This window comes from Anomalospiza imberbis, chromosome 3 (genome assembly GCF_031753505.1).
Source record: "Anomalospiza imberbis isolate Cuckoo-Finch-1a 21T00152 chromosome 3, ASM3175350v1, whole genome shotgun sequence".
Taxonomy (NCBI): domain Eukaryota; kingdom Metazoa; phylum Chordata; class Aves; order Passeriformes; family Viduidae; genus Anomalospiza; species Anomalospiza imberbis.
Genome location: NC_089683.1, coordinates 103,749,365 through 103,893,543, shown reverse-complemented (window position 1 = coordinate 103,893,543; position 144,179 = coordinate 103,749,365). Strand labels below are relative to the sequence as shown.

At 39.9% G+C, this 144,179-nt stretch overlaps 2 protein-coding genes across 6 annotated transcripts; one reads left to right on the top strand and one right to left on the bottom strand.

Annotated features, from left to right (window-relative positions):
* The first annotated feature begins 45,859 nt into the window (after positions 1 to 45,859).
* VRK2 (VRK serine/threonine kinase 2) lies at positions 45,860 to 85,019 on the top strand. Of its 4 annotated transcripts, XM_068186157.1 has the most exons (15): positions 45,860 to 46,038; positions 46,479 to 46,670; positions 48,320 to 48,460; positions 57,254 to 57,309; positions 57,813 to 57,882; positions 58,244 to 58,331; positions 58,469 to 58,577; positions 59,803 to 59,895; positions 66,449 to 66,581; positions 75,791 to 75,911; positions 77,689 to 77,747; positions 78,906 to 79,090; positions 82,038 to 82,211; positions 82,505 to 82,711; positions 84,498 to 85,019. In XM_068186157.1, exons 3-15 carry the CDS (start codon positions 48,325 to 48,327, stop codon positions 84,735 to 84,737), a joined length of 1,671 nt encoding a protein of 556 aa, XP_068042258.1. In that variant the 5' UTR covers positions 45,860 to 46,038; positions 46,479 to 46,670; positions 48,320 to 48,324; the 3' UTR covers positions 84,738 to 85,019. The 4 variants fall into 4 exon arrangements, with proteins under 4 accessions (XP_068042258.1, XP_068042259.1, XP_068042257.1 ...); XM_068186158.1 differs by lacking the exons at positions 45,860 to 46,038; positions 46,479 to 46,670 and adding an exon at positions 48,027 to 48,180 and having other exon boundaries at positions 78,906 to 79,076; positions 82,033 to 82,211; XM_068186156.1 differs by lacking the exons at positions 45,860 to 46,038; positions 46,479 to 46,670 and adding an exon at positions 48,027 to 48,180.
* Positions 84,184 to 105,946, bottom strand: FANCL (FA complementation group L). Of its 2 annotated transcripts, XM_068186160.1 has the most exons (14): positions 105,793 to 105,946; positions 103,957 to 104,015; positions 102,898 to 102,958; positions 102,074 to 102,130; positions 100,345 to 100,442; positions 96,685 to 96,781; positions 93,985 to 94,053; positions 88,421 to 88,571; positions 86,707 to 86,790; positions 86,544 to 86,589; positions 86,373 to 86,454; positions 85,504 to 85,620; positions 85,151 to 85,222; positions 84,184 to 84,832 (listed from the first exon to the last, which is right to left on the bottom strand). In XM_068186160.1, exons 1-14 carry the CDS (start codon positions 105,889 to 105,891, stop codon positions 84,797 to 84,799), a joined length of 1,128 nt encoding a protein of 375 aa, XP_068042261.1. In that variant the 5' UTR covers positions 105,892 to 105,946; the 3' UTR covers positions 84,184 to 84,796. The 2 variants fall into 2 exon arrangements, with proteins under 2 accessions (XP_068042261.1, XP_068042262.1); XM_068186161.1 differs by lacking the exon at positions 85,504 to 85,620.
* Positions 105,947 to 144,179: the final 38,233 nt, after the last annotated feature.

Here is a 144,179-nt window from a genome sequence, read left to right as displayed (position 1 = left end):
TTTAGTTTGAAAAGTCAAGGAAGATATTATTTACATCTGGAAGAAATTATGTACTTTCTTTTTTTCCCCCCCAACTCACTTGCACAGCCTTGGTTTTTTTCTAAAGAGGAGACAGATGAACAGTATTGTCCTGGCACAAGTCCTAGGGGGGGTGTGCAACTACTACCAAGGAAGCTAAGAAACAACAGGCTGATTCCATCCTATCTCCCCTGAGGGTTTGTCATCCAAACAGGTCACCCCTGATGCATTTCTCTGTGAGCTGCTGCCAAGTAGCAAACAAGGTATAAATGCCAGCAGGGAAATACAGAGCTCTAACAGGTCCAGCCAGGGGAGCTGGACTTCATACCAAGGGATTGACCCCATAGCTGGGAGATGTGCAACAGATCCTTCCACTGCATTTCATGCTTGGTATCTGCTTAAATGCCAGTTGAAAGGGAGGCTTCCTGTAAGGTGGCTCAGAAATGATTTAACACAACTGCTTGAACATTAGAATTAGAACAAACCTGCGGAAACGCAGCAGCAATTAGCACAGCCCAAAGTAATTAGCCATGTTATTTCTTTGTGGAGCTGCTGATGGCTCCTCAGCCAAAGAACGGTCTGTTCCCATCCCTCCTCTTCAAACATCACCTTGCAACGTGGCCAGCCCACCAGCTCATCAAAACCACTGCGACCTGATATGCTGCAAGTAAAGGCTTGGCTTTCTGCTGATTTATTAAAAGAAAAATCTTATATTGTACTGCTCACATGTAGTCTCTAGAGCGTGGCCACATGACCAGGATAATGACAATCTGTCTCTCTGCTAACATTTCTCTACTTTGGTTATTTGTTTGATAAAGTGAGGAGCTTCCCTTTTGTTGCCCTTCATCAGAGCTTAATGTCTTTACTTTGGGATCAATATACTTTATGAATAATTTTATTTCCTTCTATTTTTATGGTCTTTTCTCCTCATTATCATACTGAGTTTATTAGCTGGTGCTGTCAGTATCTTTACCCTGTCATATGTTCCTGAGGTACAGTAAATATCACTTGTGTTGTAATTAATATGCACACCCTCTGCAGTAATTAAAGCACAGACCCCTTCAACCAGCTGAGCTTCCTACACTAATTCCACCTTATCTTCATAATGAACTTATTGTAATCTGAAACTACCACTGAATATTGTTCGGTATGGATAGAAGAATGAAATCTAACGAGATGCAATAATATTTGTGAACGTGTTAAAATGAAAAAAAATGAATTTAATTAGCATTAAATCTAATTAAATTTCCTGTACAATCAAAATCCCCCCATTTATGCCACAAAAATGCCGGTGGTGCAACACTAGTGCTCCTTCAGAGATTTAAACCAAGATGGAGACCAGAGACCTCATCCTTTCCCCATTAAATTCTCACAGCTATCCTGAGGGTTCCCTGCCCAGGGACAATTTCAGAAAGGCCTTAGAATCCCTATTCAGGGATGTGATTTGCAAGCAAGATGGGAAGGTAAAGATGGAGAGACAATTCAAGCCCTCCGAAAAGGGACCCAGCAATGAAACAGTTTGGCAAATGTTTCCAACAAGGGAAAGGAAAGGAATGTTGAATATATTAGCATGAGAGTGTAACAGGGAATGATTAAAGGGAGACTGGCTACAAGAAATGTAGTTCCTATTTTCTGAAAACATTTCCATATGGGAGACTAGCGCCTAAGGTGCAGACTCACACAATAGGAAGGAAACTGGCAGCCTACACCGACTGAAAATTGGCTGAAGGGCAAGAAACAAACAGTGGAAGTAAATGGGATTATTTCAAGGTGGAAAGAGGTTACCAGTAGGGTACAGCCCAGCTTTCTAATTATTCACAGTAATGACTTGGATGATAGTATGGAAAGGATCATTTCCAAGATTCTAGTAACTGGGAAGCACAGCGGTAATAAATACCAATGTAATCCAATAGCCATTTCATTAATAGTTAATTTGAGAAGCAGAGAAGTTGCTTAGGGAAGTGTTTGCATGTATCATGAGGCAGGACTGGGACACACAACAGCACAGAAACTGAATGACCTTCCCCTGGAAATGGTCATTCTAGAAGAGGCTTAAGCAACAGCCGTTGAGCAGCTCCTTGTGCTCTATTGATTGATGTCAATCTGTCCAGTTCCAGAGCGTTAACTTCACTTCAAAATGTGCCCTTTTCTGTCATTCTTATCCTGTAACCCCCTAAACATGCCTCATTTCCTACACCAAAAAAATTACGTGGTCAGATATTGATTTGTGACTCCCTGGCTGACATCTGAATAGTGAGAAAATGAATTGACTTAAAGACATGGGTGGGTAAATAAGTAAAGGAAAGGAAATAAGTAAAGAAAGCAAAAAACCCCACCCTGAAATTTCTGCTAAGCTGCACTGACACAAGCTACTGACTAGGAGACCTTTATAATCATTCTCTTCCTTCAAACTATGGAAAGCTGTTCTAAAATAAGAAGATTGTCCCCAGATTCCCCAAAAGAGGAGAAAGGGTCATATTCCATAAGCCACTGTGGACAAACCCTTGGTCCTGACAAAAAATTACATCATCAGGATGATTTTTTCTGACTGATGAAAGAATTAATGTCTAGGTGATTTCACTCACCTCCCAGACCCCGTGAGGCACACACAGCCAGTGAAAGGAAGGGAAAAACCCCAAAACCACAGTGCTTCCTCTGTTCAGAATTCACTGGGGATCCCTCACAACCAAACACACACACAAAACGAGCTTGTTTCCCAACACTGGTATCACGAAAAAAGCAATTCATGCCAAAGTACAGAAGTTCCAACCAAGCCTCCCTGCCCTAGAAACTGAGGGTTGCAAATAGGCACTAAAAGCCCCCCTTGGCTGCCTTCCTCCTGCACTTCCCTTCTGAGAGGTGCACCAAAGACTGACTCCGCATGTTTTGCTCAAGTTGGTGAGCTAAGAAATAAGCAAATCTTAGTATTTTTAATTTTCTCTCAAAATGTACTTGGGAACTGGTGACCTAGCTTTAACCTCTCACTAAAATGAAATATTTCAGCTATTACCACTCAAAGCCACTCAAAGAATTTTAAACTTGGCAGTTCAAAAGAGTGCCAAGATTTTAAGCTACAGTGTATCACATCATGCCAGGGAAGGAGCAAGAGAAGAGAAGGATATAGAAGAGGCAAGAAAAAAGAGTGTGCAAAACTAGGAGTGATAAGAAGCAGAAATAAAGATTCAAGGGCAGAAAATAAGACATTTTTTTCTCCTATATACCTTTCATGAACCCTGCAGTCCTTATCTTACTTCTGCTTTCTACATTTTTACATGTTTTTTTTTTTTTTTTCCCCTCTGGCTGCTTCTTTCTTTCTAGGCATGATCACAGTACTCCTCAGTTTAGAATAGTAGACTCTTATCCTCAAACTGCATACCTGAGGACACCTTCTAGGAGTCTGCATCCCATAGACTTGGCAGAGGCAGGTTCAATACTTTTCATGCAACAGAAGCACCGGTCCCTCCTGCTCTCAGCACTGCAGGCACAGGGCATAGAGGGGCTGCTGCTCTGTCTCAGGAAGGAATTTCTTAGGAACTTATTAGTAATTCCATAGCCTTGTCCCTGCAGCAAGTGACAGTCAAAATGCTGTTAGCACAGGTAAGGATTCCCAGCACCAAAGGATCTGAGTGCCAGGGAGAAGCAAGGGTGGGCTGCTCCCAAAGGCAGCCTCCCAGCACCCAAAATGGTCCTGTGACAGTGACCAGCTTAGTGATTGAGACAGCTCCCGGAGAAACGCTCACGTGCACCCAGAAGGGAAGCCAGCAGGTCAGGGACCAGAAACAGCCAAGCACAGGCTCACCTGCAAGGCCTGAGCTTAAAGCAGCTCCTGAGCCCAGAGCAGGCAGCCCCCACAGCGACTTTCACGTGGCTCCTTCCACATCACTCAAGTCCAAGGTTACGCAGCTGTGCCGTGGCACAGCCAGCAGTGCTCAGCACAGGCAGCTAAACTTTGACAAGGTTCCTGACACTAGGAGGGAAAATGTTAGCTTAATCAAAAGGTTTGCTGCAAATCTCACTTTAATGCCATCCTTAAGTAGTCAAACACAATTTTTTGTCTTCCATTCAAGTATCTCATATAATCCAAAGTCACAGGCCAGTTCTGGCAATAGCAAATGGCAGAATGCCTGGCTGTGTGGTCCTTCTGCCCTCAATTTTCTTCACCCTCTTTCTCTCTTTGTAATTCAGAAGGTTCTACTTTTTTTTTTTTTTTTTTTTTTCCTGAGTTACCTTTCAAATTGTGATGAGGTTTTTGGAGGAAAGAATACTACACTCACATAAATGTATTTGATCATGTAAGTACAGAACTCTTATTTACTTTAAATAAATTCTTTTCCATAAATTTATGTTCTGCAAACAACATTTACAGAGTGTGAAAAATGCATATCCCAAAGCATCAGAGTGGCTAAAAAAAGCAAATTATGAGAAAAGATCTCTCTCAAACTTCTTGTGACACTCTAAATAGAGAGGAGGGAGCATGGATGGCCTCTTTTGTGACATGCAGCTTCTAGACTGTTCAAAAGAGGTATTTAGGCCAATGCTACCCCCCTGAACTGGCAGAGAAGCTAGGCAGATATCAGCTAATGGGTATCTCCTGCCCATTGGAGGAAGAACCCCAGCATGAGCCACCATGGACATCTCCTTTTCTCTGCAATCTGGGCTGTGCCCTGGAGCTTTCAGCCTCCCAGAGCTTTGAGTGTTTGAGTTTGCAGAGTGACGCTGCTTGGCCACTCCTGGAATAAAGTCAGCAGCTCAGCTCTAGGATTCCATAAACTCCCTCAGACCTGCTGGGGGATCCAGATTTTAGAGGCTCCCTATTAGTTCTCTTTGCAAATACAGCTTTTCCCCCTGTCAGATTGTGGACACCACTGCCTGTTTTGGCACAGTCTGGTCACACAGAGACCAAAATTCAATGTCTTGACCGCACAGCTTAAATAGGCTGAGACCAACAGCTTAGCAGGACCAACCACCCACCTTCTGGGCCAGATTTCCCATTGTTTTAATTCAGAGTAAACTTCTAAAAATTGAAGTTCTGTCGGTTGATCCTAATTTATCACTAATCAGTTACAGTCCTTTGAATTAAAGCAGTCAGATTCTACTCCTATTAGCAGGAAAAAAACCCAACAAAATGAAACCAATGTGAAACACTTGCTGAACTGCACCAGACAGAGCCCAAGCTGTTAAATCTGGAGACAGTTTAGAGCTGTAAATACATTTATCTGTACCACCCATCCACTCCCAGTTCCAGCAACATGACTGGCCATTCCCAGGGCCAGCAGAGCTCAGCTGTGCCCTGTGCCACACAAGCAGTGTTCTCACAGCTCCCTGCTTTGGAGGGACATCACTTCATCTCAGGTCAGACTAAGGACATGCCACATTTTACTAATGGCCAGAATGAATTAATTCTTCTGAAGTCCAGAGATGGATCAGGTAATGACATCAGGGCTTTGTGTGAGACTGGTTTACCCAAGGAGCAGGAGGAAAGTCCAGCAGGTTTGCTCAGAATCTGTCCTAGGGTGATTTGATCTGACAAGTTTGTCTCTTCTGACACTGAGGTTTTTCATTGTTTTGCACCTCATTTAGTCATCAGTAACAGCAGAAAAGGTGTGGGAAATGACTGTCAGTTTTCCTTCACATTTTACATCCACTCTGTGGAAGTGTGAATGACTGTACAAGGTAGACAGGACTGGGGAAGCAGAATGCCAAAGTCCAGAATGCTGACTTTTACAAAAGAGGGTGCTAAGGAGACTGCCTCCTACATGTGGTCTTGCTTTATTTCCAGGGGGAATCTGACTGGGATCTCCTGCACTACGGATAACAAAGCTTTTGTTACAGCTTCTGTGGCCAAATGCTGCATTCAGGCACTGAGCAACTTCCCTCTTGAAATCAGTGGGAGTTTTGTTTCTTTGCTGGCCTGCAGAGTTGGTTCCTAGGCAGATATTTAAAAGAAAATCCACTGAATTAAACACAGGTAAATAGCATCAACCTTCTGAGCTAGAGAAGAGGCAGCCAGTCCCATTCCCACCAGGCAAATGCCCTCTCTGTTCATCTGTTTATCCTGGGGGTTTGAGGGCACTGACAAAGTGAACCCACCAAGAAATCAAAATGAGTGGAAGTAAATAAAATTCAACTGAACTAAGGAATAAAATGTTTACTGTCAGCTCTCCGCCTCAGATCTCACATCCCACAAAGCAAAAGCTACACCAATATAGTCAAGAAAACACCAAACTGTTAAAAAAAAAAAAAAAAGAATATGTTGAAGATAACTGCTCCATGATCAAACAAAAGGAGAGGAAGTGCCACTACCTCCTTTTTAATTTGAGTTTCTGTAAGTGCTGCCACGTTAATTATTCACTAGCTGAGCTATCTTTTTTTAACCTAGTTAACAGCAAGTCGCGGTAGATAATGGAGGTAGTTACCACTTACACTGGGATTTAACAAAACCCTAAGGGAGCTGTTTAAGAGTTCCAGGTTACCGGGCTGTGGCCGGAGCTCAGGTCTGAGCGGTCCCAGCCGCGCAGACACTCTGCAAGGGCGCCCTGGTTACAATCTTTCCTCCTGCCGCTAGTCTATGCTGTTGTATAAAGTTCGAGCAGGCTGGGGAAACTCGCTCCAAATGCTGCGATGATCACTTTTGTCTTGTAGTCTGAATTCAATTGCAGAACGGTTGGCTCTATTGTTCTGTTCTCTAAAGTATATTTAGCTTGCTTAATTAACCTATATTTCAGACAAGTCATGCAGGTATTCACCTAACTCTGTATATGCCTTTGTGATTAAACTTTAATGAAAGGGAGTCTAAAGTAAATTCCTCCATGCTGTGGTTCTGAAAAAGACACACAAAAAATCAAAACATAATACTTCTGTCAGATGAATTATTATTATTATTGTTATTAGTCTGAATTTTATCTGCAAAACAGAAAAGAATATGGATCAGAATGAACACAGGGCTGAGAGGAAAAGGTGTTTCTGATTATGCTTAATAAAGGCTACTTCAACTGAAGATAGGTGCAGAGATGTAAAACTGTTCAATGTGTAATCTGGATGGGATGCAGAGCACAGGGTTGCTACACAGCTGTCAGAAGAAAGTTTATATTTCTCTGTGAAATGTGTGAAAACCCACATAATTCTATATGTGTGCATTTTCTCCTAAACAAATACACAGTAGTGCTATTCCTAAATAAGAAAAAAAATCAATGCCAGGCAGACGAGTGTTCATAAGCAGCCGTACAGTGGCAAAGCAATATGTGTCCATGAAGGAAGAAAAAGGGAATAGATAAAAAAATAGATTTCACTTTCAAGCCTCTAGTGGATTCTTAAAAACAACTGAAGGAAAAGATCATTTTATCCACTGTTGGGAGAAAAATGCTTTACCCGGTGTCCTTTAAATTTTCAATTAGAGCAACTTGAGGGTCACAAAATAGACATATGTATACTCCTCTGTTTTATAATAAAAGATGTTTTTAAAATATATTTATTACTAGAATGTGATGAAGGTTGGTCTGATGAAACACTGGCATTATTCTGATCTTAGTACATATTAATGAACTTTTAAAATGCAAATCATTGACCCACTAGGTGGTCTCATGGTCCCATAAATAGCAATCTTTTGCATTCCAGCATCCAAATACCTAGTTAGGAGCTTTCCAGAATGCACATTATAGGTGATACAGACCATAACAAGTACTTTGGCAAGGGAAAAAAAGCCATTCCAGCCTATTGTGTCAATTAAAATGAAGGGATTTTTATGTTATGAACCATATGTTCAAAGAACATTACATGTAGAATTACATACAATCCTTCTGACTCTGAAGAACACAATAATCCTGGGACATCAGTGGAATGCTTCTGGTGAAATTTGATACTGGTGGTTTTTCCACTTAGCTTGTGTCAAACAGTCATTTGGATGGAAGCCATTCCTTCCCCTGTGCTGTGATGCCACCAAAACTCCAGAGCAGGATTAGGGTAGGATTAGCTGGGAAAGAAGAACAGGGGAGAGATCCTTCTGGAAGGGATGGTGGTGAGGGTGTGACCACTCCCTTTTAGCCATGAATTCCATTGGTAGTTCAGAGGTGGGGCTTAATGGCAGGAAAGAGACCCAGGTGGGCACACACAGCCTAAGCCTGACACTGAGCAGAAATCCTCAGCCCTGGGGTAGCTGCTGCAGTGGGAGCAGCCACAGTTTTAAGGAAACATTTTGACACAATTAGTGTTAAACTACAGAAAATGTTTACTAGTTTGTAAAATTATTAATTTGGTTTTTACTGATCTACTTACCAAATTAAGCCAATATATCAAAACTAATGTCTTCCCTCTCTAATTGTTATTAATAAAGATTGCTTATTTCCCCTTAACAAGAATTCATTTTCTCTCCTCAAATTAATAACAGTCTGAGGTAAGTCAAGCACCACGGGGCCTGATTCCAGGCTTATTTTCAGTCAAGTTAACCTGGAGTAGCTCCAGAGCTTTCATGTAGCAAGAATTACAACTCAGAGGGGAGCAGAATCTATCCCTTCACCTGTAGGCTCTTTCTTGGAAGTTCTTCTAGTCTAAGCTCCAAGTCAAATTCTCCCACAGAGGAAATGAAAACCATCAGCAGCACTATCTTAACTTGTACTTCTGAAGCCCATGCAGCTACATTTGCTGATTTTTACCATGTGAGCATCTGGCTTGTCCATAATCATTAGAAAATTATTCCATGCATTTAAGTAGATGAAGAATTCTCAAGAAAGGGCAGAAACAAAACAAGGCCACCCTGGGAACGCTGTCTAGATTTCAGTGGATCTCAGGATGTTCCTCCTGGAGGTTTGTGTGAATGTTTTGGATCCAGCCATAGGGCTGGCCTGGGATCACTGCAGCCCTGGGGGGGACTGGCACAGCACAGCCTGTGAGAGCACAGCAAGGGCAATTCACAGCCTGTAGGGAAGGAGAAGCTGCCATCAGCACCCCTGCCTGAAACCACAGCTTTCTGCAGCCCTGGTGGGGACCAGCACAGGGCAGCCTGTGAGAGCACAGCAAGGGCAATTCACAACCTCTGGGGAAGGGGAAGCTGCCTGAAACCACAGGTTTTCCAGGCACAGAGCAGGGGAGACTGAAGGCTCCCTGCCTGGATCCTGCCTTCCCTCCTGTCACCAGCACAGTGTGCCTGGCAAACTGGGCACTGCTGGCAAGGGCCCAGAGGAGTCCTGACTCCCACCAGTCTTTTCACAACTTTCTGCCCCAGTTTGGCAGAATTTGATTGGCTTTTGTCCATGCCTTTGAGTGGAAGAGAGACCAAGATGAACTGCAAAGGAGCGGGTGCTTGCCATTTTGTTTGGTTGTTTTTCCCTTTCCAAAGCTCTGGCTGTTGCTTTATAAATGCCCTTCTGACACACACTTGTGCTCGAGGAGGTCAAGGAACTTTTGCCTCTCAGAAATGATGTCCTCAGTTTATCCACAACCTCTGTACAGTGAAAGCAGCTGCAATCAAATACCCTCCTGTTACCCAGCATTTAGCACGGCCCTGACCTGACAGTGCCATCCTCTCTAGGGAGGAGAGGTAATTTAGACTCCCCGACAGCTTTCTTCTGCCCAACTCTGTAGTACTGGATGTTGCCTAATTATACGTGGGTTGTGCTTTACTTTGTGCCTTTTTCCAAATTAAATCTCCCCTCATCATTTTAGCACAGCTTTTGTACTCCTGCTTTGGCATCCCAAAGCTGCATCTATACAGCATCTTCACCCAAGCATCATAAAAAATGCTAAATGACTTATGTAGGTCTTCTCACTTAAGGTCATTTCAATTATGGCAACATCAACAGATGTATATGTTCATTAATAAAAGTGTGATATGTGTTTGTGTCCCTCTGAAAGTTCAGTCAGAAAATTATAGATTATACTGAGACACTCCAGGAATTGCTGCTCTGTAAGTCAAATGCTCTATTATTAAAAATGTCATCCCATATGAATTTCATAAATAGCAAAGCCAAGAACAGAGTAACCATTTTAAAAAGTCTAGAGGGGATTCCATAACAACATTTAAATGCATTACTACTCAAACAATTTGATTGGATTATAAAATATTTAAAACTGCAGCTGTACTTGTGGTGTTTAATGTTGACTATTTTGATTTCTGGAATATCTTACCTAAGAAGTACAAGTTTACAAAACTAGTGATATAATTAGACTATAAATATATAAGAAAATCTATAACCCATGAAAATACTGAGTTTCAAGACTACTGTGTATAGCTGGATTGTTCTACATACACAAATAGAAGAAAACTGAAAAAAGGACATTAAGCATTAAAGTTTATTTAAGACTTGCCCCTGGAATAAAGCAGGAGCTTATTTTGCCAGAGGTATCCTAATGACTAAAAATAAATACCACAAGAGATGTAGGACAGTGTGTGCTAAATAGATATTATTGGCCAAATTCTCAGGTGGTGTAAACTGGCACTGATCCATTGTAGTTAATGATTAGACTGACAAGTTTTGGCTTTAATTTCTTCCTGTGTCCTCTAACATTTTTTCCCCAGGATCTCTCTTACATATATATTAGGTATGTTTGGGTTTATAATTAAATCTTCATTGACATTTTAAGCAGAAAGGACAATTTAAAAACCTATTTTTCAGGAAAATAGCTATGCATTAATCCACAAATATATACTGATGCCCATATGTTATAGATATCCTTTCATATGGTAACTGTACCCCTTCTGCCAAACTATCTGTCATCTGTGCTGCTTTACCTGGACCAGTGTCAAGACATAATTCATCCACCAAAGTCATGTTATTGGTCACTGAACTTGCACAAAAAGCAGCCTCATTTCAGGAGCACTATCCTGAGTCCCTTTAGTAATGGCTGTTCTTTTGGCTGGGACTTCCTGGGTTAGGCTGGGGTTAGAAGCCCAAAGCTTTGCAGCTCCAGATCTGGGATCTGTTCTGTAGGCAAGTGTTAAAACACACCCACATTCTTTGTGCCTGTACAGGACCTAGTGTGGGGTACCTTGGTTTTGCCACAGCTGTCCAAGGAATGCTCTAATGTGGAAGTTGCCAGAGGGACCTTGTTGCTGGCATCCACTTGTGTCCTGCAGGACAGCCCAGCTCATGAGCTCTGGCTGTGTCCAGCCCTGTCTGTCCTGGCAGCAGAGGACAGCGGACGGGGCCTTCTCTGCTTGGCATTGCCGCAGAGGGATGGGCTGGAGGTGCACATGTGCTCACTGAGCATTTAAGCCTGTGTCACAGGGAATGCCAAAGCTGTAGGGGTTACTCAGCAGGCTCATCCCAAAACACCCTCATATGGTTTAAACAGCAGCCCGGTTTTGGCCATAAGAGCACAGCTGTGACACAACACTTCAACTTGAAGAGGCGCAGGGACATCCTTCCACACTCTCCATTCCTTTATATGACTTTCATTTCTCAAGACATTTTGGTTTAGGCTATCTGATCTGCACACATAAAAATTCCAAATGCCCTTCTGAAACTTCTCTGTGCCCACCATTTAGGCTTGGCACAGAAACATCCACACGGCTCAGCAAGCCAAATGACCTTGCAGACCCTGTTTTCCTGAGGGACAGTCACCTGTATTTATTTCTATTAAACAGAAATTAACTCAGACCTCCATATGCAACCTCATTTGGCATAGTTAATTCCAGACTCCAGACTTACCATTAAAACAAAAAGCATTTCTTACCCATTGAAATCAGTGGGAATTAGGCTTCAGTGAAGTGCACAAGGCTATAACAAAGATAATCAAATGGCATAAGGATAATCCACTAATTGTTGAAATGAGGCGGAACATCTCCACGGCTTCTCAACAGCTCGCCCTGGGCTGAGCCATGTGTGGAGTTCAGGAAGTTTTTATCATTTTAAAGTATGTCAAGCCTGTGCACTTGAGGGCACAGCAGGGAGTGGAGGGAGGGCTTTGCCTGCCCTGAGGTTGGCAGTTCTACTCAAGGAAATGAAGATCACCCAGTTCCAGGCGAGCAAGGGAATGCTCCTCGTTCCAGATGAGGGCATGCAAATCCACCAGGCCTTCAAAACCAGGCCAGTGCCTAACTGGTACACATTCTGCTTCCTCACATGGCCTCTGAAAAACCATCCAGTCTTTAAAAGGACCACAAACTTGAAATTTCTGTAATTTTCTTGGTTTCTATGTGATACAGAGGCCAAAGGCTACTGAATCAAATTAGGATCATGCTCTCGGTATATCTTTAAAACTATTTTGTTCTCAGCCTGAAAGCAGAATTTGACATTCAGTAACCTCTGTAAGTCCAAAGAAATATTATTGACTTCACGGCAACTACTATAAATTTACACTCAATAGAAGTGACAGTGGAGCCGTGCCACAGTTTGGTCATTACTCTATGAATTCATATGATACAGAACAAGCCCAGAAATTATTTGTGGTGTTTGTATTTTAAATGCCTGGCTTCTTGGTTCATGGTCATTTCCATGAGTGGTCCCTGCCCTTGATCATTTCAAATCATGTTTGAAGCATTTGGATCTTAAAGTTCACACTGACTTCTAGGAATATCACCTTTCCTCTGGCTGATTCTGAAGTTAGAGCTGTGCCACTCAAGAGGGAAGTTCAGAAAAAAGCGTACCGGAAGTTTTCACACGGAACTATGTACATAGGTGAAAACATCACAAAAATCAAGAACATGTAATACCAACAGAGCTCTTAACCTTTGGCTGCCTTTACTCCTCATGCTCTACCTATGTGTGGTCTTCTTGGAAAAATAACCAGTTATTTGAAAAATATATAAGCAAACACTTACTTTCAGGTGTAGCATGACAGAACCTGCAATACCTTTCTCCCTTACTACAACTTGTTAGGATGATCTGCCTAACAGGGTGGGCAGTTACACCTGGAATAAGGTCAGTGCCCTCCTGTATTTATATAATATTTAGAATATAATGGACAGACATATCTCAACATTATGTACTTAAAAGTCTACTATACTTTTGCAGATGATCCTGTAAATCTAAGTTAGTCCAAAGACTATTTGAGAGACAAAGGATCAGACGGAAAGGATCAGATATAAAAAGGCCCCAAGCTTCACTCTTCACCATTAAAGAAGGGTTTAAGACTCAAGTGTTAGAGTGGAGGGGCTCTATTTTGCCTCAGTGGAATTATTCTTGATTTACACCAGCTTAGAATTAGTCCTCACAACTGGAAAAATCTATTCTACCAGGCTGGTGATGGAGGCATTGATCCCAAACAAATAAAATGACCTTCTCCTTCAATTACTTTGGTCTTCACTAATTAAAATAATTTTGCTAATGAAAGCTGTGAAAATATTCACACAATCTCATGCAGTCAGTCTGACCTTCTGCTGATGTTTCTGATGATGGCAAATACTTTACTCACCAGAAAATGTAAAACCTGTGAAGCCTCCTCTACAATGTAAGAAGACAGAAAATCTGAAAATAATTGTTCATTAAATCCTTCAGTATCGGTGGCAGGTTCTGGAGACCTGTGCATGGTGACTTCAAGATGCCAACACATCCTCCGACCTCACGGCTTCATTATTTCTTCTAACTTATGGATCCAGTCCATGGGTAAGATCTGCAAACCACACCTGCAGATCCTCTGCAAATACAGGCTATTTTTGTTGACAAAGTGTTCCTAAGAATGAAACTACTGACTCAAACAGGCAGTCAGAAATTAGGCAGAATCTCTTTTGAAATCAGAATACTGAAATCAGAGTACTGAATGAAAACTGTTTTTTTGAGAGATACAGTAATACAAGCATCTGTAATGTATGGCTTAATGCTCAAAAATAATGGCAGTCACATGCTTGTTCACTTTATACTGATAAAATATAGGAGTTTCCACACATTCTTAAGAGTTACAAATGTTAAGATCTCTTTTATCAGCACTAGCACAGATTACAATGATGTTCTAAACAAAAGAGAGCATTTTGTTTGAGTGGACTTCACCATTCCATGCTGCTGAGCAAGAGGAGCACCGAGATCATTGCAGAATTCTCACGCTGGTCATTTCAACATCTGTGTTCTACAGGTATCTCATTCCAAGTCCTGAGAAAATACTTTCATACTAAAAAAACTGTGTTAATCAAGCAGCTGCTTCCAATACACAGTTCCCATTATGACTTTTCAAGTGTTCTGACACACTGACACGCCACTTGTATTTGTGGTACAGCCTAAGGTCCACAGCTTACCCTTAGGGCTCTTCCAAGACAAAGCCAACCAACTGCTGGTTGAGCCATGCACATGGTACTTCTTCCCAAAGTCAAAGGAAGGAAGACATAATGGAGGAGAATGGAGGTGAGGAAGTCTTTGCAACACAGAAAAATGCTAATCTCCAAAACACTTTAGATGCTGGAAGCAACAATTAAAAGTGCTTCAAAAATAAAGTTGGAGTTCAAGAGAGGATCATTGAAGGGATCAGCACTGATTCCAAAATTATCAATCCCCTTCCTACAGTTTTGGTTACATTTCACATTAATCTGTACCTTCCAAAGATTTAGCTGTATGTTTATCACTATCCAGCATGAAAAATGTGTGCTAAATACCCTGTTCCACTTTGAGAATTTCAACCTCTTATTTTGTGCAAATACAGCAATCACAATATTGTATTTTAACAAACTTCTTCCCAGAAAAGTTCAGATTCCCCTCAAACTTGGTACCACTTGCCTTGCAAACGAGAGCAGCGATCACAGCCTACAAAGTCCCAGGATTTATTACAGAATGCATAGAAATGCATGCATAAAATTCTTGTGGTCAAGAAACAATGACACACGGCCTGGTTGGCAAGGTGGTGATCAGTCAAAGGTTGGACTTGGTGATCTCAGGGGTCTTTTCCAACCTAACTGATTCCGTGATTCTGTAATTTTTATTTTCCATTTACCAAAGTGAAGAAAAATTAAAAACTATGTAAGGCTGGGCAGATCAAGGTGCATTTAATATTTCCTAATTTTTTAGTGACAAAGGTTATCACCAATTGCTGCAGGCAGAGCAGCAGTCAGACCCCTCCGAGGGTAAGCATGCATATTTTCTCCTCAGCCCATGTTAAGTAATGTCTGGCATATATTTTGAAGCAGGATAGTTTATTTCCCTACAAAATTTTTCCCTCCTGTCTTTAAATATTTGCCATTAGAAATCTGGATAGTCTTGTTATATTTATATAAATGCCAGTCCTTAGACTTCACTGATATCTTCTGGCAATGAATTATTTATTCTATGAGCGCACTGTATACTCGTTTTTAATGTACAACCTTTCAATTCCATTGCAAGTTCCTTTTGCTCATATTATAAGCACTGCGTGGCTGAAAATCAGCAGGGAAGAATCCCAGAAACCCCAATCCTAATAGATGCAATATTAACTACACATCCCTGAACAAGTGTGTGGTTTCATACAGTGATGTGTGTATTTTACCCCTATTTACTATTTGTACAGCTGCAGCATGCAGAGAACCACACAACTCTATGGATCAGTGCGATGTTGTTCCAGGTACTCTGCAAAGAGACTGTCACCTTCCTAAGGGCCTTGGTGCAGTACAGGACATCAGAAAATATAGGAGGTTGGCCAGATGTGTTGCCATTTACAGTGCGCCTTCCAATGGCCTTAAGCTGCCATTGCTGTGCAAATTTATATTTTGAGTCTCACTTCTCTCCCTGCAGATGCCAAACTACTTTGATTCAGTGAGGCAACAGGGCAGCTGTTATTTGGCTAAATTCCCTGTAAACTGGTGTGCAAGGAAGAGGAATGCAGTGAAGGCAGAGGAATGCAGGATGAGCTTCCAGCAAGGCTTCTCTGGTCCTTCCCGCTTTTCCAGGAGCCCACCAGGAGCACAAAGGCTGAGGCAGCACCCTCATTTTCCAGGGGCAGGGCTCTCACCCACTCACAGTCAGGTGTTGGGGCTGAGGAGAAGAAAGGAGGTTTTGTTTGGGATACCCTTCCATGTTTTAAATAGCAAAGCACAGGAATTGCTACCTGCCTCCAACTGGCTCTGCATAACCCCACTGTTTTCTGTTTTTCTGGCATTTACAAAGGATTGTGTGAGGCTACATCTTCCCTAAGCAAAGCCTTAATCAGTTTTCAGTCAGTCACTTTTTTTCTTCCTGGCAGCAGATACAAGGCCACACAGTCAAATAATGAACTTGTCTTTCATTTGGATATAGTTTATTAATGACAAAAACACTAATCCATTAATCAATTTAAAACAAGTTGGTAAATGAAAAAAATTCTCAGTCTCCTTTAGTAAGAGGATCACATGCATCTTAAAAGGGGGCCATTATCTCCATGGGTTTCTCAGCTGAAGTTAAAAATCTAAAAATGATTTTCATTCATTTCTCATTAATATGCAAAATTATTCAAATTAGATAGTAATTAACCATCTACTCAGTAGAAAACCTTTTCATGATAATTTATGATAAACTCAGTAGCAGCTTTGATTGAGATTGATTTTTGGTGTTGAGAAGCTATTGTGAATACAAAAAAGCACCTGAAAAAATATTTTTAAACACCTAACTTACAGCTCAGCTAATTATATGGGAACCATGTTCGCAGATTATTTCAAAGGAAGGCCTATAGGCAAGATACTAATGCTGAATGAAACGGGCAAAACATCCTTTGGAGTTTGTCCTACATTTCATCTTAAAGCTTAGCTTTCTTCACATCTCCCAGCCTAATTCATTTAGAATGTTAAATGTTTAGTGCTGTTTAATTCAGCAAACGGCTACAGTGGAACCAGGGCTTTGCTTGATAAGGCTTACAGGATTGCTTTCAAGATAAAACTGGTTTGAAAATCAAAATGCATTCAAGACAAACTGTTGTTTTACAACACAGTGTTCCTGGGAATACCACAATGATTTGTAAACAGACTCCAGGTCTGGTTTTGCAGATGGTGACGGGAGGTCAGTGGGTTATGGGGAGAATATGGTTTTGTTCTCAGTAGCAAAGATGAGCTTCAAGACTGGGGACTTGGTAGCTCTAAACACTGGGGACTGGTGTTCAGTAATGTGATTCTCCTGAGGTGGGAAAACCAGAGGGAAAGCAGCAGTGACCTTGTGCTGCTGAAGTGGTGTTCAGGGACGGAAAAAACCCCATTCAATACCTACTGCTCCTAGTGGGAATTGCTGCGAGCACCCATGCCAAAGAGGCAGGACCACAGAGGCAAGGAAAAACTGATATTTCTAAAGGCTTTTCCTCTGAACTTGATCACAAAACTAATTCAACCGACAACTGACAATCTCATAATTCACATTCGCGGGATTTTGCGTTATTCAAATAATTACCAACAATATGAGGAGAAATGGGAACCTTGATGCCAAACCTCTTGAACCCTGTCATCAGGGAGAAGGAGGAGGGGGAGGATCAGGTTTCGGTTATGAGCTCTGGGACTGTCCCCGAGGTTTAGCTCCAGCCCAGATCCAGAGCTGTCTGCTCTCCAGGGAAATCAAGGCCATATATAAGCTGCATCTCACCTTATGTAAATCTTTCCAGTCCTTAAACCAAGACTCAGAACTGAGTAAACAAGTAACTAGCAGCAATAGTAAACATGTAACTAGCCACAAAAGGAAAGCTTTGAGCAAATCTCCACTCCTTTAAGTACAATGGCATCAGCATCCACACACATTATAGGTCTTGGCTGAGTTTCATTTACTGCCCCACTGCAACGCCCAAAATCCTTTTCTTCATCAGTGCACTTTATAAACGTCCTGGTTCATCAATAATCCCCAGCTGGACTTCTCAGCCCTGCATTATTTTTTACACTGCACTGTATTTGCCATCTCTTGACCTGGTACCTACACAAGCCAAAGCACACTGGATCTGACTGCATTGTTTCTTATTATTCCTCCTGCCTGCAATTGCTTCCAGATGGTCCCGTGCTACAATGACTCCATTCATTCCTCCCTGGAAGGTCAAGTGGGTGGCAATGGACAACCTTTCCCAAGAGCCCTCCTTTCTGCAGGCATGGAAGGGACCACATTCATCCTGGTCACATTCATCCACAGTCCTGACATGAGAATGCTTTCAAAGGGTAATAAAAAACTCTGTCAAGAAGTTACTGATGACACCCAAGTTAGTATTTCCTCTTCAAGGGAAATGGTGAGGGTCAGCTCAGATGTGGAACAATGGTTTTAGGATGTTGAAACCAAAATTTCTGCTCAGGTGACATGTCACAGATGGGCCTCAAAAGAAAAAAAAACATTCTGGGGAAGAAAACGTCATCGCTCAGCTGACACGTTTAACTACTGGATCAAAGTGAGGGGAGTAACACAGGGAAAGATGATAAAGAAGAATTTCAGAGGGACTGATGCAGTTAACAGTGCTTTCTGAGACAGCAGAGACTAAAAGGCACAACAAGTTCGTTCCAAACTTCCACATCCATTGCTTTTCAATGATGTATTTTTCCTACATTTTGAGATTCGAATAAATTGAAGGTAGCCATATTTTTTACAAAAGTGGAAATAACAATTCTCTAAGCACTTATAAACCTCTTATTTTATTCCTTTCATTGTAGTATCTCAGGGGATTTCATAAGTATGAACTTCTCAAGTGCTGAACCACTATTCAGCTTATTTTACTGGTGGGGAAATTGCAGCAAAGGACAGGTTTGGTTATGTCTCCAATAGGTCACACAGGAAGCTTTTGTCAGAAGTAGAAACAGCTCCTTAACATTAACCTGGAGCCCTCAGCATTAGTCACTGGATGTTCTTTGTGGTTAGGAGGGAGCAGATGCCAGCAGAGTTTAGCCAAGTGAGACTAGAGTTAAACAAGCCCTGATAAGCAGTGCTGATAGGCCATGGTGAACCACAGGAGCAGTAACATCACACTTTGATGGGATGTGTGTTTTTAATCTGACGGACAAAAGCTGAATGACATCCAGTGGATGGCAGTCAGCTCCTGAAGTCCAGCTGGAAACCAAGTGGGATCTCTCTGATCACTTTGCACCACTTGAAGGAGAACAAAGCTACCCAAGCCAGCAAGGCAAAGCTATCAGACCAAAAAGAATCCAGCTCAGAAAGGTTCTGCCTCCTCAGGAGTGCTGGAACGACCCTTTTCCACAAAATGCCACACAGATCCTGGTGCTCAGTTTACCCAATCAAAGAGGACTCAAAATGAGGTGGGATTGTGCACAGCCCAGCTGTGAAATTGGGCAGCAGGGGCACCCCAGTAGCTACACTGGGCAAAATCCCCTCAATGTCAGCCTATTTACTCCCCGTCAGTGAATGAAGCTGTACCTTTGTTTTGTGGGTTTTCAGTTTCATTTCTTTCTGCTGCTTGTGGAAATGTGAAACAGTTAACACCCTTTTTTCAATAATATGCAATTCTGAGGGAGGAAAAATTGGGACCTAAGGAACCTGGCTTTTTTTCCTATCCTTATTATAAAGTCATTTTTCAAATCACCTTTCTGACACATTTGTCCATATTGATTAGCTGCTTTTAGAATGACATTGTCTGACCTGTCTAAATCCATCAATTGCTCTCCTGCTGATGCTTCATTCCCAGGATACTTTAGCTTCTAATGGTATGGTATGAATATTATTCATAAAGTCTTTTTGCTGAAAAGATCAATAATCACATACATCTTACGTTTGCATTCTGGGTGTTGTTCAAGAAGCCCTTTAACTGGCCACAGACTCCTCTATTTCCCTTTTATCACCATAGACTGTAAATGTTTCATTAGTAGCATTTAGAGAGTACATACTTGATACTATATCCCCAGGAGTTTCAAGTGAGTTATTTAGGAACTTGTTCAGCATTAGGATTAATGCATATTCCCAGTAGTTTTCACTGCATTTCCATTCTGTGTGCCACAAACTCTACAGTTAAGTATGTTTTGTCCACTTAGAAACTGTTTGGTAGGGAAGGCATGCCTTAATTGTTCCCAAGACATTGGGTAATGCTCTACTGATGGGCCTAAGGTTGAACTAATAGGCAAGTAAGATGCAGTTTAGCTTCAGCAGGTTTTAAAGTACTAATGAGGCACAATATAATGAAGTTAAGAACTTGTCAAGACAGGCAGTTCATATAAAAAGTTGAAATAACCTTTACTTTTTTTTTTTTTTCCTTTAAAAAAAAATTCCAAGATTACCCCAACACTTAGAGGATTTATTCAAGTTAAATATTTTCTGGACTAATAGAATTTCTAGAAAAGACTTTTTAAAACTAAATGCCCTGGTTGAGCAAGGGGAAAAATGTGTCTGCCTAAATATCAATAGGTTAAATATACTTGCAAAATACAGAGTTTTTTGTTTGAAGAAAGAGTGAGTTGGATATCCTGTATTCCAAGCTGCTTTTTATGCAACTGCTTGTCTATATTCAGCAGCTTTGCAGGCTGGGAAGTTTTAGAGCTTTAAAAGAACAAATACTGACTAGTCACCATTTTAACTTTATGACATTTTCCTGGAAGCCCTCTCAGAACAAAATCACAACATTCTAGGTATTTTAGTAACTATGGGATTGATTGGAACTTCATTGGATTTTAACTACTGCATGCCAGGCTGTTGTTTTCAGTGACATAAAATATTTCATTTTCATTTTCTGACATAAAAGTCTAAGTGTCCTGCTGCTGAGATGTATCAATCAAATCAGAGGTTCAAATAGGATATTGTCTTTATGCTGCTATGAGAGGGAAAACGATGCTTTAGTTCCCAGTCAATCGGTACCAAATGTCTTCACAGTCACTAACAGACTTCTGCACACACTTGTGCAGAGCCATTACTTCAGGGCTCATAAAGTGGAACACAGCATTTCTGACAAAGCTGTAGCTTTTTTTTTTATTTTTAGAACATAAAAATCTTGCTTGCATCAAAAAGGAAAATCCAAACTCATTTTTAGAAAGTTCATTTTAAGACAGGCGTTGCAAACAATTAAAGCCCAAGTGTTTTGTGGAGAGAGATATTTCAGAGATGTTTGAAGAATGGTTACAATCTGCCCAAGTCCATTTTTTTTATGAAGACCACTGGAGAGCTGCAGCAGTGGGTAGGCTACAGGATTTTTTATGTTGTTTAATGTGACCACCTGTCTGGCCATGAAGCACATGATTGTTGTGGATAGGTGGAATGAAGTATTCTCTGCACTTGAAAAGCCTAAACTATTTTAATGCAGAAGGATGAAGAAAATATGTTTAATTAATAAGTATTTTGGCTTATATTACATTTACACCTTAAGTGTGACTTTTCCTTCTAGCTTAGCTCACTACTTAAGCTCAGCACAGGCTTTAAAAATTTAATTTAAGACTGTACACCAAGCGTACATCCCCCAAATACCCTTTCTAGTGGCTCACTGAACAGTGGCTCACAGACACTTTTCTTTCATGAGACCTATCCAGCACCATGTTAAATTTCCTCAGTCATCTGAAATATTCAAATGAAAGTTGCTGCTTCAATTAGAGAAAAAGAGGAGGCTTGGTTGGGGCTTTTTCATGTCTTTCTGGTAGTAAAAGAATAAAAAGCTGACTTAAGTGCTTAAATGTTAGAAAAAGAAAGTATGACCTGCAGGTAGAAATCAGATCTGGGAGAAAGAAAAGAAAAGAACAACTCCAAAAGATGAAGTGCTCAGCCTCCAGGCTAGGCTGCCTGCTGATTTCCCATGACTTGGTGTGGGAATGAGCACACACCAAAAGGCCTCTATCAGACAACCAACTCAAATTTGACTTTTTGCACCTCTCAGCACCAGAATCCTTCAGTTCCATGCTGTATACAAGCAAATCCTCACTTTCATAGGAATTCAGGATCTTCTTGAGTGACTCTCCCAACACAGGGGAAAATGATTCAGGCTCAGCACTCTGCTCCTGACTAAAATCAGTCTGGTTTAGCCACTGTCCTGGAGCACAATGGGGCACAGGCAACTTTTTGCACCTGGAAGCCACAGAGATAATTTCTGGACATGCTTTTGATGCTCCTCCAGGCATAGCACCAGCTCTTCTCCATCCCTACATACAGCCAGGCTGGGTAGGATGCTTCAATTTTCACAGACCAGACATCTGAGACTGCTCTGCAGGAAGGCATCGGGGAGCAAAGCCTAACAAGTGAAAATGTGCAAACTTTTGGTGGTATCAATTGCTTCTTGTTCCTTAACAAGTTGTCCTTTTCTAAGGCAGGTGTGAATCAGAAACTTGAAGAGGCACAAATAAACCTCCCCAGGACTGGACCCTAATTGTTACTCTGGAGAATATTCCCCTTGGTACCACCAACACGTGAAACATTTCCCTCCTACACACAGAGATAGTAATAATAACACTTCCCTTCTGCTGAGCCTTCACAAGATCATCTTCTTGCAGCTTCTCCTACTCACAAGTCAGTTTGAAAGTGCTGCTGTCCTGTGCTTAACCCTGACCCAAAGGACAAAAATCACTGCACTGCAAGGAATGCTGCAGCACTTGGGCTCACTTCTTCCTTATTCCTTACTTCTGCCCGCCACATCATGGAGCTTTTCTATGAAGTACCAAGGAAGAGAGGGAGAAATCCAAGTAAAGGAATTGCTCTGAAGGTTTGCTGCAATAGAATTTATGATGCCTCCTTAGCAAATAACTGAGTAAGGCTTCATTAAATGTTATTGTCAGAATTTTCACAGCAACATCCTTTTTCATCTGAGGTAGATAATATTGACAGTGTTGCCAAGTAATTACACCAACAGAGCAAATATATGGCATCGTGCCCTTACAATTCCTCTTCTGCATGCCCAGCATGCAGCTCAGCAAGCAAGGCTACAGGCCACTGACAGTAGAAGAAATTGTTTTATTTCCTAATTGTGAAGCTCCAGGTTACAGAAATGCCACCCAGACTTGATAAGCTTCCCCAAAAAATAATTGATTATTTCATAGCTCCGTACAGTTACCGTACAAGCTGTAATGCAGAGAGGAACTGGCATTTGTTGGCACTTAGAATATGCTGCCAATCCAGAAGGCAGACTAAATTTGTTCATGTGGTTCCTTCTTTCCCCAACCATTTGATCAGAGCACAGGCTCAGTGTGGTTGAGGGAACTGCCAGTTCAATCAAAACTCACCTGTAGAACACACCAGCATATCCTTTGCAAGATCATCTTGCTCTATCATTGCCAGTAGATTTCTTGGAAATCTCTGGAACTCAGTGAATGTCCCTTCAAATGGTGAACACCTTGTCCCACCTTGAAGGTCAACCAGTCACATATATAAATCTTAGTCCCCAGATTCTATGCAATGTCACTTGGTCAAATCAATTTCCATTTTCATATTGGAAGTACAGTGTTCCTCAACATGAGACACTCCTAAGAAGCTCCATCTCAACCAACATGACAATTTACTCTGATTAGAAATGGTAAGGATTTTTTACTGTTTTTTCTGTAAAAAAATACAGTTATCTGCTCAGTGGACCAGCTACTTGGCTTATTTCTCCTACATGTCAAAACTGCCAAGTTGACAGCATGGAAGTCTAAATCTCCTACAGGACACACTTGTATAGTAATGGAAAGAGCAAGTTATGTCTCCCCACTGCTGAACCGCACTGTTTCAAGGCTCCTTTGGAAGGACAAGCACAAAGAACTAGAATATAAATCCCTGCAGTGCCCATTCCATGCCTGGTCTGTGGCTCTCACTGCTAAGCAGAGTGTCCCTTAGTGTCAGCTGTAGCAGTGGATTTGCACTACAAACATTCTCAGCCAGGAATTGGACTGCAAACCCATCCTCTCATTTCACACTGCAAACCAAAACAGTCATCATGCAGTAATAACTTCTGGTCATTGCTAACCTGGACCCCATCAAAGCAGTGACCTTGAAATGAAAAGGTCTCATCTCACTCCCCTTCCTTCCATTTCTCCGGCAGAACAGCAACACCAAGAGCTCTTAGGATTGGAAGGAATCCAAATGTAATGAGCATGTCAGTGAACCTTGAGCTCTAAACTGGGAGCCAATGAGAATTTTTCCCTACCATTCTTCTCAAGGAAGATTAAAAACAACCCAAAAAATCAAACCCCCAAGGATTTCATTTTCAGCAACAGGTCAGGAGCTGAGCAATACCTATGAAACTCATCATCACTGATCTCAGGACATCTCTCACCACCAGTTGATAACATCCAACATTTCCTTATGGCAACCACCTTTGCTATATTCTGATTTATACATAGAACATTGCAGATTTTGGAATCAGTCCACTGTAACTGACCACCTAAATTATTGGGTCCTTATTTATTTGAATTATTAGTTCAAATTAATTGAAAAGGTTTGTTCCCGAGCCAATGCTGCTCTGTTAGTCCTGTACAACTTGAGTCAAGTGGTAAGGTTGTTTGGAATAGCAGAGATGAAATTTTAGTTTGGGTTTTTTTCATGTCTTTAATTTTTACTTTAAAAAGTTATAAATACTGCATTAACTGGGTTATAATATAGATAGTGATCTCTTCAATTTCCACTCCTTATGGTCTGTTTTTTGGTTGGTTTTTTTGGTACAACACTTGCTGCCTTTTCACTTTCAGAAAAACAAACCCAAGAATTTAAAGTGAGATCTGTATATAACTATATATACATATATGTATAGATGTGCTATAAAAATTACAGCACAAATAACTACATATGCTGAGGGTTTTAAACACATTAATCTAAGGCTCTGAAAATATCCAGTATGTGAGCATTCTACTTTTAGGTCCATGGTATTTAAAATGGCCAAGGCTGATATTTGCATTGCACATAAGGCTTTTTTCTGTTAAAAAATAATAACTATAAATCTGTTTTCTCATGCCCAAGTAGTCCTTGATGAGACATGTGAGGAAATGCAGTGTGGATTGTCATGAGCGGAGCAATAATCATAAAATTAGAAACAAAAGAATGAGACAGAACAAAGCTTTTTTTTTTTTTTTTTAAGATTCTAAATCACACACAAAACATTTGTTCTGCTCCAGCTCTTTGTGAACTAATTGGCTCTCCTGGAGGGACAGGTAATTGTACTTGACTACGCAAGCTGTCCTGAAGCTCCCTTGGAAAGCTCCAGTAAGCTTCCAGTGTTAGCAGCCATCAAGGATTTCACAGGTCAGGCATCGGATCGATACAGCTAAAAGCAGCAGGGACTGTAATGTCGACAGCAGGTTTCAGAAAACGCTGCAAGTGCCAGTTTGTTCCCCTTCATGCAGAAGCTCAAGACAGCTTAATTAACCCTTGGAAAATACAATTTATCCAGAGGCTCTGCAGGTCTGTACTGGGCCTTATTGGTGAGCTGCTAGCAGAGATAGTGTAGCTGGCAGCTCTGATTCCCATTTCCCCCTTTAATGCTGTTCAGTTAGCATGCAAACAAGCCATGATTTTCGGAGGTGCTCGCCCTGTCCTGAGGAGCTGCTGCAGGAGGCCACGGGAGCGGCTGCTTTGTTAGAACTCGCTTGTGATTGCAGCAGGAGCCTGGCCCAGCAGGAGCATTGATCACTCACGTCTTGGGCTGTGTGTGTGTGCAAGAAAAAAAAGAGAGAGAGGGAAAGAGTCATCTCCCACAGGTCTAAATGCTTCTTTGCCCTCTTGTAAAGATGTTCCCTTGTTAGTTGTCTACTTTTACTGTCTTTTATACCACATGGCCGTGAAAAGTACAGACAAGGTAATTTTCCACATCCCAAAACACCTACATTTTAGAAGACAAAGAACTTGCCAGGGGTGACAGACCAGTAAGAAGTTAGCTTGTCTGATGTGATATTCAAATTTGTGTCTCCAATGTCAAGCCAACAGGCTGAAGGGTTTTCCTTCCACAGTTCTTTTCAAGTTAAGGAAATCTTCAAAGACATGCACAGAACAACTATGAAAAAATACTTGAGTTTCTGAGGCTTGGCAGTTTTAACACAGAAATCTGCCTGTGAATTCAGTTAAATTATTTATAATATAAACTACTTTAAAACATTAACTATACTTCAATTATTTGTGGTTTTAATGTCTATAATTTCAATTAAATAATGTAAATGTATCTTGTTCAGTTTATATTTACTTCCTTTAATGAATGAAAACCTGCTGCTTTTGTTCTGGAACAGAGAACTCTCACTGGAGAAAACAAGGTAGGCACCACTTTCTGTCTACTGGTTTGTTCCTGTTTCTGATGATAAAATACTACCTGAATTGAGTAGGATGAGGGAGATAAAATCAAATTAGAAATCTGATTTTTTTACATGAGTGCACACAGATCATCACATAGACTCACTCAGAGACTTTTGGCATTAACTATGCAACATTGAATCCATATTTGCATCTTCAATAACCATTCAAGACATTGGAATTTACAATAAAATACAAAAATGATGAACAACAAGCAACAAAGAGTCTAAAAAAAGCCAAGGCAGCCCAGACTATATCCATGATTGTTATATAAACACCCTCACAAAAATGGCACACTAAAAGCACTTTATAGAATTATTTAATACATCTATGTCACAGTCCCACTGTCCAAGAAACTAGATATTAATTTTTCAGGATATCTTGTGAGAAACACTCTGTCAGAGGTAGTGAAAGATGCTGCTTGAAGGTCTGCAAGCAAAGGGGAATGACAGATACTTGACACATTTCAACCTGGCATATTGCTACCTACTGGGGAGCCAGAGGTTTCTGAGGTGGGCCCACACTCATCCACATTCGTATTAATGACTGGCAAGAAAAAATAAACCAGTGCTGGAATGACAAATGCAGGAGTGAGAAAGAGCTGGGCTGTGCCCAAAAAAAACAGGAGATCCACTGCAGAGGAAGAAGTTGGGTTTATTCATGCAAAGGGTGATTTCACATGAGCATCTTAAATACAGGCACACTGCACTCTCTTCCAGAAGAGGGGTTTGCAGAACAATCAGCAACAAAAAAAGACAGAAATAGGTGACAGAAAAGAAGTTTTATGGCTGCTTACACAAGCTGTGAGTCTATCTCCAGAACTGGAGAAAACATCCATCCTACTGTTTCAAAGTCTTTACTGGCAGTTTGGACTACAACCAGCATGTGCTTGAAAAGACCACAGAATCCAGCTGGCTATCTCTGATTTGTGAGATTGAGCAGGATAAAAGAAGCATTGCTAAACAACTTGCCCCAGTTCTCAGGAAGGCTTGAAACTGGACTGAAAAACATGGAATATTTTAGTAGACAGTACTAGGGGAAGGAAATATGATTACTGCTAGAATGTCAATTAAATAAGCGAACCTTTCTGACACTAGAGCACTGGAGCCCATGGAAAGATGCTGAGGTACACAGGAAAAAAAAGAGTTGAATTCTTCTACCTCTGTCACTATTCTCCTGCAGTTTCTATTTTTCCTGTCACTGTATATTTTTATTTTTACCTGCATTTATACTTTTGCATTTACTGGTTTGGGGTTGAGGTTCTTTTGCAATATTCCCACTATAAGGGCCTGATCTGTACTGGAGCTCCTTGGTGCCACCACAACACGCAGCAACATCTGACCAGCTGTGTGGGAGAATAAAAACAACATGATGGAAACATTTTCTTCAGGAAATGCAAATGATTTCTGGTGAAACACCATGAAGTGCATTTTCTGACAGTTCCAGAATATGGGAGGTAAAGATCCTTAAGGAGGCCTCTGCTCTGATATATTCTAAGCAATGTTATTCATTAGGACCTGGAAGAGCAAAATCTAAATCTGACATAACTCAGGAATTCAATTTTAATAATATCAACAAAGAGCTTTTACATTCCCACAATACAATTTAAAACCAAAATCCTCCTGTTAATTATCAGGGAGTGCAGGCTCTCCAAGGTTGAGTACCTATTTCTGTTTAAAGGTCGGTGCTTTAAGTGCTCTAAAATCCACACACTTGCTCAAATTGCCTTGAAATTTGGTGTGTCTCATGGGGAGCCAAGGGAAGGTTAGAGTCATATGCTGAGGGTCACATTTGCCTGGGTTTTTCAAGATATGCTTGAAAAAGCAGCTTTTTCTAAGTGATAAAATTCTGATAAACTGGTTTTTTTTTCTATTCTTGCATATCCTTAGTGGATTAAACCACAGTTCTATATAACATTTAAATATTTCTAACATTCAACATTTGTCACCCTGAACAGGGAAGTGTCCAACTTCCTGATCCTAAGAGACTATAGAACATCAGCATTCTGAAATCACTGGCTCCCACCTCACTGGCCAACTTCCAAATGAGCTGGAGAGTACAGGAGGATGTCTGATATTAACCTACTCTGTGCCTGGTGGCACTTTGCATTTGGTCCTCCAAAGGAATTCTGAAACTGGCTGAGTTGATATTATGAGTGACAGAAAAATCAAAGACATTTTATCATGTGGGGTAAATACAATTAAAATTGGTTTTTTAAAAAGCAAGTTACACATATGAATTCTTGGCTTAATGAGACAGGAGAAAAGGCCTAGAAATAGTGACTAGGGAGACTTCAATGTTTTTAGCAAAGTTACAGAAGACAAACTGACTCATTAATTTTAAACAACATATTTAAAATTCCTTTAGCCATCCCATAATAAAAAAAAAAAGAAAAAAAGCCCAAATGTTGGGCAATGTGGCATATTTGTGATTTCTCTGTTAGTAAGCAGGAATTTCTGATTACATAAAGCATCTGCTTGCTGATGGTGTTGTGAGGAAAATATGGTTGGAGCTGATGACCATACGCTTCGTTATTCCCTGCAACAATTTGGTGAGGGGCTGTCTCAGCTCAGGGCATGTGGTGTCAGCCTCACCAGGAGACAGCAAACCTGAGCTTTAGTGCTGTTTAAGCTCAGAAAGTCTTATATTTTATATAAAAGGCAGGCTTTATTCATGCTCCATGCATTGGAATCTGTTTGTTTTAACTGAGAGCTTTGGAATTGGCAGTTTGGAAGAGGCATTTACACTCCAGTATCCTGAGCCTCTCCTTTTCCATTTTAACATGCCTTTAATTTTGGGGGAGGCAATGCTACCACACAAAAAAAAACAAAAAAAAAACAAAAAACCAAAAACAACCTTTAAAGACTTTGTACAATTTATGTAGAATAGGACATCTATTTATGTTTTATTGTGTATTAATCAGTAAAATGTTCTGAATAGTAATTGGCTCAATAATAAACGTGGTTTAAAAGATCTTCAACCTGTCAGTGCAGTCAGGGCAGATTAACTTAGAAGTTCAGGTGAAAAGAGTACTTGAAAAGAAAATTCCTATTGTGGTATTTTCCAAGAGGAAACTTGGCTAACACCAAAAATGGGTTGTTTCAGGTTGTGCTTGTACAAAATTTAGTCTAAGAAACTCCTGATAGGGGTATCACTTTATTATGTGACTTTTTCTGTCACTGTTTTAGAGAATAAACTTTGAAAATAATTCTATAACCTTTTGGATTTGATCTAATTAGATTTTTAGTACTTCATTTATTTCCCTAATGTATCACATAAAAATCATGCAAAATACAAGCTCATCATGTCACAAATTCGTTCCTTTTACTTTTTGTCTTTTTTAAGTTTAGTGATTTAACTCCTCTCACCTCTCATCACTATCACCCACATAAGGTCAAGTGATTTTGGAATGCCAAAAGGAAGATCACCAGGGCCATGAAAACTGGCGGCCATTGCTCTATCCCATAATCAGGAGACATAGAGGAATAGTACAGAATTAGCACAAATTCAGGTCAGGAAAAGTCACTCTACTGCTCCTTTTGCTCACAGAGAACGAGAGAGAGAAAAGAGTTTTGATATTTTTGAAAGGAACAACTGCCCTTTGCAGCAGTTTAGGAGATCTGGCCTAAACACTCCAGGTGAACTAACTTTTCAAATTTCACCAAGGTATACCAAGACATTCCTGTGAAGTGGAATGGCACAACATCAAGTTGTCTTTAGGCTTCCCTTCATTGCAACAGAGTGGCTCAGGCAATCTCTGACAGAAAGGTGAAGGAATAAAAAATAATGAAAATGAGATGATCAGCAGTTACCTGGAGAAGTCACCAACACATTTCTGTAGGGACAGAAGAGCTCACAAAACACGAAGTCTCTGCTAACCACAGAAATTTGTTACCCTAGGTAACCACCCACAGGTGAAGTTAGTCCCAGTTTTCTTTTTAGAGGTGTTGTGGCTCCATTCTCTGACATTTTCAAGGCTGCCCCTGTGAAAGCCATCCTGCGAAACAAGCATATGTTGGAGGGGTTTTTTGCCTTGCTAGAAAGAACATAAGGACCATATGGTTAGAAAGGGACAGGCTTCAGTTTCTTTGTCAGCATGAGGACTGTGCACACTCCAGAACAGAATAAAGCTTCTGAAAGCTGTGGGAGAAAATGGTTACTGTTAGCTATTAACTCTGTAATTTTCTACATGTGCTGGGCAAGGATCCTGTGAAATAGCAGGAGTCTCTCTGTGGTTACAGGGACTATAAAGCAACCCTCAACAACTGTTTAGAGAGGAACCTGTTTTAAATCTTGAAAGCCTGGAATCACTTTACTTAGTCAGCAGTGGGGCAAAAGATGATTTAGAAATAGCTTCCTGGTGTGTCTGGAAAAACATCTGTATTTCATCATATAATGGAACAAACATGGCGTAGTTCAAATACAGGAATGGGTTATATAGATGATGTGTTCATTATAGGTACAAATTAGGAAGCTCCTTTGGGAAGATCAGTCTATTCTGAAGGTCACTGTCAGGTCAGATTTATTCCAAAGCAGCTTCGTTTTTACAGAACCTGGAACTAACACACTTCTTTAATAGACTCAGCTTTTGTTCAGCTGAGTTTTTATTTGTGTTTTGCTTTCTAAGTTCAGAAAAGCCCTAAAGTTAGGCATAGTGCTGCTGTCTTTACAACATGTAAAGCCTTCATGCTGCAGTGTTACACCTGGCAAGAGCCAACACGTGCCAGTGCTGTCACTCTGCTCCTGCTGCTGCTCTGAGGCTCCTAAGCCTGCACTGAATCCTGTATCCCTGCAGCTCTACTCCAGCCACAGGGGACATTTGGGAGCAGAGGAGAAGCAGCACATCTGTCCCCAGCTGGATCTCATAGCACAACAAAGCAGCACCACAACTTACAGAAGAATTAATGCTCAGCATGAGATGGAACTGCAGAGCTTTCCTGCAATGAAGTGAGACTGTGGAGTGGTCTAAAAAAGAATAACTGAGAGGCAAGGTGGGGCTTTTCCAAGAAGAGGGGAGTGCAATGGGAAGGGAAAAGCAAGGGAAGCAGAGGGTGAACATGCTGGCAGAAAGACACACATGGAAGGGAAGGTCCATACATTTCTGGCTGTCCATACACATCTGTTGGTCTTTGATACTGGTTTCCTGTGGGACCATGGAAGAGTATGACTCCCTGTGCACATGGAAAGTGAAGACAGAGATACTTCTGCCCCACAAGAGACTGGCAAGAAATTCAGCTCCTTGGCAGGAAACATTGCTGCTTATGTGGGCACAAACCCCAGTGCTTCTATGCTAAAAGCAGGGAGTGAAAGTAATCCATGCAAAAGTTCAAATACTTCATTGTGGCAAGCCAGGCTGAGGAAAAATACACAAAATCCTACACTTTTCTTCTCTGAGCAGTTAGCCAAAATCCCAGGAGTCTTAAGAGTTTATTCTGTCTAGAACTGGCAATGGAGCTGTGTTCCCCCTCCACAAAATTCTGTTCATCTGCAAAGAGCCTGGGATGCTCCATGTTCATGAAGGTGGCAGGACTCAACAAGAAACACTATTTTTTCCTCAAATTCTTTAAGTCCATAAAATAGAAAGTAAGTTTTATGGCATGGTCACAGAAGATCTTTAGACAGACAAATATAATAAGACATTTGAACATGGCAACAAACTGTGGATACCTTCAGCCCATGCTTTTGTTAGGATTAGAATTTGTGAATTCTGATTTTCAAACCTGCACTTGTGGATGACTGCCTATCATGTGAATGCATAATAAAAAGGTCTTGTTGGCATAAATGCTTGGAAGAATCTTTGAAACCTTTCACAAGAATAAGTTGTGCAGGAAAGCTTCCTTTTGTTTAATAAACTAAGCTTTCATAATACTAGACTGAACAGATTCTTTAGATGTTACACAAACCTTAACTAAATTCAAATTATTCTAGATATTCTGTTCTATATGTTACAATTTACTCAGTTGGTTTGTTCAGAATTATAGAAAAATGACAAATCATTAATAATTGTAATCCTTACATGACAATTTAACAAGGGGTAAAAACCAGAAAACAAAGCAAAATAGTTGAAAGAATTTTCCCTTGATTTTAACAAAAAATTAAACTCTATCTAAAAAGTTGTTTTTTTTAGTGTGCTGGTATACTACATATTTGTCACAGAAGATACACTTCCATGAATTAAGATATAAAAATCTAATATTTAATTATGTTTTAAACACTTTCGTTGTTATCTAGAAATCATCTGATAGATCACTACTTTCTTAAGCTACCAACAGCACTGACTATTTCAAAAACACAAAGCAAATGCATTTTAACACAGGCTTCTGGTTTGCTGCTTTTCTTGGAAATCAATGGTTTAATTTAAACAAAACAAAAACCCAACTACAACAACAAAACCCCACACATACAGATATCCTGTGAACAAAACCAAATGCTTATGAATGGTTATTATATACCTTGGATAGGCATCTGTGAAACAGATGCAAGGTTCATAAAAATCTAAATACTGATAAAGGTGAGTTTGTTTGGCTCCCTTTGCTACCTCACACTGCCAAATATTCATTAATTATGTCATCAGAGTAATTGTCTCTGGTACCTCAATGAAGCAGAGACCTGAGATGTGTTTGAATTACACATAAACCCTGGGAGTAACTTCAATACTGTGATCACACCAGGAACAGCACATGCTTGTACTCCCCTTTTAACTGCTTCCCCTTGCAAAAGTCCTTTATCAGGAATTTCCCCTCCTTTTTCTGATTATCCATAAACTTCAGCCTACTGGAGACAAAAGACTTGCACCTCTGTAGTTTGATGCCTAAACTACAAAGCTTTTGCTTCTTTTGCAAAGCTGCAAAACCTTCAAATGACTTAATATATGAGCATCCTGTGTCACTTGGGACAGTCCATCCCATACCAGTCCATAGCACATCATAACACAGGAGTTGTTTTTTAAAAATCAAAAACCCCAAACTTGAAAGCCTGTTGTGTGCTTTAACAAAAGAGTAAAACTCTGAAGAGAAGCAGAAGAATAATGCACTTGGAATTTTCAATGCTTTGCCTACATTTCTGTTTCATCTGCTTGTGTTCCTTGACTCATTCAAATATCAGCAAGAAAATGACACTTATAAACACAGCCCTTTCTTTAAGCATTTATGGGTTTTACTGTGCATTTAGAACAAGATTTTTGATATTTTCATTTTACAACCAATTAATGAAAGCCCACTCTGAGCTATGAAGAGGAAATAATGCCACTTTCTGAAAGATGTTTTGCATGCGTTCTGCATTTATTACAGTGTTTTTACTTTAAAGCTGGAAAGAGAACTGCAAATAAGATTTTATCCATTGCATCTTAAAATACATCTTGGGGAGCCTCAGGAAAATAAATGAAACATCATCCCAAGACACTGAAAACAAAGTTCCTTGAAGGTACAGAAGTCTTCAATATTCCTGCCCAAAAGGGCATAAGCAGGTGGGTTCTTTCCTGATTCTCTTTTACTTCTCTTTTTACAATGTCTTTAAACCTGTGATGTAAAATATCTATTACCCTTTTTCCACTTACTACACTTGGATGTCCTTTGCCTTCTGTTCCCTGGGTTTCACTGCAGGAATCAGGGGGTGGATAACTGTCACCAGAACCTTCTCCAGTGGCTCAGTCTGTGTCTTTATCCCCATGATTATTGCTTGCAATAGACTCATTAGGCTGTTTTGTCCCCAACTACAGAATTCAGCTGAAAGGTGGCTTTTATGCTTTCTCTGTTTAGAAATAACCTCTTGTCTAATCCATAAAACTCCTCCTTCCCTCCTCTTCCCTTAAAAGTTCTTTTTTTAAAAAAGCTATTATTATGCCAGTAATTCTTCTTTTTCCATCAAGAAAAAGATCTCTCCTTGCTATCACAACAAAACTTTAAAAATCAAGTTACCCTTGAACTTTCCCAAATGGCCTTGTAGAAAACATCCCGGGCTGGCTGATGAAAAGAACATAAATCTTTTAACACTCAGACACTTGAGTTCTGCCTTTCCCAACTGAAATGATAATGACTTTCCCACCATCCTGCCTCGGAGGGCTGCATTACAGCGCCACACACCCGCTGTGTCACAGAGGGCAGCGTGGCTCCAGAAGGACAGAGCTCAGCTGAGGAAGCCAATTCCTTGGAGAGCTGGAGTGCAGTCCCTGGTGGAGCTCATCAGCAATCCCAGGCACAGCTCCATTAAAGCTCTCTGCACTGACAGCAGCTGCTTGCTAAAGGAGATGAGCAAAGCTACGGGAGCAGGAGGGTTTCCACAGGGCAAGGCAACTTCTCTGCTATGGGCTGACACCAAGTTTTTGCTCAGTGCTGCAAAGAGCCTCCAGAGAGGCCGTTCTCAAAAGAGATCAAAGGTGATCTGGGCAGTTACCAAGCACTCACTCTCCTTTAATCAGGAAGGATGTGCAGGAATACTGATAAAATTAAAGCCTTGCATTAGACAAATACAAAAGCATGACAGTATTGAGGAGTGCTCAGAGAGGGTGTTTGGAATTACCTTACTCTTCCTTTTGCAAATAAAAAAAAAAAAAAAGCCTGTAATAGTACAGAATAACTGGGGACAATAAATACCTCACAAGAACTAGAAATGAACTTCACTCCCTTGTGCATTTAGCTATTAAAAAAGAGATTTAAAAGCCACAGTGAAACTCCACTATGGAGTCAAGGAACAAAGCACATGAGAGCTAGAGAATGACAAGATCATTGATAGCTTGAGGGAAACCTTGAGAACTTAGAAAGAAAGTGAAAATTAAGCAATTCCAATTCATCTAATAGTAGGGAACAAGTACCTTCTGCAGGGCAGCAATACAGACTGAACTGATTTCTTTTTGGATTACAAAATTATGTTAAACTACAGAGCACAACTGCTGTGAACCCAAAAACAATGCATATTTCTGATTAACAATGCAGTGTGTGCAGTTGAAAGGCCTAGAAATTCCAGAGAGATATGAAGGTTGTGTCAGCCAGTGTGATAATCCATTCTAATAATCACAAGCTGTAAAACCCTATAATGTCCACACCCGACCTACTTAATGGGGCCAAATTTGTGGCCTGTCAAGACCTAGTAGGATGGAAGAGCTGACAGGAATTGACTTGAAACAAAGGTTACTTTCATAATTGGGGAGAATTTCACAAGACTCCTGCAAATCTTCCATACTTCATATTTAACAGTCAGCACACAAAGCAAGCCAAAATGGTTTCAAGACACTTTAAAGTCACCCCAGTTTTGGAATGCTGAGGTATAGATTTGCTTCCTAGGACTTGAAATTCATCTGGAATGGCCTTCTTTTGGCTGTGGTGCTCCTTATCCCTATGTTCCTAGCATACTGCACAGTACACATAGCCTTTCCTTGATGTTAGTACACTGCAAGCTCCTCTGCTGTGAGGGTAACATTTACCTTGGCTGCATTATTGCTCCTTTACTCGCCTTGGGAACGCATTTACAAAGAGCTTCTTTATAGATTTTCTGCCACCTATTAGAATAGGGAATGTAAATCCATTTTCTTTATGCATATTGTCCCTCTCATTTGGATTCAGGTGCCCTTCACTCTGAAAGAGTAGGGTCAGCTCTTTAACACAGAGAAAGTGCAAGACTGTACTTCTCAATCCAGACTGGATGAGACCTAGGCTGCACCAGGGGAGGTTTCCATTGGATATTGGGGAAAATTTCATCACTGAAAGGACTGTCAAGCACTGAACAGGCTGCCCTGGAACTGGTGGATTCACCATCCCTGGAGGGATTTGAAAGACCCTGTAAATGTGGAGCTCAGGGATGTGGTTTAGCAGTGAACTTGGCAGTACCATGGGTCAGACTTGATGATCTTAAGGGTCTTTTCCAACCTGAATGATTCTGTGATTCTATTCCGTGTGAAGAAGGGGATGGACTGGGATAGATTATTAGAGCTTAATGACCCCTTGATGAATTTGTTGTTGACATTTACTCAGAGGAAGCAGCAGAACAGATAAGAGAGCCATAATCAAGGGGAAGGATGTCTCTGGAGACTGTCTGGGGTTTGCTGTGCATAAACAAAGTTAGTACAAGCTTTCAATGGCTACGCTAAACAGCTGTTTCATTATTTATGTAAAAAGTAGTAGTGTATGACGATTTGGATTCTTGGAAGGAAATCTTTTTTCTTTTCCTAAATACTTGCCTCTGGATTCCTGCAAGTGATATTTATATCCTTAAGGGATTTCCTCAAATGCCTTCCCATGGCAATCTACTTTCCATAAAGGCTCGATCTGATGAACCACTCAATTACAGCAGGTCATTGTAGTGATGTAATGACAATGTCAGGCACAGACACTTACACAAGGCAGTTTCAATTCAGACAAGTAGAAAAATTATAGTCATCTCAGCTGAATTTCTAGTTATTTCAGTCACAGTGCTTAATTTTGGAGTCACTTTTATCCCCTTGGTGAAATTTTCTAGGTGGAGCCTGTCACAGTTGTACACAGTGCAGTCAGCACAATGGTCTGTGCACCATTGGTAGCACTGCTGGAAAGTTCCCTGCACCACTGAAGAATTCCAAGTTGGTCTAAACAACATCTGCTTCCCAAATTTGTCTGTTCCCAATGTCAGCAGCAAGCCCCTTCCTACCCAATCCACTGTGGGTACCCCCCACAGGCTACTCTGTGACCCTGGCTGGAAGGTGAACAACACAAAGCCTTGAACATCTGCTCCCTTGTCTCAGCCCCTGCCCAGGAGAGTTGAGTAATTCACACACTCGTGATGATGCCTCTTGTGATTTGTGCATAGTCTGTGAAAACCACAATGAGCTCTCCTTTGCTCCCTTGCTGCCAACTCTCTCCATTTTCATCTAATCTTCATATCTTTGGGAATGTTGCTGTCACTTGGACTCTCTTCTGAATATCTGACTACTCAAGTCTCCTTTGACCTCACACATCAAACATTTCTACTTCATTCCCACACTTCAGAATATATGGGAGACCTCAAAAAATGTCCAGAGCTGCCAGAATTACGGCCAGAGAGCTACAGAATGGCCTTCATGGCTCCTTACTGACCCTCAAACATGTCGCAGTGTCCAAGGAAACATCAGCCCAGCTTTCTCCTACTCAGCAATTTCATGATAAGGTGGCTTCAGAGTTAATAACTGCTTTGCTTTTCCATGGGAGCAAAATTTATTAGCACAAAAAAAAAAAGATTGTCAGACAAACAGCCCCTCAACACTTACTGCCTCTGGCACTCAATTTTGTAGTTCATTCATTAGAACGTGCAGATGAGTCATGAATCCAGAATGTAGAGATTGTCTATGAGACTCTGCACAAAAAGAGTAACAGAAAGATGGCTTCTACTACCATGAAACAATCCCTGCCTAGTGATCATAACCTACATTTCAAAAAGCTGACACTTCCACCTCCGTGTTTCTGCCATGTTTGCTCTAGGAAAGATCCAGCCCTAACAAAGACCTGTGGATGCCACCGTAACATACGTCTGTTATTAGTGCAGATGAAAGCAATCAGGAAAAATGTAAATTGTTATAAAACTGCCAGACATTCAATAACAAACTGTTACAGCGTTCAAATGACAGGAAAGCTCTGGCCTTGAGCAATCTGATTGAGCTTTGAAGACTAACAAAGCTTTAGAACTGGTCCTGCTTTGTGTACTGGTGCTGGAACAGATGACCTCAAGAGATTTGTCTTGGCGTAACTTACACAATTTTGTGAAATTGAAGTTACCAATGTGAAATATAAATAGTCTTGAACTTTTATGCAGTATTAATTTACTCCTTTGAACTGTTATTTGTATATATGATACAATTAATTCCATGAGCAATGTAAAAGCCTTCATTAGATGTGCTGTGTCACAAAAATGTATGTATCATCTAAGGAATCAAATCCCCAATAAAGAAATTAATATAGCACATTACACCCTAATGAACAAAGAAATCAGATATTTCATCCAAAATCTTTATAACAACAGTCTTTCTATCATCACGTGCAATTCACAGACTCTCCTGTCTGGAGATGATGGTTTAATAGTAATTCTTGGATCTGGACCTGTTCTTGCTTCTCCTTGCCTCCTTCTTAACTAGGGATGCATCTCCACCAGTATTTGGGTTACACCTTCAAAACAAAACTCCTGATTGTCTCCCGTTATCATGCTTTGGTTTGTGGTACAAACAAGTTGTGGAGCAGTAGAAGTAACTCCATTTGGAGTGAATGAAGCCATGTGAATTTTGGAGTGAATGTATCTGGAAAGGCATTTCCTGGTGAGTTCTAGAACACTGATGCTGTACAACTGAGCTGTCTTCTCCAACTCTGCACATCAAGCAGTACTGAAAAATAATCTTGTGAGTTACCTAAAGGGTGAGTAAATCTGATCCATACATTACTGAGGATGGGAAGAAAAGCTGAAGGTCATGGTTCACCCAGCTAACAGCAGAGCACTGGCACAGCAGCTGATAGAAAGCCCTACTCCCTTCTCCCCTCCCTTCTTAGGCATGAAGATGGAACTGGAATGTCAGTAAATGACAACTATTGCAAGCTCCTGTTCAGGGGGCCACAAGTTCTCTGAGTGCCCCAGCATGGAAGGAACAGTTTATGGCTTTCTTACAACCTCTGACACCCTATTTGCAACTGTGAGAGATGACTGCTGTAACTTGTCCTAATACCCACCCCCTGGCTTGCTCAGGAATTCACAGTTTCACTACTGGGTCTATATAATACCTTAAATATTGGCAATCCAGTCTCCATCCAGCAGTTAAAGCAAGTCTGGAGTGTACTGTAGTAAACCAAACAGCTGCGCCCTACACAGAACAGTTCAGACCTCCAAATGAAGCACTGAAATGAATCTCTCCAGTGCATCTTTATTGCACAGGGAGATGGCTCCAGGAAGACTCTATAAGCAGAAGCATTATTTTTGATGGAAGGATCGTACCCAGCTTTTAGAAAAGCAGTGCTAACTGGTTTTCCTGTGCTCCACTTGTAAGCACCATGGACCCAGCTGTCCCTCCCACACAGCTTTATGCATCATTCTATGTATTATTTATTCTTGGAAGACACAGAGCCACACAAAAGTCAGAACTTGTTTTCATTTCAGTTATGGAATAAGCTATTGATTCTATTGCAACAAAGGTATTTCTGTTTGTTCCGCAGTCCTACGATCCACACACAATGAAAATAAATTTAAAAAAAATAAAAATGAAGTTTCAATTAAAATAGACTTGAGATAGTTCCCCCCAAACAGAGTTCTATATTGATTGCATGGCCTGTTACTTTTAAAGTGACTGCTTTTAAAACTTTTGTAACACAGTTGCCTTAGCATTACAAAAGCACTGCCAAGTGTAGAAGTATGGAATTAGTGTACTTATGTTACAGAAAATGAAGGCAGAATGTCCATCCTCTTAACTTTATGTTTCTTTAACAGACACTCATTCTTCATTTTTTTCTTTCAAATGTAAGAAAGCTTGAAAGACTTAAACCAGGTTTCATTTAATAAGAGAAAATAAGAAGCCTGCCATACAGAAAATTACTAAATTACGCTCAGTTTAGGGGTTCCACTCTTCTCTTTTGCCTCAGGCTTTTGGGACATTAAGGCCATGATAAAAATCCTGGTCAGTGCTTTTTTCTAAGTAGAAGAAACGAGAGTTTATTAGCATCACAGTGGTTGCCTCAATAATGACAAAACAGTTGCTCATTACTGCTCATTAGATTCATATTAGATTCATTTGCAATAGCAATATATCTTCTATTCATACTCGATTGCAAAACAACAGATATGATTTGACACCTGCTGTAGTACAGAATTCATTAGAAAGTAATAATACAAATAGGATTTCAATGGATGGACTTAGTCTTACGTCTCTGATGGGTCTAAAATTTGTCATTTAATGTAGAATTTATATAGGATAAATATCACAGCAGGCAGTCAGCTTCTTCAAATCATGTGCTCCACTAAAATATCACACACAGAAGCAGACAAGAGCAGACAGACACACAAACAAGCAAATTAACAGTACCATATGCAGGAACAGACATTAACTGTTTCTTTTGATATCCCTAATAGATAAATGTAGTTACTAATTTCTAGAGTCACAGAAAAGTGCAGAAAGCTGCATTTTCATCAAAAGATTAAGTCAACAAGTAAACAAGTTCGATTTTCCCTTGAAAACTTCTGGGATAAAGAAGCCCAGGATGCTCCTGAAATACTTGTTAAATGCCATTGTCTTAATTTACTTGCATAGTGCAAAACCATTATAAACCATTAAAAACCATTATATGCTTTGGAAGCACCAAACTAATAACAGTATTTAAATGAGCTGAAATCTCTCCTTTTTCCTAGAAAATCTTATGAGGAAAAGACAAAATTATCTCCAAACTCATCATTCTTGCCTCCTTTTTTTCCTGTGCAAGGGATGAAAGTATATGGAAGCAACAGCTCTTCACATCATGAAGCAGAGAGAGATAGGTTGATTGCACAATGTAGCCCTGCATATCATAAAATAATTCACATTATAATAAATTCAGCTTCATTATTACCTTTCCTGGTATTTCTGAAGGTACAAAACAAATATCCTGATTCTGTCCTCTGCCCAGCTCTTAATTCAACTATCAATTAATTCCCTACTATTTACAGCTTATGCAAAGGAGTGTGTTCCTATCCCATAGCACACCTAACATCTGAAAAAAACCATAATTTTGCTTACTCTGCCTCTGGCAAGAAACTTCTTCACAACTTCTTATCAAATCAGGTAAGATAATGGAACAGTTCATACTGAGTGCTATCACACAGCACTTACAGGATGGCCAGGGTATCAGACCCAGTCAGCATGGGTTTATGAAGGGTAGGTCATGTCTGACCAACCTGGTCTCCTTCTATGACCAGGTGACCCGTCTGGTGGATGCAGGAAAGGCTGTGGATGTTGTCTATTTAGACTTCAGCAAGGCCTTTGACCCTGTCTCCCACAGCAAACTCCTGGAGAAGCTGGCAGCCCACGGCTTGGACAGGAGCACTCTTCGCTGGGTTAGGAACTGGCTGGACAGCCGGGCCCAGAGAGTGGTGGTGAACGGTGCTGCATCCAGCTGGCAGCCAGTCACCAGTGGTGTCCCTCAGGGGTCTGTACTGGGACCAGTTCTATTTAATATTTTTATAGACAAATTGGATGAGGGCATCGAGTCCTTCATTAGTAAATTTGCTGACGACACTAAGCTGGGAGCTTGTGTTGATCTGTTGGACGGAAGGAGGGCTCTGCAGAGAGACTTAGATCGGTTGGATGGATGGGCAGAGTCCAACAGCATGAAGTTTAATAAGTCTAAGTGCCAAGTTCTACATTTTGGCCACAAAAATCCCCTATAATGTTACAAGCTGGGGACAGTGGCTGGACAGTGTTCAGGCGGAAAGGGACCTGGGGGTGCTGGTTGACAGCTGGCTGAACATGAGCCAGCAATGTGCCTTGGTGGCCAAGAACGCCAATGGCATCCTGGCTTGCATTAGGAATTGTGTGACCAGCAGGAGCAGAGAGGTCATTCTTCCCCTGTACTCGGTGCTGGTGAGACTGCATCTTGAGCGCTGTATCCAGTTCTGGGGCCCTCAGTTTAAGAAGGACGTTGAGATGCTTGAGCGCATCCAGAGGAGGCAACAAGGCCGGTGAGGGGCTTGGAATACAAGCCCTGTGAGCAACGTTTGAAGGAATTGGGGCTGTTTAGCCTGGAGAAGAGGAGGCTTAGAGGTGACCTTATTGCTCTTTACAACTTCCTGAAATGAGGCTGTAGACAGGTGGGGGTCGGTCTCTTTCACCAGGCAGTAACTGACAGAATAAGAGGACACAGTCTCAAGCTACATCAGGGAAGGTATAGGTTGGATATTAGGGAAAAAAAATTTCACCGAAAGAATAATAAAGTACTGGAATTGTCTTCCCAGGGAGGTGGTAGAATCACCATCTCTGGATGTGTTTATAAAAAGACTGGACATGGCACTTGGTGCTATAGTCTAGTTGAGGAGTAGGTTGGACAAGATGATCTTAGAGGTCTCTTCCAACCTCATTATTCTGTGATTCTGTGAAATCTGTTTCGTACAAGAATTGCTTCCCAGCAGATGGGTTCCTCTTCCACTCAATCCAGTCATAATCTAGCTCTGCTCTTCACAGAAAAACTGGGTATGGCCATTGCCCTCTGCATTGTTTGAGATAAGTTTCATGATTTAACACTCAAGGACTGTAAAGATGAATTCTCAGTGGAAGAATACCAAATAGGTATTCTGAATTTCATAATGAAACACTTGATCTGATACAACCTAGAATCAGACCTTACTTTTCTACACATCTAAAATCACATTATAAGCCCATAGTCCTCCTGTGCTTCTCCTCTTTTTCCTCCAAACCAGCAGTTTCCAAAGGCACAGACTTATATTTTGTATCCTAAAATTCTGTTTTATTTCTCTAACACCAATACCCCAGTACCTCACAACTTCATATTCTTCAGCAAATTGTTTAAGGACACTTCTCTTTTGGTTTCGTTGCTCATGAAATTGGTAATACTGTTTTCTCAGGACCTATAGAAAATGTACAGTACTACTTAAAGGTTATTTCAATGTGTAACCTCTTTTCCCTGCTCCTTATAAAGCAGAATTTATAGAAAATTCACATACAACGACTCTGTGAGGAGTATTAAAAACTAACAGACCTTGGTTCAGGCAACCATTAGAACAGAAGTTCCAAGCCTGGATTTTCAAGACTCCTATAAACACAAAAGAGAAGGGGGGAAAATGAATAAAAGTCACACAAGTAGGGCAAAACCTCACTTGAATAAGGCAACTGCTTTTAAAAACCAGCTGTTACGACAATGACTAGCCTGATTATTGAAATCAGAGCCACAAACCATCAAATGATCCCGTTTCTCCTCCCAGAATGGTGATTCTGCACAAGGAATTGACTGCATGGCAGTGGGAAGTGAAGCACGGTCAGGTTCAGACAGTGCCTTGCTTTCCTGGACATGCTGGAAACACATCCCATCCCTATTTTATTAAATCTTTTATACACTGTTTGCCACTTCATCACTGGTTTTAATTTTTTAATTGAAAAAAACCCAAAACACACCTCAAACCAAGAAACCAAAACACAACAACAAATAGAAAGGTGTCTCAACAATCAGGAAAGTCAATGGCTCCCTGATTTCTCCTGGGAAAGAAGGCATTGGCACCCTGCCTCTTTTTTTTCTGGTTGGGATTTGAGAAATAACAATGCAAATATATTAATATTGCATGGTAAGGGCTACTTTCTATTAATATGCCATTAATATAACAACCTTTGCACTACATTTAAAGATCATGAAGATCAATATTTATTCTGAGGTCAGGGAAAAAAAAATCAATCTTGCAGTAAAATGAGTCATATTTAATATATCCTATCAGCATAATTAAGTTTATACATAAAAAGTAGCATTGATATATGAATTATGAGTGCCATGACAGATGTTTCCTTTCTTGAACAACTTCATGTGGATAATCTCAGAAATGGATAGATTTCCAGGGATAAAATGAAACAAAAATGAAATTATTCCTGTGAGGTCAGGCAGTGGCCGAACCAGGATTAGGATCCCAGGAATTACTCCCATGAGAGGAATCTTCCTGATCCCTTTCTCTACTCTGAGTACTCGACAGTCTGCTGTCCCTGCAAACACAACCCATTCCCACAACACCAATAAACTTACATTACCTCTTCACACATTTCTGAAAGAAAATAAAAATGGATAAGAAAACACTTTTTCTTCAGTGCTCAGCAATAATTGCTTTCTAAAGGCATGAGCAATAAAACCTCTGACATCCAAAAGATGAGGAACATGTCCAGGCTCTACCCACTTTTGCAGTTATAGTGATAGGAACAAGGAGTAACATCTCATCCCAACAGCCATGAAAATGATGAGAGAGCAGCATTTTAAAATTAAAATAAGGAAGGAAGAATCCTGACCCTGACTGAGCACATTCTGTAGCTCATTCAAAAGCCAGGCATTCCTTCTTACCTTTTTCAGGGCTTTTGGGTGCTTTTATTGCCAGGAAGTTTGCCTTCCTTGTATTAATTTCCTATTCTGGTGAGTTCAGGGTATAGAACTGCCTGCACAATTCCATGGGATGGGTAGCAAGGTGAGTGTTAAAGGAAGGTATGTTCCATAGGCTAAAGTGGCCCCTCTGGAAGTGTCAGAGTCATTCATTCAGGCTACTTTTCACTAAAGCAAATGTCACCTATGGACACTGTCACTGTACTTTAACAGCACTTCTCAAATAATTTCTTTATTTCAAATGAAAGTTCCCAGATCGCCAATCTTTTGTATTTTCTTTAAAGAGAGGACGAATTTCTTACCTGCCTTTTACAACTCTCTGCTTCTTTCTTCTGATCTGCTTAACACGTAAACACCTCTACTAAGCTAAGCTTACTGTGAGATAAAAAATACAAGAACTGTCTACATGAAAATCCTTAATCAGTCATGAGTTTGGTAAATGATGTCTCCATGCCATCCATATTGAGTGTCCATTACTCCTGGACATAGCACATTAACTGACTCATTAGCTATTTCAAACCATATGGATTTAGGTTTGGGTGGGTTGCTCTGATAATATCCTGAGGTGAGCTTCCTAATTATTGTAATTACGTGATCTCAATCACAGGGCCAGCCACACAAAATAGAGTCAGGAGGCTCTGAAATGGGTGTCAGTGTACCCAGGCAATGACTGAGCTGAGCAACATGGCCCCTGGATGTTGGAGCTCCTTGAGTACTGCAAGAAGTAATTACTCCCAAAGTTCTGAGGAACTGGCAGGGAGCGGCAACAATTGAGTGAGCCCGGCAGGAGCACGGGATCTACACAGATGCAGGGACACAAATAGATCCCCCAGCACAAACTGGGAAGCAGTCTGAAACTTGATGCCTTGTTGTCAATGCTCTTAATATCGAGATGTTACATCTCTGGTGTAAATTTAGCCATGATATTTTAAGCATCAGTGAGATCTGGAGCAAAGCAGGGGAATTGAATGTGGGAATGCTAAAATGTCAGTGTTAAATACCACAAAAGCATCACAATGCAATGGTGAGAGAAGCTACAAGTGCTCACCTACTGTAGGAAATTTAAGGGGCTTTGTGCATGTGACACTGCAAGATTTCATATAATTGACTGCAATCTTTTATATTCAAGCTCAGGTTTGAGCAAGGAGAAGAAAAAATTAAAATGAATGGAAGATGGACTGAATGTTTAATGTACAGTGTTTTAAGACAAAGACAGCCTCAAGACAGGTTTGCTGTCTTATGAAACACTTAAAGAAAGCACAGACTCCCTAAGAATTTCACCTCACTCTTTAAATGCAGTCCACGATAAACCAGTACAGCTGATTGTTACTCTCCAGAACATATGCTAGAAAGACATTGATACTGGTAGGATTAGTGCATTTTTACTCTTACTAGCACATTCGCATTTCTCCTATTAGGATTTTTGAATTTAGCAGTACTGGTAGCTGTACACCCTTGAAGGGAAATTGCTTCCATCATAATTAGGCTTTCCTGAAAAACCCAAACCACAAAACCACCCAATCATCTGTAGTTATCATGGCCATTCACCCCTTTTTCACCTCCCCAAACTGCTAATTTGTAGCAACTGTGAAGAGGACACTCAGCTTTATTTATCCTGCCTAAATGGAGAACTGGTTTTTTTGGAGGGTTGCTAATTGGTTGATTATAAGCAGGGAAAAGAAAAAAAGCCCCACCTCCAGTTCAGTCCAACAGGGAAAGAGGATTTCTTAGTCCCACCCACAAAACATGTGCATGTGATATTAACAGGGTCAAAGGCTCTAGAATCAAGTTCTAATCTGCTTAGAGCTTTTCTAAGTAAAGCCTTTGGTCTTTATTAATTTTTAAAAGTATGTATGTGTCGATTTTATTTTGAAGTGTCTGAAACCAAACCAGCAAAACTTTGCTGGTAACACACATCTTTTTGTGGGCCTACTAGTTATGGCTGTTTATTAATAAAGATCTGGATTTAAAATATAAACTCATTCTTCAGGAGTGGCCTGGTATGTGCAGGAACTTTCAGGGTTTTTTGTTTGTTTTTTTTTTTAATATGAGTCACATGACTAGTTTCTATTACATTCCCAAGTGCTTGTCTTTGAGAATTTTAACTTTTAACAACTGATAAAAGCCTGAAAATCTTTAACTTTGCATCTATTCTCTCACTTAAAAAAAAAAAAAAAAAAAAAAAAAAAAAAGAAAAAGACCAAAACCCAGCAAACAAAACAACCAAACAAACCCTCAGGTATTTCTCACAACTTGTAGGATAAATACCTTAAACCCTATTATACCACACGATAACATTAAATTGCATAAGTTGTGATAGAGCTCTAAGTTATTAAAGATGGTTCATTATTCTTCAGAACTCTATGAATTATTCATACTTAACCTGTTAGGTGTTTTTTTTCCTCTACTTTGTCTGACTTGTTTCACTTTCTTATTCCAGTGAAACTTTGTGGGCAGGGAAAGAGCCTGGAAGCAGGAAGCCCTTTGATAATGCTTTCATTTCAGTTTAATCACGTGGATACCTCTTTGCACCAGCTGAGCAAAGAAATTTTCTCCTTCATCAGAGGCTTGTCCTTTGATTCCCAGGCAACTATTTTGAGGTAATTTTCTTCTGGAAAGATCCTTTACCCAGGTAACACATAACACTGACAATGGTGATGGTTTCTTTATGCTGAATTGGGCATCTGTGGTTGCTTTTTTAATAAACCAAACACCACCCTCCTACAATTTGACGATTGTTGCAAAGGGGAAGAACTCTACAAAATGCTTTATGGAGATTTTGAATTTGCTCCCTTTATGGCTGAGCTTTCTGCTGGCGATTCTTCAGCTGGTCTTCTAAATAATGATAAAACCACAGAGCCTGCAAGACTGATGAAGCCAAAAGGGTTGTTACATAAAGGCTTAATTTACTGATGGCAATATAGGCTTTGCAGTCATTTGTTATTACTTTTAAGTTTACTTGCAAAGTATGTGGTTGCTGATGTTTTGGATTTTGATAGTTCTTTTTAAAAAAGCACAAGTTCTTCCTTTAAAAAAAATATGCTTAAACTTTTAAGTTTGATACCCTCTTTTCTGGAAAAGGACTTGTAGTCGTGGTGTGGTGGTTCCCCCTGAGGTCTGCCTAGATGGCGTATACCTGGGTGAACAAACCCTGTCAATAAAACAAAGCTTGCACAAAATGGTGGCTCGTGATCAAAGCAATGCCCTGGGATCTTGGCGAATTAAAACTCACCTCACAGTGTCCTTTACTGCCAATTTACAAGGGGATGGGGCTGATCGACTCCTGGGTCAGCAACATGTCTCCTCTGCCCCTGCCTGGAACCAGCCTGAGGTGGCCATTACCTCCTCCACTGCGCTGTTCTGGGGTGAGTACCTGTGTTTCTGGGTGGAAATGGTTACCGTTGACCTCTGCCAGGAAGATCCTGAGGGAAAACCGAAGTGGCCTGAGTGAAGCGTGGCACCATGACAGTTCTGTGACTTCGCTGCACCTACTGAAAGTGCCTGGAAAACCGGTTGATTTTATTTTATTTTTTTTTTTTTTTTTACTCCAAATCCTGTCGGCTGAGATTTTATTTTTCTACCTCAGGTAGGAGACCGTCTGATCTCGTCTGATCTCCTACTTCTCTATGCACGCAATATGTTTTTTGAAGTTCCTCCCTGGCGAAGCGCAGCCTCAGAAGCGGGAGAGCGGGAACGCCTGGGGCTGATAGCAGCGGACGCCATCTCCCTCATGATCTCCCTGCTCCATCTCCCTCCTTCTCCGTTCCCCTTAATGTCCCTGCTCCTCCTTCTCCCGGAGCGAGGAGCCGGAACGCCCGGGACACACCGACTTCCCGGGCACCATCTCCCCGCTCCGTGCCCCCGAGGCGAGGCGGCGGCGGCGCCTCAGGGTGGGGCTGGTGGGAGGCGGGAATGGCGCGCGCCCCGCCCCGCCGCGCTGAGGGCCGGGAGGGGGCGGCTGCGGAGTCCCCAGTCCCGGCCGGGGCTGTCCCGGCTCTGGCCCGATCCCCGCCCCTGTTTTCTCGGCGGGAAGACGACGTCCTGCCACCCGTTCCTCCTCCTCCTCCTGCCGCTGCTGCGGAAGTGCCCGGCTGGGAAGTTTGCGGCCGGCGGCGGGGGGAGGCCGGGGGGGCTCTGTGGAGGTGGGTGAAGGGGAGCGGCCTGAGGGACATCGCCCCCTGTCCCTGCTCCGTGCTGCTGGGTAAAGCACATCGAGGGATATTGTACCTTCTGGCAGCAGTTTTTCAACAAACTTTCTCTTTCGTTTTCCCTTCCCTCAAGGTACGATGCCGCCCAAAGGTCCCGGCAAAGGCAAGCTGCCAGTCCCGCTCCCTAAAGACATGATCCTGAAAGACACCGAAGGAAAAACCTGGAGGCTGGGCAGGCAGATCGGCCAGGGAGGATTTGGCTTGATCTATTTAGGTAAAATACTGCTGATAATAAGAGGGTGACTTGCAAATCGCGTTGTAACTTCCTGAAGTGGAAAAGGCAGTAACTTTAAAAAGTGTGGTTTACATGCTGGTGGTGATCCTTGTTCAAGTGTGGTTTTCCGAGCTGTTGTTCCTTCTCCATTCCTGCTCATGATGCAGTGTGTTCTCCATGGCCTGTACAGCTCATTTTGCTGGATACTAATGCGATTTTCTGTGGATCTTGGGTGGGGCAACCAAGGTGCCACTGTGTCAAAGCACTGCCAGGTGATGCTTTTCAAAGTAAAAGTACTTTTCTTAGCCAGGGTTTTGGCCTTATGCCAGCCTCGTGCTCTGTAGCCCTCTTTCAGTTTCTGGTTATCGGAAGTGTTATTAGTTTGGTCCAGAAAATGAAACAGTAACAATACTTAGCTGGGTGCTGCCTCTGAATTCACATCTTTTCAGCAGAGGCGGAAATGGTGTGTTTGCTCTGGCCTAGATAAGTTTCTGTGGTTCCTTCAGAAGAAACCACTGCATTTCAGTCAGTTTGTGCTCTGTGAGGAGTGAATAGTTCTGAAAGGTAGTTTGTAAAGCATTCTGGGTCACTGCAGAGGGTGTAATGTATGTTACTGTTGCTGGTCTCTGTGAAAGGGCAAATCCTGTGTTCAAGGCAACAAGGTCTCTGTGAAAGGGCAATCCTGTGTTATGAGCTTGGGTGGTTTGGTTTTTCTTTTTTTTTTCATGGCAGCATATAGAAACTAGTTCACAGTGTCTGTTTGGGACTAAGTTGAGCTTGTATGGAGCAGTGAAGAATCACCTAGAAGCCGTTTACTGCGTTGTCCCCGAAGCCTAACATGATCTTTTTTGAATTACAGTAATGTTAACTCTATTTGGAATATTAAGGCTTAAAACTTAATAAGCAAGTCACTCCTATACACAAACCAGCTTCCTTTTATGTGGAAATGAGCTACACATACAGTAGCAGTACATCCAAGAGGTTCCTGTAGTGAAGTTTCTGGTTTGGTTTCCTCTGGAATTTCTATAGTTCACACTATTCCTCACTGCTCTGCAGACAGAACCAGTGGGAATGACAGGGGTTTCAGCTAACAGAGGAGATACAGAGGTATCAAAGGGTATCAAGGGCACTTGTTAGAGTATTTTTTTCCCTTTTGGTATATCTTATTACCTTGTTATGACCACCTTTGAAGCATTAGTTGGTTACATTTGACAGGTGCTGTGAGTTGGGCACATGAGAGATGTTGCCATGAGAAAATGGACCTTAGCATGAGCTAAGAAGTAAAGATGTCTCTGGGTATTTCCATTCCGAGATAAAGGACAGGAAGATGGGAACCTGCAGAAGTCTCCCATAGACAGATGGGTATGAGGGAGCTGGGGATGCAGTGCAGAAAGCAAGTTTGTAGTGGGTGTAGCTCTCTGTGTGTAGGACCAGTAATGTTGTGTTCCTGAAACACTCAGAATATGGCTCTGTTGTTTCCTGCTGCAGCCATATCTCACGGGACCTTGAGGGTGGCTTAGCATGTGGGATTCAGACAGTTCCATGCAGATTTGAGTTCTCTGCCTGATCACAGAGCCCACCAATGTGATTTCTTATATTGAGGTGTTTGTTGCAGTTTGGCTCACACTGAACTGAGGTGGAGAGCAGTCAGTGGATTAGAATGAGAATCAAGGATTCTTGGTATTACTATTTTCTGATTTTTTGTAAGAGACAGCCTGGCTGAGGAATTGCAGCTGCCACTTTTGTAATGGTATTTGTATTCATTTAATCCCTTCTTTCAGGAGGAACAGTGAATACTACCTGCAGCACTGCACTGAAGGCTCAGTTCCCCTTGTAGCTCATCAATTAAAGAGAAAATGGACATTTATCCCTAAGTATTGACACTGAAGCTTTCTCTTTTTTTCTCCACCTCTTGATCTCTGATGTGTTTATATTAAAGTATACCATTCAGCAGCTTCTTGGGGCCTTGATGCTACAAAAATCAGCTGTCTTTGAGAAACCAGGGGGAGTGAAGTGGATGACAAATTTTTGTGATTAGGATACAGGTGCTTGGAGACACCCCCTTTTCTCTGTGCTGTTCAGACCTAGTTTTAGAACATGTAGAGCAGGGTGTGAGAAGACCACTAACTTTCAGAGAAGGAGCTGTAGAGAGGTGGGAGACAGGATGTTCGATTGCCTGACAGGTATGAAGAGCACAGCCCTTTTATGAAAGAAAAGGTTAACTTTGCCAGCTATATCTTTTAATAAGTATTTTTACAGTACCACTGTAAAGATTTTGATGTGGTTGTTATAGCTTAATTTCCCATTAAGGGTATTCCATACTCCATTAATCTATAACAACGTTCTTGAGAAATTTTACAGTATCTCTGCAAAATCTATTTACTAGGGGTACATTTCATAGAAGAAGGTTCTGTTCACTAAATCAAAGCTGCTGAAAGCCATTTACTGACCCTGGGTCCTAGGATGCAAATGTAGGTCTTTGGAACATCTAATTGTGTGCGTGATAGTTATCACGATCTTCAGGTTCTGCCCTGCCTCACAAATGCTTTCCCTTGTTTTCTGATTATTCTTACTCTTTCCAGTCTGTTCCAAATTGTTGTGTTCCTGGTGCTGATTTGCTCTCAGGTAGAGCTGTTACCCCTTTGATAAGGGGAGCAGAATGAAGAGCACCTGTGGAAAGCTGTGACATTGGTGGTCTCGCAACTGCTTTGTAGCCCTGTTGAGAGCAGTGGAAAATGAACCAAGAGCTGAGGAGCCTTACATTCTCTCATTTATCTCTCTGATCACAGCCAGTAATTAACACCAATCTTTATATAAATCATTCTCTAGTCCTGCTGCAAGCACTCTATTAATGCACAATTTGGACTGAAAATTTAAATGCAGAAAGGTCACACAATGTTTTGTTAAGATTCCTCTGTCACGTGAAGCCTGCTGCTATCTACTTGCAGGCTTCTTTCTCATGGAAAGGGATGGTTCTGAAAAATAGAAATATTTTTTAAAATTTATGTACAAGTGTTTGTTAGATGGTGTCTTTTACAATAAAACTTACTACATTGTAAATATGTTTTAATTTTATGAAGCTCAGAAAAATAAGTACTGATAAAGTCATCATTGAATTGTCCTCTGCTTGGAGATCAGTACAGCCAGTGACTCTCCTTTCCTTTTGAGGCTTTTTCTCACATTTTCAAGGAAGAGGGAAAGAATTTCTTCCTAAGCAGAAAACAGTGATTAAATGTGTGAATATGGTCTTTTAATATTAGCAGTACAGTGAGCCCTGCTACTGGTGGAGGTAAGGAGGAGGTCTGATAGGGTCTGTTCTTTTAAGCTTGGGTCATAGTACAATCTAACTGCTGATATTATGGAAATCAGGCTGCAGTGTGAAAGAGAGTTTGTTTCTGTTTCAGACTAATTTCCATGGATAATTTGTATAGTTGTGAGCAGGGATGTTCCTCTGTCAAGGAAGAGAAGCATCAGTGGAAGTACACTTGGTCCTATTGTTCATTCCTTGGTTTGCTTGGGAAGCTGCTTTAACAATTGCCTCTGGAGAAACAAAGTCCTTCAGCAGTTGCCTAAATTAAAATAATGCAGCAAATTAATTAAAAATGCAGTAAAATGATACCAAAAGATAAATTCAGCATGGTTTTCATTAGCTCAATGGAAGGACAGATCATAATGGCAAAGCCCTGTAATTAAAAGCACTATCAGGTAACTCAGGTTAGGGATGGATTTTTCTCAACTTCAAGATGTTAAAATACCTGCAGATGTGAACCTTCGTGTGAAAATAAATTTGTTAGTAGACAAACACCACTTCAGGAAGGGTCTTTGTGTCTAGTCACTAATATTAAACTGTACCAATAGAGATACTGCAAGCACCCAGTTTGTAGGCAAACTAAATCATAAACTTAGCATGATTTTGCTACTCAGAGGCTACTTAGGGCTGACTGACCTGCCACCATCTCTCACAGAGAAAATATTCCTTACCTTTACTAGTTCTTGCTGGTAAGTGCTTCCTCTGGAATCTTGCCCCTTTCTTTTTCATTCCCCTGTAAGCTGAAAGTCCTAACTTGGAATGTGTAACTCATTTTCACACAGTAGTCAAAGCTTTTTACAAAGCCTGCAGAGGTCATTGCTATTACACTGTAGTGTTCTGCCACATCATGTGTTGGGGATTTTTCTTCTACATGCTGAGTAATGCTGGGAGGTCAGGAGAGCAGTTTTGATTGATTGAATTTATTTAGTATTTACTTTCAGTGGGGAATGTAGGAGGAGCTTTGGAGGACAGCTAAGGTACCTGTTGCCTCACAGAGGGCACTCCTTCAGTTGTCTTTGGCACCTGTACCCTGCTGAAACTGGCATTGTATCTTCTGAGTGGGCACCATGTCAGACCAGCAGATGGGCTGCAGCAGAATCTTGCCAGAAAACAGTTTGTGCATCAAGTTTTAAATATTAGAGGCCTGGGCTTCCATCTGAGAGTGCTGTAAGAGCAGGCCATGCAAAGCTTTTCTGCCTGGGGTTAAAGGATGTGTCATCCCTATTCCAGCTTGGAGTAATTAACTTTGAAAGTCAAACAATTGGCTTCCATTAATGTGGCATATAAAAACTCCGGTGAGTCAGGATTAAGGTTTCACAGAAACACAAGTAAGAAATGTTGTGAAATTTCTTTACCATTGCTGAATGCTCTTAACTTGGAGGCATTTGGAGTTACCTGCAAAACAGTAGAGCAGTTGAACATTATTTTGTCCCAAAATCAGTTTAGTTTGATCTTCCGGAAGGTGGGTCTTATGGAGGGTTATCTATCTGTAATCTGTATAAAACCTCTTTACATTCTTAAAGCTACCTGGAATAAGAATCTGGAATAAAACCTAGTCAAAAAATGCTGCTCAGCAGAGTCTGTCCAGGAAATGATGCTGCATCTGTAAAGTAACAGAGAAACAGATCTTCCTTAGGCTGCAATGAAAATGGGGTTTAAACACCCTTCAAACACTGAATGTTTCAGTTTTTGGGAAATATTGGATATTGCAGTGTCAGGGAGGGGGAAGCAATGTGCTTTGTTAGCCTTGAAACGTTTGCCTTACAGCCTTCCCTGTGTAGGAAATAGATGAAGTTGTGTTTAATAGCAAATGCTGCTTTTTGTTTACTTGTGTATATTTTGTTTTTAGTAATTCTATTGCTGCAGTTTGGGTACTTTTTTATTGTTAGATACTCTGAGCAACACTCCTTCCCTGCTTTTACACATTGAATTCAACAGCTCTTGGCTTGACTTGAACAGGGTCAGAACTTTTCCTGTTTTTTTATAGGTAGCCTGTAACTTCGGAAATGTGATATTTTTGAGATTAGTTTTGATTTCTGCAAAAACTAAGCTGATGTATCACTCCTCGGGATTAGCTAATGAATGGAACAAAGCAAAAATAAAATAGTAGCAACTAAAGAACTTCTGAAAATACTTTTATACATGTTTCTCAAACAAATATATCCTCAAAATATCCAGCAGTGGCAAAGACACCAGCTGTGGACAGGAGCAGGGCTGTTTCTCCAAACTGCCAAATCAATGCTGTTTTCTTTTCCACTGTGTAAACTTTGTCAACAAAAGTGGTTCTGTGAGAGCCATTGAAAATACTTCACCATATTCCAAATGTGACTGCCACAAATTAACTGCTAAAACTACAACAAGCACGTTTGAACTGGCAGAGGGAATTGGCACGTTCCTCTGTCAGGCTGCAATTGTGCTGTGTGGTTGTAGGAAATGGCAGTTCAGCCACAAACACCCTTTTGTTACCATAGCTTGTTAACATTTAGAGAGTGTCATTAATTAAGGATGCAGCGCTCAGCAACAAAAAGGATGAAATTCATGGTTAAAGTGGATGATAAGGCCACAACTGCTGTGCTGGGTGAAACCAGGGAATCCTGGACATGGGTTAATTCCAGGTGAGACTTGTGCAGGCACAGCAGTTGGAAATCATGGCTAGGATGTGAATCTTACTGCGCTGCTTTATTTCAGAGGGCATTTTAGAGCTGTGTTCCCCACACTGGTGTGGTAGCTGTGACTCTGGATTGAAGGGGAGGAAGGGAAGGCAGAGTGGTGCCCTTTGCCCTCTGCAAATGTTTTGTGAGACTCCTCTTGGCATGAGGTGAAAACAGCCACAGCCTCCTTCGCAACTACATCCTGCACCAGTGCTCCCAGTTATGCAGACAATGGTTTGGGTTGTGTGCCTGCATCAACACCCCCCTCCCCAAATGTCAGGGGTTGTGCATGTCTAGTTGACAAAAGCAGCATAAGCTGGGAACTTGTGCACTTATGCTATTTTAATGGGTTTTTTGCAAACATAATCTCACCATATAGTGCTCCTGGTACCCTCTGTGAATAGTTATCTGCCATCAGAGACCTCCTGCCTATCAGCACTGCTCTCCTGCAGAGTGTCTGCTCACTGTCCTGCAGTCTAGCATTAACTGATTGTAATATTATAAATAGCCATGTGCTACCACACAGAACGAGGCTAGCACATGGCTAATTACGAGTATACAGTAATTAACTATGAGCTAAACTCGCAGGAGAGTATGTGGTGGTGGTCTATGAGGTATGTAATCAGACTGTTTGTTAAACCTTGGGAGCCTTTCCAGTCTGTTAAATAACTATACATAGTAATGAGACAATTTTTAAAAAAACATTTATGTTTATTTATGGACAAAAAAATAGTCTTTTTTTCTGAGCTGTGACTGGAGTATTGCTGGTTGACATCTGAATGGGTAATTAAAGTGGTGTAGCAAAAGGTGCACATACAGCTTCTGCTCATCTCTATGGATGAGACTGATTGTCCCAGCATTATCTGTGTAAGAAGTTTAGTGTTATTTGTGACGACTGTTGTGCCTTGTTCCATGTATGTGCAGTAAAAATAATACCTCTTCTCCTTTTGTACACTTGAATGGAACTCATTATGTGGAGCACCTGTTTCAGTATCATGTTGAGCTTTGACTTTTCTCCCTTTTCACTTTGTAACCATTGCTGGTTATGTTTGGGTTTATTTTCCTTCAGGATGTGTGACTTTCAGTGTGACTCCAAAAGCATCCAAGCCAGCACAGTGTAAGAACCACAGGGGTGAAGCCCTTTTGCTGGTCTACCTCCTGTTAATTGCTCCTCTTCATTACCCTGACAGCTGTTACTCTGTTCCAGATTACCATGAATGAGGCCTCTCGTTATAAAATGTCAAGAAGTCTACAGGGAAGTTAGATCAGCCTCTTTCAAATACGTTTAAATTTGATACTTCCCTACACCTATCAAACCTCAGTTACTTAACTTGGTATTGAACTACATTTTCTTATCCAGAGGTTCTTTTCTGAGATCTGTGCCAAGGAAGGCAGCACATCAAATTGTGTTTGGGTAATGTGATGTTGTTGAATGCAGTGAAAACACTGTTGAATGCAGTGCTCTTTTTGCTAATGTCTTCTATTAACACACATTCTATATGTGCCAGAGAAATATGAAAGACATAAATGCCTATGCCTTAATTCCCGCTTAAATACAATAATATGGTAGGAACAAAGTGTACCAAAACTTCCCTTCTAGTCGATTTAATATGTGTTCTGGATGTGACTGTTACTTGTGTGAGTCTATGGATAGTTCACACCTTTCAGATCTACTGTTTTAATATTTTAATTTTATTTTAATGTGTTATTAGCACAGCAGCATTCACATGGGGAAGTGTCAGTGGGGAGCCTCTGTGTGTTTGGGGTGTGTACCCTGCCAGATTCGATGCAGATGCTGAATAGAACTGAAGGAAAATGGCAGCTGAAGGAGTCTGTTCATTGTAGAAGTATTTTTATGCCCTGACCATCAAAAAAAGTAAGCTTGGATAGTTTGATTAGATCCAAGTTTACTTGATTTTTATTATGTGGATAAAAGGGGTCTATTTTTGTGTGTGCTCATGGTTGAAGTGTTTCACACCTGGACTGTTGTTGGTATTTGATCATTATCAGAAGTTTGAAAGGGACACTTATTTCCTAGGAATTGTATTCTTTTTACCTTTTTTTCAGTGATGATTCTAAAAGATGATTTAGTCTCATTAAATTTTAATCCCAGTGTAGCTCTATGGAGCTTCAGTAGTATCAGAGAGAGCTGATAGTTCTCTCAGGGTCAGAAGAAAATAGGATTGTATTGTCTGTGCACAGAGGTTCTGTCTCCTGGGCTGTAATTGGCACATGTGGTCAATTATTGTTTTGAAATCTCTACTTGCACTGAGAGGCACAATCCCTCAGCTCCCCTTTAGGCAGGTGGTGGCTGTGCTACCCCTAACTTAGGCCAATGTCTAAATAATGCCAGAATAGAAATCAAGGTTCTAGGGCCAAATTAATTTGTGATAGAGGAAAGCAGACAATCCTGTCTAGAGGCATAATGTAGGTCAGAACTTTTAAGTGGTGTCTTTGTCACGACAGTAGACAAATACAGTGGTTTTCCAATTGGCTGGAATGACTTCATCGGGCTCTGTCCTAATGGAACGGCTCATTGTGTTGTTACCGTGCACTGAGGACATCCTGCTTACTCCTTAATTAACATCCAGGGGAGACTTTTGAAAACAGGGCTCAAATTGCTTCTCTACTTGTTGATTAAAACTTCTCTCTGTGTGTTGGTTTTGTTTTATATTTCTTTGAACTTAGCAAAGCTCTGACCTTTAAAAGCAGGATTTCAGACTATCTTTTGGTGTGTATTTTTGGTTGCCTGACTTAGTGTTAGCACAGTCTTTATTTGCAATTACATTTTGTTGCATACAGCTTGTTCTCCATCTCTTTGTTCCTTTACAGCATCCCCTCAAACTCAGGTTCCTGTAGAAGATGATGCAGTACATGTCATTAAAGTGGTAACGTGTAGTTCTCATTTCTAAATTATTAACTTGCATGCAGCTCTTTCTCATAATTATCTATCCTTATTTTCAGCATTGTGTCTCTATTGCATGCTTGTTGCGTTTGGTGCTTTGGGTTTTTTATATCCTTTCCCTGCTTGGGGATATATTTGGCATTTCCATGACACACAGTATTTCCTTGACTTGATTTTTTTCCTTGATTACAACCCCTCAACAGTTTAGTAAGGAAAATTAGACTTGATCTAAAACACACCTGATCTCCAATATTTCTGAAAATAGTGTCTGAAATTATATCTGAAAGAATCTGTGTTGGTTATGAAAATGCATTTCCAAACAACTTTTCTTTATAGATACTTAATAAAATTAAATTTCAGGTGACATGGAATCTGGAATATGGGAGAAAAAAAGGGTTTCATTCTCTTGGTATTTCTTGTGTGCTTTTCTTAGGAAACTGTTGACTTTCTAATGCCTTTTTTGATACCAAGTTTGTTTCTCAACAGGAATATCTTGAAAATGGCCCCTTGTTTTCTGAGCTGAAGTTTTACCAGAGGGCTGCAAAACAAGAGCATAGTAAGTAATGTCTCAGCTCTGACTCAGGTAGGTGTAAGGACAAGTCTGGGTTTAACTACTTTTGTTAAGAACTGTTGCTTTAGAGCTCCAAAGCCAGCGCATTTCATATACCCTGAGCCAGTGCCAGTTGGTGCTGTGGTAGTTCTGGATTGCTGTAGGTTTTGTTACTTGGGTGTTGGCCTTGTCCTTTCTGGTCAGAAGGGAAATCAGAAGCCAACCAGCCAGAACAGGGCCACATTTATTATGTGCACACCAAGGAACAGACTCCAGAGACAGGCCTGCCCTAGGACAGAGAAAACACCCCAAACCTGGAGTTCTCAGCTGCCTTTAACCCAATGTTATGTTCTTCTTATTATTACAGTAAGAAAATGGATGAATCTCAAAAAAATAAGATGTTTAGGAATTCCAGTGTTTTGGGGATCAGGCCTGGCTGAGTACAAAGGAAAAAGGTAATGAGATAAATGGTAATTAAGTCTCAATTTGACTGACGACCCATTTTCAAAAATGGAGATTTAGTCCTTGCAATCTGACACAAACTTGCAGTCATGTCTTAAAGGATTCCTCCCTTTTCTGGATTTCCTGATAGCTACCGGTTCATGGTCATGGAGAGACTGGGGCAAGACCTTCAGAGAATCTTTGAAGATTGTGGAAGCAGGTTTAAGAAGGAGATTGTTCTGCAGCTTGGGGCACGAATGGTATGTTCTGCAGCTTGGGGTACAAATAGCACAGAGAGAGAGAGGAAATTACTGTGTCTCAAATTTGCTGAGTTCAACTAGAGAATCATCTTGCTAATACAGCTCCTTTAAGTGGCTGCTGAGTTTAGAACTAAATGTGCAAATGCTATCTATTTTCTTATTTCTCTGGGGTTTTTTAGGGAAAAAAAAGTGTTTGGTGGAAAATCAAGACTCCCCTACAGACTGAAATTTGGTCAAACCTAATTTTTTTTCTAATAGGTTAAAACACAGACCATCCACTTCAACCTGTGTGTCTAGACTGAGATGTGTAAGCCTAGTCTCATGTTTCAACATGTATTGATTTTTTTTCGGTGTCTGAAGGGTATTGTATTAGACATCCATATTTGTCAAAGTTCACAATTGCATGCCTGAATGCCAAATTTTCAGTGTGTTTGCTGAACATACAGGCCAGGCAGGATTCGGCCAGTCTGCAAATACCAGTTTTGTTCTCAAATGGGTGTAGACTGGCACATTCCAACAGGAAGCTACATATATGCTTCTTTATAACATGACTTGTGTTGTGAAATACTGCTATTGCTGAGCAGAGGTGGATAGAAAATGGAGTAGTGGCAATGGTCTTAAGTTAGAGAAGAGGAACTCTTAGACTGGATGCATCCAAATCATCCCTTTAACCAAAATAATATTTTTTTCTTAAATTGAAGAGCTTTCATAGTCATAAATTGATAAATTTGTAACTGTTTGTGGTCTCTAAAAGTCAGGATTGGCTTGTCCTTTGTATGCGTTGCCCAGTGCAAACGTGTTTTTTAATAATAATTAGAGTTGTTGTGCCTCAGTAAGGAGCTGGAGGTGTTGATGTAGGAAGGCTGTGACATCAGATGCTGGTCATGTAATAACTGGCAGGATCAAATGTATGCCAAACCTTTAGAACTGATGGAATATGATCTTTCTAAGAGCTTGGTGTTCTCAGCATCTCCTCTGGTGTTTGTAAAGTACTGGTTTCATTCTTGCTCTATGATTTAGAAGCTGGTACTTGGGTAGTTACATAGGGATATCTCAAGCAAATTCTGGCTTTTTAATGCTTTGCCACCATTAATCCAAGCCAAATTTGTCAGCTCAGTCAGTGTAGCCCTTGGTTCCCCTGCCTAAGTGAGAAATATTTGGTGGCAGTGTTAGGGGCAGAGTGGAGAAGATGATGTTGTCTCCTCTGTTCTATACCCTTTCCTAGCTGGATACTTTGGAGTACATACATGAAAATGAGTATGTCCATGGGGACATTAAAGCAGCAAATCTTCTTCTGGGCTACAGCAATCCACACGAGGTGAGTGTATTTACTTATCTGCACTTCTACTCTACTGTGTTTATAACTATTGAAAAATTTTAAGTTTTGCAAATGTTTTGCTTTCACAATTCACATATTTAAAGGAGTTTGTGCATGAACATTCACATCCCCTCACAACAGATCTGAGAGTGGCTCTTTGGAGCTTGAGGGCTAAGAAAGAAGCAGGACAAAGCTGTGCTTTGTTCCCTTTGTGTTCTGCTGACTGGGATACTGCTATAGATGAGTAAACTACTGAAGAGGATAAATTATGGGACCTAATTGCTGCTCTAGGTTATACCAGTTAAAGGATTGGATGTGGCCCATTGTACTTTCATTATGGGAAGTTCTAGATTTCTAATAATGCCATGAATTGTTTCCATGCCCTAACTCTCCTGTTCTGCTCATTGTAGTGGATAGAACAGGTAAGTAGGATTAAAGTTGCTGTTCTCTGACACTCTGAAGCCAGCCTTGAAATGGAAGTCTTTGGGTGAAATGTCTTGAAACAAGTCTTGTAGCCCTGTCGTATTCTACGTGTTCTTCTGATGTCTTTTTTTTCTTCGGGTAATAAAATCTAAGTATGCTTTTTTAATTGGAAAAAAATAATTTAGGAAAAAAGGACATCTCCAACTTCACTTAAATTTAATTAGCTGTAAGCAATACTTCTTTCAATTTTGGTTTCTCTGCTGCTGTGATAAAGAAATAGATCTTGCAAAGCAGCTCACTGCCATTGGAGGTGAACCACTTGAGTATATCTGCTCTTTTTAAAAGCTTCAAGTTAAATGGCTGAGTCAAATTTAACTTGTCAGCTTTCCGAAAGACATCATTTGAAACGCAGCATGGTTGTTTAAGGCAGCCCTGGGTTTATACAGTGGGAGCAGCCAGTGCATAATCACAGTTTATGGTGTTCTGCTGAATCCAGGGGAGGAGGCTCTTTAGAGCCAAATTGATCTGCAACCATTAGCATAACTCAAATGACTTTTCTTTTGTCTTGGCTATTGTATATTTTTATGACCGCAAGAAATGCTGCTGTTTTTCACATTGCAATCACTTTGGAAGTGTCCACTTACGGTAATCATAAAATGTTAGGACATCGAGCTGACTTGGAATTGGACAGATTGCTGACAATTTTCTGATTTGTTTCATGTGTTATTTGTATGAAGATTGTGCTGTACTTGTAACTTGCTTTAATGATAGTAAATTCATTGACAGATTAAAAATAAGGAACTTGTGAGTTACTGGAAAGAGGTTTTAGCCTTTATTTTCCAGGGTTTATTAAATAAAAGAAATCAGCAGATGCTCCAGTTTGAGTATCTCCTAACTCAACATGTACAAAGTGTACGTCAGTGCTGGGAGGTTTGCTGTAGAATTTTGTTTCACCAAAATTTCTTTTCCACTGAAATTATTCTATAAAACATTTAAAAAAGTTCCCATTCTAGTTCAGAGGTGCTAATGGGAAGAATTTCTAATATTTGCTTGCATTTCTATAGTATGAATTAAACTTTCATTCCTCTATGTGTGAAGTGTTTGTGCCACCTTTCTCGCTCTGCCAACACAGTGAATAACTCAATTGCCTTGGTCTTAGTTGTTTTTTTTAAATTATTTAAAAGGAAAAATGATCAACCTAATCTTATAAATAGGGAGTGAGAGCATCTAGTCTGTGGCAAACTTCAACTCAGGAATACAAGCCCACGGGCTTCCATAGCTCCAGTGGGAGCTGGCATAATAAAACTGCCTGACTAACGATTTCTGTTGTGAGGTTTTTCAAGAGTTTAATGCCAGTATGTTTTTTCTCTTTAGGGTCTAGGATTTTAAGAGAAAATATATTGTAGGTGTTCTAGAATTAAAGAAACTTGTTTTTAAAAGAAGCCAAAAACTCATCTCTTACAAATAATATTTATCTCTATTCAAAATGTAATTCCATATTCTGTTTTGGTAAAGAGAGATAAATTTCTGTTCAAAAAAGCAGGTGTACCTTTATAGTAAACTTTATCTTTCTTTGCAACTGCAGAAAGTCATTGACAAATTTGCATGTGAGAATACACATCAACAGTTACTAAATGACAGGAAATATGCAATTTTCCTGTGTTAGACTTCCTGCTGCTAGTCTCTCTCTCTTCTGTAAATTAACCTGGTGAATTTGCACCATAGCCAATAAATAAGAGTCCCCTTTCTCAAAGGGCATGTGAAATCCATACTGCTATCCCCTACTTTCTGTGGCATGGCAGAGAAACAAATAAAGGAAAGGTGCTGTCACTGTGTGACCTCCAAATGATGGTTAGAAATGGGGAGAGGCTCCCAGTGAGTGACCTCAAAGAGCTGCAGATGTGCTCAGCAGGAGGCAGCGAGGCCATTCCCTGAGTTGCAGGTCACAGGATCAATTCTGCAGTCAATGGTTCTGAGCACGGACTTGCACAGGGACTGCCAAAGCAGCAGTGATGGACTGAGGGGAGTGCACAGCCCATGAATCTCACAGAGGCCTCAAAGGAAACTTGAAGTCATCAGACCTATAAATTACAGGTGAAGCACAGTCTCAGTGCTGTGGAGAGTTAGAGATAATTTGTTGCGTGGTCCCAACTGTTTGTATGATAAAGCAGAACAAGCAGCATTGATAGAGACTCTGAAAGAAATTTAAATCCATTCATCTCATTTAAATGGTGATACTATTAAGAGGGACAAGTGGCCACCAGACAAGAGCTTAAAATCTGCATTTTAAATAAATAAGGTTTGGGAGAGCACCTCTTGCAATCACTTTGTAGTGTTTTTCCCCCGTGGATTTTATGGACAGATGTATTGTAAGCTTAAGTCTGTTTGGGTTTAAAAGCTGTGAATTTTAAATGCATGTGCACCGAAGTCCTGATTTTAAGTGTTTCTTGGACAAGACAGTTACATTATAGAACTCTGACTTGATTATCAGAGATAGAAGGATACAAAATTGTTTCAGAACATGCAGAAATCATGCACTGATCTTTTGGGAAAAAGTTGCATGAAAGCAATTCTGACTTCAAGCTGTTTTTCATCGTGAGGTGAATCATGGTGATTCCTGCTTTTTAGCCCACTGGGACAGACTTGCTAAAGTGCAGGTGAATTGAGAAAAATTCAAATCTTCTCTGTTCTCCTTGAGGGCGGAGATGCCCTGTGCCCCTTCCCCTGTCTCTGTTGGTAACCAAAATGGAGCTCTGCCTTTACCCTTTTTGTAGTCCAGTGCCAGACTGAACCTGACAGCACTCTGGCCATTAGCAACCAATCTGCCTCTTATTAGTAGGTATCTACTTAATTATTTACAGGCATGATGTAAACCTAGGAATGGAAATACACAGAGAAAATCACTGTACTTCATCCTTCCAGCAATAAATCTCCTGCCCTTCAAGATAAAGGGAATACCATGAGAATCCAAAGGACCTGGCCAATAAGTACCCAGCTCAGTGCAATTAAATATCATCACATGTCCAAGTTGTAAGAATTGTGTGTGTTTAGCAGATATTTAGCACTTCAGACACCAAGCACTGTGAGGGAGTCATGCACAGAAAGAGGAGAGAATGGCTGAAACTCTGTCTGGCTGCTTGTGCTCACAAATAGTTATTTGTGCCTGTGATAACTCACTTGACCAAGATGGGCATGTTTACGTGTGCATGAAATTAAAGGTGAAGACTTTTAGAAATGTGGCTCGTGGTTTGTAACAAAAATATTAATAATAGACCATGCTAAGGACTGCAGAGCCTGGTGCAGACTGGGCTATGTAACGAAGAGAAACCTGAACAAAAACAAGAGTTAAAATAAGTGAGTGGGAAGGAGTGTACAGTGTACCACAGCTAAACTCAGCTGTTCTGGCCTTATGTCCCTGCTACACCTTCATCATCCATGGTACCTTTTCTCATTCCAGTGTCCTGTTTGTCTTGATTGCTCTGCTCTGTTTTGGTTTTTTTTTTTTTTTTTTTTTTTCTTATTTGGTTTTTTGTTCCCAAAAAAAGCATGCAGATAAAAATATTTATGGTATTGAAACATCTACTAAAACTGCCTTAATTTTTCTCAGTATATTTCTTTAATACTCGTCTGCTTTTCCCCTTCCCCATACCCTTAAAAAATGCACAACAACTATAAACTTTAAATGAGCTACCTCTACCATGTTCTGAGCAAATTTGGAAGGGCATGCAGTATTACATTATCAAAAAGTGACAACTAGCTATAAAGAACTATATATCTTTTTAATGATGAAAGGGTTATAATGAGAATTGATGAAATGAAATTAATGGTAATTTAAAATAACACAGTCATTCTGATAATGGTTGTGGCAAGGTTGTAACAGTGCCTTGCTGGTTTTGTACAAGCTGAAGGGGATTGATTTTTGCTGGTGGCCAAGAGGCTTTTCCTTGAGAGACTGCCATGTTTATGGAAAAAATCTGATACGAAAATTATGGAAGTGATAAATGGCCCAGCTAGAAACAAGCTGAACTGGTAACTCATGGCCAACTTTTGAGGAGAGCTGCTGTGATCAGATGTCAGGATGACCCTGCATGTGAGTGTCTTTAAGAAGCAGTTGCTTCTTTATTTCCAGGTCTTTCCATCTTCAGTCAGTGCAGGATAACTTAAAGTTCCTTCTCATTTCTAGGGGATTTTCAGTGTAATTTGAAAACTTCTCTGGTGATACAGCTACTGAAGATATTTTATGCAAATCCATTGGTTAAAAATGTACTGCAATATGGAGCCGTGTTAAAACTAAAAAAAAGTACATAATTACTGTGAGTGGGGGGTGGGGGGTTTAAGTTTGACTAGCAAATATTTGTGGCTGCTTTCTGGGTGGCCTGTTGTTGGTATAGTTGAAAGATCACGAAGGCTGGGCTGTCATATGAGAGTCTCTATCATGTAAGCAGGCATGCCCAGCCCAAGCCAGAGAGCTGCCAGAGGTGCTGTGGGTGTATTTTCTTTCCTAACAGTTGAAATCTTATTTTAATGTAAGGCATAGCCTTAATTTTTACAGGTATTTTATCTTCTGTCTATGTGAGAAACCTGTAGTCAAGCAGAATGCAAAGCAATCCGCTGAGTCTGGGAAGAATGCACCTGCTAGGTTCCTCTCTCCTTCCCAGCCCACAAAGGATGCTGAAGACTCACAGAACTTGGTTTTTAGGGTAGTTTGAGTGCGTTCTCTGACTGTGGGCTCAGTTAGGGCAGCACCAGAGCATCAGGAATACACCAGAGAATGGATGCAGGAGAAAATCAAATCAGTCAGCCCAACCAAGCTGGATGCCCTGTCCCAGATTTTGTAGCCATCCATGTGTCTGGTCTTTAATCTTATATCCCAGTTTGGCTGGGCTGTCAGGTGAGAAACATCATCAATAATCTTAAAAGCCACCCCCCTGCAGGAAGTGAGCACTGCAGCCCGGCTTACACGCTCCAGATAAGCTCAGATCCTGCAGCAGAAACAGTAAAACCAAGAGACCAGCAATCCCAGGATTTGAAGCTGCCTGGAGCACAAACAGGAATCAGTAGTTCAACAGAATGTGCTACAAAGAAATGCGTTAAGTTTTCTTGAGGCATTTTGTTTGTTTTTGCCTTTACCAGGACTGACATAATTAAATAGCAAGTGAGTGCCAGGAAAGTTTATTTTAGACTTTTTTAGGATAAACTGTTTTGTAGCTAAAGAGGAAACTAAACTAAGATTCAAATAGGATGTTTTTCTTTAAAATATAATAAGATTTAGTAGAAGTAATCCATGCCTTAGATGATTTTCAGCTTTTGCCCCCGAAATCTGTGGATGGAATGGTGAATGTGTCACTATTGCAGTACACACAATTTGGGCCCAATTTTTTTTTCTCTTACATTGATTTAACTCCATGTATTTGCTTCAGAGTAACTGAGAGACCACAGTTTGGTTCTGTGTCTTTTTAAAACACGTTCTAAATTCAGGAATGGTTTACTGGGATGGCTTTCTGGATTGAGGAGGGCTGGTTTGCTTTGCTTTGTTTTAGCCTACACTTTCAATATGTAGGAAGTTAGTGACAGTGGCATTCCAGAGGGTAGGATTACAGTTGGGCCAGTGCCCAGCAGCCTTGTGGCCATGGGCCCTGGGGCACTGGAGCTCCATTTCTAGTCCAGCTGGGGGAAGCTGCTGCCTCTTCCTCTGGCTTTGAAGGTGCACAGTAGAGTTGAATTTGAAGAGTCTCAGCTGCTGGAAAATCCAAATGGGGAAGTGAGTGTGCCTGCTTAAGTCTGGGGAGGAAGGGGTCCCATAAGCAACGTGAGGCTGCATAAAAGGCATATTGCAGTTTATGATGTCTGGATGCCCACCTGGAGAGCAGAGAGCTCAGGAACAAAATGAAATGACTGAAATCCTGCTCGACTCTGAAATAAGATAAGAGTATAGTAGTGGAAGGATTTAAATGGGGAGGGCAGCTGTTATAGCCCCCAGTTGTACATATTTTATCCTGAGGCACCATTTGGTTTAATAAAATTTAGATCTAAGGCTGTCCTTAACCTATCAGTTTCTTAAGACTTAATTATAAAGGTTATACTTTCAAAGGACAAAAACATTATTCATTTGTCTGTTCATGTCTTCCAGGTTTATCTTGCAGATTATGGACTTTGCTACAGATATTGTCCCAATGGGAACCACAAACAGTATCAGGAAAATCCTAGGAAGGGCCATAATGGGACAATAGAGTTTACCAGCATAGATGCCCACAAGGGAGTAGGTAGGTTTCTTTTTTTTTTATTTCAGATGAGTGATTATAGAATGAGTAATCAGGCTGTGAGTGCTGCTGTACACAGGAGAAGCAGTGTTGGGGATTGCTCAGCCCCTCGTGTGGTGACCTCCTCGTGTGCCTGGGAATGCTTCCCCAGGGCTGGGGGAAGGGCAGCAGGAGGAGCCCTGAGAGGCTCTGCACACACAGCACTGGAGCAGCCCTGGACAGCCCTGAGAAGAGCTCAACATCAAACTTAATTGGTTTATGTTGGGAGGACTGGTCTGTGCTTGCTGTACCCTGCAGAGGCAGGATTTGCTAATGCTGCATTGTCAAGGAAAAGGGTTTGGAGTCTGCACTGTCCTTTAGGGAGAGCTGTGTCTGATGTCACCATCTGTGTTATGGGAGGGTATTTCAAGATGACATTCCTTCTGCAAGGAGAAAAACCTTTTCTGAAGCCATAAAGTGTTAACTTTTTGAAATCTTTTTCCAGTAGCCTTTCATATATCTTACTTATTTAAACTCACTTTGATGGTATTGGAAACACATTTGCAGGTAAATTACATACATAGTCCTTTTATTGGATATTGATTGTACTGCCTTGCATTCCAAGGCAGACTTAATTCAACAATTCCCTAATTAGTTAAAGTCATAACCTATGTCTTGTATTCATTTACCATTAATTAAACCTTAGCTGTTTATTACGCTGCAGTCCAAATCCAATAGCAGACCCACAGAGCCATGGAAAAGGGACTGGGAGGTCAATATTGAAAATATATGGTGTAAGGTCCCACTGATGGCTGCATTGTTCACAATCAATATGGTCAATGCAACACAACTTTCTTAGTTGCTATGTCAGCAAGACAAAAAGTCAATTCTAATGTTATGCTAGTGAAAAAAATGGTGATTATTGAAAAACTTTGACTCTTGCTACAGAAGAGTGTTTTTGTTAAGTTTTCTTTCCCCTTTCCCCTCCTTCGCCCCTAAGATCATCTCAAGCAGGAGGGATGGTTTGCTGCTGCCAGCTTGGTGAGCATCACTGTCACGAGTGATAACTGCAGGAATTTGTGCTTGTTAATAGCTGCTGAACTGTTACCTTAAACTAATACTTTCTAACGAGTTTTAGTTGGCACAAACAACTGTATATTATTGCTTTTTCTATTAAAAGGACCATTGACCATGTAATGTAGAGGGTCTTGATAATTTGCTGGAGCTGTTAAAACCTGCAGTCGTTTAACTCTGGTCATTAGGAAAAATGAAATAAGACTGGCAAGTATTTCCTGCTAAGGCAACTGCACCATTTCACCTGCTAGAAAATATTCTGTGGTGAGGAGACCATCTGTTTTGGACTCTTCTGGCCTTTCCAAGCATGCAGGCTGTTTTCTGGGGAGCTGACTCTGCCTGCTTTGCCTGGTAGTGTGAGTGGTGTGGCTGTGCCCCGGTATTTAATGTGGATGCTCTTTGAAGGGTAGGTGGAAGCTGGAATATTTGGGATTTGGCTGTTGGATGGTTATAGCAGCCAGTTTGGTAGTGTTTGTGGATGGGTATGTGATAACAGGACAGATAATTCCTTTTATTTGAAAGTGCGGGGAAATTTTACAGTCTTGTGTGACAAAAGGTGTGCAGAGGAAGCGTGAAGTAAGTTTTGCAATCTGTGTCTTAAGATAACCTCCTCAAAGAGCTAAAGTCATGATGGAATTGGTTAAAATCAGAGGACTCCACAAAACAAAATATTCAGAAAGATAGTTTGAGGGAGCTTACCCCCCCTCCCTCCCTTACACTTGAAAAGTGTTTCCTTGATAGCTGCAAATAGGAATTCCACAGATTTTTCTGGTGCTCCTGCTAGAAGAGACTGCAGAACATGATATGGCATCTGGTATGTTGCAGAGCATCCAAAGTCTTCACATGGAGTGCCAGCTCTGACCTTGTGATTTGTCTGGGACAGAGTTAACTTTCATCCCAGTAGCTGGTGCAGTGCTGTGGTTGGATTTAGGATGAGAATGACGTTGGTGGCACAGGGATGCTTTAGTTGTTGCTGAGCAGTGCTTACCTTCAGTCAAGGACTGATGAGTTCCCCATGCTCTGGCAGTGAGGAGCTGTGAGGGAGCATGGCCAGGAGAGCTGACCTGGCCAGAGGGATATTCCATACCCTGGGACAACAGGGGCAGGGGATAAACTGGGGGGGTTGGCCGGGAGGGGCTGAGCAGCTCTGTTGTGCATCACTTCTCTGTCAGGGGGTTTGTTCCTTTCTTTGCCTTTCTTTTCATTATTATAATTTTTTAAATTTTAGTTCAAGTATTAAATTGTTGTTATCTCAACCCATGGATGTTAACCTTCTTCCCTGATTTTCCTTCCTGTTCCCTCCAGGGAAAGATAGGGGGTGAATGGCTATGTGGTACTTTAATTGGTGGCTGGGGTTAAACCATGACAAGCAGCCTGAATCCATTAAGATCAAACTGCCAGACTTTCCCTACTTGCAACAGAGCTCTCAACATCCCAGGGAAAATCTGCATCTGCAGCGACTTCTGTTGGAGATTGCATGGGTTCAGCTGGCTGAACACAGCAATGGGTTTCCCTGCTCTCTTGGTGTGAGGATGAGAGGCACTGAGATGTCTTAGGATGCTGAAAGACTTCCAGCAGCTGGGGCAAAGGGCTTCTTTGCTCAGCAATCTCCTGGATTCCCTACTTATGGTGCAGTCTTGGCACAGTCTCCTGTACAAAGTGAGGTGGGGTGTTCTGAAAAGTCTTTAAAGACTGTTGGCGAACGGAAAGTGCAGAGACAGCCTTCATTCTGGTGTCACCCAGCCTTTCAGAGTGCAGTGCTTTGTTATCTCAATGCTCCAAGAATATAATTCTGATTTTTAAATGTTATTTTATATAAATGAGATCCTTTCCAGAGGGCATTTCCTGCGTTTGTGTAGCAACATAAGTATCTCAGTTCCCCTGAACAGCATCAGTGGCTGTGCTAAGCCAGACAAATGAGAACATTTTGACTTGTTCATGAAGCAGCTACTGAGTATATGCAGTGATTTGAGGGACATGCTGAAGCTTTAACAAAATTAGGAATTTGTAGCTTTCAAAAGTGCCTCTTGGCAGTGCTTGGAGCTGATACCCTCCTTGCACAGAGCCAGTCAAATGCATTCCCTTCCCAGTAATTTAAGTCAATGCCAGAGTTTCCGTGGTTGAATGGAGAGTTTAACCCAGCTGTGTGCTGGGTTATTCCCCGGGATCTCTGTGGAGCTCACCAGGTGTAGAGTTGTGCAGTCCACTGAGATCCAGAAAGGTTCCTACCAGTGGCCACTGCAGGGAAGCACTTTGGGTGGGATTGTTCTGTGTTCTGACAGCCTCTGGTGAGGCCAAGTGGGATGGATGTGCTGTTCCCATGGCAGCTGCATCCTTGAGCTGTGTTTGGAGTTCTCCTGGAAACAAGTAGGGCCCAGCCTGGCCTTTGCCACAGGATCCAACCTGCGCCATCGGCATTCCTGGATTCGTGGCAGGATCCCATCCCAAGCAGAGTGTGGGTATTTGAAATTGAAACCCTTTTTATTCTGATTTCTCGGGGCACAACTGCATCGTTGGTTTTAGTGTCACATTGTAGTGTACTCACTGTATTCATTTTTAAAGACCAGCCTGTATAAACAGTATTGCAGTTTGGTTTGTGGATTGATAATTAAGGAGAATTATATCTGTACTCAGTGTACATTTAAAAAGTTGTTACATAGTTAGTGTTAAAAAGTAATATTTGGATCAATGCCTTCTATGGATTTTTGTAGATTTTCTCCTCACTGAGGCATGCAGTCAATACCTAATTTCTCTGGAGATTTACTGCACTTAACATATTGAGGTTCTTTTAAATACTCCAGTCCTGTGCGTTGAGTGTGTAAGCCCAGTTTTAATTTGCTATCATTGATGAACATAAGAGTATGAAGTATCTATGCTGAATTCCCTCCAGCATATATTTGTGTTTGCCATCGATTCCGAGCTGAGTCCTCTCCCTTCTCCCAGCATTTCACAGGAACTCTGAGCGGTGTTGCCATCTCTTGCATCAGTAGAGACCCCACTGAAGTCTGTGCAGGACTGACCTCTACATCTGCAGCTGTAAAAGCTGCTTCCCACAGGAGTGGGGGCTTTGGACAGGCTTCTCTGTGCCACTCACACGGGATTATGTGCTCCTTGAGCTCCATCAGAGCCCTGGGACACTGGGTTTGTCCAGGGCAGTGCCAGCCTTGGGCTGATGGCAGGGAAAGCCCTGCAGCCCTTGTGCTGGTTTTTGCTCACTGCTCAGTCAGAGCTGTTCAGTGGTATTAAAAACACAGCTCAGTGCTGGGCCATTTTTCCTGTTTTGCTGACTAAAATATGTGCAGGGTTCATTTTGTGAGGAAGGATGTGCAGGAATATAAACACCTATGCCTGGAAACAAGTTCTTTGGGAGCCTGCTTCCAGAGAACAGAGCTCTGAGTGGCTCTGGATCAAGAGGTTGATTTGGCATCTGTCCATGCATAGTTAGGATTCAGAGGGAGCCTGCAGGATATTTTTTTCTCTTTTTTTGTTGGCCAAATGAATTATTGATCTACTGCAGTTTGATATGTGTTTCCCAAAGACTGTGTACACGACAAACTGTAAATCCTAAATAATAAAAGGAAAATATAACCAGTCTGACAAAAAATGGGTGGAACTTTGCAGTGGGAAATAAATAAAAAGATGGTTTAGTTCCTGAGAGTTGGATTAGAAATGTGTGCCCAGCAGAGGAGGGAGCAGGAGGTGGTTTTAAGTGAATGAAGAATCACTAGCAAGGAAAAGATTGGATAGGCTTCTACAGTCACCTCTGGAAGCTGCCAGGAATGTTCAGAAGCAGCGAAAATAAGAAGAGAAGCATTTACAACTCTGACACATCTGAGGACTGTGCCTGGGAAAGGGCTGTTTAATTTTGGCTGTTGTTCTCTACACCAGGAATGCAGAAAGGTAGTGAATCTCAGCTGCTTGCCCACCCCTACTTGTCAGGCCCTTACCTTTGTGATTCTTTTTTTCTGCCACACAGATGTGAAAGAAGAGTTAAAATTCCTGTCCCCACTCTCCTGCCACATGTTGTCCTTACTGCAAGCTTGGAACCTTTTTCTTCTGACCAGGTACCGGCATCTCCTGCCAGCACCATTTTATCTCCCACCCAGATCTCGTGGTGACGTTCTCTTGCGCCTTCCAACCTTCCCACGACATGAACTTCTCCCCATCAGAGCAGAACCCCAACCCTGTTTATTTCAGCACATCCCACTCCACCAGTCCTGATGATCCCCTCCTGGCAGCTGTGCTGTGTGTTCCATGCCTGGTCATCCCATCAAGTGTGTATCTGTAGGATCCCAGTTTGGGAGAGAGAGCGTGGCTGGCACAAGAAGTGTCCCTGTCTGCCATGTCACAGCCTGGGTTCTCTGGAAGAGCTGTACTCCAGCTGTGATGGTGTCATGGATTTTTCTTTCCAGCAATCCATGGTGGTGGTTATTGTCAGGAAGTACTTGAGCAATGTGCCAAGCAGGGCTGGGCATGAGGACAGCAGAGGTGGTTCCCAGCTGGCTTTTGCCCTGTCTGAGGCTGGATAACTCTGTGGAATGGGCTCCAAGCACTAAAATGTATCATTAATTTAACGTATTTCTCTAACCTCTTCTGTGGAGCCACCCACTATTCCACTGGTCATCATCCTGCTGCAGGGAGCTCCTCCGACTGACCAGGACCTGGGGGAAGGAATACTTCATTATCTGCTTTTTTGGGGTTTGTTTTTTCATTTCTCCTACCCCTAGTAGAGGCACTGATTTTTGTCAAGTCTTTTATTTGTCTGATTTTCAATCATCTCAGCCTTGAGTTAAGTTATATCACACAGTGATGATACATTTTTGTGATAATTGTATTTCACCATGATCACGTTAACCCTCCTTTCTTTTATGGGCTTTTGCATTGCTGGCTGTGGTGTGAGTTCTCTTTGCTTGTGAGTTCCCACAAATGTGTGTCCTGTAATGCCAGTGAGAACTGAAAGTGCCACTGTACATCCCTGCAATATGAGCAACCAAAATGATCGTGTTTATGAGCGGCTTCTAATCCAAAAAATCACTAACAGTGCTAATTTAAAATAAGAAAATATTTCATCTGTCACTTGTTAGATCTTTACAAAAGGCTGGAGAAAATCAGCTAAACAGAGGCCACAGAGAAACCTCCCATTTTTACTTCTGTTGCAGAGGAGTTCCTGGGAGCAGTGGAGTTTTGAGAGCATATTGTGGCTGTTGTGATATCCCCGAATCTATTTGGAAATAATAATCTGAATATAAATTAGAGTGGAGATAGCTGCCAAATTCAGTGTACAGAGATACATCATCTATTTTCTTCCACGGTGAATTGCTTCAGTTATTTTGAGTTATTGGACCCTGTGCCTCTGTGTTGAGTATGTTTGTAGTATATTTAAAACTCTGATTTCATTGATGTGGTTGTGAGTTCATCAACTTCAGTGGAGTTGTTCCTGATTTATCTTGGCAGGACTGAGAACAGAATCAGGCCTTAAATCTCCAAATTAAAAAATTAAACTTTAAAGACATTGTGAAATAAAATACCACCAATATGTTCCCATTAAATACTACTTCATATGAGACTAAAATAATAGTAAAAAAATCCTGTGAGTAGAAAAGCAGAAATCAAACATCTATTAAAAAAAGAAACACCAGCAAGTTTTTTAGCAGAGAAGAAAGAATTTAATTTAAATAAGTACTGGTTGGAGTGTACACTCTTGTAACTGTGACAAGTTATCAAGCAGAATTGTTTTATTTTCACCTGGCTGTCATATTTAAAGTGAAGGCAGATTGATTTCTCTCCATTGATGATTTATCAAGAATTCCTGTAATCTTCAATTGTGTGAGCAGATTTATTTTTGCAAGTAAACATATCATTGAAATTTATCTATTAGTGCTCGATTTGACATGAAAATCTAATCATTCCATTGTCCATAGATAATACTAACTTGTTAAAGATTAATCAATTACTTTTTAACAAGAATCTAAATGATTTAAAAGGTTGAGGGATTTAGCTTATATGGAGCAGAGGGAAATAAGCAAGTACAGCCAAAGGATCAAATGCTGACATTTTCCAGTGGTTCTACAAAAACCCCATGTAAGTGTCTGTATTTAGCAGGACTTGTGGTGGCCTGGGAGATGAAGGCATAGGGTAGTTACTGTCTCCTGTGGAACATTTTCTGTTGCTGCTGGGTAGAGGTGCTTTAGCTCCGTGGACCTTTTTGTTGTCCCTGTGCCTGCTGTGGCTTTGGGCAGGTGTCAGCCAAGGCTTTTGCTTTGTCCCAGGAGCTGCAGGTGAGAGGGAATGTCATTAGTCATGGCCAAACTGTGAAGAAACTTCAATCTCTGGGACTGTTTTGTCAGAAAATGACTTTTCTTGGGGTATCTGAAATCTGATTGGTTAGCCATTATTTATCAGTGAATCCCAATGAACACATCAGTGAATCCCCCCTGTGGAAAAAAGCTGTCCGTTGGAATTCTGACTAATTTCCTCAAAAGGCCACTTTCTGTAGCCTCTCTCACACAAACAGGTGCCAGAAAGGCATTGTGAAAATTAGAGGATCTGCAGTCAAAAATACTGGCTTATATGGATCGAATCTGGAATTGCCATAATGGAAAAAAGAGTTGTGAACATGTGTGTGTGAATGGAATTGTTCCACAGTTACTGGGAGATTTATGGCCAGAGAAATCACTACAGAGCAGCAAGTGGTAGAGATTGTGTTTTTATTTTAATATGGGAGCCAAGTCTTGCATTAGGACGTTGCTGAATCCAGGGCAGGAAATAAACGACGCCCAAGGGACAGCGCAGCGGTGTTGGATCCAGGGGCCTTTAATAATCCCGAGCCTAAGAGCAGTTAAGATAGGGAATGTATAAAAACCAATCTGCTGCTTTTACAGTAATGTGTGTACAGGAACGAGGGACAGTTATGATGTGTTGGCACCGTGGCTTTTAGCAGATGACTTCTTAAATTAAAAGATAAGTTCACTGAGTGACTTTCTGGAATTTATTTAATGAAGGCCCATAAAATATGATATCTGTTTACAGCTGGATTAACAGCACACCGCTCAGCTACTGGTCTTTACACTGGATAAAAAGTGCCAAACAAGTCTGAACTCTTCTTTCCTTCTTGGAAAGCACAAATTCATTTTGGAAAAGCATAAATTTTACTTCTACATCTGTCTGTCTTTAATCACGACAAGCAGTTTCTGGTTTTGTAGATTCCATGTGGTTTTGATGTGCAAACTGTAGGCTGCAAGTCAAAGAAATCCTGCAGCGCTCCTGCTTGTTCAGTTTTAGCAAGTTTGGTTTCCTCTGGGTAGCAGCAAGCACTAGCAGTTCTGCTGATATTGTACTTTTCCCCTCCCTCTTTCTCTAGGAAAAGCCAATCTATAGATTTAACTCCAGTTTTTCTGTGTAGATGATGCTCAGGGATGGGGTTAATTTTTGATTTAATTTTGGCTCCTGTATTTGTGTCTGCCTGGGGTGTGCAGAGAGTAAGTTTTTCCTGAAATAACTTCCTTTTTGGAAGCAGCAGTGGGAAGTTCACCCAGGACTTTGCTAAACAGCGAGTGCATTTAGGTTGTGCAGAGTTCTGCAGGCACTGCTGGAGCCGGGAGCAGGCTCTGGCAAGTCAGTGCACACTAGATGGCACTTTTGTCCCAGCATCCAAGTTCAAACGGCTCCACGGGAGAACAGGAAAGGCCATCAGTGTTTAGTCTGCTCTCACAGAGTCCCTGCATGACCAATGTGGACCCCATGGACTTCCTGGAACATGTGTTAGCAATTTAGCAGCAGACATTTATTTCTTTGTTTTACTGCTTGGCTCTTTGAGAAAGTGTTGGTACTCAGTTATGGGCTGTCTGGATCATGTCAGAGGCCATGGGGATCAAGTCCATGTGACAGGCCAGACTGAGGAAGGATGGAGTTGGAGGAGGTAAGGAAGCTGACCCTCACTTGAGCAGGAACAAGTCACTGCCTGTCTGTGGCCTGTGGCCAAATGCCGGGGCGGTTCAGGTCTAATACAGCTGAACAAACAAAACACTTTGCCCATTTGGCTTCTCCATATTTCATCAGCACCAGTTCAATCAAAGTCTTTTCTATTTCCTAAGAAGAGGTTCCTATTCTTAATTGTATTTTTTTTTCCTCTTTTCCCCTCCCCCTTTCCCACATTTTAGCCCCATCCAGACGAGGTGACCTTGAAATCCTTGGCTACTGCATGCTGCACTGGTTGTGTGGGAAGCTGCCCTGGGAACAGAACCTCAAGGATCCTGTAGCTGTCCAGAGGGCAAAAACAAAGTAAGGACAAACCCCCCAACACATGGGCACACCAGCCTGGAGCCCTGCAGCATCCTCACTGCTTCCCAGCTCTGGGAAAAACAGCTTTCCATGCTGTAGAACAGCACCTTAGGAGAAAGCTAAAACAATTTTCCTTAATTAAGAGAGATGTTGGAAACAGTTAAAATGGGAACTTTATGTGCATGTCTACCTTCCTTTGCATGTTTATGTCTGTGCTGCTGTGAGGAGAGGATGGATTCCAGTGCACAGTACACAGGCATTTTGTCTGCTGTGTATTTTTCCAATACTCTTTTTTTTTTCCAAGAAATCATTTGTAAATTAGCACGGGCCTTAGTGCACATACAGAAGGTTGTTGTGTGGTTCCATTAAACTTCACGAGCGCTTTGTAGAGACCGTAGTACAAACATCTCTTGGAGGTTTTTCCACATGTGCACTCAATTTATTTAACTTTCTATATGATACTGTTTTTCAGATGTTTTTCTGTAGGCTTTTAATGTTACATAAGCCTACTGCCATTACAAACAATTAAATACCAAAACACTAAGGAACTTGGTGAAAATCTTTCCTTTTTCCCAGCATGACTTGGAGCCTACAGGAGCAACAGTGCATCAGTGTTTTCTTCCTCTGCCCTCCCAGCTGGGAGTGGAGGGAGTTAACTGCATGTGGTACCTGTAGCAGGCTCCACAGCAGAACTGTAACATCGCAATAGCAGGAGGCAGCAAACTTTTAAGTAGGGCAGGTCACACCAGAGGTACCCTCTCGGGCTGGCCAATCCCCAAAATCAACGCGGGGCAGCGGCTCCCGGCACAGGGAAGGGCGGCTGCAGCCTGCACGTGGGCCAGGCGCAGCGGGGGATCTTAACACCCTCTGCTGTGTTTAATATTTCTCCTTTAGAAGTTCTGATCATTACACAGCCCGCCTGCAAGGTAACACTTATACAATTCAATGAGAAATCAATTTAATCAATCAAGCTGCTCCACTGCTTCTTCCCTTTCCATTAACTCTTGGATGGCTCACGTTTCCAGGATGCTGGGCAAAAGGAGGCTTCAAGGAAATGCACAGAAAATTACACAGCTTCCACTTACAGAACTATCTTCTTACTCTAATGAATTGCATTCCTGGAATTATGTATCTTGCCCAGGTTATCCTTCTTATCTGTCTTAATTTTCAGATTTCTCTGGGTGCTGGACTGCCCAAGATGAGGGCTGGTGGTATCCTGTTTTTAGGAATTGATGCTGAGCTTCTTTGCTGTTCCTGTTTCTGGATGGACAGGAATTACACCTGTGGCCCTACTGTTTATGAAGTGTGTGGGACTTTAGGTGATGTGACCTCCCTGTCCCCTTGTGGCCCTGCCATACCTGGGTTAACTTTGGCAGCCACGTGCTCCATGGCAGAGGGGGCCTGATACTAAATGGTGAGAAGGCAGGGCAGAGCTGCTGCTTAAATTCCAAAATAGAAATGGGAATCATCAATCTGAAATCAGAACAAGCTCAAAGGGCTTTTGTTTTTCCTTCTAGAAAGCTTAAAATATGTGCAAAGAAAAGCTTAAAGTGCCATTTTAAGTGTCAGCCTGGTCTTGGTGAAACCATTTGTGTGCAAAGAGTTAAAAATGGAGCTGGTGAGGGAAGATCTCGGTTCAAAAGCAGTCCTGTGAATTATTAGCTATCCTGGAGGTCCACTCCCTTTGGAGCTGAGACTTGCTGTCTTCCTAAATCCCAAATGAGGAATCACCTGCTCCAAAAGCGCATTAAACTGTTGCACTCTGGTGTTGTTTCAGACTTATGGATGAGCTCCCAGATTCAGTGCTGAGGTGGGATTCTCCTGGAAGCAGCTGCAGTAAGTGTACTTGCACCTGTACCCTATGGCTCTTCAGCCTCTTCCTAAACACAGTTCAATGTCTGACTCTGGGGGAGAGCAGAAGAGAAGGAAAGTAACACAAATTGAACAAAGTCTTTGAAAAAAAAGAATCTTGCTCAGTCTGTGCTGTATCCCATGAAGTGACATAAGGGATCTTGGCCATATGTAATCCAAGGTGTTGGGAAGCAGTGACTGTCTTGGAAAAAGAAGTAGCTGTTAGCATGGAAATAGTAAGCAACTGTCTACCAAAGGTTTATTGCTCAGTGCTCAGAGTTTGAAAAAGAAAATGGATCCACAGTTTGTCTTGTCTTGTTTCTTCCTTCCCTGAAATGCAAAAGTAACCCAGGGAAAACACCAAAGGTCAGTATCTATTTTTGATTTATTCCCTTATTTTCCTAGCACTTTTCTATTGGAATTACTGGAATGCAGTGTGTATTAGGTGAAATTTATTCATGATGTGTATACATATTTAATAAATCTTTCCTGCTGGGATTTGACCAGATGCTAATATCTGGTGTAGCACTCCAGTTTTAGGATACACTTGGGTCTTCAACTGAAAGAAAAGTTTGAACCCCCCATATGTTTTCCCTACTAGCATTATTCCTGCCCATTCAGTGGTTTCCCTGTTTTTTGAACCACTTGATGGAAAAATGTTGCTGCTGTTGGACTGTTTTGGGATGCAATCAGAAAAACAATAGTAGTATTTGAAGTAAAAAAAAAAAAGTTATATTTTTCCAAAGCTTTCCCAGTATAGTATCTATGCAGATTAAAATAATACTGTCCAGAGTAATTAATATTTAAAGGGATATTGTGATCTATCAAAGACTTTCGACTTTTACACAGAACTATCAATACCTGTTCATAAAATGTTTTAATTTTTATCTTTGGATAGCTGTCAGTGCTGTGGGAATTAGTGCATGAACATAACGAGATGGAGCACTTCAAGTCTGGCTTGTTTATCCAAGTCTGTCTTTTCCTTTTCTCTTCCCAAAAAGACAAGACATTGTCAGTTCTTTGTTTTGAGTGTGCCTTCAGCTGAAATTGTGTTGTCTCATTTGGCATCCATGTTGGAATGAGATCCTTTCTGAACTTCGGGGGTTGCACTCAGTGAAATTCACACTCAAATCTGTTCTACAGGTGAAATAGCCAAGTTTCTGGCCTCTGTTTCTGGCTTAGCTTATGCCGAGAAGCCCAAGTATCAGGTGCTGAAGAAAATCCTGCTGGATGGCCTGGAGTCAAGCGGGATGCGCTACGACGGCCCTCTGGAATTTTCCGTGGCAGCAGCATGTGCACGGAATCACCTTGCTGCTAAGGCATCCAGAGTGAGTGAGACAGCTCTGGGAGCATTTCTGACAGCTCCTGCCTCTTGCCTTCCCTCTTGGAGAGGAGGAAAGAGTTAAAGCTCTCAAAATGAGACTGACACAGCAGTTCTTCTGCCTTAAATACACCATGTTTGTTAATTCCTGTTTCCCCTGGCTTTGCTAAAAAAGTGGAATGTCAACCCTCAAGGAGGAAGAACTGCCATGAGTCCTTTTGACCCACAGGCTCTCACTTCAAAGCAGTAGGTCTGTGGAGAATGATTTACTTTCAGGATAATGGGGAAGTCAAGGACTTTGTTCACTAACATCTTGAAGACAGGCCTGAATGCCAGGTTTTTCCTTCGTCCCAGATTAAAAGCAAAGTTACCTTTATTAGTGACAGCATTTAATTCATTTTCTTGCTTTCATGCTGTTCTTTGTCATTTGCCTTTATCCTCCTGCAGTCCCAGTGTGGAGATGTTCCTGTGGCTTTAGCTGTGCTGTTGGTGTGCACTGGCACAGGATTTTCCAAGTGACACAGCTCTCCTGTGCTATTTTCCTGCAGTGCTCTAAAGCCCGGCTTCCCTAAGCAGAGAGGGAGGTAATTAGCAGTTTTGCTGGGAAATGTCAGTCCCGTTGTTCCTGTGGAAGTGCTCGTATGCGGGGCTCTGGGCGTGTGCAATAAGGCAGTGTCAGGGTCCCATCCATTTTTAATATTCCTGGTGAACTTTGGACCATCACAAGTGTACGTGAGCCAAGAATGCAGGATGCAAACTAATGTGACTGATAGGCTGCGAGATGAATGGTGATTCAAGTATCAGTGCACAGATGGTTCTGATTTGCTGAGTTTTGTAGCTGCTGCAACTGAAGACATAAAATATCCTTCTAGTAATAAATTAGCTCTTTGGAAGCAAAACCTTGGCACCAGAGCTTTACAACCTTCAATTAGTAGGGAAAGAAGTATTTGAATGACTGTGGTATTGACATCTGTAGGCCTGCATAGTAATCATTCCTAATAGAAGAGAATATCTGTTTGAGGGGGTTTTGCATGGCTAATTAACCACCAGTGAGAATATGTAATTTTTTCATGATCTCCTGATTGTCACCTTTCTCTCATGATACAATTAGATTTTATTGTAGCAAGTGCCTCACAAACCAATTGTCAGCACTATTTACGTATTGTGGAAGGCAGAACAAAAGTTCATGTTTAATGAAAAAGTACTGGGTTTTGATCTTGGTAATTACAGATACTTAGTTTAGCACTTTTATTGACTTTTCTGGATTTAACCCCCTTTTTTTTTTTTTTAATTTTAACAAAACCAAAAGCTGTTTTGTTGACTGGACTTGTGTGGCTGTGCTGGTGACTGCTGTGCCCTCACTCATTTGAGAAGTTCTTTTAAGTTTGCACTGTTTTGTGAACTGACCCGGAGCATCAGGTAGCTGTTAACTGATCTCCAGCTGATCCTGCTGGATCTCTGTTTCACAGGAGTCTTTGATTTCTCAGAGTCAGACACTAAATAGTAAATCTATTTCCTTCTTAAGCCTAGTCAAAGACTTGACAGTCTGTAGCAAAAAAGATGATCCCAACCTTGCAGGCTGCAGGAGCTGCTGCAGCACTGGATATTTGCAGGTCACACCCCCTGGAAAATCCCTGGCTGAGGAGTGCATGGTTATCACCATTCCTGTGCTGCAGGATTCAATGGGATTGGGTTTGAGGGCCAGGAACAGGATCAGGGGGAATGCCTGGGTGTTACTAAATCTTGGTACCTGTCAGCGCTTTCTCAGGGAAATCTGTAATGCCGAGTGTCTCACTTCTTGGAGCAGTGAGAACAGCAGGATCACCTGTGTATTACTGCAGCCTGTTCCTTCAGCAGTTCAGCTGCTGACACGAGCCAGTTTCCTCTAAGCACTCACTGCAAAACAGCTGCAGAAAGGCAATTTTAGGGTTATTCAAAGGATTTAAGGAGTACTTAAATACAAGTAGAGAGGGCAGGTAACTGAACTCTCTTGAAATTTAGTGCTATTTTCAGAAAATGCAATGTTTCAGTGGCCTGGTGCACTTGGTGCTGTAGCCCTGACAGTGCTGGGTGACAGGCAGGCTCTTCCCAAAGCATCTCTTTGTGTCACTGCCTGGAGTGATCCTAGGCCTGACTCTTTTCATCTCAGCATTCCCTTTCCCTCTCTCCTTTTCTTCACCAAACACTTCTCCCATTGAAGGGACAACCTTGGAACAGTGGGAGCCACTGCAAACAAGCCACTGTCTCCTCACTTGTTGCTTGTGAGCAGGATCTGACTCCAGCTGATTAGTCTAATTCCTCCTGTACCACTTTGGTACACAGGAAAGGAGGAGATTTGGGGTTAATTCCCTTCTGAAGAGCCGTGAACACCTGTAACAGAGGCTCCTGTAGCATCAGCTCCGTGATGATGAGAAGAGGATTGCATGGATTTTAGGATATTGCTCCCTGTATAGAATCTGAATCTAATCTTGAGGTGGCATAAGAAGTGTAGCAGTGGCTATATCCTTATTCTTGATTCCAATTGCACACCAAAAATAGGCGATAAAATATTATTTGCATTAATTCCCATATTTGTTTATGACATTTTTTGGCTCTGGATAAATATTTTCAGCTTTTCCCCCTACAGTGAAAGTGCTGATGTTGGGGAAAAAGGAAAGTGGGGTGAAAGTGGGTGGACAGCCAGGTCACTGCTTGCTTGATCTTGTAGAAATCAGACTAAAAAATACCTGCATTAATACCAAGCTATAATTTCATTAGTATGAAATATGGTCATTTTTAGATGTAAACCCACTTATTTGCACTTCTGGAGCTTTAAGTGAAAACGGTTTTGCTCTAAGTCCTGTTTGGAAAGTGATGCAGTTGTTTAAGATGTGTATATAAGGTGAAGATCATTCTTTTTCTGTGTGAGATCTGGAATTCTTTTCACTGTACAAAATGCTTACTGTGCACCCCAGGTTCGCCTCCCAAAGCCTCCACCAAAACCAGCTCAGCAGAAGGGAAAAAAGCCAGAAGGTGAAGAACCTGCCTGTCAAAACAAAGTGTGTGTGGGGGTGACAGGCACACAGCTACTGGGAGAAGGAAAGCCAAGTACACGGAACAAGAGGCGTCCCCAGGCAGAGCTGCAGCAGGTGAGGATTTGGGCACAGCAGCAGCACCCAGCTCCCCCTGTTTATTAGCTCCATGTCCGTCCCGTGGGGTGGGTGAGGAGAAACAGGGCTGGAAAAGAGCCAAGGGCTCTGTCACAAACTCTAGGAGCTGGCAGATGCTTGCTAGCTTCCAGTATTCCAAAGAGGAAACCTGAGTCTCTGGTAGCCCAGGGCATAAGTGCCAGGAGGGCAGTGCCTTACCTGCCCCAAACCTGGCATCTCCAAGTGCTGGATCAGGACCTGGGCTAACTCTGAACTTACTGAATTCCTTTCAGCACACAGAGTTACTGTCTGCACCTCAGTGGGCTGCCTTGCCGAGGCCTTCCTTAAATTCAGTGCAGCAGAAGGAAGACATGGGGCACGAGGACCACTCCAGCTGCCTGAGCAGGCCCCACACCCGGGGAACATGCCAGCAGTTCCACATGGAAGAGAGGCCACTTAGATTTTACACTACATGTCAGGAGCCTGAGCACCCAAAAAAGGTGAGGAGTTTGGTGTTACCATAGAACAGTCACAGTGCCTTGAGAAGGAAAGATCAGCTTTTCTAAAAAGAAACGTTCCAAATACCCCTTGAAGGCTCAGCTACATGTATGCAAACTCTGTTTGCCTTGAACACTAAAGGTTTGTGGGTAATCACCTGTGTGCACTATTGGCCAGCTACCACTGCAGTTTGTGCAGCTGCAGAGCAAAGCCCTGCACGTGGACACGGATTGTTATTTCCCAGCTCTTCTATCTCCCTTTGTGGACTCTATTATTTGCTTGGTAAAAGCTTTGTTCGTAGTTTCTTTCTCTGTGTAGTGTAAAACTTCATAGCGCTTATTACTTAAGTCCTCAAATTCTGAGTTTTACATCAGAGGATTTTAGCAGTAAACAAACTCACCTTGAATATTATTATCAATTTAGTGCATAAAAGGGCTGAATGAGTAGTTTCAGTCTTACTCTTCAACCATACAGGAAAAAAATGGATCAGTTTTAGTACAAATAATACAGCACCACATCCATCTCAGTGATCGCCCTGTGCTCCTGTTTTCTGGAGCTCTGGTGTATTTTAGTGAGTGGATTCCACCCTGGTTTTCTTTCATATAAACAAATAACTTGGTTAAATGAGCACAAAAATGCAACTTTAAAGGTAGCTTTATGATTAATCCAAAATTCTTTGCTTCAAGCAGTCTGATCTGGAGACTCCGGTACAAGCTCAGAGAGGGAAGCAGCAAAAGCACAGCTGTACCTGAGAGCACCAGGCAGGACAGTGGTGAGCAGAACCATCCTGGGAGATGTTTTGGCTGCCAGCAGGGGAGATGGAGTCTGACAAGTCAAACACAACTTTGGAATAGGAAAATATTCCAGTGTTACTTCCTAGTCCTCAAATGTAAAGTTTTTGCAGAAAAGGGACCAATCACTGGGCTGGTGGTTAGATTATATTTGTGTTTGGATTTAGTTTTTCTAATGGAAAAGCTGCTATTCCAATAGGATTAAACATGCTGTTTCTATGTAGAACCATTCTGTGGTACTCACTGAATATTCTGCATAATAGGGGAGACTTTAAGTGGGTGTCAGATAACATTTAAGCCATTCAAATGAGAAAGCGGAGAAGGAAAAAAAGGCAGTATTCTCTTAGCTTAATTTTGCAAAATTCCTCTCACGTAATTCAGGAGTTTGGTAATGGAAAGCTCTGTAGGAAGCCAAAGCTGTACCTGGCACTAAGGGACAGTTGAAAAGAGTCAAGTCTTGGCTAAGTGAGAAGTGGGATTGTGGTGTTTGGGGATCCCTTTCAGAGGTGGAGGCTGGCCAAGGACAGCATTGCTGCTGGAGATGTAGAACTGCCCTGGCACCCCTGGCCAGCCAGAACAAGCCCCACTCTACAAGTTTATGTTCCTTGTGACGGGCAGAAATTCGGCTTCACTGTGAAATGCAAAACTTTCACAAATCCAACCAGCACATTCACACTTAAAACCATGTCTTGAGTTTCCAGGATAAACCTTTATTAGTAGGGACACAGGAGAGACTGAATATATTAAACGTTTTTGGATACAAGTCAAAGATAAAGAAGAATTTCAGCTGTAGACTTCAACAGTAAATATAGCTGTCTCTTTAGGAGGTGTTTAACCATGTTACACACTTACCATACAATATCCATACAAGTGCAAAAGTGTAAGAATTGTGATGCTTTCTCTAGGACAACTTAAATACCTCAGTGGCATGTCTGTTTTTTTGATTCACATCTCACTTCATATTAGCTTTATAATCACAGCTATTTTTCCCCTGCAGGAAGACACTGCAAGAGAGCTGCCACCATATGACCCTTACAGAATACTCTCAGAATCCCAAAAGAAACACAATCACCTTGTAACTCCAGTTCCTGCAGCAGCATCCCAGGCTGGTGCCGACACCACTCGTCCCTCTCTCTCTGTTGTGTTTAAGCTGGCATTTGCTGATCAAACCTACCCCTACACTGCAGCTGTTCTGGTGCTTCTGCTGCTCATTGTCCTGTCCTTGTATCTGCTTTGATGTTGCTGTTCCCATGTCTTCAGTGGGAGTGCAGTGGTGCTCCCACATGCAGCTTTTTCCTAGAGTTTCTTCATTGAAGATTTCAGTGTCAGGGGCTTGAAAAAGAAGTTTTTAAATAATCCTGTCAGTACATGCTTTGTACAGGCAAGTTCTCATCTGTACTCAGTAGTTATGGATTCTCTGAGCTATTTGTGTTGGCTTCTGTTATACATGTTGGGATTCTTTTTGTTGCTTGTAACTGAACCTTTTGTTATGGCATTAAAAAAGTATCATTAAATACAATGGAGTGTGGTCTTTAATTACTCTGGCATTAGTGTGGGGCTGTCTTTATACTGTGTCAGAAACCTTCAGTTAAACACTGGCTCATTTGCCTTTTCCACTCTAGTTCACTCCAACTCCTTGGATTTCCTTACCTTATTACAATAGGGACATTCTCCAAAGATGACATTAAAACTCTGTCTGCTGGTAGGAAGGCCTTGTAGCCACTGCAACACAAGAAGTAGGTTAAAAGTCACGTTGGTTTCATCTCCAATGTGAGAAACACCTATTAATTACCAGAGTTCAGCTGATGAACATCTGACAGGGCACATGCAAAGTCAGACGGTGGCTCCCTTTCCCAGAGAGCTCATGTAGGAATCAGGGGTGACAGGACAAGTGACTGCCACAATGTTCCTTATGGGCTTTTGCTTAATGCAGAATTAAGTGGCCAGTGCTTGTTGTCTAGAACGTGCCAGCTAATGACAGTTTGTGTCACTGGTCACTTTACCTCATAGAGACAGGCCTGGTGGAAGGGCTGCCCACAGCGAGGATCGTCACACACTTGGTCGGGTGCGCTGCCGTCCAGCCGATAGGCGTAGCAGATCCCACAGTCCTTGGCAAAGTCCTGGAACACAACAGCACAGCTGAAAGGCAGGGGTGGGCTGCTCACACACAAACACCTTCACCTGTGGTTTTGCTTTTGCAGCTACAATTAGTATTTTTTGCTTTTAAGACATACATATTTATGTCACAGTGGCTTAGAGTGACACTGGGTTCCAGGTGTGCAAGACTTGACTGGGTTATATTTCATCCTTTCCTGAATTACATCTCCTTCAACAAGCACTTTCATACTTTTGGGCACTTTTTGTTTATTAAGCAAATTTGATTTGTCATTAGAAACAAACCCTTAGTCAGATCTTAATTTAGAAGCTTCATGAGTGAAAGCAAAGCTCGTAATCCGATGTTAAAGCATTGTCAAAAATTAGTTCCCAGTTAGTTTGAAATGCACCATTATTTGGATGGCCTCTTGTCCGCTCTGAGCAGCTCCACCTAATTAGAACTGAAGTCATCAACATCCATAACAGAATGTTTGGATTTTCCACATCTCATTAGCCACTCTGGAACTTCCTCTTCTCCCTTTAATAGTGGAGCCTGTAATCAATGCCCTCACTGCTATGAAGGCCACAGGGAAGTGTGCACCTCTAATCAAAGGTTAACAAGCTCTGACAACTGTTGCTTGAAGTTCAGAAGTCCTTGTGACAATGTATTAATCCAATTACCTATCAAGTCTCTGATTGTCCCTGGCTCTTATAAAGTGACCATTTAAATGTGACTTACTCAGTAATAACAACTGGTCCTTAACCAAAACCAACTTACGCTTTTTTCCAGCACAGCACGAGATGGAAAATCAATTCCTAGGAGCTCCCTCAAGTTTTGTAACAAACTGATTTCCGGATCCCTGTGGGTGGGAGAGGGGGAGAGAAAAATCCACACGAGGAATGGCAAACACCATTTGGGTTTCCAGCCTGCTTTACTGGGGACACTCACCATAAGTGCATGTTGTTGTTGAGTTTAGTTCTCAGAGGGTTCACTTCTGCAAACAACAGACAGGAATAATGGCATCACCCCAGTGAACCTCTCAGGTTCCAGGTAGGCATTTGGATCAGAGATCTGAGTCCACAGGAGAAACCAGTGGAATTTGCTGCCTTACCATGATCTGCTCCAAGGAAGTAACACTCTGGAAGCATGTTTGGATGGCGAGGATCTACCTCTACGTTCACTGAGACATTGTTCCCTGCAAGGAGAAAGCAAGGCCATGGGGAAGCTTTGCAGTCAAGGATTTGAAAAAGGAACCATTTTTAAAGGCAGTTTTAAATTGGTTAACTCAGGCTGGGTTTCATTAGGATAAATAATAACAAAGTTGAGAGGTATCCAAATGGTTGTACAAAATATCAGTATATATCAAATATTACATTTCCACAAACTGTAAATAAAAATAGCAACTGATTAAGAAAACCTGTCAGGCTTGCTTTTCTGTTAGACTTGGCTAAACCTTTACACTTATTCAGAAATAAACGTAATCAACCCAAGCTAGGTGACAAAATCCATGCAAAATCTTGGTGAAATTTTAAAGGTAGAGACATGTAACTTAATAATTCATCTTTATCTTTTATAGTCAAAAAGAGAAGCCCAAACCCAATATTAAGCAGCAGAAGTCAGTCCCCTCCCCAGCAAATTCCAGGACCGAGACAACAATACTGTATTTTTGAAACAGCAAATATTTGGCTTTATAAGACACCCCACCATCCCTGGAAGGGCTCTGTTCCTCAGAGGGAAGAAGCTCAGTGGTGCTCTGGATCCAGCTCCAAAACATCACAGCAGAGTCTCTTCTGAAACAAGCCCAGGTAAAACCCAACCTTTCCTGTAATTAAAGCTGTGTTAAGCTTTCCATCCTGGAAAAGGTGGGAATGAATGAAATCAAAGTTCAATGGTAACTGAAGGTTCTCTGGGCCTGACAACAAAGGGCTTAAAACCCTGACCCTCCTCTGCTCAGCTGCTCCGAGACACTTTTTGAGGCTTTTCTTCCCTTTTCCTTGGCCTGTGGCAAAGGGCGGCAGGACCAGGACAAAGCCCCCTGACTGCACACAAAGTGGTGTCTGACCCACGGCATTCCAACCACTTGCTGAACTTTTCCTGTCCTTCCCTCCATTCCCACGAAGCAGCTGCCCTCCAGCTCCTTCCTCCCTCCCTCTACAGCTGTCAGGGACAACATGGGTCCAACTCTATATTCTCACATTTCTACAATTTGCTATTGATGATGTGGATTTTATATAATTATAAAATTCCTTTTCCTATGTATATTAAGACCTTAAAATGACAGACACCCTATATAAACTGAGGTACATTTTCAGGTGTTGACAGGGAAGCCTTATTTCTTCTCTTTTATTTCTGTCCTTTCCCCTTGCCTCCTTTAACCCCCTTTTTCCCCCTCGGGCTGCACTCTAATATTCCTTCCACTCCAGGATAGGATGAATCTAAACTCTGAATGAAACTCTGGAATTTGTGATTGAGGTAAGGGCTTCACCTAAGCTGTTTTTTCACAAATACTGACTTTTCTAGGGTTACCATGTAAGTGCTCAGCTGTTGACAGTTCCATTTTCATAATTCACAAATACACAAGGTTTTCCTGCAGAAATTTTCATTTATCTGACACCAGAAAGCTGTAATGAATTTCCCAAACAGGATCAGCTTGTTATAGAACGTTATTTTTTTAATATGCAAAAGAGGAGTTCTGTCTTTGGTTTTAAGTGCTGCCTTTCCTTTCCCAAACCCAAAGAAGCACCATCTGATGAGACAAGCAGAACAAAACAGCTCCCTGCGTTTTACTTCTCAAATCCACTGTATCCCTTTAAATCTTTTCCTACCTATTGCAATTCTTCTGGTTGTAGCACTCCGCGTGGGATTTTCTGGCTCAAGCACCCATGTCTTCCCATCGATTTCATCAAGGGCATCCCAGAATTCCTTCAGCGACTCCAATGCTGCCAGGAACTGATTGTAAATGTCTATTAAAGAGTTCTAAGAAACAAGAAATTTAAACAGATTTCATTGAGTTTCTACCAGCAACCTGAGAGAATATTTAAAAACCAATTTATTCATTTAAGGAGTGTTGAAATCCATGTGTGTGTCCCAGTGTATTGTGATAGCATAAAACATGGAATATCATCTAACAACCTCATCATTATCTCAAAATTAAGCAGTATAAAAACAGGTGCCTAAGATCAGCTTCCAAACCCTGTAAATAAGGGACGAAAAGGAGAAACCATCTAATAAGCAGAGGATTACATGTGGGGGATTTCAATATTTGAGAGTGGATTACACGGAACCAGAAATATCTTTCATTAGACAGGAAAATATACAGGACAGCAAAGCAAAAGAAATATTTTGAAATTATCAGTGGGCAAAAAGAAGTCACCATTTCCCCAGGAAAAGACTTCTGCAAGAGGAGAAAACACTTGGTGGTCAAGGGAATCCTTTGCAGGTGCAGATGCCCATTGAGGGACAGATTTCAGACATCCTGAGGTTCAATAGAAAAAGCAAATTAAACATTCTGTTCTCAGACAGGCATATTTCTATGAATGAAACAAAATACATAAGGAATGGTTTCCTTTAATCTGTAGTGATTATATTCTTCCTTTCTCACCTGGACAAAGAGCAGCAAATTATCTGAGTATTCTCAGATGAAGAAATAGAATTTTTCTACATAATAACTTTTTATATTTTGTGCATGTGTATTTTAGAAAGAAACGGCATAGCTTGGAAATAAAATGCTCCATTTTTTCCTGCTGTTGTTAAATTATATTAAAGTAGGAAAGCACCTAAGCAGGGAAGTGTGAATTCTGCCAATCTCAAAATGTAACGCTTATTATCTTTAAAAGCATTTTGTTACTTTTATAATACCTGAAGTGACATAATAGTGTCAGTCACTTAACCACATCTTAGAGTATAGTATCTTCATCTTAAGTACTATTATTTCCAGTATTTTAATAATTTTCACACAGTCCTGAAATGTGATCTTTTGTGCTCTGATGACACTTAAATTAATAGCATAATTTTCTGGTACTTGCAACAGTTGCTTTCCATTTTGATTTTTTACATTTTTCTATATCACATACAGATAAATCCGCTTATAATCATTTTTATCTTTATCTTCCGGGAATTCAAAGGGTTTTACTAGAAAAAAGAAACATCAAGGGATTATAACCCACAGATAAGTTTTAAAATCCAATTAATTTTAATACTAATTGTAATTTTGCAATGATGTTCCTTAAAAAGGTAGTTAAATCTTTTTTTTCCTACACTGTTCATTTGATCTTATTTGCATGCTTCACTGATGTTGCCAGCTGTCTCCTGCTCTATACGTAAATGCATCTATAGCTATTTAAATACATCACCTTCTTGTCATGCAAACCATGAAAACTCCAAGATTCCTTTTTATTTGATTAACCAACTAATTTTTGGTCACTGGCCAGCACTTTTAGAACAGCCTGAGATCACACTTTTCTTTGGTCTAAATTACACCAAGACCACTGTTAATAATGTCAAACAGCACAACTCTGTTTCATGGTCCCCCTCATACAAATGAATTAGAATTTGTGTGAAATATGTCAAAATTCTTTGGAAAACAAGACATTCCTCATTCAGAGTGTCAATGCTGCTCACCCTCGCTGTAAAAGTGCTCACAAAGCCAAAGTGGCTCCTCCATCCTCCATAAACACACTGGCTTTGATGGTCCCAGGAACTGTGACCCCAGTGTCACCTCTGTGTTGTCACACTCCACGGATCCCGCATCCATTCATACCACTGACTTTGTCCAGGGAAAATCAGATACTCTGGACCTCCCTGACTCCAAGGGGAACATACCTTCTCTTTTACCAGGAAAGTATCATGTGATTTCTCAACCTCTTGATTTCCATTTCTGTCCTCTCCACCTCATCACCAGGACCTGCTCATGCCAGTTCCCTTCTTCCTTCAATTCACACATTCTCCCTAGCCCACCCTTACAGCCCGTACACCATTCCCTCCAATCAAATGAATAAGAAAGAATAGGGGAAAAAAATATCTCACGCTACTCTTGGTTCTTATTTCTAGAGCCACAGAAGCTGAGAAAAATAAAGAGAAAATCTCGAGTCTGTGCCTGCCAAAAAACTAATGAAGCCTTTCAGGAACTTCTAAGAAGTGCTGTAACCTATATGGCTGTTCTGCCAAATTTCAAGCATCTGCTCCAAATCCTGGATGAACTAAATAGTAATCAAATTATAGTAAAAATAATTCTAATTAAGGTAAATACAGAACAATTGATTGCAAATTATTTTTCAAAAACAGATAAAAAATGCAATCTTTATTCTGAAATTTTTTTTGGCTAAAATTCTTCCTAACACACAATTTGCTTATCCAAAATTAAAACAACTGCAAAACCCCCTAATAAGAAAGATGAAATAGCCTAAACTATAGGTACCATTACCTTTCTGCCGTTCATGAATTAATAAATAAAATACAATTTAATAAAGCAAACAGTCATTAAATGGAAAAGGGATCACCTAAAGAATTTATGATTCCTTAGATTTATTTGGAAACAGTTCCTCATGAACAGCAGTTTAACAATTTCCCCTCTCCTTAACAGAAATCAAGCCAAGACACAAGCCTGAAATCTTCATAAAGTGTCTTGTCAACCATCTCCATTTTCTGCATTTACAGCTGGTGCCTGTGAAGTTCCTTTGCCAAGAAAAAGCACAATTATGATGATTTTATTGTGTTTTCATCTAAATAACCCAAGAATAATCTCATTCCCACCACTCCACCTTCTGCACCTTGCATTCCTGCTTCCTTGCTGGCTGCTGCACGCCCTCATTAGTCATTAATTTCCACTCCCATGACCTTCATGTAGCCAGCCATGTGGGCAGTGGTCAGTCTGGAAACCTCACCCTGACGTGAGACACCCTGATTCTGCAGAACTGCACTTCCAGCGTGTGCTAAAACTGGAGACAGCACATTTATCTGGTTCTTTAGGAAAAGGCTGTAACAGAAATAAGTAGATGTTCTTGCACTTGTCATTGAGAAGCACTCTGCATTTATTTGGCACTTAGAGCAGGAGCAGCAGCAGCAGCATTGCCCTTGGTGCTGATTTCTTACTACTCTAAAACGTCTCCTCTGAGCCAGAATCCACTGGCTGTTGCTGCTCATGCTGTGAGACACCTGCACTGGCTACTGGGCTTGTCATGACGCACAAAACCCCACCATCTTCAGCTTGACATTGTGCAAGTTATAATTATTCATCCAAATGAATATGTCAGAGCAGCAGCAGCAGACCTCTCATCAGAGCAAAAGAAAAATACATCAAAACATTATCAACCCAGCAGGAAGACAGGGACCATAAGGAAAATTACCCATTTTTAATATGGATGCCATAAAGCCATGTCTATTATTATATGGAAGGAAAAAAAAAACAAACCCAAAAAAACAACAACAACCCCTCAAGTTTAAAATCCATGAGCCTGAAATAGGCAGCAGCACACACAGGGGGTGGGAAAGAAAAATCAATTACCTGCAATCTATTTATATTTTCTTTTATAGCAGTTTATATTCTAATGGTGCCATTGCACCAATTTAGTTAAGCCTTTTAATATTACACCTTTAAAGTATAAATTGAAAAGTTTAAGACCAATTGGTACCAAAACACCACGTTATTTCACTAGAGAAGAGGTATAGCCCGTTCTTTTTCCCTTTTAGGAACCAAAATTTTCATGCACTTGAGTACCTGCTGAATTCTGCTACCAGTGGTGTTGCAGCATTATCAAAGCTTAGCCCGTATTTTATCACGGTGTGAGGGCTGCTCGCTACAGTGATTCCCACACATTTGGAAAATAAACACAATTTACACAATTACCAAAGCCATTTGTCCCCACAAGTGTTGGGTTCATGTCACCCGCACACATAAGGTCAATTTGCAAAAGCTGCTGTACAGCTAAAGCATTTCTGTCTGCTGGTATTTGGTTCAGGATTAGAGCAAGCTCTCTGCAGCTCATGATTTCATAACAGGCTCTTCACTTACACACAAACACCTTTTGTTCATCTGTTCAAATAGTCCCCAGGTAATTCTAACTGGAAAAAGATTTTCAGCATCAGTGTTGTATTTTTAACAGAGGATTTTTCCTTGGCTGTAGTGCCAGTATCAGTATATCCACCCCCTTTTTTAACTTGTCAAAGGCTGCTCCATGCCAGGTTTTTCCAGAACATTATATTAAAAAATGAGTCCATCTTTAAAATTACTAATAGTAAACACAGAGAAGCAGTCACTGTCAGGGATGTTTGAAATGTTGTTGATTTGAGGCAACATAAATTGCAAGGCTGTAAAATTAATAAAACACTGTTGAAAATATGTATTAAGTTTGAGGTTAAAAACAGCACTTGAAATGCTGGCCGGAGTGTAGGGATTCTAATAAAATTCAAGGGAAAAACATTTATTTAAACTGTTCCAAACCATATCAGAGAATCAAAACCTAAAATTACATAAATAAATACACTTTTCATTTGCAGTGGTTGAGCCTTGCAGTTATTTCCTCTCAATATTAGTGGGTCTGAGGTGACACACAGAACCTTGAGCTCTGCAGAAAAATTATAATTTTTTATTAAGCCCAGCTTAAACTCATCCTGCTGCAACCTCCCAGCCATGTTCCCTATGTAAGTTGTTATTTATTGCTGGGTAGAAACCCTTGTAAGAGTTAAAATTATCAGGTGCAATCATTTATGTAAAAACTATTTTCCCAATTTAAATGAAATATCAATTATTTTCTACATTCAGATTAACTTGTATCTGAGTGGTCACATTTGAATTCATTTATTATAGCACACATGCACTATTCAGGAAGAAAGGTACATGAAATAATGTGAAAGACCCACAAAGGACAGTGTGGTTCTTCAAAGCAGCAACATCAGTTAAACTAAGAAATTAGAATTTCATTAAATACTTTCCTATATTGACTATAACTGGAAAAGTTTTATTAAGTTATGAAAACTCTATAGGATAAAAAACTGGGGGAAACTCTATAGGATAACCAACTCCTTTTTTCAATGTCTGTCAACTTTAGAGGGTGTTTCTTTTCTAGAAGACAGTAATTTTTTCTACATTTCACTTCCTTTTCACTTTCCCACCACAATTCCTAGAGAATTTTCAGTTATATGAACAGCTTAAAAAAACCCCAACAAGTACATACAACATGCAAGATATATCTCATGGCAAGGAAGATATTTAAGTTACTATGACAAGGAATATGGAATTCAGTGCTATTACATTTTCATGAGCATGTACAGAAATAAAATGCATACAGGGAGAAAAGCTGGAGTTAAAAACCAAAGCCAACCCGTTGTTACCACCCCTCCACTGCATACATATGTATTTTTATTTTTAAAAGCTGCCTAGTCCAGTAGTTACCTGTGGCATCCAGGAAACGGCAAATGGAACAGGAAAATCCACAAGGCAATCTGGTGGTTCTGTGGGATACTGAGGGAGGGAAAGAAAATACAGTTTGGGATTTTTTTTCCCTTAGTGATTTAAAGTCAGACTGATACTCAGCTGCCAAATTTGATAACAAAATATGAGCACTTCAAGCATCTTGAAAACTTGGCTCTGAGAGGAAACAGTATGTAAAGCATTTTCAGGAATAGTTATGAATGTTAATTATCATTTAAAGAAGAAAACTACATGTAAATGTTTTATATATCAGTATTTAGTAAAGGGAGGAGAATCACAATTTTCTGTTTTCAGTGGTCACAAAGGAACATTAAAGAAACCTTAAGAAACAAAGCATGATTTTTTTTTTATTTCTCCTTAATTATACATACCAGAAAGCAAAGTTTAAAAAATCAAACAACCCTTCCATGAGTCAAGAACTAGTTTTCATTTAAGCTGAACTATTTGTTCTGAACGGTAACATTTTGGTTTTTAAAACTGAAAGTAATCTAGAGTACTTAGCTATTTAAAGAGATGAGTGAACATAGACCCAAAATTAAAAAAAAAAAAAACAACCTCAATCCAAATTGAGATAACAATTAGCAAAATTTTAAAAGGCTGTATTAAAAAAAAGAACCTATAAAAGGTTTGATAACTCCGTGACTCTTAGCTTATTACAGTTACAATCAAATGTATTTGTCAGAAATCATTCTATTTTTCTTAGGCCAATTTAAGCAATTATTAAATACAGTATTTATATTGGTTTTCTGAGCATGCAGCTAACTTTATCCAGAGAAAACATTTTCATACCCCTTGCCAGATCATTCACATAATTACCAAAGTGTCTTAATTACTACACAACAGGCAAATCCTTCCAGTGGCCTATTTGAAGCCTTGGGGTCTGAAATGCTCCTGCACTGATCTTAATCAAAGGAACAGCATAACAAAAATAAACACACTTTTATTAAAGCATGTTATCAAAAGAAATGCCTTCCCAAAAAAGACTTCAGCCAAGTCTTCTCAAATGTAGTGTCTGTGTATATGAAGGCAAATCAAATCCCCATGTCACCAAAACAGTATTTCACACACAAATTTTGTCTGGCAAGTTTAAATGCCAGACATGGTTTAAAAAGGACAAGCAATTGATCCTTCATCATCAAAAACACTTGAAAACAAAATGAAAAGAAAAGAAAAAAAAAAAAGTAAAAGGATGATTACTTATTGAAACAGACAAGTCTGATAATCTAACCTTTTTATTATATACATCTTTAGTTGTTAGATGGTGCTTTCTTCTCTATGAGGAGTATTCAGCTATTTTATTACTATCAAAAAACCCCACAAGCTTGTACAAGGACAGAAAATGGGAATCTCCATTCCCTCAGGACAGTGCTAAGTTAAGGCTGAACAGAACCAGCCAACGCACCAGTGTCGGTATTTGACCGTGGCAGCTGCTTGGGAAAAATGAACATTGCCCTGTAATTTTTTCTGCATTTTTATGCTTTCAAATAGTTAAAATACTTTACTTTTTTTGTCCTAAGAGCAAGAAAAACTTAGGGCAACAGGTGGCACCAAATTTCTAGTGTCACACGAAGCATATTTATTCCTTATAAGCAACACAACCTGGCTCCTCTCCTTGCACATTAAATAGACCATAATTGTACTTCCTGATGGATTTTTTTCCATCAGTGTATTTAATAACGGACTGACTAGCAAATTAATTATGCACTCATTACTCTCTGCATGTAGGACAGTTCTACTCTTTCTAAAAATCCACTGGAGAAACACTCATTCCCAAACAGTATTTTTTCCCCTCCTTTTCCCCTTCAAAGGTAGTTTGTTCATGTTATGTGAGACTAAAAAACTTAAAAAAAAAAACCCTCCTGGTTTGTAAAGGTATACAGGATGCCTGTGAAGGTGGGATTTAATGCTACAATACCGTGCCCCTTCCTCATACTTTCAAGATTATAACTTGAGATGGACCACGGATAGTCCCAAACAGCATCATCCAGACACCTTCAGATCCCTTTTCCCCCTGGACTGATTTTCTGAAGACAACAGTTATTGTCAGGCAATTGTCACCACAGAGCCTGTATATTCACAGTCTCTGATGAGAGATTTATGCCTTGATATGAGACATTCTACGAAGAAACATTGTAATTTGAGTTCAGTGATAAGTACCAGGAAGAATTAAATTTTTTCTGTTTCTGCAAATGCCATGGGTTTGATTTGCAAGTACTGTCAAAATTAGACATTTATTTAGACTAAAAAGAAGTAATTTTTCTAACTTCAGTTTTTCACAAATCTTTAAATCTTTGACTTTAACAGCAAGACTTGTTAATAACCAACCCAACATCCTCTAATTCTTGTTCTGTGCACAGTCTCTGGATGGAGTGATAATGAAGGAAAGTCTCCCAGAAGGCTTTGTCTGTAATCCAGTAAAATGAGTGCAATATCAAAGTGTTTTTCACGTGATGCATAGATGCATCTTACAGATAACAGTATTCCAATATTAATTTTAAATATACTTAGTCTGAAAACTCAAGAAAAAAAATATTAAGTGACCTATTACCTTGCAGAACAGACACACCAGCAAGCAAACCAACCCTCTAAAATCCTAATGATTTAAGAACAATCGATATATTTCAAGGAAGCCTCAAGATGTTTTGTCCCACATCAATTTACCTTTGCATTTAACTTGAGACTGATGAGATGCTGTCTACCACAAGAGTCTTCAGCTTTTAACTTGACTGTGGTCAGCCCAGTGTCCACATAGGCCACTCTGGAAGAGAGAAGAAAACTCTCAGAGCCCTGCAGAAAGCGTAGTTTGAAAGGTCTGCAATACTCTGATTAGTCTGTTACAAATATTAATCAGAAGGAGTCCTATATGCCAAGCATTTCTGCTGCTGCAGATTTACTGCTGTTAATACACCAGCCTAGTGCTTAATGCAGTCATATATCTCTGGGTTATTTACAACGTGTGTCAGGGCTCACGCTGTGGTCAGTGAGCACCGTGTTTCAGTTTTCCATCACCGGAACCTTTGACACACACAGCATGTTCCTGTCAGCCTCTACTTATGTACACATTAAACTTCCTGTCAAATTTTTGATCCATTTGTGCAGTTTCTTATTCTATGAGACTTTTATGCTCTTGATTTGCTTTTCTCTTCAATGAAGTTCTCCTTTATTATCAATACTATTATTGTGGGAAAATCAGTGCATATTGGTGCATATCCCAAAATCGATTTTCTGCAGAAAACAGTACCTGAACAGGTACAAAATTAGTTATTTATCATGATTTGCCTTCATTTCATGACAGTTTTACACTGTATTCATGCACCCTAGTAAGCAGAGAGTACATACTAAATGTGAAAAAGTTTTAAAACTTCTCTTTGCTTAAGATGTCACTGGTTTGTTTCTCCCACCACAATGAAGTTGGATACAATTTTAAAATATACTGTTCTCTATAGGTGGATTCTGCTTAGTAGCTTCAACAATTGCCAAAAAGGTTCAAATCTCCCCATATATTTACCAGTAAACTGGGCACGTGGATATTTTGGCATTTTTACTATGTCATTCCTGTGTAAAGATAAAAAGCAGCCCAAGATAATTGCACAACTTATCACCCAGACTGACGGAAAGGCCTAACAGAGTTCAGAGAGAGCATCTGCTTGCTGGCCTAAGCAACATTTATTTTTTTTAAACCACTACATACTAGAAAAAGTCACATGGTTCTCTCAAGTGAAGCTGGCAACAGAGTTGTAGAGGCTTGTGGAAGAAAAAGTAGATGTACACTAAAGGGTTGCACATCCCCAGGAAGGAAGTGAAAAGACGAAAATTGTCTACATAAATGAAATAGCCTGAATAGGAGGGAACTGAAAAATACAGATGGAAAAAGCAGTAGTGGTAGTAAGAAGGGAGAGAGAGATTATTTCACGTTTAACGCTGATTAATGCAAAATTAAAGAGACCTGCAGATTTCTGGGAATATTTCTCCGCAACAGCTGAAAGAAAGACAAATCTTGATAAAAGTGTAATTTAACTGGAGCCAGTTAAACTTGGTATACTTCCAAAGAATTGGAGGATTCTTCCTCTAACTGGGGGGAAAAAATCATTACTCCTGCTTTGTTCCAACTTCACCTCAAAAGTGTATCAGAGTTTTATAAAGAAGAGAAACTACCTCTATACCAACGCTCCATCTACTGCTTCCTGGGCTGGGGACTTCCTAAAGCAGCAGCTAAGGCCCAGTATGGATACTGCAGTGAAAAATGCAGCAGTGTCTGCACCAAAGCACAACTGGTGCCTGCAGGCCTGTGCTGCAAAGATCCACAGCAAAGGAAAACAGAAAAATTAAAGGAATGCTACCAAAGTGTCTGTGATTTTACCTGTTCTGACATTCATCTTGTTTGGACCACTTCAGTTTAAAGTTAAACTAAAAGAATCCATACTTTGCTTATAAAGTCACACTTTTTGTATAACACATAAGGAATTGGGTACATAAGGGATACTTCACTTCTACAGACTTTTATTCCTCTGTAGGCTCTGTCATTTTATCACAAAAAAAAAGAAAAAAAAAGGAATAAAAGGAATCAGCACAAAGATGGAAAGCCTCAAGTAAACCTCTGAAGTCCAGCATGACACACAAATGACTGAGAGCACAGGACCAGGCATGATTCCCTGGAAATGGAGAAGGCAAGAGGAGAAGATACTTTGTATGAAATAAATGGGAATGTATCAAGCATAAGAGCTTTGAGATTTGAGACAACATGGACTTAAGAGATAGTGGCAACCTTTTGGAATCCCCATGAGGGTTATAAGAGTCCTACAGGTGTTCTATAGTTGATAATTTGCCTTCCCAGGACACTGTCACTGACGCAACCAGCTTGATTAAGGGGAAGTATTAGAAGAGCCTTTCCTATAACTTTACTCCCGCAGTAGTATCTCTCTTTCCCCAGTCCAAATCTTTCAATTTTTCTGTTGGATTTGGGTGCAGTCAGCTGCCAGCATGACCCAAAAGTTGCTAGGAATGAGTAAATCTGGGGTACATAACAAGCAAGTGTTTTTTCCTAAGAAAAATCCTTAAATAAAGCTCAAGGTGCGAGCAATGATTGCTCCTCACTGCCAGCACCAAACACAGGCAGTTCTGCTGAAAGATCATTGCAGGATGTTCTTAACTGCCATGCAAATAAAGCATCACCTAAAACTCAAAATCAGCCTCAGTTAAGAGGCTTTCTTAGAGAGTCACTTCAGTGTTAAAAGCATTCTGAAATCAAAGGTGTGACTTGCTAATGGACTTCACATTGCCTGTCCAGGTTATTCTCCTTCCACATCAGAATAAATCTGATGTGATTCCCTATGTGCAGCATAGTCCTTTGAAGAATGACTGACTTCCCCAACCCTTCTTCAAGATTCTGTTGTTTTTGTGGGGTTTTTTTTTGGTGGGTTGTTTTTTTTTTTTTTTTTTTGGTTGGTGTTTTGGTTTTTTATCCATTTTGGGAGAGCAAACATAATTGAAAATTTACTTCCCACGTGTTTAAGAAATTTTACCTAATATTCTCAGACTTGAGTCTGTGAAATCTAAATAGAGTACAGCACAATTACATATTAACAATGGCAACCACTGACAAAAACTTCAGCTGATTTCTCAAGGGTGTTTTGAATCTTTAAATAAAAGTGGGCCTTGAAGTGCCCACTTAGTGTTAATCACATGTTGTTTATCTATATAGAAATCAGGTGGGAAAACTCAAAACTGTTCTTACACCTAAGGCTTCTTTATTTCATTTAGCACAAGATACACTTGTTAAAGTTTTGGGTTGAGAGCCTTTCACATTCTCCCCACCACTCATGAATTTTTTGGGGTAGATTTAGCTTACTGTGGAATAAATAATAAATTCCTCTAAGAAAAACCTTGTGCTGAAAGAGCAGGTTCTTTAAAAATTATTATGCTAATTCTAAAAAAAGTATTAAATGTCTTTATGAAAGCATAAAGGTAAATGATTATCAACCATAATCTATAGGGTTAGTCTCAACCAGCTGTAAAAAATAGGGAAAAATAGAACTCTAAATATTAACATTAAATATGTTTCATATACCAGTAGTTTATAGGGTAAAGAAGAAATTATTTCTTAGTAGTGTATCACCTTTCAGCTCAGTTATTTGAGACAGAAAATATCCCTTCATTTGATAACAGGTTTGTTGGGTGTGTTTAATATAAAAGCAAAGCAAAATCACTTTCTGAATAGGGTAAATGAACAGAACAAGTACATTTGATATGTTCAGCTCACAAATACAAAAGAGGAACACATATTCTAAAGATGATGCTTGTTAAAAGTTAAAATAATCATACCTATTCCAGCCCAGTATTTCTAGATCTCTGACAAGACAGGAGTAGTATTCTGGAGGCCGTGGGATGTGCAGGTCTTGTGTGTTCTTTAAAGCAATTTCCTGTTTAAAACAACATTAAAAACATCGTTAGGAGCAATTTCAATATTTTTGCATCTATTTAGCCATGTGATTTTTGCAATTCATTTGGAAATATTAAGCTTATGTAAAATTAACTGTACACTGCATTTGTTTTGTTATAGCCTCCAGCTAAAGCAGACAAAGAAGCTGTTTGGTAAATTACTTCAGATACTGGTAATGAAAACATCTGCAATTTAAAAAAACCCCACAGATGTTGACAACGGAGTCTTCAGATGCAAATATCAAATGTGCCTCTTTTTCAGCTAATAAATTTGAAGTCAAGCATCTTGACTGAAAGAACATTTCAAAAGAAGGTTCTATTAAGCCCACAGCTGCCTCCTGGGCTCCACTGCCACTCTAAGATATTGCCCATATTTTATAATTTTTTTTTATATATATATAAACTTTCTATAGCAATCAAAAAAAGAAAATCAGTTTCTCAGTTTTAACATCACAGGCTCCCTTGGAATAAGTTTTGGTACAGACACTTATTAAGAATGTAGTAATGTAGTTTCAAAAATAATTTTTATCAAAAAGTTAATGTTACTATGTAAAATAAGCCCTAACCATGTGTTTCAGTTGTGTTGTGCTACTTGTTCTTTAAAAGTGCATTTGAGCTAAAATTATGCTTACAGAACACATACATTTCTAACATTTAGAATAAAACTATGAATAATTTTTAATAAAATAAATTTAAATGACAATATAATTTATAAGACAAGTTTAACAATCATTTCTGCCCAGTTCTCCTACACCATCATCAGTGTTTTCATTCTCTGCAGTAACTGAGGATCACTATCTTGCTATTTTGAATGAATTACACTTTCAGTGCATTCTCAGTTTCTGAGTGCTTGTGTACATAGGCAAATAGATTGGAATAACTACTGTAAAGTATTCCAAAATAGACATTCTTATTTAGGCATATTCCAAGCAGAGTAGCAGTGTAATGCCAGGAGGAATTTCTGCTGTGGTTTTGAAGAATACTTCCTGTGTTTTATTCCTAAAGTAAAGTAGGTTGAATGAAGCATTCATCAGCAAGAACGCTCATAGTATAATGTTTTGCTAATAGATAAGAATTCCCAGTTACATATTTATTAAAGGGTTTGCTACTTTTCAACCCCAGACCTGAAAAACTTTTAAAATAAGAATAAACAGCAGCCTCTGAAATATTGGGAAAGGAAAAAAAAAAAAAAAGCTTTCTGCATTTATTTGTCAAATTGTTAGACAGGTGAAAGCAATCCACTGACTGTATAACCCATTGTATAATTACAAGCCTGCTTTACCATCTAGAGAATACCAGGAATTCCAAGAAAATCTCTGTAAAGAGGATGGCTGTACACTGAGATCCCTTGCTGGGATTTTAAATTTTCTATAGCACTCCAGCTTCCAAAGAATGCAGTCACTTAAAATCCTAAAGGATATTTATAAAGCTATTACATGAACAGGACATATACAAAATCACCTCTTAAAAAACAAAAAAAAACCAAAAAAAACCAAAAAAACCCCCAAAAAAGTAGCTATAGATCTATGGAACAGTAATCTGTAACACACTGAAAGTGAAACCCAAAGCTCTAAGAGCATCCCATGTCCCAGACATATATTCTGCCACTCACCAAAACAGTTTTCAGCTCCACCATAAAGCTGACAAGGTCTGGGCAGCTGTGCAGTCTCTGGAGGAAAGAGAGAATCAGTTAATTTTCTGTAATTCATAACTTCTGGTGGTTCAGCCCAACAGTTTTTCTGGTATTGTCAAACCAAACATAAAAAGACCAAGTGTATACCACATGCTTAAATTTTCAATTACAGAAGAGAAGTTCCAGGAAACTTTACTGAGAATTAAACATCCCCTGGCATCATTTATGTATTCATTGAAACCACCTCCATGAGATACAGTGTCTCAACCAGCACCTGTGGCAAAGGCTCTTCCTTGGAAACAAAGTGTTCCTTGGAACTTCAAGGCTGCTGTATCCTCACACCAAAGCTTCCTTTGGATACTGAGATGTAATTTAGACACCAAGAAAAAACAGACTCTATAAATACTTAATGTGGATTCTCTCCCTTGCATTGTGAACAACTTGTAAAAAAGTAAATACATTAAAAAAAAAGACAAAATCTGTTTCTAATTGAGAGAGTAAAGAAAAATTCCAGTAAAATGTCATCAGTCATTTATTAAAAATTGTTCGAGCCTGATTGAAAAAAAAAAGAGTAAAAGTTGAATAAAAATAAATATTTGTAAAATTCCATCCATTTCTCATTATATTTACTTGTAAATCCTCAGGCATTTAAAAATAAATCTTGACTCTACAATGAAAGGAAGGTTTTTTAACCCTTTCAGAATAGGTGTGTGAGCACAAGATGTCACAGAATCATTATAAACAAAGATTTAAGACTGTTTAATAATAATAATAATTAAATAAGTGGTTTTAAACTTGTATACCTGCTTTAAAATGTGCTGATACACATGCAGGATCCTCTTCAGACGCCAGCTGCACTCTATCCTAGACAAACAGTTTTGTACAAATTTCAAACTCACAGTACATCATTTTTCAAAGAGAGCAGAAAGCCTTCTACACACAACAGCTTTTTTTGGAAAAAAACAAAGGAAGGAAACAATACTCCAAAACTACTTTGAGTTTTGTGTTCAAAGTTACTTAAAACTTCCAAATGTCACTATGCCAAAGCCCATTAAAAATTAAGCATCAACCTGCAAAAGCCTGTTCTGTGCCGAAAACAACAACATAATTCTTGCAAGCAAGTGTAACTTCATAAAATACACTAATATTTAAAAGTGATAACCTGAAAATGTCAAAGTTACCTGTAATGCAGTTTTAATTACGCAGCCTAGAATGCAATAAAGCTATGGAATACCACATCTGCTCCCAGTTTGGAGCGGGCTGGCCTAGGCAGAACTAGGAAATACAAAGTTAAGGCTCATCCATGTATGTGGATTAGCCTCTTTCACCCCACTTCCCACAGACTGCTCGGGTAAACACAGAAATAAGAACAGGACTTTTAAATAAACGTTGGGCCATACTAATTAATACATAGAAACAGCGAACAGAAAATGAATTTTAAAAGCTCTGTTAACCATCATTGCTTAAATTGCTTAAATAATTGCTTAAATTTACAACTTTTCACTGAATTTGCTGTTTCCCAAATGGTGACATATAAATGATCTATAAATACAAATTATATTAAAAAATATAATTTTTTCCCAAGTACATTGCTTCATATATGTAAATACAACCAATTAATTACAACACGTTTCAAAGTTAATTAACAACAAAATATTTTGATATAGGCAATGCTTATTGTCAGCATTTATTAACACTGATGCTGTGCAATTTTGTTGCAAGGTTAAGCTGAAACCAATGAGAATTAATTAATAACATTGATATTGGAAAAAAAATAACTCATTTTCATATCCATTATTGCTTTTATCAAAATTAACTTTTGTTACATCACACTTAGAAATTGCTACCATAAATTCTCTTACCTGGCATTTTTCAATTGCAAATCCACTGGTAGCAGTATCCTGATGTGGAAGTTTCTACCCTTGAAAATAAGTATTTAGTTAATAAGAAGGTTAGAAAAGAAAAATATTAGACACTTGTGGGAATTATTCCCCATCAGATCAGCTACTAAGAAAGAAACTTTGTCTTTTCTGTCTTTCAGGAGTATTATTCAGAATCTCTTTCCTTAGGGATAAAAAGCAGTATGAGTGACAGGTACAAATAATGTTGATTTTAATTCTGAAGCTAAAGTACTCTTGACCTTTAATTCACAATATTCAGTAAAAACTCTTCAGCACATCACATTTCATAAAGCAAACATAACACCTTTTCAGGAGAAAAATAAATCTTATCCAAATCTGGACAGGACAAAAACATATAATTGAATCCAAATCATGCTACTGTACATGAAAGTTTGTCTTCAACTCCAGTAAAAGACAAAACAGATGCTTATCATAAAAGTAACTACACTAAAAAGAACCTTGGGCACCGATCCACGGCACATTTCAGCAGAGTTTTACAAACTGTAAACAAAAGCAGACCCAAGTACATAAATTTAATTTTTTTCTTGTTAGTGCAATCCACATGGGGCAGCTTCTAAATCCATCCTACTTGTATTTTCAGTCCTTATTGAGGTTCTTCTTCTACTTTATTATGGGATGATCAAAATAAAACTGAAATAAAGAAAGTTGGTGAAGCCTCGAAGCAAAGGGAGCAGATAACTTATCTTAAAACTTTTATTCCAGACACTACCCCAGCTCAGGACACCCTGAAGTTGGGAGTACTGGGTCCCCAGCACAGGCAAGGCATGGACATACAGGAGTTAATCCAGGGAGGAGCTTTGAAGGTGACCAAGAGCTCAAAGCGTCTCTCATGCCAGGAGAGCCTAAAGGAGCTTGGAATATTTAGCCTGGAGAAAAGAGGGATCATGAAAGACTAAAGAAGCGACAGCCAGATCTGAGTGACACACACTAACAGGTGACAGAAATACAGGAAATATCACCTAAACAGAATGAAAAAACCCTCATTAATACTTAAGGGGGGGTCAGAAACTGGAACAAGCCATCTAAGAGGTTGCACACTCTTGAAGATATTCACAACCCGACTGCAAATGCTCTAAAGCACCTACTTAAGGCAGAGGACCTCCAGAGGTTGCTTTCAATCTCAATGTCAACTACATTTTTGACAGTGCTAGTGGACACAGCCCATGTTTTTTTGCCATCTACTCAGGGAGTAGAACCCCACGCTATTTCTAAATTAAAATACACCCGTTCAGAGCTCTGTGTATGTGACATTTTAAGGAGCCACAGCTGCACAGCGTCAGTGAAGGCAAAGCCGGGCTGCGAGCATGCCCCTCACCCTGCCTCAGGCGCTGCTCTGCCCCCTGCACCGCGCTTTCCACATCCACTTCAGCTGAAGCCTCAAAAGTAAATGAAAGGAAAACACCCTCCATCAGTCATTTATGCCAACTTTTACCACAGGCCATGAAAGTTTGCATATTCAAGGCATATTCAGCCTTGCCCCAAAACCACTTTTGTCAGCGCAACTAACCCAGCCCAGAAGGGAGCAGGAAGCCATTCCCTGGGCAAACCCTGTGGGACGGTGGCGGGATCCCTCAGGGCAGGGAAACTGCATTCTCCAATTCACATTCCCGGTGGCTCAGCCAGGAACCCTGGCAGGGCGGGAAGCGCTTCCCCCTCAGAGCCAGGCGCGGCACGGCGGGAAGCGGTCTCCCTCCCCAGACCCGGCCGGGCGGGAAATATTCCCCCCTCCACCTCGGAGTAAAGTCCGCCGGCCAAGCGGCGCTCGGGCCGCGGTACCTGGGCAGTAACAAAGCCTTCGTAGGCGGTGCCGTGGCGGTCCTGCGGCAGCAGCAGCGGGCAGTGCCGGAGCAGAGCCCGCGCCCCCGTCCCGGCCATGTTCCCGCCCGCCGCCGCCGCCGTTCGAACGCGAGGCCCCGCCCCCGCCGGCGGGCGGCGCACGCGCCTGAGGGGGAGGAAGGGGGGGGCGGGCTCGTGAGGGGCGGCGCGCGACGCTGAGGCGCGTGCCGCTAAGGGGAGGGCAGCCGAGGAGACGAGCGCACCTGAGGGGAGGAGCGTGTCACTGAGGGGAGAGCACCTGAGGAGAGGAGCACACCTGAGGGGAGAGCACCTGAGGAGAGGAGCACACCTGAGGGGAGGAGCGTGTCACTGAGGGGAGAGCACCTGAGGAGAGGAGCACACCTGAGGGGAGGAGCGTGTCACTGAGGGGAGGAGCGTGTCACTGAGGGGAGGAGCGCACCTGAGGAGAGGAGCGTGTCACTGAGGGGAGGAGCGTGTCACTGAGGGGAGGAGCGCACCTGAGGGGAGAGCACCTGAGGGGAGGAGCACACCTGAGGGGAGGAGCGTGTCACTGAGGGGAGGAGCGCACCTGAGGAGAGGAGCGTGTCACTGAGGGGAGAGCACCTGAGGAGAGGAGCACACCTGAGGGGAGAGCACCTGAGGAGAGGAGCACACCTGAGGGGAGGAGCGTGTCACTGAGGGGAGAGCACCTGAGGAGAGGAGCACACCTGAGGGGAGGAGCGTGTCACTGAGGGGAGGAGCGCACCTGAGGGGAGAGCACCTGAGGAGACGAGCACACCTGAGTGGGGAGTACACCTGAGAGGAGGGTTGTGTCGCTGAGGGGAGCACAGCTGAGGAGGGGGGAGCGTACCTGAGGGGGGAGCGCACCTGAGGGGGGAGCACACCTGAGGTGAGGGTTGTGTCGCCCTGAGGAGAGCACAGTTGAGGAAGGGGGAGCACACCTGAGGGGGGAGTACACCTGAGAGGAGGGTTGTGTCGCTGAGGGGAGCACAGTTGAGGAGGGGGGAGCACACCTGAGGGGGGAGTACACCTGAGGTGAGGGTTGTGTCGCTGAGGGGAGCACAGTTGAGGAGGGGGGAGCACACCTGAGGGGGGAGTACACCTGAGAGGAGGGTTGTGTCGCTGAGGGGAGCACAGTTGAGGAGGGGGGAGCACACCTGAGGTGAGGGTTGTGTCGCTGAGGGGAGCACAGTTGAGGAGGGGGGAGCGTACCTGAGGGGGGAGCACACCTGAGGTGAGGGTTGTGTCGCTGAGGAGAGCACAGTTGAGGAGGGGGGAGCACACCTGAGGTGAGGGTTGTGTCGCTGAGGAGAGCACAGTTGAGGAGGGGGGAGCACACCTGAGGTGAGGGTTGTGTCGCTGAGGGGAGCACAGCTGAGGAGGGGGGAGCACACCTGAGGTGAGGGTTGTGTCGCTGAGGAGAGCACACCTGAGGAGAAGGAAGCGCACCTGAGGGAAGGAACGCACTCGAGGGGTGAGGTGCGTGCCACTGAGGGGAGCGCACCTGAGGAGAGGCGAACACCTGAGGGAAGAAGCGCACCCTCAGGGGAGGCGCGTCCCGAAGGCGGGAAACCCTGAGGGAGAGCCCCCGCGGCTTCCCGAGCTCCTGAGGAGCGTCACTGTTTTCTCTCACAGCAAGGAGGGGGTCCTGCTACTTTGAGGAGCGTCTTTTGCAGAGCGCTGAAGGAGCACGGCTTCCCTAGAGCAGAGCCGGGGTTTCCTCGCTATTTAGCACATCCTGAGGGGGCTGGATTAAGTAAGGACTAGCTGTTGAGTAAGGATAACTATTAAGCAAGGCTCATAGTAGTCAGCTGACTGTGTCATGGAGATTTTCGTGCCACCCAGGGCAAGGGGTTACTCGATTTATGCATTCTTTTCTAGGGGTCAGTGTCTCCTACCATAACACTTTTAGGGTCATAATAGCTCGTCTGCCCTCTCACACAGGTGCTGGGATAAAAACCTTCCTCTCTTTTCTAGGTAGGTTGCTGCCAGGACCTGGCAGCCACAGTATGTGGGAAAGCCCGAGGAGAGAAACTTAAAACTTGAGGGTATTTTGTGTGTGTTTTGGAAGGCATTGAAACTTTGCACATCACTGAGGCTGAGCATCATGCAAGACACAATTTCCACCCAAATAGGCATGTTTAAGTAAGAAAACACTGCTTTTTGTCTAATTAGATCTATTTGAGCAAGAAAATAGAGTTTTATAAAGAGACAGGTGACTTACCACAGTCACCTAAGAGATGTGTGGCACAAGCAACTGTACCTTGTGTGGGACAGGAGGTGGATTGAAAGAGAAATTAAGAAAACCACACAAATGTTTACACCTGCAGCTAAATCCTGTTCCTTTAGCTTGGGAGACCCATTCACAGAGATTGCATGGAAATAGAAGAGTCTAAAGCAGTGAAACCCTTTGCAGCTTTATGTTGTTGTAGAGGCTATTGGAAATACAATACAAAATGCACTAGGAGGCAATAGATAGGTGAAAGAGTCCCGAGATTTGACATGTAAACTCATCATGGTAAGATTTTCAGGAATATGTGCTACTAAATATATATTCTTGCCACTGTTTAACGTTTTTTTGTACCTTGGAAGTGTCACTGGTGATTTCCAGATTTCCAGCAAACTATCAGTGTATCTGAGAAAGAAAGATTCAGTTGTGTGTAAGAATGTTGCTTTACTCACCCTTTTCTGCTCTGGAAAACCTTGGACAATGCAAGATTGTTACCAAGGCAAGAAACATTTTCTAAGCATATGCACGATCAGGTTTTAAATACCATGGTGTTCAGCCCTTCCATAGTTTGCTCCCCTGAAGCTGTTTCTGTGCACTTCACTACCCAGCATGGCTCACCATGAGCAGTTAATCCAGTGTTTCATAGCAATTTGCATCCCTTGTGTTATCTATTAATTTAATTTTGACCAAAACATTTCTCCTCTTGAGCTGTTTTCTCTCAGTATGCATTGCACTAGAAATTGCCTTATTTAATTGTGAAGTAGCTCTGTACTTTACCAAGTCCACTGATCATTTCTTAATTGCATCAAGTGCAAAATTGAAGGCAGGAGTTTTTTTCTTCTTTTTTTGGCCATGCTTATCTGAGTCTCTGGCATTAAAAAAATGTCAAGTCCCTTTAGCCAAGTGCATTTATGGAGTAATGTATCTAAATAAAAATACCATAAGATCAGAAGCATAAAATATTCTACTACTGGGGTCCAGAAAACATTAATCATTATCTTACACTGTATATACTGCACACTTGGAAACTTTTTAAAAAAATGCAATTACTTGAAGCATCATGTTACTTTGAGCTGGCACAACAGACCAGCATTTTTAAAGCAGAAAAACTGAAAAACAAGATCAGTGAGAAGTTGGATAGTTCTGCTCCTCAAGAGAAAGGAGCACTGATCTGATCTTTCAGCCACAGGCCACATATACCAATTTAATTAGAATTATTGTTTGCCAGAAGAATCATAATGGAATATGTTATTAATTACTTGCCCATTCAAATATCATATTCAGCCAGTTAAGCCATCAATAAAATCATGGCTCCAGTGGCAAAATAAGCAGTGTACAGAGCAAACACTTGAAAGCACCAATTTCTGGGCTACATTTTGTTAGTTAAGTCATCCCACAAACAGTCAGAAAGAAAGTGCATTCATCAGTCAGAATGCACATGGAACCACATTGAAATAATGTGGCTTTTTTAAGAGCTGATTTTTTTATTTAAGGATGTTATGAAAGGCAAGAAAATAACAGTGCATTGTTCTCCAGCATTAGTGTCTCCAACAAAAACCAATCCATTTAAACCCATGCAAAATGGCTAATACTGTTATTGCTGTCCTTTTTCATAACTCAGTGTCATTTTATTCATCTCACCCCTAAGAAATGACCTTTTATGTGCACATCCCCACCTTTTCCCACAAATCCCCTGAGTGACAGAATCTCATCCTAATCCCATTTCCATTTAGATGTTACAGGAAAGCATTGTAGACCTTGGAGGCAATAAGTAATCATAATGAAAAGATAATAATATGTTTATGAAATCTGGATTTTAGAATAGTAAATTGAAAAATTACAATAGTATATCAAGCCACTGAAGGTCAATGTTACTAAGAGCAAAAAGCCATCGATCAAGTGTTCTCAAACTTTTCTAGTTTAGATTATTTTTTGATACAAAGCATCTCTATTTCAGAGAGCAGCACCTCTCTTCTGAGGTGATTCCTTATCTACCTAGCAGTCCCACAATCTAGTGTTATAAACAGGATTTAATATATTTTCCTACAAACAATCTTTTTCTAGCATGGCTTTATCTTTTAAGCAGACCTAAAAAAAAGAGAACAGCTTCCCAGGCCTCTCCACAGTGCACTATAGACCCTAGTTTAAAAATTCCAGCCCCTATTAATTCTTAAAGGTAAAACAATATGTTAGAACTCCTTAATTAAATACACCAAAAGAGAACTTTGAGTATTGTGTAGTTGTAGGTTTTTTTAAATAAAGGTAAATTTGCTTCCTTGTGTCTAAAAGCTACGAAGTTGTGCATATAGAAAACCACTGAAACTTAACTGAAGTCTTAGACAAAAAGAAACCCCAACACTCCAGCCTTGTCCTCAGCTAGTAAAGGAATTTTCCTCTCTTCAGTTTTCCACTGTTTTAAAGCACACCTCAGACTCACCAACAGCCATTTTTGTGACTCGCTGAAATTTTCTGTGACTAAAGCAGCAAACCATGGTTGTTACCTAGAAAGGGTTTTATTGGACTGCTGCTCCCCCTGCAAGGCTCCTTGCTGCTGTCAAGGACCGTTGTGTTCTCCCCTTCCCCTGTTCCTGGCATTCCTGGCCCTGCAGCCTCTTCTCCCTTATGCCAGCTCTGGTTCCCACTCAATGCCCTTGTCATTGACTGTCAATGCCCTGTCACAATGGGCCAGTTTGGTCACTGACCAAAAGGTAATGTGTTTTTTTTAATTCTTTTTAAGCTGGCCTGGTTTGCTGAAGTTGTGACAGAGGCACTAGAGATGACATGAAGAAAGCATCAGGAGGGCACAACCACAAGGCAAACCATCTTTTTTTTGGAAGCAAGATGTTAGATCAGACAGTGGAAAAGCACACAGGTGAGGACCACCAGGCTTCACCTTATACCACCATCCTCCCAGGCCACAGTCTCTAACTGGCACAGTTTCCACGGACACTTCCTCCTTTGCTTATCCCTGGAGAGACAGGACAAGGGAGAATGGCTTCAAAGTGAGACAAAAGAGGTTTAGATTAGGTGTTAGGAAAAATTTATTCCCTGTGAGGGTAATGAGGCCCAGGCATAGGTTTCTCAGAGAAGCTGTGGCTGCCCCACCCCTCGAATTGTTCAAGGCCAGGTTGGACAAGGCTTGGAACAACCTGAGATAGTGGAAGGTGTGCCTACTCATGACAGGTTTTGGAACTAGATGGTATTTAAGGTCCCTTCCAACCCAAACCATTCTGTGATCCTATTTGCATAGAGTTGTCTTACACTCTACTTTTATTTCTGGCTATTTTCAAACATTTTTCATTGTTAACAGCTCACAAACTCAGGGACTCTGGACACCTCCCTCATAACACCTCAGTACAAAGCAGTGCAGCTGTTCACAGAAGTGTCTAAGCACCAAACACCTCTGTTCTGATGATTTTGAATGCAATTATTCTTTTGTATTTAAAGAACTTTAATATATATCCCAACCAAGAGCAGTGATTGATCTATTAACAGTATAAAATGATTAAGTAAGCATTGGCTATTTAAAAAATGTCTTGGGACTAGAGGGCTCTCAAAGCTCACATTCATCTTTGTATATATAGGCAAAGTCTTGGCACTCTTTTTGGCAGATGACCCAGCAAAATGACTGATGTATGAACATTAATGCATTCACATAAATTAACTCTGCACATAAAAAACACAGAGCCTTTAAGCCCAATTACATCTTCCCCAATTGTACAAATATTCCCTTTGCAGTCAGTGGCAGCTCAGGAAGATGAGGCCAATCCATATGTTATATTGATTCTAAAGGCACAAGAGTATGCAGTTAATCCCTTTCAAACCTTGCAGAGCACAAGCTCTTGGAGATCTTCCAGGCAGCCAGATGAAAGTTGCCTTTCAGAAGCAGGGGCTGTGTGTTGTTAGAGATTCCAAAACATGCTGGGCCAAAATCTGGCCTTGCTTTTACCAGTGTAAAATGGGACTGTTTCAGGAGAGATCTGTATATGTGCGCTGGTATAAAACTGATCATTATCTTGCAACTGATCATTATCTTGGCTATTAATGGCCAAGAAAAGCAAAACAAAGATCAACAAATGAAAATGTTTTCTTCCAGCTAGAAGTCTTATAACATCTAAAACCTGTCAGATGTCAGACAATTTATGACAGTTTTTAGGGTCTGTTGTGCTCCTAATAGGTTTTATGTGAAGATAATTCGGATACCAGGGTGATGACTGATGTGTAGATCTTCTCAGGTAAGTAAAAAAAGGTAGGTTAAAAATTGCACACCCACCCATGAATCTCCTGTAGAGGTATGGCTTGAAGCATCCAGAAGAGTCATTACAGATGAGAAACGCCTTTCTGTAAAGCTAAAGGTCAAGCACCTTTAGATGCATTCACACTGCATTTCTCTCCATCAGCAGCTATCAAATCTGAGTATTTTGAACTTCGGGTGTTTCACTTGTGTGTTGACACTGCCTTTTTGTGGGATTTTCTAACTACAATACACAAAATACAAACCCATGTCTCCAGTATAGTTCAGAATCCAGGCTGACACCCAGAATCCAGTGCAGAATCCTCAGATTTTACAGTGTAGCTGGATCATGCAAGGTTGCATGAGGTTGAAATGAGCCAGTTTACAAAATGAATGTATCTGTATGGTGTTGAAGTACATTGTTATGGCTAAGTTACAACCCTAGTGCTCATTTTAAGTCAATGTTGTCTAGCAAAATAAAATGAAATTCCTATTACCCAAAATGAGGGAAGTCATTAAGACAGAACTGTATCACCAAGCAGCAGTCTAAAGGTTTCTTCAGCCCACTTTAGAAAACTTGCATAATAAAAACAATTTTTGAAACAAAACTAAATATGTTATTTTGAAAATATCACAGTGAAATAAGCATGAAAACCAAAAAGGACCTAACAAGTCACAGAAAAAACCCTACCGTTATCCACAAATAGCAGTTGATAAATTGGGGCAACTCCATTATTTGTCTTAGAAACAAAGGAGATACAATTTTAAATTTAGACAGAAAAATAAGTATTATGTGATCAGTGGCTTAAAATTTCATTGTAGATGCACCTTATGAAGAAAGTTGCTATTTGCCTAGATCAGTTTGTGAGCCACAAGATGCAACTCCAGGGATTTTGCACTAAGCAAGAAGTTTATATTATAGCACTTTATTCCATTTAACTTTATAACAGTTTTAAGTAAATGCCTAAGAGGAGCACAGACCATAAGAGTAGAGAATATTGTGCAGAAATTAGAAAGAAAAGAGGAAAATACATAATGTATGATGTAAAAAGAAACAGATAATGAAAATTAAAAGGATTTTACTAGAGGAAACAATTTCCTTTTATTGTAAAGCTCTAAATGAATAAAATAAAGTCTTTGAATGTGAAGATGATTAAAAAGACAAAATCATTAGCTAAAGATATTTACAAGTTTAGACTTTCATTTTGATTGTAATTTTAATTAGCTGGACACTAGGGGGGATGAAAATGAAAGCCTACATCATCTACTTACTCTTTAAATTGCATTCCACCTTAATTTTCTGCTCTTCAGTTCTTAATTTTCTCTATTTTTGTTCTAACTAATCCGGTTATCAGAATAAAGTGATTTTCTCTCAGCCAGGTTTAACATTCAGTATTTGAGTCTGTGAACCAAAAGTTCATCCCACTGCTTCAATTTTTATTCTTTCAATAGCAGTAACTCTCCAGGAAACTTTTCCAGTCTTTTGTCTGTACAGCAGGGTGCTTTATGTACACACAACAGTTATGCAGCTAATAACAAAGGATTCTATTTTAAAAATAATTATGTTCCATTTACACAGTTTCCCATGAAATTTGCTCATAAAATGCAGGATGCACCAAAAGATTAAATGCCATTTTCCTGTTCATTAAAATCATTTTTCTAAATGTAACCCAGTTACTTGCCTTTTTGTCTTGAAGGAACCACATGTCCAAGCAGCAGTCAATTTATTCTTAAACAAAAGAACTAATTCCCTTTGGGCTGTCTCTGCAGTGCACAGTTAACTCCCAGATTTGTGCCCGTATCTCAGGCCATGGACAGACAGACAGACACCCCGTTCATAAAAAGTTGCACTGAAGCAGATCACATTGCCTTTTCCAGAAAACTCTGGAAGCACAAATCCAGAGCTGAGGTGACTGCTGCAGGTGCATAAGCAAGGCATCTATCACAGTGTCAGCATCCTCACTATCAAGCCTTATCTGTTTGAAGGCTTCCTCAGCTCCTGCCTTGCCCTGAAGAGGCTCTGTTATCAAGTCACATGGGATTCTTCTGCAAGCTGACTTATAAGACACCTAGTTGTGGAAAGGGTTTAAAAGGGCCATCAACACTGGGGATTTCATCTGCACTGACCATGGAAGGTGTTCTGTAAAAGGGAGCAAAAGCTGTATTTCAGCCCTTAACCTTGCCAGGTCAGCTGGTTTGGGCTAGAAGTAGCTACCCTGCAATTTATGTGTTCTCTTAAAGGTCAGCAGGAGAGTTAATATTATCTCAGTACGTCCTTCTTCCTTTCTGAATAATTCCTTTTAGGAGAAATTCAATCCTGAAAGATATCTTATACAACATTCTTATATTAGCTGGGTGAAACCCAGAAAGGATAGTTTGATCTTGACGAGGTAATTTTACCTTTTTGTTTCAAGCAATTGATTTGCAGGTCTTCTTGTTATGTTTTCTTCTTCTAAAGAACAGTGAGGATTCAGTCAGGGCCTTTTTGTAAGAGAGTTTCCACTGAGAGTATAAACAATCTTCAGCAAAGCCTACAAATAGCTATCTGTACCGGGGAGTTCTCATTTTAGTTCAGATCAGCATTGTGCTTTTGAAGTGAATCTCTGATTGTCCTCATGTTCTGTGCTTTGATTCACATCATGATGTGGTATTGAACCACATGAACCAAATTCCTTTTGGATTAAACTGAAGTGGAAAATGCTGAAATGCATCTAATGCACTCCAGCTGCAAATGTCCAGTCAGTCTTTTAAATCCAGGTACAGCTTTTTAAAAAAACAAAAAATTAAAAAGTGCCATGGATATCACACCCTTATCACCACATATTTTACTTTAACTTAACATTTCCTTCTGCTCTGCTAATGCAGATGGACGTTTATGGATAATCTACTTCAAATTCAGCACTTCTCTATTTGCAGTTTTACTTCTCTCTCTTTTATGGAAGTTAATGTTCATCATCTAGTCACTCTCTCCCAACTAATTCTAATAGGTTCAGAACTCTGTCAAGATACAGTTGTCTGTTCCCTGGGCAGAACAGCCAATTGCAAATGTTTTATTTAAAACCAAAGGTTCAATTACAGGACCAATTTATGATCTCAGTCGAGCCAATATAAATCTGATCTAGTTCATTGACTTTAACCTGACTGCAGTAACTTTATTCCAGATTTGCTCATGTGTAATGAAATTGAGTTCAGACAATGGCTCTGATCATTACTTTTTAAAGAATTAACTAGTAATATAAGTTGCAATACAGAGTCCTTCCACCTTTGGAACAAGGCTTCATAATTATCACTTGTGGGTCAAAAGCATACACCCAGTCCAACACTGCTTTAAGGACCAAAGTGCTTTAAAGATTTTGCTTGAGGAAGCATAAGGTGGGCATGGCAAGACATGAGGATTTCAGCAGCACCACCTGAAAATAAGGACAAAATTTTGATTTCTTTTTTTCTCCTCCTGTTCATTTCATTACAGAAACATAGTAGTTCTCTCATGCAGCATTAAATATCTGGTAGAAACTTGTATACAGTTTGGGTTGGGTTTCTTAAACACAGAGGTAAAAAATACACTAATTTCTTGGCCACTCTGCAGCATGTGGTTAAAAAACCCGAGCAGGCACATATGGCTTCCATAATGCACAGTACTGCAGAGTCATTTTCCAAATCAGAACTCAAAGTATTTCTTCAAGTTTCAGGTGTAGACTCCCCTTCAGATATTTAGCACTTATACCTCCTTTTCCTCTGTTTTTTTCAAGTTATTTAACTTTCTAGAATTTCCTTAACAATCACAGAAAACTTAAAGATTTTTATTCAGTTCAGGGTTTTGATTTTAGGGCATTTTTGTTTGGTTGTTTTTTTAAACTTTATTCAGTGAAGTAGTTTAAATTTCCTTATTTCCTAGAGGAAAAAAAAAAAAAGCAAAAAACTTTAAAGACAAGACAAACCCTGTCAAAGGAAGAATATGGCAGCGATACTCTTCTAGGCTTTCCTAATCAGTCTGGTACCCTGCTTTCTGTGACAGCTACTTGTGAATTGAGACTAAAAGAATAAATATTCCCCTTTTTAGACTTACTGGCTTTAGACTAAGAGGGAACAGAGACAGAAACAGCTGACTGCAAGAGTTGTGGGTAAAGCACATAGGGATCAAACACAGGGTTAAACCAGGATTCAGTTGCTCACACTCAGATGACACGACATACCATATGCTAGATACATAATATTAAATATATACTATAAATACACATCTTAGAGCTAAAAGTGAAATACTTGACACTGACAAAACTATCCTACCTGAGAATCAGAGTTTATGCCATAACCTGGCATGGCTCTATCAACTTATGAGCTTATGGTGGCCCTCGGCTTAAGACTGTCTTTGAGTGCTTGAAATTAGTTTCAGGTGCAGTAATCACAGAAAGAAAACATGTGCAGGGACATAACTTTTTTAAGAAACAACAAAACTGAAACAGGTTTAGAGAATTATCCATCAAATTACATTTTTAAGAGTGGCTATTAAAATGTTGATGAAAGAATATAAGATGATGAGTCAGGGACACTTAAAGACCAAACACATGGTTCTACAAGATATTACACTCAGTAGTAAGAATTTCACTTTATAACCCAATGTGATTAAACAGCATACTGCTGAAAATGCAGATGTTATACTACTACAGTAAAAAAAAAAAGTTTTTAAAAGATTTTTCTAATTAAATCATGAAAGATCACAAAGAAATTAGGGAAGAACTTTGCTAAGAGTGCAGTCATATAGAAAGACTAGGATTTAGAGGTGGTCTTTGAAGTTTTCTTTTTCAAACTACATGGCCTTGAAGCTATTGAAAGCTTGAATTTTCTGATGAAATCATGCAATGTTAGAGTTATGTTGTACTACTCAATAATATGTGTGAGCTGTTTGTAAGGAAGGATTATTTGTAAGGAAAATTGTTTTCATACTGATCTTGTATTCAGATTTCTAAGGCAGCTAAAGCAAAGGCAACTTTCCCAGCCGTGAAAATTCCTGCCAGGAATGTAACATTCAAATCTCAGTTAACGTGTTTAAAAATGGCAGTGATAGTGATAGAGAGAAAAGCACAATAATTCACCAATTTTTCAAAACAGAGGTGTTAGTATGCAATAAATTTTCAGCAAGGACAGCAGGATTTATCAAAACATCATTTATATACGAGATATTTTTATTTTAAAGTAATACTCTTTTCTTAGGCATTATACAAGAGATTTTCTTAACTAAAAGAAGTTTGAACATTCTGTAACATTTTTTAGGGTTACAGGCACATGTCAGTAAATATTCAAATAGTCCATTGCAAGTGAGATTGCAAATGATGCTTGATCGTAAAACATTCCAGTACCTGCAGAATTGTGTCTTCTGCATTCCAAAGATTTTCCTTCTGCCATTCAACCTGCTGCCATTATGTATTTCATGAAGGAAGTGCTGAACCATAAGAAGTCATGGATGAATATGTTCAAGTATTCCATGCACACACTTCGATCCATTTGTACAAGTCAAGTCCAGCTTTCTTTCACTATTTTCTTCTGTATAACCAAATTTCTCCAGGCTGAACAAAAAGTGCATTTCTGTTGAGTCTAATCTTCTTTCCCCTACAGAAATTCCACATTCTGATTTGGGAGCTGAACTTCCTCACTGCCCAGCAGGTAAGTAGTAATTACTTGATTCCATGCTGTCCATACCCTTCAATGTCTACAACAAGATACTCCTAAAAATCAGATGAGGATGGAATTGTGAAAAATGTTAATTCTTGAAAACTTCTTCTGAAAAGAGCTGAAGGAATAAATTCCTTGTAGAGTTAGACTTGCCAGGCTTCTTGGCTGATAGCCCAAACTGAAAGCTCTCTTGTGTTTGGGAGTCTAAATGTGATCCTTTCACCTCCTGTTCTAGGGAGCCACTGCAGGTTGTTTGCTTTATTCCTGTCTTTCTTATCTCTAAAGCTCTTGTAAGTTTGTTTGTTGTTTCAGCACAGTGACCATACTATTAACCCAGGCAGAAGTGTCTGAATTAACTCCAAATGATTGAGCCATCTGGAGAAGTTCAGTTTGTATTAAACCCCGAGAGTTAATTGGGTTTTATGTGGCAGAGCTGCTTCAGGAAGTTCATTGAGTCCTATAGAAATGTGATGTAGATTTAATGCACCCCTATGCATTAAAGCCTCCATCAGACTCATTAACTGTGGTTTGTACATCCATTTTGGTAGATAAATTTGTTTAATCATATGCATTTGCAGCGGGCTGTTATATCTAAGTGTACTTCCTTTTCCACTGCTTGTAACTTTAGCCAGTGGCATCTCCTCCAAGAAATCTCTTTGGCATCATCCCCATAACATTTTAATTGCTCACTAATGAATCATGTTTAGTATCTGAGCATTGGGTAGCTGTTAGTTTCTCTGCATATATTTACCACTGTGGCATTTCACACAATTTGCAAAACTATTGCTTCTCCTAATATCATAAACTATTTCTGAATTCATTTACTTGTGATCCTTTAGAGATTGCAAGTGTTATACAGTCTTTCCCCATAGCTTTTGATTCTGGAATATTTTTAAAAAAATATTTAGTCTTGAATTTTTCTTATTTGAGGAATTTTTTTTTTTTTAATTGACATGCATTTCAGTTATTTTCCAAAGTTTGCTATTTCACTTTAGAATTTTTTTTGGTTATCAGTGTAAATATTCACTTCTTTTGTAATATCCAAATTACTTGACGCAATAATCTTTTAAAATTTATTAGAAGATATTCACCCTCCAAACAATTACATGGTACCCAAAATGTAGCAGATTTTAAAAAATATTTTATGAGAATATTTGTTTAATACTTATCTAGACTGTATTTATTTAAAATTTTGTTGTAATAGTGTTTTTATAGTTATTTTAAGAGAAAAATATTGGCAATTATTCTTACATACTTTCTCTAGATTTTTTTTATAAAGAAGGAATGACATTTTTATAGTAAAATAGACAAATCAGAAAAGGATATTGTCTTCCTCAGAATACTTATAAGGCTCAATTAAAAAACAAACCCTGAATGAAATTGTTTTAGGCCTGTCTTCTGAATGTTTCATGAGTAGGATATTCACATCTTAAACACTCTGCATTGTCACATGTATGTTTAAAATATCCCTTAGTGGTCTTTCCATGCTGCTGCTTTAAAAAGGAAATATTACTGCTCCAGTAAATTTGGGGGGAAAGATAAATGTTTATTTGACTTTTTTTTTTCCTAACTTCTCAGCAATTCCTGGCAATTTCTGGCTGCAGGGAAATATGCGATAGATTTGAAATCTTCTGGGTTTATGACATGCAACAGGGTACGTGATTTCTCTTTCTTTGCTCTTATTGTTTTACAGTCCTCCTCCCAGGAAAATTTGGGAGTGCTTCAACTGCTCTCAGGGTTGCAAGATTCCTTCCAGCACAAGGAACAAAGGTAAGTTCATATTCTCTACTTTTGTCAAGATCCCATTTATTTATGACACTTTATGATTAGGATAAGTGGATTTTCAATTAGAAAAAGTTCTCCCCAAAACCAATTTCCTGCTCCCATTCAAAAGCAGAGCTCAAGGTCATGATCTTGAGGCCTATGCTCCTCTCACATCTCAGCATGTTCTGACTCGCATGGACCCTCAACAAAATTCTAGAGCTGATACACATAAAGGCATTTCTTCCCTTTTTGAGGCAACCCAAAACAGAAACCCCAACCATTTAAACAGAAGTTAATTGGAGAAATTACATGTGCTCAACATACATCATCCTTAAACACCTGATATTTTAAATCTATGGCAAATTTCAAGAACATTTTTACTGTCCTCCCTACATTACCTCACTTGGATCATTTGTCTTTCAAAGAACTAGTAAACCTTAATTTGCTTTAGCAGCTTTGAATGGATTTTTATTGTTTCTTACCACAGCCTTTCAACTCAAGTAATTTGAAAACTAAATATGAACTGCAAAACTCAATCAATCCTGTAGTATTCTTTTAATATCAATTTCTATATAATTAGCCCCCAAACTGTGTTCAATTACTGACAATTATTCCCATGCTCTTTGAGGGACAACACTAATTTCACAGTTAGCAGCATTTTAAAGGAAGGTGATTCAAACACTATATAAAAAAGTCCCTGTCTCAAGAGCTACAGAGCATTGTTTCAGACTTTGTGAGATAAAAAGGATTCCACTGGTACAATATCAGAACTCAGATTTTACAACCCCACACATGTGTGTGTGATTCTCTCTGGCAGGTAGTTTGTGTCAGTATTCTTTAAATGCTAACTAGGCTTATTATAACTTTGGCTGTGTCCTTTTAAAAACAATAAAATTATGGAAAAATCCATAAAAACCAATGCACCTGATAAAGACTAATGATTAAAGTGATGTAATTGGGATTTCTCACATCCAGATTTTTTTCTCTTAGGTTGTCTTACAGATATTTGAAGCATCTCTCTTCTGATTGTTACAAGGTGTCTTCCCTTATAAAAACATTATAAAATCATGTTTTATGACCTTCAGCCCATTTTGTGTCACTATCCAATGAGAATATAGGTGGAAGGGATTGGTGATGTCATGATGGTTCTATGGTAATGATGTACAGCTCCTGTTCGGTCACTGGAACTATCAGTCACTTTGTAGGGACAAATTATTTTTGTTATATTCATTTTGTTGTTGGGCTTTGATGGACCTTGTGACAACTGGAAATTGCATTTATATATGTGCATACTTAAAAGGTTTTCAGTAGAGCCTAGAGCCTTGACTGGGTACTCTTATTATAGAGTAGTAAATATCCAAATAAAGAAATAAATCAAATGACACCTTCCTCAAATGAGAGTTACAAACTGGATCTAACAAACATTGATAGGCAGCAGTCTTCAGAAGATCTAAATTATCTCATAAGTGCTATGAAGTTTAAGCAGAGGAGACAAGGAAACAGAAAAGTTATTGTCAAAACAGCACACAGACACTTAACATCAAAAATAACAACATTTTTTTGGTAAATGACAGCCAACCTTGGCTCTAGTGTATATCTCAATGATCCGAAGGAAAGTTATATGATAAATAAAATTGTGTGCATTGTAATTTCTGAACACACTGAAGAATAAAGACCAGTAACTAAATTCATGCAAAAGACAGATAAAAGGTTTTTATGATTTAAAAGTAAATTTTGGGTAGAATCCTGGAAACACCAAGAAGTGTGTTGATTTATTGTTAAGATTCCATTCTTTATAGGAGACTCTAATTTCAAAGTGAAATGCTGATTTTAATCTTTAGATTCACGATTTTAAGGTGAATCAAAACCAGCCCACAGTACTAAAGTACTTACAGGTTTTTGCAATATTTTTGTTGGGTTGGTTCAAATTTTTTTTCCAAAAAGCTGAGCAATAGCTTCCTTCACCTTTATGGCATAGGAATGCCATCACAAGTCACCAGGAAAAGGTCAAAATCTTATACAACCCTAAGAGTCAACTACAGATCATGCCAGTGACTACTTGGGTAACATGAGGGACAAGATGAGAATGTAACAATAAAAGAAATTTCCAAACCATGCTCAGACAGTAGCACTGAAAAAAACCAAGACCTTACATGGGGGAAAAAGGTGACCAAAATGCAATGGAGTCCCTGAAGGACACAAGTAAACGATGACTCATATGCTGAGCAGGACGTGTCTTTGGGGACAAAGGGGAACTGTGAATGTGTGAACCCAGCTGGGCAAGGTGTGTTAAAATGTAGAATAATCCAAAGCCCAGTGAAGGCTATAATTTTTTTTTTCCTGACTTGGGAGGCTCTGGGTAATGATCCCACAGGTGACAGGAACAGCCTCAGAAGCTTTTGTGGACTAAGAAAAGGTAAGTTTTCTCCAGGATTCCACCACTTATACAGGTGCAGGTCAAGGAAAGGTAAGATTTCTCCAGGATTCCACCATTTCTACAGGTACAGCACAAGGAAAGGTAAGATTTCTATAGGATTTTTGCACTTGTACATGTAAAGGTTTGAAAATCTTAGTGGATGTAATGACACTGAACAGTCCACAGCTTCACAGCAGTTGTTATCCGCTCTAAAGTGAATAATGGCTGTGAGAATTAGAGGCAAAAACTATTACTAAAAAACATGGCAATGTTTCTGATAAGAGCTTGTACAGTGTATCAAGTAAGGAATAGGCATTTTAAAACTGGGTTGCACTAATCTAGCTAATTGCAATGATGTTTTTAGCATTGTAGATCTAAATAATTATGTGAATAATGTAATTTAAAACATTTTTAAAGTATTTAATGCATTTACACAATAGAACACTAAGGATATCACGTAGCATCAACAGACATTTTAAAACTGAAAAACTGAAACAGCAAAAGATACAATTCTGTTTTCCAAAACTGAGCAAAAGCCAGAAGGTCTGGTTAAAAGAATGAGGCACAGAATCTTACAGGGAAGACTGAATTGTATTGTAAGTTCACCTGCTTTTGTTTACCTATTGCAGTGATCCTGGTATGTACCAAACAATATGTACAGCAATATCCAGGCACAATATAGTGAGTTAATAATGGAGCTTCAGTCTTAACTGTGAATTCCCTTGCATTACTTGGTATATTGCTGATACAGATAGGGTTTTGTGGCTTAATTCGTGGCAGCACATAGGGTGTCAGCTGGAAATCCATTTTGTTGTTGTAGAACAATATACAGAATATAATAAACCCATTCCCACCTTCTCATTCTTTCCTTACACTAGGAAGCCAACATTTAGAAACCCATAGCAAACAAACACCTGCTAAGCATAAATCATGAGCACAAACACAGCGCTGGACAAGTTCAGAGAGATACGATGGGAGAAAAATCCATGGAAAATCTTAATAGTCATTAGGAAAATCTAACATTTGTTTCACAAACTGACAGGTGGCTACTGAATCGACTTCAGAACAACCATAAAGAGAGAGCTGGTTATTATGCCAGTAAAACTTAAACAGCAGAGCTTTTTAATAAGCTGCACTCTGTTAGGAGTACACTGAGGGAGCCCAAGCAGGAAAAAGCAATAATCACATCTAGCAATAACAAGAGGATCAACTAATATCCATCATAATTTCTCCCTGTTTTGCTTCTCCCTATTAGTATGACATATAGTAGACGTAGAAGCAGCCTAACAAGATACTGAGCAGAACAGGTGCAGAAACTAAAGCGTCTTCCATTTAGAGAGTCAGCATTTTTCTTGGAAAAAACCTCTGTGTGCTGTGCAGGTTGGAGCCTGGGTTGCCCATTGCTTATACCCATTGTGTGATGTGTGCACTATTTTATCTCTTCCTGCAGAGTTTGGTTGTGACATACATAACACATGTGCCCATAAAGTTACCCAGAAAGGCACTGAAAAGGTTCAATATATGTCATGGCAAGCATATTTCTTTGTTAATTCCATAAAGACAGTCTGGAGAAGCCAAGTCTCCTACAATTTTTGTGTCCGCAGTGGGGAGAAACTAGCACATTGCATGCTATCATTATCACAGAATTATGGTGCGCTATGTAATACTTCCACTCTTGCCAGAGAATGATAGTGGAAATGGCATTGCCCCATTACTAATGCTTAATGTATGACCAATCAGAAGCTGAAAATCATATGACCAGTGGCAGCTTATGCCATCCCATCAGTTCGTAAATTGGATGCAGTTTGTCAGATGGACACAATATCCCTCCACTGTAGGTGGTCTCTGTTTCATTAGGTTTCAGATTGATGGTAGTGAACAATAATCCAAAAGTGTGCAATAGGTACATCAACCTCATTTTTCATTAACAGTGCTTCCCAGACGTATTGGGAGCAGGTACAAAACATAGATTTTGTTTGGCTTACTTTGATTCATGCAGAGACTATTGGGTATCTGACTTCACTGTAGGAGGCTTATGGTTTCGGTTAGCAGAACCTGGTACAGCAACTGGATGAGGTGTTTTAGATATAATCTATTCATTTAGGTGTGATGCAGAAATAGTGGGTGGCAAAGCTGCTAATTTTTTTTTATGAAGTAATGAGCAACCAACAATTTATTTACATACAAGGCACTGCAGTTACTAGGGGACCTTTTTAAATTATGGGGTAGATACAAGAGTGGTAGTGATTTTTTTTTTCTATATTTCCCAAGAGATTAACAGAAATGTTGGTGCATTTTTGCAGCTTCTAACAGAAATTAAAAGACTGAAAGTCTTTGCCAGGGTCACTGAAATGACAAACAAGCCAAATACAGCTGTATCTTACACAGTTTTGACTTATAGGAATGTGTTTTACTTCACAGTGAAATAAAGTACAATGCAATGTTGTTAAAATAGTGAGTAATTGAAAAGCCATTTTTAAAGCAGAGACTCTGAATCCCTGCAAATGATATAATATTTATAAAGCTGGCAAAAAACTGATATTAGACTCTGCAGCAGATGAGTAAGAACTGCAGTCATCAGGACTGATCAGGTACCACATGCTTTCACTATCTTCAATGTAGTTTTCTTCCTAATTTGTATATTAACAAAGTGCATGTACATTATTAGCCAGTTAAACATGCTTATTTTAAAAATAAAATCAAAGCTCTAAGTAATATATTATGCAAGAAAAATCATGTTTTAATGTTCAGATGAATGGATTTTATTATGCAGAAGCACATATGCTGTTAATCATGTAACATCAAGCTATACGTGTAGTCAAGATAGGCAATATGGTTTACTCTTCAGATGCATTTCTTATCTCAGTGTATGAGAAGTTTCCATCCACAATATTTCATTGTCTCTTTCTAAGAAATGTACCTCTAGGCCCTGAAGATTTAAAGAATCCTCATCATTTGCACAGCACGAGCATGAGCTCTGTTCAGTGTGGGGCTGAGGGGGGGAATTCTGTGTGTGCATGTATTTGGCATGAATTTCTATGGAATATATGGACGCAGGCTCTCACATCACGCCACTTTTCCAACAGTATCTCTTATCATTGTTTAAGAATATCTTTTCACTTTCATGCTTTTCTCTAGTTATTTAACATAACTGGGCAACTTTTCTTCTGAAGTTCTAAAACATGTGTCCATTGCCCTGGTTTGCCAGCCTTGAGCAAATCTCTTTAACAGATCACTTTCAAGATGATGATACATTGATATTCAGCTTTAATTAGTGTCATGAAAGAGAAAAAGCCCTTCAAATGTCAATGGCTTGCAAAAGTTGTTGGAGCATCTTCTTAAAGCAAATCTGAAGGCCTGGCCTTCAATATTTTTTTTCTTTCTTTCACACGATCCTATTACAGGAGTTTTTTTGTAAACTGGTGTTATAAACGATTATTTTTAGTTAAGAGAAGCACCAGGAAAGATTAAAAAATGGATATAAAGACATTCTGGTTCTTGATCTTCTTTCTTCTCATCTCAACCTTTAGAAAGTCTTGCTGGAAGAACACAAGGAACAGCGGGAAGGTTTCTAACAGATCTTTGAGACCTCCTTGCAGTCAGATCCCAGGGGAGCTAGAACAGTATACCTCTGTGGTTCAAAAACTCTTTGGGCCAGAAAAAGGGGCCTTTATCTGCTGACATTTCAAACATATTCAATCAAATATTGATCTAGAAAATCAGCCACTTTTTCTCTAGCAAAGAAATTAAATTAGTGCTACCTACTGAAGATCTACAAATGGTACTCCTGAAGATAATGATAGTACCCTAGGCTGTTCCTAGGATCAAAAGTTTTTATGGACACCAAACTGATTTAATATTTTCTGTAATGCATGGAGAAAAAAGGGTGAAAGATCTGCGTGCCAATAGTAATGTGCTGGAGATTATCTCATGTGGCGAGTCCTTGCATCAAGGAGCCAGGTAGGTTTTTCAAATCCATCTCATCTTTGGAATAAAAGAAACAGAATGTAGCCCATTTCACCTTAGACAAAGATTTTCATCAACAGAAATATCTGACGCCTCTTAAAGTTGGTGCTGGTTGCACATGCTCCTCTAAGTCACAAACATTTCTTGTCTCTGTTGTGTTCTATTTCAAGATGTCCCTTCTGTTGCATTGGAAGAAGTGAGAAGTCTCTTCTTCATACTCTAAACACTAACAGACCACAAAACATGTCTAATGTGCAACAATGGGAGAAACATTCCTTAAAATATATTTCAAGTGCCATTGTTGAAACAATGTCATCATTTGTAGTATGAAAAAAGGTACGCTGTACAAAAGAGCATAAGGGTTTAATGATTTAATTAGTACTTCATTCTATGAATTTACTGGAAAAATAATGAGGCATTAGTTCCTATTAAAGTGTTTCTCACATTCTCACCCACAAAATCATGTCTCGGGGATTTAACTACACTGAGACAAAGAACTGAATTGTTACAGGTCAGATCAGTCAACGGTGGATTTATCACTTCTCTCACTTTTTCATGAAGTGCATCCAGTTGATGATGTTTTGAAATTCTGACAGTTTACATTTATCACTGGACATATATAACTGGACTAAATCTATGCACAAAGAAGAGGCACTCAGTATACATTTTATAAATGTATCAAAGCATCCCAGAGGTTTTGAAAGACTGTCTTCAAATGGAGTTAGTTCAGTGGTTTGAAAATTCAAAGTTTCACCAAAGATTCAGCCAGTCCCATCTGTTGTTTGGTTTGTCTGGTTTTGGATTCTGTTTGACTTGTTAATTAATTCCTGTGTTTAGACTGTCTATTAATTAACTTCTAATAATGATAATTAAATATTCCATATGCATTCACACAGAATTGTTCAGGTTAGAAAGGACCTCTTCAACCATCTAGTCCACTGCCCTGGCTCCAGCAGAATCAGCAGGAGCTGCTTGTCCAGGACTATTTCCATCAAGTTCATCTCCACAAAGGGCCTCTAAAGCCTCTCTGGGCAGCCCATTCTAGTGTTTCACCATCCTCACAGGAAAATAATTTTCTTGTGTTCAAAGTCTATTTTACTCTTTCTAATTTGTCTCCATTATCTTTTGTACTGTCAGTTGCACTACCAAGAGAAGTCTGGCTCCTTACTTCTTCAGTCCCTCTCCTCAGATATTGATGCACATTGAGATTTCCCCATCAGCCTTCTCTTCTGGCTGCAGCCCCAGCTCTCTCAGCCTTTCCTCATATGAAAAAAATATTTAAAATCATCAGATAGCCAAAAAAAAAAAAATCAGTGCACATATCTTGAAACCATTGAACAATGCAATACATATTTTCGAGGAATTTAAAACCAAAAAAATGGTATGTGCCACCCTTTCATAAGAATTTTTCCGTCAGTATTTTGTATGCAGCAGATAATCCAGCAATGAGGTATAGATTCCTAATAAAAGGACTCCTTTGTGTAAAAATATTTCCATTCTTCATATTTAGCTCAAAGAGCTCTACGTCTAAATTAACCCGATCTGATAAATAAAAATTGTCTTTCTGGCTTTCCATGTACATTACGCCATCCTTGTCCCCATTTATGTATTAGAACTCATTGAATATGTTATAAAAATATGGATAAAGGTAAACTGTATGTTCATTTAAGTCTAACCATTCAAACTTTCAGGAGATTTGAGGATATTAAGCAGTCAGAAAGCTGGAAACAGAACCAGAAATTTCATGTCCAACAAACTTCCTGTATCAGTCAAAAATATTTCACTTACTTTTTGTCATGGATCAATCAAGTAGGAGCTATAAAAAAGAGGAAAGAATGAATTCTCAGTTTTCACCATAGTAGAATTTGATATCAAGTCCGTGATATTCTGCAGCAGGAGTGGTATAGTTTAATATATTTTTTAATGAACTGGAAAAAGGGATGAGCATTGAGTTGATGAGATTTGCAGGTGACACAAAATTATTCAGGTTAATCAAATCTGGAGAGGGTAATAAGAAACTTCAGAAGAAAATAAACAAGTTAGGTGAATGATCAATCTGATGGCAGATTAAGTTCCATGTTGATATACACAAATTAATGTAATTTACAAGGTTGGGGTTTTTAAAATCTATTTTTATGCCTTAGCAAGTTCTAAATTAATTGTATCAGAGGAAAAGGACCTAGGTAGCCCTGTCAAGACTGCAATAAACTCCTCTATTTGGCACACAGCTATAGTAGAAAATTTTGGTACAGGAAGGAAGAATAATATGAAAAAAATCTTTAGTGTCATTAAATTGGTTGTCCTCTGCATTTCAAATACCATGTGCAATCCTGGTCACCAGCTGCAAACAGAAGGTTTGCAGAAATAGAAGCAGCTCTGTTCTCTCTGGCAAGAATGCAAAGGATAAGGAGGAAAGACTGGAACAACTGGCATCCCTAGCTTCACAGAAGGACTCCATAGTAGATATGACAAAAAGCCATGAAATAATACCTTGATAAGGATATTTAGGATCTTGTCATATGATAACACTCAGGGAAATTTAAAGCAGGAGACATACTCCTCAAACAATGTGGAGCTTGTTGCTGCGGGATGTTAGTTTGACAAAAGTAAAAAAAGGGATTGGACATTTCAATGAACTCAGAGGTCTTAAACTCTGGAGATTAATTTTTCAGTTTTGTTTTTTTTTGCTTTGCAAAGACAGTTCTGCAGGAATTCCTGTTACCTAGTACATTGAGACTCTTTAATGATATTTTTCCTCAATGTGTTTCCTCAGGATGATAATTCCTGATTAAGGAATTCATGATTAAGAACATCTGTAGTAAGATAGAGGAGACTAAACTGAGAGTGAGTAATAGAGAGAAGAACTGTTAGGTAAATAGAGCCTAAATGCAGGTAATAGACTTTTAGTATGGGTCAGCTGTGCTTTAATTGTGAGCTAAATATAACTGAATTCATAGCCTGCAAGCAGTGATACAGATGGCTAAAGAGCCATCCTTGCGGTAATTCAGCAGCACACCAGCCCTTCCGAAGAATGTTCAGAGTATTTCTTTAAGGAGTTTTCACTGGTCTGTTTAAGCCCGATTGCTATTGCAATGGAGTCCACAAGAGCAATTAAGAGTCAGCAGTGCTGCACTGTAACCAGGGAAGAAGCCCTATACAGAAGAAGCCACTATACAGAGTGGTGAACATGAGGTTTAATAAATAGAAATTCCAAGGGATTTTCACAGGTTTAGTGGAGTGGTGACATATGTTATCATCTTGCTCACCATAGACTGGGATATGATTTTACACTGTCATGTCACATCGGCCCATGATAACCAGAAGCCATTTATTTCCTAACAAAATACTAACTGGATATGACAACCTGTGCTGCCTCATGGTGAGGTTATGGTAGTATTTACTGATAATGTGAAGTATAACTTGTGTCATCCATTATATTTTTCAGTAGAAATTCAGAGCATTTCTAATGTAAAAAGAATATCCCAGCTTTTTTGGGTGTCTTTTCTTTTTGCTTGGTACTATAATAAAACTTCCATCACTTGCATATGGCATACACTAAAATTTATATAGCAGTTCTCAAATTAAGAATTAATATATCTTCAAAGTACAGTAAGTAATTAGACCACACTGTTATTATAAAATTCCTCACTGTTTGGCTCAATTTTTTGCAGAAGTAGGGTATTTGTCTGTCTGTCTGTGTTTCTGCTTATCTCTTTGGTTTCTTCTGTTTTTATTTTTCTCAATAGGATATACTGGTTATATTTTAATGCTGCAGAATCTAAAATGAGCCCTCCATTAAACTAAGAATGCATAGTTACCATTCTGCTTTTATTTTCCTCAGAAAACATAAATAATTAAACTTGACTTCAAATAAAGAGATGAAGTTAGCCTTCGTACTGTACCACAAACATTTTTCCTTTATGGTTTGTCTAGCAGGATGGTAATCCTGTACTCTTGCTAGAAATTATCACATAAGAGTTCTCTTCATTTTAGTCCTTTTGCAAGGTGGATGCAGTGGATGTCTACATCACAATTTAAAAGGCTTTTCATCAGGCTTCATTCTTGATTTCTCCTGTAAATTCCACAAGCTACAGTAGTTTAATGCAGAAGCGTAGATGTCCATAAAAAGCTGGAGGGAATGGTGTAAGTTATAATGCTGTTATAAAACTGTCTGTGATATTAACACACACTGTATATTAAATACACAAAACTGTTACAATAACTTGAAGGTTGAGACAAACTCATGAAAACAAATAAATTCTTTAGGACAGTAGGCAAAAGGTTGTTCTTTGCAAAAAGATTTAAATACAGTTGTACAGCAGACCAAATTAAACCCCTCAAATAAAAAGCTTTTTCCTCTACTCATGAAGTCTATGCACAAAAATCCATTCACAAAATAGATTTTCCAGGGAGGTCGCTCCCCTCCATGCAAATTTAGGCTCCTGATATGTACTGGGGGGAAGGCAATATCCCTATATAAGAGCTGAGTGAAAGGACCCTTCACTGAGCAGTTCAGAGCAGAAGCCTGATTAAGGTGCTCTCTGACACTCTCCAGAGGAGCCTGTCTTTCCACCTGGATTTTACAGGAAGCTTTGGGAGACTGACCTCCTCACTGGGACAATGTTCTTAGCTGTTGTCAAATATCAGGAGGATATATCACTGTTGCCTTGCAACATTTATACCACTGGCCCTCCCAGTCTGGTAAATTATGTGAAAACAAAACTTCAAAAACAGCATATAAAAATGGACTAAGATAAAAATTCATGCTCATACTCTGCTCATAGTTACATTATTGTAAATCCAGAATAACTCCCCAGTTTAAAAAATAATTACCCTATGACACAGGAGGTGAGAGTAGGATCTTCTGTGACCAAAAGTAAGAACTTCTCTGCATGGAGCACCTCAAGACAAATAGACTGGTTATACCATAAACTAGATGGGGTTTGCAACACTTGCAAATGTTTTCGTTTCTTTAAGCAGAAACAACCTTGTTATTGAGTGTTTGTAAGGTACCATGAAGAACCACAGAAGGGAAGAAATCCAGTTTGTTCTGTCTTGGTTGGTTAGTTTTTTATAGATTACACCACTGTAAGCAATGTAAGCACTTCTCTCCTCTGCTCTGCAGTTCTGGTCAGTGCCATCAGGGAAAATGAGCTGATTTGCCATGCTGAGCTGGTTGGTAATGTTAGAGCAGATACCAATGCAGCACTAAAGGACGTGCAAAACCTCACTGTTTTAACATTGATTTCTCAGGCACACATTACAGGTCTTTAATGTGAGGTGCTGAGACAGACTTAGTTCAGGGTAGGACAAAGCACTCAAACTTAATTTACTGAATTATGAATTTTTTTCTCCTCAATTTATAGCATTACTAGCTGAGTGTAAGACTATTTTACATGGTAGGGTCTCTCATTTTTTGGCCTAGCATAGTGGCTGGCTTTTAAAATGCCTCCTAAAACCACTCCACATTCACCTTTTCATGGGTTTTTTGTCTCTTGAAATATGAATAGAGGGAAAGTACAGATGTGCTTAGGCACAATTGCATTGAATTAAAGGTGGCTGCCATTTTAGGTAGTCCCAAGGTCATGAATAACAAAATATGAAAATTTCATCTCTTTCCTGTTGGTAGAAATCTTAATATGTTCCATGACCCTGCACTAGATTCAACATATTAAATGAGAGCAGCTTAATAAATCTCTCTGTAACAAGTATTACACATTATGACAAGGAAAACTTAGATCAAGCTTCTCCTTTAAAGTTTTAATGGACACTCCAATTTGATGACAGCAACTCATCTATGCTTGTAATAGGTTTGCAAAGCCTGGAGCAGCTCCAGTCATTTTGGGCTGTAGCTCTGGATGAAAATGAACTCAGGCAACTGCAAGATTCCAACAGCTTATTCAAATAGTCCAGCTCTGGCCTTACCAGGCATGGCAAGCAAACTTTTAAATACTTTTCTCCCTATGAAAGAGTATTTCCAGTTTGAGCTTTTCATAGCAATTTTGTACTGTAATAAAACTGCAAAACCTTCCAGTCTGAAAAGGATTGATCAGTTTATGCTCCTTTGTTCCATCCTTGTGCAAGCCAGAAGAAGGGGAATGGGGAAGAAGAAAAAAGAGAGAACACAGCAGGGAAAAGGGAAAGGAAAACTGGATCTTGGAACTGTGTGTTTCTCACTGCTCTGTGTAACTACATCAGGTCCTACCTGAGAAGTCCACCATACTGGATGTTTTTTCTGTGGAGAAAATTCTATGTGAAATGAGGGGGTTTTGTTTAAAACAAAACTTAAATGTGAGTTTGCTATTATGACCCAAAGCTTGCGAAGATTTATGCAAATATTTACCTCCCTGCATTGCAACTCTCTTGATTTTGGTGGAACACCCAACCATGTGTACAGACAATAATTTGTGTAAGTCTCTCTGACAATGAACATCTAAAGGCTCAGAACTAAATTAATTCTCTCTTTGCATAGGAAGGATGAAGCTAAAATAATGCTGTTTGTCTGGCACCTTGTATTGTAACCACAGTGTTATGTACCTGTAAACATGAGTCTCAAGTGATTAAAAGTGCTTTAAAAGGCAGGTAAAGTCATTCAACATCTGTAAGATTAAAAAAGGAGAAGGCAGCACTGTACATTTTCAAAAATCAATTATGTAATAAGGATGTAGTTTACCACGAGAAAACATAAGGCAATCATTTTAGCAAGGCTGTTCTTCCTGTTAAAACATGGGAATCTGCTCCTGTCCAGCCACAGATCTCCCTCTCTTATCCCGTGAGTCAAAGACAACTTTGATTTCCTCAATGAGCCTTCTTCCTGGGTGGATGTGACACCACATTATCTTGGCTTACATTTTTCTTTCCCAGTTTAACAGTTATAAACACCTTTCAATATCAAATAAGAGCAGCAGGGTAATCCAGATAAAAGAAAATTCTTCAACCCTAACAGCCTGACTCAGATTTATATGCCTGCTTCAAATTTCTGTTCCTCATTCCAAGACTTGCAACATTTCACAAGTACCATATAATGTGCTACTTGATTGGCCTTTCCAAGGATAAAATGTGCTGCAACACATTGTTCAGGAGTTTTATAGGTAGGCATCCCTACCACTTCTGGTATTCATTGAAAAAATATATCATAGGCTTCTCTTTCTGTGCTCTACAATCTTGACGTTTCTTAATATAAGGTTGTCTTCTGAGATGTCAAACTGGTTTTGAATTATTTTATGGTGTTCTCAGTTAAAACACTGTCATGTAAATCAATCACATCCTCAGTTCTCTGTCAGGCAACTGCAATCTTGAAGTACAGCCTTCAAATGGAATCAGTCCTGCTACTAGATTTCACTGTAGGTGAGCAACCATCATTCTGGGATTTACTTGTTACTGTCCCAGGTAAAGCCTTTGCCAATAAATTACTGCAAAGGATATGAACATTCTAAGTGAGGTTTCACTTGTTTAACCTTGATCCCAGCTTTGCCACTTATCACTGTTAACCAAGCAAATATCACTATTACTGTCCTGAGCAGCTTTCAACACCCCCCCCACCCCCCCACCCCGCAACCCCACCTTGAGGCGTCTTGTAGCTTTTTCTCCCAGCTGAGCTGTTTTCCCAGCAGGTTATGGAGCTGCACCATATCCAAGCTGACTCTGGACAAGGAGGAAAGCAGCTTAAAACACCATTACTGATTATTTTCTTAATGCTAAAAAGTTTCTTTAGGGATTTTATAGAGATCCATTCTTTAGAAATTATTTCCTGTGTCCCAGAGCTTTAAAGTTTACAGCTGGTAGTTAGACCATAATTTCTTAATTGAAACATCATCCATATGTATTTCCACATATTGAAACATACCTACAATAACTTAGTTTTGAAGTAATTTCTATCAATCTTGTAACATGAGTAAAATATTTATAAATGCACCTTTAAGTGTCACCAATTTATTCTCAGAAGTCAGTAACTGGTGATAAATTACTGGTGAACAATAATGGTGCATTAGAGTAATCCACAATTTTGGAGACTTCAAAGCTGCAATGCAGTTGTTTCTCCTTCCACAGGCAATATATATGTAATTTTGCTACTTTTCCCCCTTTCAGATTCATAATGTATTTCCTGTTGTCTCTTTCAATGCCCTCAAATCCTGAGGGGGGCAATCTTGTAATTACATGCATTAGCTCTATTATATTGTGAACATGTATGATTCTGCACCCACAGAATGAGGAGCTGCTGTGTTCTTAAATGCCAGCTACTCTTTAACTGTAAAGGCACCTACTATTTTATTGGAACTATTCTTGCTTTATTACTGTAAACAACTTTGATCATAATGATGCCATTTGAAAGAGCTGATCAAGCTGAGAAAAATGACACCACAGTCATAAAGTCACACTAAATTTTGCTATTAACATTTTATAGTGCATATAAGGAAAGCGTTCCAAGTTGCAACTACAGACAAGAGAGAAAATTAATTTTACATAGAAATGTAGATTTAAGCATTAGCAATATACTAGTACAATCATATGCACCATATTTTTAAGCACAACAGATGACCCTCTCTGTAGATAAGAAAGTCTGCTGGTTGTCACATCTTAGTTGAATCTGTGCTTGCTCTGTGGCAAACATGAGAATATATTACAGGCCTTATCCCTGCAACAAAGATAGGATGATTGAGTTAGGAAGAAAATACAGAAATGTCATATAGAACAATTTGAAAAGTTATCAGAAAGAAAACTCGGTTAACAGGAGAGCTCTTGATAGAAAAGAAAGCCTTAGCTGAAGGCTGAAACACTTTTTCCAGCAAAACTGATCACTAGGATAAGTTTGCTTTCTGAGATATATGCAAAGCATGGAGCGTGGACACAACTGCTGAAATAATATTCTTTGGTCACAACTGAGAAATAGAGTAGACTGGCATCTGTACTGGGAAATTTCATTCAAAATAGTTTAGTTCAGGCTTAAAGGTAAAACAAAGGGATTTTGGTACAACATATGTTGTGAATTCACAAAGGAACTGCAAGTGACAGATCCAAACAGTGAAGTAACTGCTAACTATATTGTAATACAATATATTATTGTATTGCTCTGTAATACAGAGCAAACTGTAACAGGGTGAAAATAAATGGCAGTTTGTAGGAAAGATAGGCAACTGTTTAAAGGTCAGTTAATGAAGTTTGATGTACAGGGTTGGAAGCTGCCTTTCATTAGGGTAATTTTCTCCAAACACATCCTCAAGCAGCAATAAGTGGGAAGTCCTTGGATGAGGATATCTAGGTGTTGCTTCACTACAATAAATGGCAGGGGAAAGGCATTGTCACAGGAGCACTCCTTATTCTTTGCAGTTTCCAGCTGCAGGAACAGCCTTTTTTTACATATTTTCAGTTGCCCAAAGCTATGACAGTGATTGCAGTTTCATGCTATGAGAGCTCTTGTTGGCCTTGTCTTACTGCAGCAGTCTGAACTGGAATTAGGGGACCACATATCCAGCAGTAGGAAAGTGTAGTAGAGGAGATCCAGTTCCAGCAACTCTTGAATCTCTCTTTGAAGGGCAAAATGGGCTGGACAGGAAAGAGGATGAACTTCCAAAGATCAGCAGGCAATTTCAAAGGAGTCCAGGTTCACAAAGCAGCTTTGGTGGACATCATGGTCTGGAGATATAACAATGAAAGTGGAATAAAATCACCTCACTGCAGCCTCTGACATTGGCTACTTGCCTTACTGGTTTCTGAATACTATACATTTATTTTGTATACTTAATTATATAAACTGTGAACTTTCAAGTCAAAGGGCTACTTAGGTCTGTGTGCTTTTCTAGGTGCACTGCCTTCACTTGCCAAGCCCAAGATTCAGCAGAAAGTCAGCACATTTAACATTTAAGAATATCAGAATTTAGGAATCATCATTTTATGGACATTTTACTTTTTCCTAATAATGTAGAAAGCTCCCCTGTAGAAGTGGAATGTAGAAGTCCACTGTTTTGAGAATACATTTTTGTTTCATTGTTAAGGTCTGGTAAAGGGAAAAGAGGCATTTAAAAAAAATACCTGGTAAACTATTAAGCTTCCTAAGTTAGGAAATCTTTCAACACCAACTGTTGAAACTCTCTGACCTAAACCTATTAAGTGAGCAAGTCTGCTGAAGAGTGTGTCTACCAGTGCTATACCTTAAAAATAGCTTATGTAAAAGAGTACAAGATATCTTTGCTAGAAGTAAGACTGCTGTCCACTAATATTCATCCAGCAGCACTGATCCTTTTCTATTTTGTAACTTTAAAAAAAATGTAATTTTCTAAAATTATGCAATTATCAGTAATTTGGTGATTTGGTTGCTGCATTTTGGAGACCTGTATTTTTCTACTGTTAAATGCAAATGTTGGTATCTGTGTCTTTGGGATCCTCCTCTCCCTAATAACCTAAGAGTTCTCTATGTACTTAAGCAAGTGAAATAGCTGACAAACAAAACTGTGAAGAATTTACTATTTATGTGGAGGAAGAATTCTGTGTTTGACTAATGGCACACCAAGGATAACATAGATAAGAAGGAAAACAAACTGCAATTTTTGAAATATCAGATATCTTACATAAAGAATAAGAAAAATAAAGCATAGGGCCTGAAAAGAGAGGAAAAGAAATATTTTTTTCTTAATTGGGATCTAGGGAACCTGACGTCGTAAAGCAGGAAGCTTTGCACCGTTCCTCTGACAATCGAGTTTGATAAATGGCAGCTTGGTTATTCCACATCTCAAATGTCCCCATTCTATATAAACAGAAGGTTACATATAAATGTGTAACAAACCTGAGCGTGTCTAAACCGAACCGAACCAAACCAAACCAAACCAAACCAAACCAAACCAAACCCTAAGCAGGTCTCTCTAAAGCCATGGTAAGAAATGTGCTGATGCATGTGGAGAGACCACCTAATTTCTTACTGACACTTTTATTTCTGTAACAGGTTTTTGTTTATTCTTCAGGGCAGAAAGGCTGCATTTTCTCTTGCCTTGAGCTAAATTCCCTAAAACTGCTAGGCAGGAAATATAATATCCAATATCCTACTATTTCTCACTTCATTATATTAATATAGTTTCACATACAATGAGGCAGAAATAATGAAGAAAATATGCTGTAGCAATGAGTCTTTATGTGACTACTTTTTTAATAGAGTCTTACACTATGCATTTTCAGGTCCCATAGATGAGATTTTCTTTCTATAACTATTCTAATACATCTAAGTGTACTTTTTAGGGAAGAATCTAAAACCCAGCACCACAATGGCCCTGAACCTCAGCTGTCATAGGAAAGCTCTCAGGCCTGCATGAGTGGTAATCAGGGGGTGGAACATCTTCCAAGAAAAATTTTTGCTAATGCCACAGAATCAATAGCTTGCACAGGTGAAACTGTGCATTAAAGAAGGCCCTGAACTTCTGTAAGGACTCATCTGAAGGACGAAGTTTTAAAAATACTGTTCTGAAACTACATTGTAGTGACCTTCACTTACTTGACATCCTTGCTGTAAAGGTGGTTTCAATACCAGAATCATTTGTGGCCCATGACAGGCACAGACATGAGGCTCTCACAGCAGAAGCCCCTTTGAGGCTGTATTGACTTCAGCAATTGCAACAAAGGCTGTTCAACAGTGTCACAAAGCCTTTTTCAAGGAAACAAATATGAAATATTTTCTTATTCTATACTGCCTGTATTTCTCTGGTACTTTGCTCCTGTGAATACCTGAAGCCCTCCTACAGTCCATGGCTTTTAGGAGCCAGGAATCCCAGCTGTAAATGGGAAATCTAGGCTGAGAAAAGGCCCTGATTGGCATCCCTGGAGGCTGATGACCTCCATCTATCTGTAAATGGCAGAGCATAGGCAGGAACTCTGTTTGCTTGCTTCTGCCGTGCCACCAGTAAAACCCAGAGGAACCCACGTGAGGCTGCCAGCTCTGTTCATTCCTCATGCCCAGCCAGTGTGTGAGGTTTCCTGTGTGTGCCTCACCTGTGTGTGAGGCTTCCAGCAAGGATGCTAACCTGGATCACTCCAATGGTAATTCCTGCAGTGTGAACACTGGGGAGACAGGAATTGGATCGAACACAGAAAACTCACTTAATCTGGGCCACAGACAGAGTTGTTGGTTAGTAACTCCTCTTGGTAACTGCTAACTACAGCTGAATTCAACCCAAAGATTTTGAAAGTTTCTTGTACAGTATTTGTTAACTCAGTGCAGCTGGTCTCCCTGGATATACTTTTCTAAAACTACGCTTCCAACTCAGTTGTCATTATTCATGAGGATTTCTGGAAGTGCTGATCCTTGCACTTGGCTTCATCATTCGTTTTCTCCATTATATTCCATCTGAAATTGCATCTGCTACTTGTAGATTGATAAACACTGGCTCTATCTCCTAAGGGCTCCTACAGTTTCAAAATCAGATTGGTTGCTATTATTATTTAAGGCAAACATATCATTAAAACACACATACAAATAGTGCAGACTAATACATTACATATGAGGAAAACATTTTTTGCTGTATGAAAAACCTTATTCCAAATTTTCCAAACTCTAAGCAAGCTTACAAACCTTTAAACCATTCTGTTGGGTGTAAAACATAAAATCTATTTGACCATTACATGTACTCTTCCTATCTGTTTTCCATGAACTGGAATTAAATATATTTACATCGTTCTTGTTTGGAACATAATTTTATAATTGTGTGGTTTAAGGATGATTTTTGTGCAGCATAATGAAACAATTACATGTTTTAAAGTTGTTTTTCTGTTAACTTTAAGAATTTACTCCCTTGGATTAATCTACTTTGCTTTACTTTCTCCACTGTTGACTCCTTTCTCCACAAACAGTTTGTCTTTGAGGCATTTTTATCCTTTAGTTTTCAATACTGTCAGGTCACAGTACCATAAAAACTTACAATGAATCCTGACAATTAAACAAGGCAGTTTAGATTGTATTTAGAGATTACTTGACCCTACTGGATTTTATCAGCACTACTCATAGGGAAATAGGTGTGTAGATGAGATTTCCAGATGTTGGTGGGTAAGTCTCCAATGTGAGAAAGGGATATTCCAGAATGATGACACTGGTTCTGTATCATGTACACACATGGTTTAATGCAGAAATTCCATCTTCATCTGACACTCTTTGTTGCAGCATTTTATGTAGTGAAATGGTACAGTAAAACTTGATAGTAAATAACAGTAATAGTAAAACTATATAGTAATAGTAAAATAGTAGATAGTAATAGTAGAAAAAAAAAGTGATAGTAAAAAACCCCTAGATGGTAATAGTAAAATAGTAAAACTAGATAGTAATAGTAAAACTTGATCATAAGATGCAAAGAATGAATTAAAAACAGGGTAAATGGCAGAGAACAAACCATAAAGTGATAATAGATGCAAAAGTATCTCAATGGAATCTCGTTTTTAATAGATTACACAGTAGGAAAAATTGGCAGGTTTACTTGTCTTTGCTAGAGGCAAAGCACCCCCATGAAGTAACGTTGAGTATCTGACTGATTTTCCAGGATGGGTAAATTAAGGTTCCTTCCTTGGATAATCTAATCTGGATCATTATATGACTAGTGCAATAGAGGGCTGGAATACTGCTTCCTTAAGACATTGTTTCAGGATGTATTTCCCACTTGTGGAGCAAGTGAAAAAAGGAGAAAAATCTGTCAAGTGAACTATCAAAAGGAACAAAATAAAAAACAAAATAGATATAATAACATTTCAGTAGAAACACATGCTCTTTTGACTATCAGCGAATCTCACAAAAGGCTTTCCAGAACTTTGAAGGATAAAATGCTCTCACATGTTGGCGTCAGGCAGCTCTGCGCAAGTCGGGCGTGATGCATTTCAAATGGAAAAGCTGTCCTCTACCAGAGATGGAACTTGATCCTGGCCTGTCTGTGTCACAAATAAATGCATAAGTAACTGCACAGTAATTGCCAGGCAGCAGGGAGGTCACAGAACAGAGGGAACCATCCCTTTTGGAGCAGAGATGGCTTTCCCAGTCCCATGGCAAACACACATGGCAATTTGGGAAATGGAAATTCCACACTGGATCATATCAGTGGTCCAGTTCTCTGTCTCTACAGAGCACTGGCCAGGACCAGATGCTTCAGTGGAATTTGCAAGAAAACCCATAATGGACAATTATTGAATAATTTGCTCATAGGGGAAGTTTCTTCCCAGACAGCTAATGATTGGTTTATGCCCTGAAGCATGAGGGTTCATACATCTCCACCCCCAACCATTTTTATCCTATCTAAGGTATCCCTGGGCACTCTCATTATCCAAATAAGTGTATAATCCTTTTTGAATCCTACTAAGCTCTTGGGCATAATGATAGCTTGTTGCAGTGAGTTCAACAGGCTAATTATGCATTGTGTAAAAAAAGTATTTCTTTTTATCAGTTTTAAATTTGTTTCTTTTCAATTTAATGGATGTCACTTTGTTCTTACATTATGGGGAAGAGTAAATAGGAGCATTCAATTGACCTTCTCCATACCATTAATTATTTTATATCTCTCTATCATGTCCCCACTTATTAATTTCCTCTTCCAATTGAACACTTCTCATCTTTTAAATCTCTCTTAATATGGAGGTTTTTCCTTGTCTCTGTTGCCTTCTGTTGCCTAACTTTGGGCTTCTTCTATTTCCTCTACATATTTTAAGATGGCATGACCAGAAATGAATATTGTATTTGGGGAGAGTGTGCCAACAATGTGTATAATTGCAGAATTACAATATTGTCATTGTTTTCCATCCCATTCTTTCTACATTCTCACATTTTGTTTGCTTTTTTAACCTCCACTGCTCATTGATCAGATGTTTAATTGAGCTGCCCGCAGTGACCCTCAGGTCCTTTTCCCAAGTTGTTACAGTTAATTTAGAAGCCAGCAATGTGCATGAGCAATTCAATCTGTTCCTTCCAATATGTGTATTTTCATATTTGTCAATGCTGAATTTGGCTGCCATTGCTGAATTTGGCTGCCATTGTACAGCTTATTAGGTCACATTGAACGTCTCTGCAGTGCTCAGTAGTGCTGACTAACCTAAATAATTCTTTGCCATCCAGAAAGTTTTCCACCATCCCAAATGCTTTTTTCCAAGTGACTGAATTTATTTGTCAGAATCAACCATAAGACAGTGTTTCTAGTGTGCTATGTGTAGTCTGTGGCTGGAAATGTGACTACTTTTGATTAAGTATCTCATAGGACACAGGGGTTAGAGTAACTAGAATTTCCAAACATAAAAGCTAAACCCTACCTGGAGTTATACATGAAATTAACTCTGATTGCCTAATGAGTCCCCATTTGGACACACATCACAACCACAGTGAATTTCCACATGATGTGCAATTTTTTGTGCAGTCATAACTACCTAATAGCACCTTATGCAAAGAGAAGTTTGCTGAAAGCTGTGTGTGAGATTTAAATAATACTCTGCATTTCAGACTGCAAAAGCCAAAGTTGCAGACTGTCCCTTCCCAGTTTGTATTTTGCACTGGTTAATACATGGCCCCTCTCTGGTGGTAGATCAAGGTGCCACAGCCTGGAGGTAGCAGGAGATTCAAGGTCTTTAGCTCTTGTATTTCTCTTGTGCAACAGAAAGTCAAAAAGTTTCTCTTTACATGCACATTTTTTTTAGTATTACTTAATCTTCATAAATAAGATCACATTCAAGTTTTAAGTGACCTGAACTTAAGGATTTGACAAATTTAAAACAAAAAGAAGTTTCTGCAAGTAAACCAGAGACATAAGTTCTCAATTCCAAACTTGTACTGACAATTCAAGTGGAGCATCATACAAAGGCAATTTTTGTTTACAAAGAGTAAGAAGTTTCTTTGGAGAACTAATTTTTTTTTGCACATGTACTGCTTTTCCAAAAGAAATCAAGGTAATTGCAATGGTAAAGCTTGCTTTTATTTGTGGCCTCTTGCAACCCACTCCCCAGTAGGTTTTTCTGTTTTGCCTCATTTGCATACATCTCCAGCTAATTTACAATTGTAGAGAAGCCTCACAGGGCACAATAAAACTTCCTCAAATACAAAGTTGATTTGAGGGGTCACTATGCCGTGTTTTTGTTAATCTCTAATTTTCACAAACAACACATTGATATAAAATCTTAGCAGGCCCATATACATTTAGTTGTGCTGATATGAGAGCTGCGGGAGACTGGAATGTAGCACACTGCCTTACCCACTTCAGGATATTCTCGCTTCTTAGTATATCTGTCCCTCTGAAATTTAAAGTTCTTCTGTACCCTCTGGCAGACAAAACCAGCCAAAATAACACAAAACAGAGGGAAAATCTGGGAAAAAACAATCTGGTAATATGGCTTGTCCATCCAGAACCTGTACTTCAGAAAATTTAAAGCAACAGATATGTAAAGCTGATTTAAAGAAGAAAATGTTCATGATTAAATTATTGTAAATAATTAAAAGGCTCATGATAACTAATGTTGTAGGCACAATTTTTAAAAATCACAACAGGCTATAAAAACATCTATGTGGAATAAGATACGTGAACTCCACTATACTATTGTTTTCATTTAACATGCCTACCAGGAAATTTATTTACTCACCATGATAACAAAGAACTTCTGAATATGGTCCCTATTCTAATTTTCCATTTTCATGTGCACTAAAAATTAGTTGCCCTACTTCTTCCTAGTAAGTGATATGGATTGTTGCTGACAATTGCCAAGCAAGCAGTATATTAAAAACCTATCAATTATTAATTACTTCAAAATATTTTATTAAATGCATTATGAAAACTGAACACTGGACATTTTTTTCTAATTGCAATACACCTGTTATTTTGCACACTTTGCAATTGAAAACTTAGGAAATTTCTTCAGCTGATATGAGATCTTTGATATCTGTATCTGCAGAAGTTTCTTGTGAGTAAATATGAAGAAAAAAGATAATATTTAGCAGTTACAATTACCTGGCATGTGACAACAGCTTTGTGAATGGCACTGAAGAGGTAAATTCTACACTAAAATTTCCTTTCAGGTTTTTATATTAAGTGCATTCTCAAAACAGTGTTAGGAATCTTCCAGTAAGACAGCTGATCCTAGAAGGTACTGAACAACCCAAAAATAGCATTCAAATAAATCAGTGCTTATAGGACTGAATCCTAAGCCAAGTGACCAGCAGTGCCAAGCAACACTGTCCTGTTCAGCTATGGACAGATTCTAACACAAATCGATGATTCTCCACTCAAAAATCTTTTAGTTTGAAAAGAACTTTTCTGGTAACAGTGATGTAAATAAACCCACTTAAAAAGAGCCAGATAACCTGATTTCAGATGTGATGAGAATAATCATAACGCACAACAAATTGTCTCTTCAGAAAATGTGCCTGTAAAACCTGCTGCCCAAGAGCACCTGAGTGCTTTATTACAAAGCACAGTTTAAAAGATTACAAATATACAAGGTTAATGTGATTAAAATTAGCAATAAAACCATAAATAAAACAAATGGGTCTGCCAAGGCCTCACTTAAAAATAAATATAACAGCCATACAGAGACACAGGAATTACATGCTACAAAAGAAATTAGCTATTTAGCCACAGAACAGTTATAGTGCCAAAGGCCATCTGAAATGAAAGGCATTTTAAACACAAGGGGAGAAATAATTTTTGAGAATATTAGCTTATTGTGTATCTCCGTTACCCAACTTTTCCTCTCTGTTACCCTGGACCAACACCTATCTAGGCAACTAAAACCCTGCATGACCAGATTTTACAATTCCGCAGCCATTCTCCTAACTGGGGAAGCAAGGGGGACACTGTCTTTTACAAAAGAAATTCTTACTTTTTCAGGAAAGGGCCTTTACATTGCCAGTTCCTAAATCTCCTTGTCAATTTTAATGTTGTCAGGTAGTTTAACAAATTTCCATTTCTAAGAAGTATGAAATCACTTAAACTTTAGAATGAAGACAAATATTGCTGGGAATTAATGAAAAAAAAGACAATCAAGAACAAATCTTAATTTCCTGCATTATGGCCCATTCTGAGAGTGAACAGAAATGCTGTTTAAAAAAAGAGGTCAGTGAAAACTGTGCTGAGATGATATAGACTGGGTGCCCAGAA

Excerpts from the sequence above, each read along its gene's own strand:
- FANCL (XM_068186160.1), bottom strand. The coding sequence starts at position 105,891 with ATGGCCGGGACGGGGGCGCGGGCTCTGCTCCGGCACTGCCCGCTGCTG. Across the intron at positions 102,959-103,956 it reads TTGCAATTGAAAAATGCCAG|GATAGAGTGCAGCTGGCGTC; the intron begins GTAAGAGAATTT and ends CTGTTTGTCTAG. Across the intron at positions 88,572-93,984 it reads CCGTTTCCTGGATGCCACAG|AACTCTTTAATAGACATTTA; the intron begins GTAACTACTGGA and ends CTTGTTTCTTAG.
- VRK2 (XM_068186157.1), top strand. The coding sequence starts at position 48,325 with ATGCCGCCCAAAGGTCCCGGCAAAGGCAAGCTGCCAGTCCCGCTCCCT. Across the intron at positions 57,883-58,243 it reads GGCTGCAAAACAAGAGCATA|TAAGAAAATGGATGAATCTC; the intron begins GTAAGTAATGTC and ends TTATTATTACAG. Across the intron at positions 59,896-66,448 it reads GCTACAGCAATCCACACGAG|GTTTATCTTGCAGATTATGG; the intron begins GTGAGTGTATTT and ends CATGTCTTCCAG.